General features: G+C 46.4%; 1 protein-coding gene across 1 annotated transcript; it reads right to left on the minus strand.

Annotated features, from left to right (window-relative positions):
- Positions 1-15,591: 15,591 nt before the first annotated feature.
- LOC311231494 (low-density lipoprotein receptor-like) lies at positions 15,592-92,646 on the minus strand. The gene is made up of 15 exons (XM_084318104.1): positions 92,584-92,646; positions 91,809-91,946; positions 85,535-85,651; positions 80,423-80,800; positions 65,177-65,296; positions 60,902-61,021; positions 45,248-45,422; positions 32,594-32,809; positions 30,874-30,992; positions 28,744-28,883; positions 25,059-25,200; positions 22,264-22,389; positions 22,082-22,156; positions 20,542-20,699; positions 15,592-16,807 (listed from the first exon to the last, which is right to left on the minus strand). Exons 1-15 carry the CDS (start codon positions 92,642-92,644, stop codon positions 16,772-16,774), a joined length of 2,121 nt encoding a protein of 706 aa, XP_084174230.1. The 5' UTR covers positions 92,645-92,646; the 3' UTR covers positions 15,592-16,771.
- Positions 92,647-144,179: the final 51,533 nt, after the last annotated feature.

Below are 144,179 nucleotides of genomic sequence, written 5' to 3' on the forward strand. Positions count from 1 at the left end.
TTGACATGTTTCTTAAAGGATAGGTTCGAGTCCAAGATGATGCCGAGGTACTTGAAATGGGAAACTAATTCCAGTTTTTGCAGTTGAGCTACAGGTGTTGTATATTATACAGGCTTTTTGTGCATCTTTATCAAGGGAACCCTTATCCTAATGATTTTTGAAATAATATTATGATGATACGATATGGACCTAGGTCACTCACAGCAACATGGGCTTAGCCAACGCGATGCTGACGAACGTTAGCTAGTTAACTGCATTTGCTACAAAAACAATGCCAATAGCTTATCGCTTATGCTGCACTATTTGACATTGACTGACTGAGAGACCACCAGCAGTAGTCTCACTTTATGATAGCATTATTACGAGTATGTTTAAAAAAAAATATATATATATATCTTTTCCCCCCTCCTTTTTCAGATTTTTCTCCCATCCCGCTGTTAGTCGTTATGCCAATTCCCAACCCCCTTCCTGGTTGTTGCGCACCCCCCCCTACTGTTGGTCCGAGAGGCCGGAGACTGTCACATGTTTTCCTCCGACACATGTGCAGCCAGCCGGCAGCCAGCCTGGCAGCGCAGATTCTCACCGGGAGAGTGTAACGTGTGGAAGGTCACACTACCTCTCTCCAGATCCTACCCTCGCTGTGCAGGCGCCCCGACCGAACTGTAGGGGTCGCTGTCCACAACGCCCAGGACCCACCCACAGCTTCCCTCCCCCTAACTCAGCCAAACGAGTTAGTATAGCGATCAGCCCAAGCCAAGGCAATGCTGACTCTCCGGGAGTCGAGACCGCAGCCTCTTGCATTGGTGACGAGCACAATCTCCGCTACGCCACCTGACCGCTCATTACGAGTATGTTATCATTCATATTATTATCGACATTAATTTAATTAATCATCATCATCATCATGGCATGGCACACACACACTACCTCCTCCTGCTCCCTGTCACATGCTGCTCCTCCGCCTGGCAGCGGGCCACCTGAGGCTGTTGCTGCACTGCTGTGGGTGACGACCTGGAAGCTGCAGCAAACATGTCTGTTATTTTAGTACATTTGGCAGCATAGTGGGGGGGGGGGGCTTAGTAAGAGATGTGATTGGGCCAGCTTAATGGGCCACTGTTCCAGCCTAGTGGGGGGGGGGGGGGCTTAGTAAGGGATGTGATTGGGCCAGCCCAGTGTCAGTCAGTACCAATGGGCCGCTGTCCCAGCCTAGTAGTGGGCCGGTCGTTGGCAAAACTTTAAAAAAAAATTATAAATCAATTATAACGGCACAAAGGCACGTCGGCACACCGTGCAGGCTTTGAACTAGGGCTGTCTTAAATACTTTGAAGCTTCGTTGGATGGGCACGGGATTCGAACGGGAAAATAAATTGAATTATATTGAATAAATATAATTGAATATATAAAAGAAAATCCATTATCCATTTTTCTTTTCATCCCCCCTCCCACCTGCAAAATCTTGCGCAAAATCTTGCAATGCAACGAACGGCATACGCCTCATTAAAGGCCCACTTGCAGGTTAGACCCTACTCTTCAATTATGGGTAGTTTACATCATTGGTATCTAATTTCATTATTTATTTTTTTCCATTTGACGCTGGAAATTCCACTCAGAAAGGGTTAAAAATATCCACGCACGAATAACATGTATGGAGCCAATCAAAAAGCTTATCAGACGCTATCAGTCCTGTGATGTCACTGAAGGTATCTTTCCCCTACTTCTCATCCACTACAATGGAGTTTGACGAGTGCAGAAAGCCATTTCCTTGATCCAAATGGACGCCTTACAAGACGCAAATGGGTTTAATCGTCGGGGGGAGACTTTGATGGACCAGCTACAACTGCATTTTTGGTTGAAACAAGGTAGTTATAAGGGTTTTAATGTCGTAAAAAAAGAACTACATGTACCACTAGGCAGCCTGTTGTTCAGTACAGCAGCGCTATTGGTCTGTTAGGCTGTCGCCTTATGCCTTATCCCCGTCACAGGTCATAGTACCAAGCTGGCTATATGGCTCTGGCTAACGTTAGCATTATGTCGACTGTCGTGAACCATTTTAAATCGGGGCATGTAAAAGGGTTTCGGGAACGAGTAAAATGTGCAGGTCCTCTTCTCAGACCTGTGGGGCAAAGCACTGCACGCATCATGCCGGCTAGCAAGCTACACGTCACGGCATGTTGATACCATAGTAGCCCCTTTCATGACTGATGCACTCGGTCACGAAACGGGCTACCACGATAGCTAACTAACGTTAACGCTACAAGCTCAAACACCTTATAACTACTACTACTACTGTCGTGTCCATAAGTTCCCTGGCAGAATACTTTGTTTGTGAGGACAAAGGTACTGTATACAAAGAGGAGAGAACCATTTTAAATCGGGGCATGTTAGGAGTTTCGAGAATGCTGGCTAGCAAGCTAGCTAACTTAGCTACTAACTAACGTTATATACACAATACGTACAATGACACAATGATTTACATTAGTATATTTACAAATATGGTAACTTGGTTGTGGCTTTTACAAATAGTGGTTAGCTTTAGAGATAAATGGCTATGATCACAGAGCAATAGTGTTAGGTGAAACAGAGACTAGCTCCTCGGCTAGCCTACTAGTAGTAACAAGAAGGCTCTCTGCTTCCTGCCACTACCTGCCTGTGATTCTCAGGCCCCCTGCTGCCCTGTACCTTGTGTGACGTCATCATTAAGATGACACACGCACGTTATGAACCATGGATTAAAATATGCACATGCGTGGTGATTGTGGTTGGGCGGACAAAATGTTTGATAAAAACGCTAAAACTGGGTCAATTTCGATAAATTTTTTCCCCCTCTTCATGAAAGTCACCGTTGGCCTAGTCACATTCCGTAATAAAATAAAAAAACAAGCAATGCCGTTTGTTATTTAAGATGAGGTCGGACTCGGCACTGACAGATTTGTGTTCATTGTGCTGCTTTTATAAAGCCTCAAATGACAGCTTACAATATTTCATAAAAGCAAAGTGTTTTGTTTGTCTAAGATTTAAAAAGGTTTAAACTTTACAGCACTGACAATTCTCTATAGTATTTTTTATAGTGTCCCGACCCATATAAAAACCTGTCTTAACTCATTCAGCGCCAGGGGTCGCTGTCTACCTTCTGGCTAGAACGCCATCGCTGTAGTCAATTTGCGAGTGCTTAAAATATATCTTATATTATAGCTATGGGTCTAATAACACTGTCGATCGTCAGTGAGTTGCTTCTGGTCAACATGCAAAAAACTGATTGTTTTTTTATCTGTACATTTCCGTTATATTTCGTTATAGCTTACGCTTTGCTCTATTGGAACTGTCCCTTTAATCATAACCTAAATGAAAGCTTTCACCTCGTGTACCCGCCCACCTGCCTGACCACTCCCACATCCGCTCCTATAAAGCGGGGTCATGACCATACAACAGCTCCTTCCCTACTTTCACCGCCATGAAGTCCGTGTATAGCACCACTTCAAGTTTAGTACTAAAGTAGTTAGTTTAGTTATAGGAGCTGTGTTGGCTTTTGCTTTTGTTTCTCCCTCTCTCACTAATTTATGGGAGAAAGAAAGGATAATGTCGTCTACAGTGATGGGAATAACGGCACTATAAGTAACTTCGTTACTAACGGCGTTCGTTTTTTCAGTAACGAGTAATCTCTTCCAATCTTAATTACGTCGTTACCGTTACTACAAAAAAATGCGGCGCGTTACTATGAATGAACCCGTTTCTTTCATCAGACATATCTCTGCGCCGAGAGGCAATAATATGTTCTTCCTTGTTTAGTGGACAGTGCGCGAGCCAAGCATACATGCTGATGATTGGCTGAGGTTGAATACAATGTCATGGTAAGCCAATCAGAGGTGGAGGTGGGCGGGTGTCTAAAGCATCCAGAGTCTGACACACAGCGCGACAAGACAAGCGATCACTGATCAGTCAGCATGAGACCGCGGTCCGTGTAGTGTACGTTTTGAGCTCAAAAACGAATCCAACGAACAACACAAGCGACTCAGTCAACATGAGACCGCGGGTCCATGAGCGTTTTGTGTTCACTCTTTGCAGCTCAGGGCACTGAGTGGCTCTACTGCAGTGCTGACAGCCTTATCAACAGTGCTGCACTTCCTGGTTTAATAGCACAGGCTTCAGGTGCTCAGAGATATATATATCTCTGTATGTCATGCATGTCTTAAATGTAATGATTAGATTAGTTTAGATGATTCGATTAGATTCTTATATCTGTATGTTGTGTATGTCATTGATTGATTGATTGAAAAGTTTATTAACAGATTGCAGAATGGGTACAGTACAGTACAGCTCAATACATACAATTGTTAAGGGGATGCAGACCAGAGAAAGACTTTCGTCATAAATGTCTAAATTGAAAATGGGGGACCCTGATGTAAACAAGACGAAACTCTTTCTCTGGTCTGCATCCCCTTAACAATTGCGTGTATTGAGCCGTACTGTATTGTACCCATTCTGAAATCTGTTAATTAAAATGTTCAACCAATCAGTATATATTTGTTATTTATTTTTGGTATAGTGCTTAACAAGCATAATTTAATGTTGCCCAGTTGTGGCCTGTTGAGGGGCAATACATATCAAAAGTTCCAAAACATCTATTCTGTTTGTATTTGTATGATCCACTATATAAACACAGTAATTATAATATCTACATAGCCTACATGGCATTTGATTGGAGGCTAGTCTCACTTTGTCCCACAGCAACATTAAAATAGTTTAGATTTGTGTATGTTGTTTATGTAAAAAAAAATCTTGAAAGTAACGCAATAGTTACTTTCTGAAGTAACTAGTTACTTTTATAATTTGTAACTGAGTAAGTAATTTAGTGACTTTTTGGAAGAAGTAACTAGTAACTGTAACTAGTTACTTTTTTAAAGTAACTTGCCCAACACTGGTCGTCTCTAGAAGATGATGATCATTCTGACATCCACCGGCGCGTCGCATTGGGGCGCGCGTCGCTGAGCAATCCCCGCCGGCATTGTCTCCGGCTCTGCAGCTGGATACTGTGCCTCGAGAGGCGGTCGGCTGTGTGAGAGCTGACGGTCTATCTGGGCGGGTGGTGTTTTGCGACGCGGGCCTCAGGTGTGCAGTTGTGAGGGGGCAACTGCACAGCTTGCGTAAGGTTGGCTCCGGGCTAGAATCCCTTCCTTGCCCCTCCATAGCAGTTCTAGTTTGATGCCCCACGATAAAACAGTGTTGTTTTCCCGGGGCCGTGATTCCGAGTCTGCGGTTCAAGTCCCCGGGTCTCTGAAAACGGATACCCTCTGCGCCGCGCTGGCCCCGCTTTTCAAGACAAAAACACCGGGCACGGAGGATGCAAGCTTGGTGTTTCATTATGAGAATATCTCAGAGCTCAGGACGGCTGCAGCCCGCATACAACGGGGCTTACTGCCGATGCCGCTGTGTCTGGTAAACACCGTTCTGTGAGAGGGGGGGGGGGGCAGCCTTGCAGATGTATCGTTGTAAACGCTCGTCCTGCCGGACTATTTAAACCCTGCCCGCACGGCTCAGATCGGCCCAGAAAAGAAACTACATCGTTTCTAATGGAGTGCAATACCGGCTGGAAGGCATAGGCTGCGGTATTTGCCCTTTGCGAGCTCAGACCCATTCCCAATGATAACATCAGGCTGGATGGATGAAAAATGAATGGATATAGCTAATAAAATAAATAACGATTAAAACCTGACTTTTCTCGTGATTGGCGCTGAACGTTTGGCGAGTTAACCCGACTTTTCTCGTGATTGGCGCATAATGAGTTCATAAAAAATTAAGTCGAATTCTGCCTTTGTCTCTATTAACTACATATAAATATTTATATAATTGTTTGCTTTTTTTATATATCTTTTATTGGTGAAACATAGGTGGTACAGAGAAGCAAAGGTTGATTATCAATATTTAACATATCACCATGATTTTTTTTTAGCTTTTATGAGACATGGTGAGACACGGACAGGACTGAAATTGACCAGGAACGACAAAAAATAACAAAGACAAAAACGAAAACGAAAACAGGCAAAAAAAATGAAATAATAATAATAGTGATAATAATAATAAATAACCAGGAAAAAATATACAGTGGGGCGGAGTTTACAACAGAGTATCTGAGGTCCTAACCCAGTTGTACAGTAAATGACCAAGTATGGCTTTGTCAGTATTCCAATGTACAGTGTACAGTCCCCCCCCCCCCCACCTACCCAACCTCCTCCAATGTACAGTTTCTACGTCAAATGTATATACTGTGGTGACCTATATTAAGAGACATTCACCAAGGTGGGCTTGTGCCTTTAAGCGTGTGGGTTGTACTGTTTAGGGGACAGGTTAAATACCACTTCCGGTTCCGGGTTAACTTTGTTGTTATTGGTAAAATTCTATGTGAGTGAGAAGTAAAGTACCTCAACTCGAACCACGTCTCTGGCTCGCTACTTTCTTATCGCCACATTGGTGACCCTGTGAAGAACATTTGTAACGTTAACAGCATTTAGCGTTATGGAAGACAACGGCGTCGCGCAACCGCAAGCACCTGCACCGAATGCTAACGACGCTAACATGCTACAAGCGAACATTTACGCTGCGACCGTCAAGTTGCCCGACTTTTGGCAGCATAATCCCCGGCCGTGGTTTCAACACGTCGAAGCCCAATTCCAGCTGAGAGGAATAACACAGGATCTAACTAAGTACTTCCATGTTGTGGCGGCGTTGGATGGGCGCCAACCTCCGCCAGCCTTTGTAACCATGTGTAATGGAGAAGCCCACGGGCTGTTCGAGCGGCGCACAATGCCAAGTCGCTCCATGGTGGAAAACTCCCCCCTGGCTTGGCTGAGTCGAGACGCCGCTCCTGGGAGCAGACTTCCTCTGTGCTTTCAGCTTACTGGTAGATGTTAAAAACTGTCGCTTGATCGATGCCCTCTCTTTTTCCTCTTACCCCTGCACACTTGGGGCGGTTGGGGGGGGCGGAGCTCTCTGCCTGTTGAACACACTTGCCACCGGGGACCCGTATGAACGCCTGCTCGCCGGGTTCCCTGACCTCACCACACCCACGTTCTCATCTGCAGTGGCCAAACACGGTGTGGAACACCATATTACCACAGAGGGCCCCCCAGTCTATGCCCGGGCCCGGCGCCTCGACTCAGCCAAGCTGGCAATCGCCAGGGGGGAGTTTTCCACCATGGAGCGACTTGGCATTGTGCGCCGCTCGAACAGCCCGTGGGCTTCTCCATTACACATGGTTACAAAGGCTGGCGGAGGTTGGCGCCCATGCGGCGATTTCCGTCGCCTTAATAACGCCACAACCCCCGACCGGTACCCTGTTCCGCACATACAGGACTTCTCTACCCACCTGGCAGGGGCTGTCATCTTCTCCAAGGTGGACCTGGTGCGCGGTTACCACCAGGTGCCGGTCCATCCACGGGATGTGCCAAAGACAGCTGTCATTACACCCTTTGGGCTTTTCGAATTCCTAAGAATGCCTTTCGGGCTCATGGGGGCGGCGCAGACGTTTCAGCGCCTGATGGACTCTGTGCTCCAGGACATGCCATTTTTGTTTGTGTACTTGGATGACATTCTTGTAGCCAGTACGTCCATAGAGGAGCACATGACACACCTCCAGCAGCTGTTTGAGCGGCTCAGTAAACACGGCCTCATCGTCAACCCGACCAAGTGCCAGTTCGGGCAGTCCTCCATCACTTTCCTCGGACACCATGTCGCTCCACAGGGAGCCACCCCACTCCCCGCCAGGGTGGAGGCCGTGGCCAGTTTTCCTCGTCCCCGCACCATACGGGCTCTACAGGAGTTCCTGGGCATGGTGAACTTTTACAACCGGTTCCTTCCCCATGCTGCCCACCTCATGCGGCCCTTGTAGGAGGCCCTGCGGGGCAAAGTGCCCAAGGACGAGTTAGATTGGTCCTCGGGGATGGGCAGCGCTTTTGGGGCTGCCAAGAACGCGCTGGCCAACGCTGCTCTGCTGGCGCACCCCTCTCCCACTGCCCCGGTCGCCCTCACGACAGACGCCTCTGACTATGCAGTGGGGGCGGTGTGCGAGCAGTGGGTGGGCGGTGCCTGGCAGCCACTGGCCTTTTTTAGCAAACAGCTCCGCGACAACGAGCGTAAGTACAGTACTTTCGACAGGGAACTGCTGGGTCTGTTCCTCGCCACCAGGCACTTTAGATTCCTGTTGGAAGGCCGCCAGTTCACTGCCTTTGTGGACCACAAGCCGCTAACTTTCTCCATGGCCAAGACCTCGGAGCCGTGGTCGGGACGTCAGCAGCGGCAGCTATCGGCGATCTCCGAGTTAACCACGGACATTCAGCACGTGGCGGGCAAGGACAACTTTGTCGCCGACTGCCTCTCTCGGGCGGTCATCGGGTCCGTCCACTTGGGACTCGATTATGCCGCCATGGCGGCAGACCAAGCCACGGACTCGGACATTCAGGCCTATCGGACGGGTCCTACCGCACTGCAGCTGGAGGATGTGGTGTTCGACACAGCTAACGCCACTCTCCTCTGCGACGTCTCCACTGGCCAACCGCGCCCTATGGTGCCTACGGCCTGGCGGCGCCGGGTTTTTAACATGATCCACAGCCTTTCCCACCCAGGTGTGAAGGCCTCGACTAAGCTGGTGGGGGTCACGTTTGTGTGGCCTGGCCTCCGGAAGGATGTTAGGACCTGGGCTAGCTCATGTGTGGCGTGCCAGCGTGCCAAGGTGCACCGCCATACCAAAGCCCCTTTGGCACCGTTTATAGTGCCGGAGAGGCGGTTCGACCATGTGAATGTGGACCTGGTAGGCCCCCTGCCCCCCTCCCATGGATATACTCACCTCCTCACCATGGTGGACAGGACCACCAGGTGGCCGGAGGCTGTTCCACTGTCCTCCACTACGGCAGCGGAGGTGGCCCGGGCGTTCATCGGCTGCTGGGTGGCCCGTTTTGGCACACCGGGGGACATCACAAGCGACAGGGGCCCCCAGTTCACTTCGGAGCTCTGGACTGCAGTTGCGGAGCACCTGGGGGTGAAGATCCACCGCACTACGGCGTACAACCCGCAGGGCAACGGACTTTGCGAGCGGTTCCATAGGGACATGAAGGCCGCTCTTCGGGCTGCCCTTACGGATGGCGCCTGGGTTGACCGCCTCCCGTGGGTCTTGCTTGGTCTTCGTTCTGCCCCCAAGGAGGACCTCCAGGCCTCGTCCGCCGAGCTGGTGTACGGCCAGCCGCTGCGGGTCCCTGGGGAGTTTCTTCCGGGGGCCACAGCGTCCTGGTCCGTCGCCTCCCATCGAGCAGTGTCCCGGGGTGTTGCCGATGCCCTTATTCCCATTCCAACATCCCGCCACTGCCTTCCCCAGTCCTACGTCCCCAGGGACCTGCCATTGGCCAAATATGTTTTCATCCAGCACGACAGCCATCGGACCCCGCTGCAGCCCCCTTATGACGGGCCTTTCCGTGTCTTGGAGGCAGGCACTAAAAACTTTGTTGTGGACATGGGAGGCAGGCCAGAGCGGGTCACTATAGACCGTCTTAAGCCTGCTCACTTGGACAAGGACGAACCAGTTAAGTTGGCCCTACCCCCGCGGCGGGGGCGCCCCCCGGTTTCGGCTCAGACCCCTGCCCTATCCTCTGTTCCGGCCTTGGCCCCTTCCGTGGCCCGGCCGCTGGTTCCACTTATCTCCCTTAGTCCCCCTCTGGTTAAGCACAGTCGGTTCGGCCGCTTGATCCGTCCCCCTCCACGTTGACTATTTCATGCTGTGATCTGTTCACTGATGGACTGTTCACTGGCTATTAATTAGTTGCAGTTTTTGTATTGGTGAATTCTGGGGGGGCCTGTGTGGTGACCTATATTAAGAGACATTCACCAAGGTGGGCTTGTGCCTTTAAGCGTGTGGGTTGTACTGTTTAGGGGACAGGTTAAATACCACTTCCGGTTCCGGGTTAACTTTGTTGTTATTGGTAAATGCTATGTGAGTGAGAAGTAAAGTACCTCAACTCGAACCACGTCTCTGGCTCGCTACTTTCTTATCGCCACAATACACTCTTTTCTGGACACTTTTTGTATCACAAACAGTACTGTATTTGCAAATATGGTATGTCATAAATGTATAGATGTAGCAGTACTGTCTATCTGTATGTCGTGTGTGTCATATATGTTATGATGAATTGAAAATGGGGGACCCTGATGTAAACAAGACGAAAGTCTTTCTCTGGTCTGCATCCCCTTAACAATTGTATGTATTGAGCTGTACTGTACCCATTCTGCAATCTGTTAATAAACTTTTCAATCAATCAATCAATCAATCAGGTGCTCACCTCAGAGAAGGAGTATTTCTTTAGGATCAGTCTATAACCGCAGAGTAGAGCGGGACATCTTTGTATGCGCATTCAGTTTCCTTGAGCACTATGAAGTTAGCAATATTTGCCACCGTAGCCATAACCTCATTAAGAACATTTTACAAACATAAAGCACACACAGCACGGCCCTTCTGACCAACAAACCGTACTCTTCGGTCCACGAGTGCTGGAAGGCCCAAACATCCTTTACTTTAGCTTTCTTAGCTAGCGGGGTTGCCATCATGACATCTACAGAATGTCTGCGTGATTACCATGGGAAATGCGAGCGCGATGCCTTATTAGGCTACCTTCAATACATTTTTTTTTTTTTTTTTTAATTGCCAATAGCTGTTCAAGAGGTGATTTGACATGTCAGGGGTGTCGACTTACAAAAAATAACCTGTGGGAGGCAGGGCTCGAGACTAACACCATCCCCTCGTCCCGGGGACTATCAAATATTTATTTGGGACGAACACAAATCCTCTCCGGGACGCAGTGGGGACGAATAGGATTTATTTGGAAAATGTCAACTGCACCGACTGTCAGTGCGCATATCACTGCACTGGCAAACGGTGCGCGTCTTCTGAGTGCTCGCTTTGTTGACAGTGCCACGAGAGCACTGCACAAGACCCGCGGACATATAGAATGTTTAATAAAAGTCCCACGGTACTAGCCATCAGTCAAGGGAGCACTCGCAAACAGATAACGTTAAACACAGCAGAAGATGGAAAACAGACAGACTGACCAACATGGAACTGCATCCAACCAGTAGTACAACCCTCGAGTCTAAGGTAAGGACACATTTAAATCACAGAGGTGTAATGTTAGTCTATTGGAACTGTATACAGTAGTTAGCTTCTAGTTAGCGTGTTAGCTATATAGCTGCTTGCTAGCTAACGTTAGCCCTGTGTGTGTGTGTGTGCATGTGCGCGTGTGCTCAAAGCAGCCCGCCCCATGTTAGCTAGGTGTATCTGTTATATTGAGGAGGCCTGACAACCAAGGTTCAAAGTTAACTTCACATTTATTGGCTGTTGGTTTACATGTCGCTACGAAATAAAACCACGCAGCTCATAGCTATGCTCTAGCTTACAACTGTGTGTCTTGACTTCCTGCCTGGTGTGACATCACACAAGTACGGAATCCACGAGTCTCAAATGTCTGTTGTAATAACTATGCTGCCACCGAAGATGTTCAGTTTGGAATAAATATGGCTGAATGAACACACTTGTATTCCTTACAGTATCCATGAAATTGGACACTTTGACTCCCTTAGATATGTCAGATGATTTCTGTACTTTTCACTACATGTTTTATTACTTCTTAAACTATCCCATCAGTCCTTAAAATAATAGTTACAAATATCCATAATAATCTACAAGACATCATTAACACTAACAATATATATATATATATACAGTATATTTTTTATCATAATGATTCTTGTGAAATAAGTTGCCTTTTGACTAAATACATTTATTTTCTCTTTCTCTACAGAAACAAAGACTGAGGCAACTGAGACTGAGATTTGATGCTTGCTCTCATTCATCACACTTTCTATCTCTCTCACACACACACACACACACAATTACTGACAATAAAATAAGAAAGGTCTTTCAATATTGTTATTGCTTTGGTTGTTGTTACCTGTTGATATAATGTGCCTATTGTTCAAATAAATAATTATTTCAAATAAAAATAATTATTTATTTCCTAATCATTTGAATGGTGTCTTTATGGCAATAACAACTATAGACAGAAAAACCAAAGAAAAAATACGACATTTAGATTTTTGGGACGGTTTACATTCACTTTTGGACAATAACAATTGTATTTTGGGACGGTGGTGAAAAACGTTAGTCTGGAGCCCTGGTGGGAGGATTTCAACAAGATAAATGCGACAACAGTCATCCGTCATCAGAGTTAGCTGTTCTATTTCACGGTCAGGTTCCAACAAACTGTCTTCTTTAACTCCCAGTACATCCAATAAAGTGCTCAAGTGATCAACATTAGGAGTTTCCTTGTTAATGTCCATCTGATTCAAAACCTGTGTAGTAACACCTCTGATTGCGCCCCGCTTTCGTCTCATTCTTTACATTTCAGTCCGATGTTCGTCTTCAGCCGTTCTAGAGCGATCCAAAACACTCATATCTCCCGGGGTTCGGCACCAAACTACTATTATAATAATGTGAGAGATTTATTTTGCATCAATATCCGTTGGTGCCGCGAGGGGGTGCTGCACCTCTAGGTGGGGGGGCTGCCACTCCCTCAGCACCCCTACTTCCCGCGGCTATGATACCATAAGGCCTGGGCTGCTGGGTGAGTGTCCTGGGTTGTGGACTATCTGACGGGCAGACCACAGTACGTGCGGCTACGGAGCTGTGTGTCAGACAGACTGGTCAGCAACACCGGGGCCCCGCAGGGGACAGTCCTCTCTCCCTTCCTCTTCACTGTCTACACACCAACGACTTCCACTATCGGTCAGAGTGCTGCCACCTTCAGAAGTTTTCTGATGACTCTGCGATAGTGGGATGTATAAAGGACGGTGACGAGAGGGAATAATAAAAACCACCTGCAGCTAAATGTGACGAAGACCAGGGAACTGGTGGTGGAGCTGGGGAGGAGGAGGAGTGCACCTGTGACCCCCGTTTCCATCAGGGGAGTCGATGTGGACATGGTTGAGGTGTACAAATAGCTCGGAGTTCACATCGACAACAAACTGAACGGGTCAAAACACGCAGAGGCACTGTACAAGAAGGGCCAGAGCCGACTCTACATCCTCAGAAGGCTGAGATCCTTCAACGTCTGTACAAGGATGTTGAGGATGTTCTATGAGTCGGTGGTGGCGGGCGCCTTCTTGTACGCTGTGACCTGCTGGAGCAGCGGACTGAGAGCAGGGGACACAAACAGGATGGAAAAGCTGGTCAGAAAGGCCAGTAGCGTGGTTGGGGTGGAGCTGGACTCCCTAGCGAGGGTGGCGGAGAGGAGGAGCCTTGCTAAGCTCCAGGCCATCAGGGAAAATTCCACCCACCCACTATACACAGACTTGGCTGACAGGAGGAGCATGTTCAGTGCTAGGCTCACACTACCTAAATGCAGCACTGAACGGCACAGGAAGTTCTTTATTCCGACAGCCATCAGACTATATAATGCATCAATGTGCCTCACTGCATCACTGAGCACAGAGTGACAGTACTACCTTCCTGGACTTTTACATTTACAAATGTACACTTACATATATAATATATACATGTATATTTCTGTATATTTTTACTGTATATTTTATATTAGAATGTGACATAGGACATGCATTTATTATTGTATTCTTATTCATGACTTAAAGTATTTCTATTCTATTCTATTCTAAGTACAATACATCATACAATACAAAGCACAGTACAATATAACAATAGCTAATTACTTCTTATCAGCATACACACCTCCCCCCTACCCATCTACGTCACCCCAATATCTGTCAACATTACACTCATTGAGGTGCTGCATTTATGTAACGAAACAATGTAAAACTGTATTTGCATCACAACTATGTGTAATCGTGTAAGGTAACAGGACTTTTAACTTGTCTGGAGCCCTGGTGGGAGGCACCCTACAATGTTGAGATGGCACCCTACAAGAAATACAACTTTGGTAAAGAGTTTCACAGTATATTCCTTTATTGTGTTCAATTTCAAGGTCACGTCAACATACAGAGTTTCTAAGAGCGTTCAGGGCTGCAATAACCGCAAGCCTACAAGAAATAAATACAACCCATCTTCAAAAATAAATATTAAAAGTAAATACTCAGCAGTTTCAGCACACATCTATTATTACCTCTATATTAGCTCATACATTTATTTCCAACATAAAAGATGATGTCATATGTGACACGACGACAAACAAAACAGTAAAAGAAAACAAACTGAATTACACAGCAAAGCAAACCATCATTACCAGCCATCAAAAACAAAGGTATAATCTGGCTCGTCGGTGAAAACACATCAACCAGTCCAAGACAGGCAGGCGTGTCACTGCAAATATTAAACATTCAAAACAGGGCTGAACGATCTTGGAAAAAATCTAATTGGGATTCTTTTGCAATTATGATTCACAATATTAGAGGGAATGATATTTTTTGCGTCATTAAAGGCCCCATGAAATCAAAATAGATGTTTGTAATTTCCTGGAAAACTAAAAAAGAAAACGTTGAGTCATCCAGCACATACTATACACATTTTGTGTCCAATGAAATTATTTCTAGAATGACATATACAGCACATTGTAACTGAGCTAGGACTGTAACGGAGCTAGCACTCTGCCTCTTTAGCTAAATTGAAAAAAAGTCCCTCCCTAGCTTCCTGTTTTTACAGGAAACACATAAATGTGTGGAATCAAATCGCATTCTGCCAGCCCTTTCATGGGGACTTTAATACAATCTTCCTTGAAAAACATCAAAATGATCTGTACCAAACAGACGTTTTCTTAATAATAATAATTTTGCCATTAACATGTATTATGCCTCCTGTGATTGGATATTGCACTAGGCCATATTGCGATTAGATTAATTACTCAGCACTAATTCAAAACAATAAATCTCCGCTCCAAAGAGCTGAGGTGAGGCTACTGAAGCCATTTCACAAGAAAGCACTTGTTCCCAGTTTAGTATTGGATGGGCACCAGCACTTAACTCAATCAGCGCCAGACCCGAGGATAGTCTGATTATCTAGCCACCCGTTCAGCGCCAGACCAGAGTATAGTCGGGTTTTCATAATTATTTAATTTATTCTATATTTCTATTCATTACAGGCACACGGACTCGGGGTTAACATGGGGAATCATCCTGAGAATGCCAAAGTGCAATACCGGCCGCATCCTCCCAGGTGGCAGTATCGCTCACCTTATATCTTGGCCTGTGCAACGTTCAAATGTCTCCGGGCACACTTTTCTTTGTCAGGCGAGTCGAGCGGGTATCCCAATCAAAGTGTCAAATGCCCCCGATGCATCTGTTGTGGTGGATTATGTTGGCGACACGATGAACACCAGTACTTGGACTTGCGATCAGACAATTGGAATATTCTTTTTGGGGTACCTCCTAGTGAAGGTAAGGACTAAATGATATCAATCCTGCTTTGATCCAACCATGATTTCACCTCGATCGCAACACGTGTGTGTAACGTTACTCCACAACGTATGCCGTTGGTGACGATCAAAGCATAAAAAAATGAACCCCCCCCCCCCCCCCTTTCATGCATTCATGATGAAACATAATACCTATTATATACATTTCATTTGGAAATAGTAGCGTGTCCAGGCGAGAAACGGCAACGCTTTTAGTGAAATTCACGTTTTGCTGCATATCGTCGTTTTCTGGGATTAGACAGGATCACTTTAAAACTATATTTATATTCACCACGGTATAACACGCGAACGTATTGATGAAAAAATTTATTCTTTTTCACATATTGAACGATAGATAGTTGATGTCAAACGGGACATAGTATTGTATCCATAGCTATAATATAGAATATAGATATATAGCCCTGCAAACACCGCGACTTATTCCTATCTTTTAGAGCGTTGGCGTAGGAACAACAAACGATGCTCAAGTCAGTGGCGTCCAAAGAGTTAACAGTGCATTTAAACGGCCAATCTGGTACCAGTGCACAGGGCCACTCCTCAGAACTACAACACGTCCAAACTTGGGCTCACAACTAGTGATGGTGTGAGACTCTGCTCCAGTGCTGCATGAGACCCTGTGTGTTGATACTTTCTCTTGACCACACGACTTGTGACTCCAGGCGAGACACGTAACAAAGGGCAGCATTACAATACAAGAATCCTCATTTCCTGACAATCTTTTACACCGACAATGAACACTGTGGGATCTTTGGAGAATATGATACATACATATGATAGGAAAGGAATTTTAGTTGCACATTTTCAAAAGGAGAGAGAGGGGGTTGTCTGACCACAGTATTGGGAAATGTAAATACTGATAAGTGGAATTGGCTCAAGCATCATTCGAAGACTTTGTAGAGTAAGTGCAAAAAGAAAGGAACTAAACCAACACAAAAGCAACTAAAGCAACACAATTCCAGCGTGTGCCTTTATAAACAACCACGAACCACGAGTGTAGCCTTGAGCCTCCGGGGCTGAAGGTGTTCCTCCACGTTTGCAGTCGTCCTCATCAGGAAACAAAAAGATCCACTACTCCCGCATCAGGAACTAAAACACGGCCCAAATTCAAGTCATCCTCCTTAACCGCAATTTCCCCTGGACTCCAGGAGGTCAGGGAGTCAGGGCAGATGATGGTGAGTGCTCTGGAGGCCCAGCCAGCCCTACGGCGTCAGTACAGGTCAGTACAGGTGAGACAGGGACAGGCTGTTTATGGAGCTGGCAGGGTGACCTGTCTCGCGGAGGACGAGGTGGACACGCACTCAGGCTTGCTCCAAGTCCATCTTAAGCAGGGTTTCCTGGGGGGAGGGGGGTAGAAAACATGGCTCAGTCAGCACTTAAGCCTGTTAACTGGTGGCATCCAGTCAACACATGGTAATCTGGGCAGAGGCTATTCAAGGCCAACGGGAAGACCGAATTCTAATCCATCCTATTCAAAAGTAACATAAAAGGTCAGGCCAGGTTAAATTGATTCCTGAACAACAGGCCCATCAAAGAAATAATTCCATTTTTCAATTTGTTCAAAATTCCCTCAAGGTGTTACTGAAATATCCTGTTGTTCCTGAGAAGGATGGATGCATGAAAACATAATGCTTCTGGCCACGGCTGCCCAGCCACACACTGCCCAGGCAACGTTCAAGTTCAAGTTCTTTAATAGTTGTCATACAGAAGTACAGAATACTTTCATACAAAATGCTTCTTACTGTTACGCTCCAGAGACTGTGCTAGACAAGATAGTATCAAATAACATAATAACATAATATAGCATGAATTTAGAATAAGAAAATGAGGTCACAGTGTTCGGTATAGACATATGTACAATGTTCTGAGTTACCATATAATATACAATACACAATACTATGCAGTGTACTAATGTACAGTACTATCTAGTGCAAAGCAGAAATGGGATGAGGTACAATTTTAGGTACAATTTACAGTAAGGTGTACGAGTTGTAGTGCAATCCTTCATCCATAAATATAAAGTGTGGGGAGTGGGTGCTACAGTGTGTTTGTTTAAAGTGGGTGTGTGCTATAAGTGTGTGGAGTGGGTGCTACAGTGTGTTTGTTTAAAGTGAGTGTGTGCGTGTGGATGTGTGTGCTATGTGCGTTTGGTGGTTGTTGTTGTGTAGTGTTCATTCATTGTTCGTTTAGCAGCCTGATGGCCTGGGGATAGAAGCTTCTTCTGAGTCTTTCTGTGCTCGCCTTGAGACTCCTGTATCGCTTGCCTGACCGCAGCAGTTCAAAGAGGCAGTTGTTCGGGTGACTGGAGTCTTTAATGATTCTCTTAGCCTTGCCCTTGCAACGCTTGTAGTAAATGTTCTGGAGGGTGGGGAGCCCCCCTCCAATTGTGCGTTCGGTCAATTTGTCACGTCACACAATAAGTATCATGTACACACAACTGTAAACGGTGCACACATGGGATCTAGATTGATGAAAAGTGATGACATAGACATTCAGATATACAGTATGTAGTATCGTACACAGCTGATTAGAAAGGCATGTTTTGGAAGTGTAAATGCACGAGGATGAGAGCTCCTTTCACATGTTCAATGCTCGACAGAAAGCAACTGTGGATGACAATGAAGTAGGGATGTTCGATATTGGCTTTTTTACCGATACCGATATTGTCCAACTCTTAATTTCCGATACCGATATCAACCGATACCGATATATACAAAAACTGAATAATTTCAGGTAATTAACATTACATATCTCTTGTCATGTAATTAACACAACATTATGCATACTTTGACAATAAATAAAATAATAATTTGTTCTTACTTTCTTGCCTGGGTAAATAAAGGTTAAATAAATGTAAAAAAAAAACGATACAGATATTTTCCGATATCACATTTTTATGCCAATATCGGACATCCCTACAAAGCCATCACGAAATGTGTGTGTGTGTCTGTGTGTGGGGGGGGGGGGGTCTGTGTCTGTCTGTCTGTCTGTGTGTGTGTGTCTGTGTGGGGGGGGGGGTCTGTGTGTGTGTGTGTGTCTGTCTGTGTGTGTGTGTCTGTGTGGGGGGGGGGGGGTCTGTGTCTGTCTGTGTGTGTGTGTGTGTGTGTGTGTGTGTGTGTGTGTGTGTGTGTGTCTGTCTGTGTGTGTGTGTCTGTGTGGGGGGGGGGGGGGTCTGTGTGTGTGTGTGTGTCTGTCTGTGTGTGTGGGGGGGGGGGTCTGTGTCTGTCTGTGTGTGTGTGTGTGTGTGTGTGTGTGTGTGTGTGTGTGTGTGTGTGTGTGTGTGTGTGTGTGTGTGTGTGTGTGTGTGTGTGTGTCTGTCTGTGTGTGTCTGTGTGTCTGTGTGTGTGTCTGTCTGTGTGTGGGGGGGGGGTCTGTCTGCAGGGATTAAAGCAAAAAAAAATCTCCTGACTGAAATTTTTTTCAGGCCAAGTCATATTCTTATTTTAACCTCCACTGTATTTCTTTTTAATAGCGTTGGTGTTTTAAGGGAGCCTACTTGTTTCGGTTTCGTCGATAATCCAATGTACAGTTACCCCCCCACCCCGCCTACCCAACCCTTCCCTCCCCAACCACCTCCAATGTACAGTCCCCCCCCCCTCCACCCAACCTCCTCCAATGTACAGTTTCTTCGTCAAATGTATATGCTCTCTTTTTTAGACTCTTATTGTATCACAAACAATACTGTGTAAATCTGGTACGTCATAAATGTATAGATGTAGCAGTATTATCTATCTGTATGTCATATATGTTATGATGAATTGAAAATGGGGGACCCTGATGTAAAGAGGAAAGTCTTTCTCTGGTCTGCATCCCCTTGACAATTGTGTGTATTGAGCTGTACTGTATTGTACCCATTCTGCAATCCGTTATAACAATCAATCAATATTTAACCGATTGCAGAATGGGTACAATACAGTATGGCTCAATACACACAATTGTTAAGGGGATGCAGACCAGAGAAAGACGTTTGTCTTGTTTACATCATCAGGGTCCCCCATTTTCAATTCAGTGACATTTATGACATGCATGACATTGACATGACATTTATGGCATAGGGACATACTACAGGTATATAGTACTGTTACATTTGTGACATATACGATATGCAAATATACAGTAATGTTACCCATAGATCCTGACAGAGAGAATATATACGGTGGGGAGGAGACTGTCTACCGATACACCTGTGTGATGTTGCTACGGAGTTAAGCTAATAAACGTATACTCACAACCACAGCAGGGGACTCGCATATTGTACTGTGAAGTAACACGACAATGACAAACGTGTTGTTTCTGTTTTTCTTTTTGACATCGTTGCGGCACACGGAACAAGTTAACTCACCACTACAGCCCCCAGTAGCGCTGCCTAGCCAGTCTCTTCAAACGTCCTCTCCTCTCAAAACTTTTTGTTAGGTGGTCCCGCTGATCCTTTTCATCTGAGAACCCCGCGGTGGGTTCTCTTTTTAGTGGCCGGCTTACTCCTTCCATTTAACAGACGATATTAAGCTAACGTTAGCTAATCGGTATATAGCAGCGAGTGCAAGCAGCGTGGTGGCTGTGACGTAGGTCAACAAGCAGTTGACGCGTGAGGCTGCAAAAAAGGCGACCCGTCTCTCGAGTCGCTGAGTGATGATGACTGCTTGGCGCGATAGGAAAAAAAAGCCCTTTTCCATATTTGGCGCCTCTGATTGGCTCAATTTTGTTTCAATCTGTATGCATCTACAAATCATGCAAATACTTCCGTCAGACTGCGAATCAAATGGACGGATCTCCCCAATCAAATTGACGGAAATCCGTCTGGAGACGGAATGCTTTAATGCATGTGTCTGTCTGTCTGTGTGTGTGTGTGGTTGTGTGTGTGTGTGTGTGTGTGTGAGTGTGTGTGTGTGTGTGTGTGCGTGCGTGCGTGTGTGCGTCTGTCTGTGTGGGGGGGGGTCTGTCTGTCTGTCTGTCTGTCTGTGTGTGCGTGCGTGTCTGTCTGTGTGGGGGGGGGGGGTCTGTCTGTCTGTGTGGGGGGGGGGGGTCTGTCTGTCTGTCTGTGTGTGTGAGTGTGTGTGTGTACAGCTGGTACCTTGACAGGACAGCTGTGAGGGCCCCTGGCCGGCCCCTGAATGAGTGGGTCCTGTGATTCTTTCAGAGAGAGGTTCTGCAGAACGATGGCCCTGGAGGGACTGAACTCTCCTCTCCACCACCACAGAGCCACGCCCACCAGCAGCACGCTCAGGACCACTGGGGGGCGCTCACACACACACACACACACACACACACACACACACACACACACACACACACACACACACACACACACACACACACACACACACACACACACACACACACACACACACACACACACACACACACACACACACACACACACACACACACACACACACACACACACACACACACACACACACACACACACACACACACACACACACACACACACACACACACACACACACACACAATGTTTAAAGGACACAAATATCATCAGTGCACTTGTACATCGTGGGTTATTCTGATACAGTCGTGCCCAAATTGAAAATGGCAACCAAAGTTACACAAACACACATGGATGATGAACCTGTCAATCTACACACAGCTCATGGGTACAGAGAGCAGCGTCTTCTCCAAATTGCCCGGCTGCCAATAATTGCTGACACTGAGCAATATCTCGCTAATTGTTTGTTTGGCTCTTCTCTTCGGAAGACCGGCCGCGTAAAGCCTTTCTACAACGCATCGGCGTTACGCTGGTACGCCCCCCTCGCTATGAGCGTAGCAGGCGCCCCCTCGCTATGAGCGTAGCAGGCGCCCCCTCGCTATGAGCGTAGCAGGAGCAGGGCGCTCCGTGTTCATAGCCATTCATCTCTAAAGCTAACCACCATTTGTAAAAGTCACAACCACGTTACCATATTTGTAATAATGTAAATCATTGTGTCGTTGTACATATTGTGTATACAACGTGAGTAGCTAACGTAGCTTAGCTTAACGCGATAGCCGCCGTTCTCGAAACCTAACAATGCCCGATCTAAAATGGTTCTCTCCACTTTGTATACCTTTGTCCTCACAAGTATTCTGCCAGGGAACTTATGGACACGACAATAGTAGTAGTTATAAGGTGTTTACGCAGGACGCTGATGTTGATACGATAGCCCCTTTAGCTGCACTAACGCTGTTGTTAGCTTACATGCTAACGGCAATGGGATCGCCCATAGCATTGCGGCTAGCTACCTAGTACCGCTAGTTGAATGGATAAACGTTATTTAACATTGCAGAATGTTATTACTTATTACTATTGTCGTGTCCATAAGTTCCCTGGCAGAATACTTGTGAGGAGAACGGTGGCTATCGCGTTAAGCTGCATTAAGCTAAGCTATGTTAGCTACTCTTTAGGGCCATGCCACCCATCTGGGCACAGTGGGTTCCTTTAGGGCCATGCCACCCATCTGGGCACAGTGGGTTCCTTTAGGGCCATGGAATTACCAAATGTGCCAATCTGCTGCACCTGCGACTCCACTGGCCTCGATGCCGGCATGAAGATAAAGCCCTGTGTGTCCTTCTTTAAAAAGAAAAAACAATAGAGGAGAAAAGGAACACGAACCCACCTATCAGAGAGAGGATTCCAGCAAATGTTGTATCAGCTAGAGCTGGTTCAGGGACTGTATGGGAAATTACTGCATCTAGGAGAAAAATATCAAAGAACAATCAGAGCAAAGTTTGTGAATCAAGATAATGCGGCAGTTGGCGTTCAGCTCGATAGCCATGAAGACGTATTATCATCACCCACCGTCATTGCCGCTCTGGCCTATTCCCGCAGGCCTGCAGATGAAGCGAGGAGCATGGCTTTCTGAGAATAGGTCAGGAATGCAGCGATGCTGGCAAACCGTCCGGGCACTACCACACACGGACTGCCCTGTGGACCAGGAAATGTGTCGTCAATTCAGGAGAGTCATGCTTGTGACGTGGATCAGATGGGAACACGCCAACATTGGAAACGTGCTTCGTCAGACAAGAAGGTAGATACAGTACCAATTTCCTCTCTGCGTGTTCAGTAGGGGTTAGGAATGAGCCCGAATTTGAGAAAGCAGATAATGGACACTGTAGGACTAATTCTAGTTATAGAATATAGAATATGAGGCCTATAAATTACCTTATTATAGCCAACTTGCACACTATGGATTGTGCCAAATCTTATCTTTCAAATGGGCGAGTTCAATTTGGATTTAGTATCACCAGGCGTGCATGAAGAACAGAGAATGTACAGTAGGTTTTTTATTCTTGCAACAGCTCCGCCATTTTGAAACTGATTTCAAATCGGATGGTTGCTAAATGCTCAAAATAGGGGAGACAAACTAACTGCGCTCCAATATATGCCAATAACGTTCAGTTTTGTGGTATATAATCCCGAGTAATAAGAGAATAAAGAAAATTCATGAGCAAGTCATTGGTTTGTTGGGAGCTAGAAGCCTTTGGGAAGTGTAGTTTTGAAAAATTCCAACGCTCATTGAAAGCTCTGGATGTCCTCTTCTCAAAATGACTACAATCAGCAACGGTCGCTTTTTCAAAATGGCGGATTTTCGCGATCACAACACATTTCAAAAACTAAAATCTCACTAATAACACTTTAACCTATTGGTAAACAAACGTATTGCTGAAAATATACAATATGACTGCTGCTGTGACATGGTTATGATGTTTACTCTTGAATATGTTTGAAAAACAATTATAATTATGTCAGACAGTCTGGAGAGCTTGATTTATGACATGATCTGGTTTTGGGACCGGTCCCATCGGGCTTAACACTTTGAGTGGCAACGACGAGATTAGTCGTCTTAACTCGCCATGCGTTGAGTGCCAATGACGAGTTTTCTCGTATTTTTCTCGTTATTTATTTTATTAGCAATATCCATCCAACCTGACATTATCATTGGGAATGGCTCTGAGCTCGAAAAGGGCAAATACCGCCGCCTATCGTCTCCCGGATGGTATTGCACATCATTGGATTGGATTGGCTGAAAAAGTGCATCGAAAAAATAACTCCGGTCCACGTTTTACTTCTGGGGCATGCATCTGGATACTATTGCATTGACTGAGGGGACTGGAAGAAGTGTCGATTATCTGTTTCGGAGTATAACGTTGGATCAATAAACACTATCGATATTTGGAATGGCGATCAGAAATTGGATTAATCTTTTTGCAGAACATCTGATGTGAGGTAAGGACTCTATGTTACCAGTTTTGGGTTAATCAGATGTCTTTTTCACAGCGATCACAACGTGTGTGTGTGTGTGTGCATAAGTACACATATACTATCGATAATCTAGCGTTTATTTGAAATTTTATTTTGTGTATTCCACTAAAGATCTATTATCGCGGAATTTCTCTGGAATTACTAGAACTATACTCGTATTCAAAACGGTATAAAACGGAAATGTACGAATGAAAAAACAATCCGTTTCGTACATGTTGACTGCAAGCAAGTCATTGATAAGCGAGGGGTGTTTTAGACCCATAGCCATAATTTAAGATATAGTTTAAGCGTTCGCAAATATCCCCGACCTCCCATTGACTAAAGAGCTGGCACTCAAGGGGTTATCTGGGCATAGGGGCGTGGCTCTCAATGTGTTAAGAGGTTAAGAATTTTCTAATTTATTTAGAAAGTTCATTTATCTGACTGTTTGTATTAATTGATGAAAAAGTAGCCATGTGCAGTAATATAGATTAGAAGATTGAGGAGGACATATATTATTGAGCTGCATCGTGGCTGAATCGTAATCGAAATGTGAGGCCGGTGAAGATTCACCGCTCTAGCGTTCAGTAGAAAACTATCCGGCTGCAAGCTAGCCTAGCTTAGCACAAATTAATGGAAGCAGATATGGACCAGCTAGCCTCATTTGTGCTAAGCTAGGCTAGCTTGCAGCCAGATATGTTTCTACTGAACATACAGAGAGGAACCTGGTATCTACTGAATCTTCTTGTCTGACTCTGGGAAAGAGTCCCATTTCCCATAATGTCGGCGTGTTATTTTTTATTTTTTTTAATCTTTTCCCCCCTCCTTTTTCCTCCCATCCCAATTTTAGTCGTTATGCCAATTCCCAATCCCCTTCCTGGTCGCTGCGCACTTACCCCCCACAGTCGGTCTGGGAGAGTGGAGGCTACCACATGCTTCCTCCGACACACGTCTAGCCAATCAACCGCTTCTTTTCACCTGGCAGCGCGGACTCTCACTGAGAGGGCGTAGCGTGTGGAAGGATCACACTACCCCCCTTAGATCCTATCCGCGCTTAGCAGGCGCCCCGACCGAACTGTAGGAGTCGCTGTTTACAACGACCCGGACCCACCCCGCCAGCTTCTCCCACCCTCTGATACAGCCAATTGTATTAGTGTGAACGGCCAGCCAAGCTGGTGACAACCCCGGAGCTGTGAGCTGGATTCGAACAGGCGAATCCAGCGTCTCCGGCGTTTGGTGACGAACACAATCTCCGCTACGCCACCCGACCGCCCGTCAGCGTGTTCTTTTAAGTAAACGGCAACTGTTCTTCTGAGCTGCAATCGACGATGATAGCCAGTGCGAGGTGGTACCGTTTGGTTGGAGCACCGGGTGGAGGAGGGCCAGGCCCCCCGGGGAGGCGATGCTGGAGAGCAGCACCCTGAAGAGGCTGCCGTTGTGCTTGTCGGCGCTGCAGACGGAATGGGTTCGCTCCTCGCTCCAGTACACGCGGCCCTGCGGCAGGAGGGAGAGAGTGGGGTCATCGTCCAACAACAGACTACAACTAGAAAGGTGCGCTCAGTAGAGTGTAAGTGTCCACCAGGCGGCAGCCACCCATTTCTTTCCTAGTAGCCCATTAGGTGGGGCTTAAATGTTGAATGGCTGCTTTTTTATATAGCGCTTTTCCAAAGCGCTTTACAATTTGTTCCTCACATTTGACCCATTTATTCACACATGCACAGACCGACGGCGGAGGCGACCATGCAAGGTGCCAACCTGCTCATCGGGAGCAGTTAGGGGGTTAAGTGTCTTGCTCAAGGACACATCGACACGTTGCCCGGGAGGAGCGGGAATCGAACCGGGAACCTCCGGATTGCCAGACGACTGCTCTACCTCCTGAGCCACTGTCACCCCCGCTTAACTCATTCACGGCCGTATGAATAGTATAGAATAGTCGGGTTTTGGTCCTTTTTTCCGATTTTCCTATTCTAAACAGTCACGTGGACATCCGTGATTCATTCTGGGACCTTGAAATTGCAATGCCGATCGAATTCCAATAGGTGGCAGTCTCTCCCTATATTGTATCAAATATGTAACACAGAGAGAGGGAATCTGGTGCTCTTAGCACCTTGGGCAACCTGAATACATCTGGGCTAGGATTGGTCAATTCAAAGGTACACCACTTCGTCCCAGGTACATAAACCATCAAAGAGTGTTGGCCTTGTTGAGTATTGTAGTATTTGTAGTAGTAGTAGTTATTAGTAGTAGTAGTAGTTATTAGTAGTAGTAGTAGTTATTAGTAGTAGTAGTAGTAGTAGTAGTAGTAGTAGTAGTAGTTATTAGTAGTAGTAGTAGTTATTAGTAGTAGTAGTAGTAGTAGTAGTAGTAGTAGTAGTAGTAGTAGTAGTAGTAGTAGTAGTTATCATTAGTTAGTTATTAGTAGTTTGTTTGATTTATCTTCATTTGATCCTGCGATCATGAAGAAGGGTAGCGTAGCGAGGAAGGTGAGGTTTCGCCAGAACACGCTGGAGTCGGCCTTTCTTGGGTCTGGGACTAGGACTCAGACCACCGGGCCAGGCTGAACCAGTCGCAGGGCCTAGTGGCGTCTCTAGCCTGTCTGGGACTAGGACTCCGACCACCGGGCCAGGCTGAACCAGTCGCAGGGCCTAGTGGCGTCTCTAGCCTGTCTGGGACTAGGACTCAGACCACCGGGCCAGGCTGAACCAGTCGCAGGGCCTAGTGGCGTCTCTAGCCTGTCTGGGACTAGGACTCCGACCACCGGGCCAGGCTGAACCAGTCGCAGGGCCTAGTGGCGTCTCTAGCCTGTCTGGTACTAGGACTCCGACCACCGGGCCAGGCTGAACCAGTCGCAGGGCCTAGTGGCGTCTCTAGCCTGTCTGGGACTAGGACTCCGACCACCGGGCCAGGCTGAACCAGTCGCAGGGCCTAGTGGCGTCTCTAGCCCGTCTGGGACTAGGACTCCGACCACCGGGCCGGGCTGAACCAGTCGCAGGGCCTAGTGGCGTCTCTAGCCTGTCTGGGACTAGGACTCCGACCACCGGGCCGGGCCGGGCTGAACCAGTCGCAGGGCCTAGTGGCGTCTCTAGCCTGTCTGGGACTAGGACTCCGACCACCGGGCCGGGCCGGGCTGAACCAGTCGCAGGGCCTAGTGGCGTCTCTAGCCTGTCTGGGACACGTCTATTCGAATCCTAACGCATTTATGCTTCCGCGTTCGCGTTTTGCAAATCTGATTGGCCACTGCCGTTTCTGGTGCGATCTGATTGGCCACTGACGTTTCTGGTCATGTGACATGTGCGCCCAATCGCGTGACGCGCCCATTTCCGCCTCGACCAGCAGCAAACTACCTAACGCCTAGTTTATCACTGGTTAAGCTTAGGCGACTCTGTCGAAGTTGGTTAAGGTTAGAGTTTGGAATCAGGGCTGGCGTTATATCGCCCGGCTCTAAGACAAACTCTAACCGTAACCAACTTCGAAAGAGTGGCTAAGCTTAACCGGCGAAAGAACTTGCCGTCACACAATTGGTGCGACCAGAAACATCAGTGGCCAATCAGAGCGCAAAACGCGAATGCGGAAGCATAAATACGTTAGGATTCGAATAGACGCGTCTGGGACTAGGACTCGGACACGATCACTCCACATCAAACGCTGTTCAGAAGTGGGACGACACCACAGGGACATCCTGCCTTGTATGGGGGGGGGCGGCAGTGGCTCGGGAGGTAGAGCAGTCGTCTGGTAATCCGGTGGTTCCCGGTTAGATTCCCGCTCCTCCCGGGGGCAGCGTGTCGAAGTGTCCTTGAGCAAGACACTTAACCCCTAACTGCTCCCGATGAGAGATTTGGCACCTTGCATGGTCGCCTCCGCCGTCGGTGTGTGAACGTGTGAGTGAACGGGTAAAATGTGAGGAACAAAATTGTAAAGCGCTTTGGATAAAAACTGCTTGTGACGTACATGGGTACGTGGGTTGGTCATTACCATTATTACTGTATTTATGACACCATCTGAACATCAGGTTAGTATATGTAAATATGTTATGTTTTGTATGTGATGTGTGTGTGTGCATGATAGTTAATGCTGTCTCTTTTTCTCTTCCTGTCAGGTGCCGCCCGTCCCTACACTGAAGAGTGCTGATTGCCTAATGAATGACAGCTGATGGCAATCACCTCGAGAGGGACGGGTGGACAAATACCTACGCCTCATTCGGTCAATTGCCAGTGACCAGAGTGGAGTGGGGTTGCCATTGTTTTCCACTGTTGTGTGGGATTATTATTGTGCTTATTTACCATTTTGGGTGGACCAAGTACTGTGTGTATATATATATATATATTGTTGGCCTATGTGCCACTTCTCTACCTGAGTGAGTATCCTCTTGTTGGCCTTTGCGCCTATTTTCCACCGAGTGTGGAGTGATACTTTGCTGCCCTTTTGCTATTGTTCCCTTTAAGTGGAACTGTATATATATATGTATTTGTAAACTGTATGCCATTGCCACTTTGTGTGGACTTGTACCTTTGGTACGTTTTGGCTGGGTGGTTCCCAGTACCAACCTCTGGCTGGTTGGTTAGTGTCGGCGGACGCTAATCTAGTTTGTTTATCTATATCTCACCTTGTGTGTTCTCCCCCTACCTTTTCCCTTTGTGTGTGTTCTGGGTTTAAATCCCCTCTAAAATAAACATCATTTTCCCTTTGGGGAAAAGCAGTGGGTTTCAAGTCCCGCTACAAATATTATTTACCATTTGAAAATGCCTTTGTTTATTACCTACCTGCCCGGGACTGTTTTACAAGCATTTACTGAGAGAGGCTGTTTTTTGTTCATGTGCAGCCGGCTCCAGTTACTTTTTTGTGTGGTCATCAGACCTTTGTACATGACACTGCTGTATAAATGCAATCTACCATTTATAAAGCTAAGATTTAAGAACAGAACAGAACAGAACACCACAACCAGGATGCCTCTTCCAGTTTGTAAAGCAGCGTTGGTGTAGCATCACCATCAGTACCTGGAACACGGCTAGTCTGAAGGGCTTGGTGTCACATCAGTACCTGGAACACGGCTAGTCCGAAGGGCTCGTCCAGGTACCCGTTGGACTCCACCACGGTCTTGCGGTACCGACCCTCCAGACTGACTCTTGAGATGGTCCGCATCGCCCGGTCGGCCCAGTACAGCAGCTGGCGAGGCATGTCTACGGAAATGTATATATATATATAACACTACTCAACCATTCAAACTGTGTATTTTATGTTGTAGAGATCCTTTGTGATATAATGCTATAATAACTTGAAGTAACACAAAATCTTTTAGTACATCTTCACAGGACAAAACACTTGTTACTTTTCAACCACAGGGGTTTTCTCAGTTGGTTGAATAATCATTTCCTGGTAAGGCACAATAAACGTACAGTTAACACTAGAAAAGCCATAGACCTAACGTTACACCACTGGGCACTGGGATCTATAAATTGTACCATATATTTAATGGTCTCTTTTCATTACTTTTCAAAAGTAAGTAGGTTTTAAATGCCAGCAGCTTTAGAGTAAAGCATTTTTATAGGGCTGTCAAAATGCTTTAACTTTGGAGATTAATTTAAATTATTTAAAGGTGACATGCATTATATATGGCTTTTTTCAGTGTCTAGCATTGTATTATAGTAATAGTAGTTAGTATCAATGTGTCTGTGTCTCTAAATACCATATTGGCGGATTGCTCTCATTCATGTCCGACCATTTCCTGCTCGAGTTAATTAGGTCATTCTGATTTGACTCTCATCGTGACGTAACGAGGCGAGGATGGAGCGGATAGTGATCCGATTGGCTCTGTGGTTGTAGTGCACCAAACGGGGTTCGACAGAGAGCGAGCGAGAAACAGATACACCCTCGCGACAGAGCACACATACACACGCGCGCGTAGCGCTCTCTCTCTCTTGATTCGGGAGCATAACTAACGCCCCGTGGCTGTAGCGCACAGTGGAAGACTTCCTCAAACGAGAGAGGGCGAAAGAGAAGGGGACCTGCGTATCTCAAACACATCTCTCTCTCTCTCTCTCTCTCTCTCTCTCTCTATATATCTCTTCAATCTTAGCACTGCGGATATAAGAAAGAGGTCTAGCTGAGTCAATGTTGATGGTTTTGTTGAACATTTGTATTTCACAGGAGAGAAACTGTATTCAAAGAAAGCTATTAAAATAGTCTTTGAATCTAAATATACTTTCTTTGTGTTGATTTTACATTAATGCCATGATTTTACTCAAGTAAATATCTGTTACAAGCTTCGGTAGAAGTAGAAAAATGCTATTTTTAATCTAGATTAATCTAGATTAATTACAGAAAATTGTGAGATTAATTAGTTACTTTTTAAATCTATTGACAGCACTAATTTTTTATAATTTATTTCTTTAAAGTGGGTGTTGGTACCCAGACATGTCATCTCCTGGCTCTCCTCCAGATCTGATTGGCTCTCCTCCAGATCCGATTGGCTCTCCTCCAGATCTGGCCTATCATTATCACACAATGATTGGCACTTTGCGTTCCATTGCACTCAGGTATGTTAGTAACAATAGCGTGATGCAGATGAGGCGTTATGGGAAGATGAGTAGGTGTGTTGAGTGAGAAAGGATATAATTTCCTTCAAAAACAGGGTATTAATAGATTTGGGGCACAGCAGCAATTATGGGTATGGAACGTCGTGGGAACGCAAACGTCGTGGGAACATCGTGGGAACGCGAACATCGTGGGAACGTGAACGTCGTGGGAACGTCATGTAACAGGCTGCTTTTGTATACGAATTGTTCTTAATTGCTTGCCTGGATAAATAAAGGTTAAATAAAATTAAATAAATAATTACACTTTGTAATTACGCGTGACTCCTTTGTGTGCAGCCTGAAGGTAAAGTACTTATCAATACCATACATTATTGTATGTTATGTTATATGTTATGTTATAGCCATAAGTAATATATTACTTATTATACATTATTTTAATATATCGACATATTTACAAAATAATTTACAACATGTATCGTATATACAAATAACTCATATATTATTCAATTTGAGTTCCCCAACTGGGGATGCTGTAGTGTAAAGCACCCTGTGCATTCGTGCTGTGAAGGGTGCTATATAAATAAAGGTCATTCATTCATTCATACATACCTTCCCTATAATCCCTATAACATACCCAGAGTAATAGCCACAGGGTTGCGTATCGAGGACGTAACCAGTGTCATCCTCTCGTGCCCGTCCAAGGCCGCCCTCTGGATCTTTGGTGAGCTGCCACTCTCTGCCCAGAAGAGGAGTCTGAGGAAATCACAGCAGTTTGAATTGGTTCCAAAACGTACCGACTCACACACATTATGACCTCACATTCAAAGACATGGAAATAAATAAATAAATCCAACTTCATCAGCATCTCTTTTGAGATCATTGAGTGTTGAATGGCTCCAGGTATAGAAAAATAAATGAGAAAGATTAAGTATCACATGTGACAAGAAGAAGAAGAAGAAGAAGAAGAAGAAGAAGAAGAAGAAGAAGAAGAAGAAGAAGAAGAAGAAGAAGAAGAAGAAGAAGAAGAAGAAGAAGAAGAAGAAGAAGAAGAAGAAGAAGAAGAAGAAGAAGAAGAAGAAGAAGAAGAAGAAGAAGAAGAAGAAGAAGAAGAAGAAGAAGAAGAAGAAGAAGAAGAAGAAGAAGAAGAAGAAGAAGAAGAAGAAGAAGAAGAAGAAGAAGAAGAAGAAGAAGAAGAAGAAGAAGAAGAAGAAGAAGAAGAAGAAGAAGAAGAGAAGGAGAGGAGGAGAGGGAGAGGAGGAGAGGAGGGAGAGGAGGAGAGGAGGGAGAGGAGGAGGATCTTTTGAGAACAGCACCATATTGAGGCCAATTTACACATAACTTTACAAGCCTCCTTCCTGTCAAAGCAGGCCAAACACATTTAGCAAGTTTGGTCCAAAACTGATCAATGGTCATCAGGAAACTATAAAAGAAGAAAGGGCCATGATGACATCATAAACCCAGCGTTCTAACGCTCTGCTTGGTGCCACACTTTGGTGCCAGTTCTCCTGGAGCCCAGACATGCCTTTACCAAATTAAAGAACACACTCCAGAGAATAATGACGGAATAATGGGAGTTTTACAAATGTGTGCTCGTGTTTTTATGCGTTTATAAGAAAAATAAAAAAGATTCATACACAAGTCATTTGTTTGCAGGAGGCTAGAATTCCCTGGGTACTGTAGTTTTTCTAAATTTCAACTCTCATTGAGAGCTCTAGATGCCCTGTGCTCATATGACTACAAATCATCATCATTCTGCGATTCAAAATGACCGATCTCCGAGAAAATATCACATTTCAAAAACTAAAATCTCACTAATAACACTTTAACCTATTGGTAAACAAACGTATTGCTGAACATATACACTATGACTGCTGTTGTGACATGGTTAGGATGTTTACTCTTGGATACATTTGGGGGAAAAAACGCAACATTATGTCATACAGTCTAGACAGATTGATTTATGACATAATGTCATCGGACCGCACGGGTGGAAGAGGTTAAAAAGAAAGAAAGAAAGAAAGAAAGACTCAAAAGGCTAATATATACTTTGTAGATACTGTGTCATGCACACATGGGAAGTGGCATTAGAAAAGCAGCAGGCAGGCAGTATCCTTGTTGCCTAGCGAGGTGAATTACCTGGAGTGAACGTTCCCTGCAGTAACCAAGGTGCACGTCCGTACTTCAAGCATCTTGGCCTCAAGCAGCCACAAATACCCACAGGAGCTTCCCGTTGTCATCAACAACATTAGCCTATGATCTACCGCTCATTCCGGTTGTATTTGAAAGGATCGTTATTTTTCTCAAAAGTCCAAAAGTAAGAGAGCAGGCCAGTGGAGGCCTTGACGTCCACCTACCCCAGGAGCGGTTCCACAGCCACCCCAGTGGGCTTGTCCAGCCCTCCGATGAGGAGCCGCTGGGCCGAGCCGTCCAGCGGGGCCACGTTCACACTGCCGCTCTCGCCGTTGGTCCAGTAGAGGAGGTGGTGGATCCAGTCGACCGCCAGACCCAACACTGAACCTTGACCTTTCAGCACCAGCACGGGCTCCTGGGGCGTCCCGTCCATGGAGATCCTGGCAGACGTTAGAGGATGAAGAGTCAATTGAGGAACTACCATTTTGATTACAGTTTCCTGATGTACAGATGATGATAGAAAATGGCCGTAGAAAATTTTAAATCTTAGAAGTATCTTGGGCTATGGTTGGATGAAAAGCTATCTTTTAACTCCGAGGTCGCCAAACCCGTAGGCGGGTTTACAATAATAACGACGCAGCGCGGTCTAAACCGCCTCGTCGACAGAGAGGGTTGTTCAGAAATGCAGAAAACGTTGCGCGATTCAGAAATAGGTCAAAAGTGAGATATTCGCAATTTCTAGTGCTTTGAAATGTTATCCGTTTCCTTATTTGCAAAATTGTATACAACTTGTAAATGTGTTAATTATTGTTAACTTGTCTGGCTGTATAATTTCCCTCGCCGTCTAAAGAACTACAGTTGTGTCGTAGGTAGGGGTGTAACTAGGCCTGCCACGATAACACATTTTGCTGGGCGATTAATTGCCCCCAAAAATATCGCGATAAGCGATATTATTGCGACCGGTTAGAGAATTTTTTTTTTTGGAGAAATTTATTTCCCAAAACTTTTATTTTGAAGCCCACCGCTCCGTCTTTTCCGGTGTTTAAGACTTTTATTTTGAAGCCCACCGACCGGACCGGAAGTATTGTTGTACTTTTTGGGTACCAGAAAAGTCACGTGAAACACTGCAGACCACTGAATAGAGACGCGTCTCTAGGATTTCATAATCATTATGTTTGCAGCAGGCACAAGTGCAATAAACAAAGGATACAGTCACTGTGTATTCTGCCTCATTTATTGATTAAACAAAACCGGCATCAACACAATTTGCCACCGAGCGGAGAGTTTAGTCTCGCAAAAAGATCGCTGACTTGTTAAGGCTTGTTGTTAGGTTAGGTGCTAATGTTGTGCTAGCGTTTTAGCATGGCTATCGTACATAGCGTGATCAATATAACTCGCTATTGATTGTTTGTATGAGTAACGTTAATGCTAGTAGAATAGACACAACGTGAGGTAATCACCATCCATTTTAAACCGGTTATTACCTAATGCTAACGTTAGCAAATAGACGCGACTGGTAACGTTACAGCTTGTTAGCCTAATGCTCGTTAACGTTAGCATAGACAGCCTAGCTAACGTTAACGCTTGTAGAATAGACACAATGAGAGGTAACGTTAGCGTTAGCAGAATAGACACAACGAGGGTCTCGTTAATGTTGTTATTGATTGATTGATTGAAAACTGTGTTTACTCTGTTTGTATGAGTAACGTTAATGCTAGTAGAATAGACACAATGAGGGGTAACGTTAGCCCCACGGAGCTCCTGTGCTGTGCTCTGTAGTAAAGCCAGCGGCCCGCCTCCCAACACGGACAGTGACTGACAAGGGGCACTGGGTCCGCCTCATTAAAACAAACGCGCAAATAGCAATTAATCGCGCCCGTCAAAATCATTGCATTCATTTTAATTATCGCGGCAATTAATCGATTTATTGCTTATCGCGGCAGGCCTAGGTGTAACGGTACGTGTATTCGTCCCGCGACTTCACAGTGCGGACGTCACGGTTCCGTACATCCAGCCATACGACGAACACGTCTCATACGACACTATAGGTGAAACTAGGGTTGTGCATTTTACAAATGGATGCTCAATATCTTTGCTTTACTTTACACTGGCTTACTTTGATCGTTAACGTTGAATATCAAGCTTGTATTGCCACATTTAGATGATGAATAAAACGTTGACGCTTGTAAAGGCATGACGACAAGCCGACAGAACAAATTAACAACCGTGCACGTCTAAAACAGGAAAGACATTTATTTTGTAAATTTGTGGCACACACTTATTAACTTGAGACGTTTTAGTTTTTACGGAAAACTTTTTTTAAATGAAAACGAACGAAAAAGATCAAAATCGTTTTAGTCTGGACAAGGCCTTAGAGCCAATGGCTGCTCTCAGACTAGAAGGTGTTAAGTGAAGGGGGGGGGGGGGGGGGGTTACATTGCTTTCTGGGTAAAGTAGTCATTACATACAGTAGCAAGAGGAAAGGCTCCGGTTTCCCAGAGTCTGGGTCACAATCACAAAATAGCGCAGACCTCAGAGGGTTCAAGTGCATATTGGAAACCTCAGAGAGAAACTTAAACTAAAACTAGTTTTTTTTCTTTCGCAACAAACAATGCTCTTCTTTTGAGGCCAGAAAGAAACTTGTTCAAGCTCTTCTCTGTAATTGACTATGGTGACATTATATATATGCATTATGCATGCTGCCTCTTCACTGCTAGAAAAGCTAGATAGTGTGTATCATGCTTCTCTCTCTTCATCACTAGTGCCAAAGGGCTTACTCACCATTGTGTGCTTTATCAAATGGTGGGATGGACCTCTCTGTACGTACGGAGGAAACCACACATGTTTTTATATATAAGGCCGTCCTAGGGAAGCCTCCCCTATATCTTTTTAGTCTCATTTTGCTTTGCCACTAGCAGCTACCGTACCAGGTCCACAAGATGGCTACTTTTAGAAACTCCCAGAATACTCACTGAACTGGGAAGGACAGCTTTTTCTCGCTTCGCACCTTGGGCATGGAATGGGCTACAGGACCTGTGTCTAAACATCACCACATACCCTGTGTCTAAACACCATCACAGACCCTGTGTCTAAACACCATCACAGACCCTGTGTCTAAACACCATCACAGACCCTGTGTCTAAACATCATCACAGACCCTGTGTCTAAACACCATCACAGACCCTGTGTCTAAACACCATCACAGACCCTGTGTCTAAACACCATCACAGACCCTGTGTCTAAACACCATCACAGACCCTGTGTCTAAACACCATCACAGACCCTGTGTCTAAACACCATCACAGACCCTGTGTCTAAACACCATCACAGACCCTGTGTCTAAACACCATCACAGACCCTGTGTCTAAACATCACAGACCCTGTGTCTAAACATCACAGACCCTGTGTCTAAACACCATCACAGACCCTGTGTCTAAACATCACAGACCCTGTGTCTAAACACCATCACAGACCCTGTGTCTAAACATCACAGACCCTGTGTCTAAACACCATCACAGACCCTGTGTCTAAACACCATCACAGACCCTGTGTCTAAACACCATCACAGACCCTGTGTCTAAACACCATCACAGACCCTGTGTCTAAACACCATCACAGACCCTGTGTCTAAACATCATCACAGACCCTGTGTCTAAACACCATCACAGACCCTGTGTCTAAACATCATCACAGACCCTGTGTCTAAACACCATCACAGACCCTGTGTCTAAACATCATCACAGACCCTGTGTCTAAACATCATCACAGACCCTGTGTCTAAACATCACAGACCCTGTGTCTAAACACCATCACAGACCCTGTGTCTAAACATCATCACAGACCCTGTGTCTAAACACCATCACAGACCCTGTGTCTAAACATCATCACAGACCCTGTGTCTAAACATCACAGACCCTGTGTCTAAACATCATCACAGACCCTGTGTCTAAACACCATCACAGACCCTGTGTCTAAACATCATCACAGACCCTGTGTCTAAACATCACAGACCCTGTGTCTAAACACCATCACAGACCCTGTGTCTAAACACCATCACAGACCCTGTGTCTAAACATCATCACAGACCCTGTGTCTAAACACCATCACAGACCCTGTGTCTAAACATCACAGACCCTGTGTCTAAACACCACAGACCCTGTGTCTAAACACCATCACAGACCCTGTGTCTAAACATCACAGACCCTGTGTCTAAACACCACAGACCCTGTGTCTAAACACCATCACTGACCCTGTGTCTAAACACCATCACAGACCCTGTGTCTAAACACCATCACAGACCCTGTGTCTAAACACCATCACAGACCCTGTGTCTAAACATCATCACAGACCCTGTGTCTAAACATCACAGACCCTGTGTCTAAACACCATCACAGACCCTGTGTCTAAACACCATCACAGACCCTGTGTCTAAACATCATCACAGACCCTGTGTCTAAACACCACAGACCCTGTGTCTAAACACCATCACTGACCCTGTGTCTAAACACCATCACAGACCCTGTGTCTAAACACCATCACAGACCCTGTGTCTAAACACCATCACAGACCCTGTGTCTAAACATCATCACAGACCCTGTGTCTAAACACCATCACAGACCCTGTGTCTAAACACCATCACAGACCCTGTGTCTAAACATCATCACAGACCCTGTGTCTAAACATCACAGACCCTGTGTCTAAACATCATCACAGACCCTGTGTCTAAACATCATCACAGACCCCGTGTCTAAACACCATCACAGACCCTGTGTCTAAACATCATCACAGACCCTGTGTCTAAACATCATCACAGACCCTGTGTCTAAACACCATCACAGACCCTGTGTCTAAACACCATCACAGACCCTGTGTCTAAACATCACAGACCCTGTGTCTAAACATCATCACAGACCCTGTGTCTAAACACCATCACTGACCCTGTGTCTAAACACCATCACAGACCCTGTGTCTAAACACCATCACAGACCCTGTGTCTAAACACCATCACAGACCCTGTGTCTAAACATCATCACAGACCCTGTGTCTAAACACCATCACAGACCCTGTGTCTAAACATCATCACAGACCCTGTGTCTAAACATCACAGACCCTGTGTCTAAACATCATCACAGACCCTGTGTCTAAACATCATCACAGACCCTGTGTCTAAACATCATCACAGACCCTGTGTCTAAACACCATCACAGACCCTGTGTCTAAACATCACAGACCCTGTGACTAAACATCATCACAGACCCTGTGTCTAAACATCATCACAGACCCTGTGTCTAAACATCACAGACCCTGTGTCTAAACACCATCACAGACCCTGTGTCTAAACATCACAGACCCTGTGTCTAAACACCATCACAGACCCTGTGTCTAAACACCATCACAGACCCTGTGTCTAAACACCATCACAGACCCTGTGTCTAAACATCATCACAGACCCTGTGTCTAAACACCATCACAGACCCTGTGTCTAAACACCATCACAGACCCTGTGTCTAAACATCATCACAGACCCTGTGTCTAAACACCATCACAGACCCTGTGTCTAAACATCACAGACCCTGTGTCTAAACATCACAGACCCTGTGTCTAAACATCATCACAGACCCTGTGTCTAAACACCATCACAGACCCTGTGTCTAAACACCATCACAGACCCTGTGTCTAAACACCATCACAGACCCTGTGTCTAAACACCATCACAGACCCTGTGTCTAAACACCATCACAGACCCTGTGTCTAAACATCATCACAGACCCTGTGTCTAAACATCATCACAGACCCTGTGTCTAAACATCATCACAGACCCTGTGTCTAAACACCATCACAGACCCTGTGTCTAAACATCATCACAGACCCTGTGTCTAAACACCATCACAGACCCTGTGTCTAAACATCACAGACCCTGTGTCTAAACACCATCACAGACCCTGTGTCTAAACATCATCACAGACCCTGTGTCTAAACACCATCACAGACCCTGTGTCTAAACATCATCACAGACCCTGTGTCTAAACATCACAGACCCTGTGTCTAAACATCATCACAGACCCTGTGTCTAAACACCATCACAGACCCTGTGTCTAAACATCATCACAGACCCTGTGTCTAAACATCACAGACCCTGTGTCTAAACACCATCACAGACCCTGTGTCTAAACACCATCACAGACCCTGTGTCTAAACATCATCACAGACCCTGTGTCTAAACACCACAGACCCTGTGTCTAAACACCATCACAGACCCTGTGTCTAAACATCATCACAGACCCTGTGTCTAAACATCACAGACCCTGTGTCTAAACATCATCACAGACCCTGTGTCTAAACATCATCACAGACCCTGTGTCTAAACACCATCACAGACCCTGTGTCTAAACATCATCACAGACCCTGTGTCTAAACATCATCACAGACCCTGTGTCTAAACACCATCACAGACCCTGTGTCTAAACACCATCACAGACCCTGTGTCTAAACATCACAGACCCTGTGTCTAAACATCATCACAGACCCTGTGTCTAAACATCATCACAGACCCTGTGTCTAAACACCATCACAGACCCTGTGTCTAAACATCATCACAGACCCTGTGTCTAAACACCATCACAGACCCTGTGTCTAAACATCATCACAGACCCTGTGTCTAAACATCACAGACCCTGTGTCTAAACATCATCACAGACCCTGTGTCTAAACATCATCACAGACCCTGTGTCTAAACACCATCACTGACCCTGTGTCTAAACACCATCACAGACCCTGTGTCTAAACACCATCACAGACCCTGTGTCTAAACACCATCACAGACCCTGTGTCTAAACATCATCACAGACCCTGTGTCTAAACACCATCACAGACCCTGTGTCTAAACATCACAGACCCTGTGTCTAAACATCATCACAGACCCTGTGTCTAAACATCACAGACCCTGTGTCTAAACACCATCACAGACCCTGTGTCTAAACACCATCACAGACCCTGTGTCTAAACATCACAGACCCTGTGTCTAAACATCATCACAGACCCTGTGTCTAAACACCATCACAGACCCTGTGTCTAAACACCATCACAGACCCCATGTCTAAACATCACAGACCCTGTGTCTAAACACCATCACAGACCCTGTGTCTAAACACCATCACAGACCCTGTGTCTAAACACCATCACAGACCCTGTGTCTAAACACCATCACAGACCCTGTGTCTAAACACCATCACAGACCCTGTGTCTAAACACCATCACAGACCCTGTGTCTAAACATCATCACAGACCCTGTGTCTAAACACCATCACAGACCCTGTGTCTAAACATCACAGACCCTGTGTCTAAACACCATCACAGACCCTGTGTCTAAACATCACAGACCCTGTGTCTAAACATCATCACAGACCCTGTGTCTAAACATCATCACAGACCCTGTGTCTAAACACCATCACAGACCCTGTGTCTAAACACCATCACAGACCCTGTGTCTAAACACCATCACAGACCCTGTGTCTAAACACCATCACAGACCCTGTGTCTAAACACCATCACAGACCCTGTGTCTAAACATCATCACAGACCCTGTGTCTAAACACCATCACAGACCCTGTGTCTAAACACCATCACAGACCCTGTGTCTAAACATCACAGACCCTGTGTCTAAACACCATCACAGACCCTGTGTCTAAACACCATCACAGACCCTGTGTCTAAACACCATCACAGACCCTGTGTCTAAACACCATCACAGACCCTGTGTCTAAACATCATCACAGACCCTGTGTCTAAACACCATCACAGACCCTGTGTCTAAACACCATCACAGACCCTGTGTCTAAACATCATCACAGACCCTGTGTCTAAACACCATCACAGACCCTGTGTCTAAACATCACAGACCCTGTGTCTAAACATCACAGACCCTGTGTCTAAACATCATCACAGACCCTGTGTCTAAACACCATCACAGACCCTGTGTCTAAACACCATCACAGACCCTGTGTCTAAACACCATCACAGACCCTGTGTCTAAACACCATCACAGACCCTGTGTCTAAACACCATCACAGACCCTGTGTCTAAACATCATCACAGACCCTGTGTCTAAACATCATCACAGACCCTGTGTCTAAACATCATCACAGACCCTGTGTCTAAACACCATCACAGACCCTGTGTCTAAACATCATCACAGACCCTGTGTCTAAACACCATCACAGACCCTGTGTCTAAACATCACAGACCCTGTGTCTAAACACCATCACAGACCCTGTGTCTAAACATCATCACAGACCCTGTGTCTAAACACCATCACAGACCCTGTGTCTAAACATCATCACAGACCCTGTGTCTAAACATCACAGACCCTGTGTCTAAACATCATCACAGACCCTGTGTCTAAACACCATCACAGACCCTGTGTCTAAACATCATCACAGACCCTGTGTCTAAACATCACAGACCCTGTGTCTAAACACCATCACAGACCCTGTGTCTAAACACCATCACAGACCCTGTGTCTAAACATCATCACAGACCCTGTGTCTAAACACCACAGACCCTGTGTCTAAACACCATCACATACCCTGTGTCTAAACACCATCACAGACCCTGTGTCTAAACATCATCACAGACCCTGTGTCTAAACACCATCACAGACCCTGTGTCTAAACACCATCACAGACCCTGTGTCTAAACATCATCACAGACCCTGTGTCTAAACACCATCACAGACCCTGTGTCTAAACATCATCACAGACCCTGTGTCTAAACACCATCACAGACCCTGTGTCTAAACATCACAGACCCTGTGTCTAAACATCACAGACCCTGTGTCTAAACATCACAGACCCTGTGTCTAAACATCACAGACCCTGTGTCTAATAAAAAATAAAATAAAATAAATTCCCTACCTACCCATGGCCTTAACTGACAACCAACAGGAAACAAACTATATTTTCTTTTATGCCTAAACACCACTGACACACCTCCTTGAAATAATCCTAATCCTCATCCAGCCTGGTCTCTCTCTACTTAACCCTTTCACTGCCACACGACTGTGACAATAGAGAAGGTTAGCCCTTTACTATAACACAACCGACAGCGATGCTCCATCATTAGCATCATTAGCGCCGCATCCGCAGAGCATCGCCGTCGGTTGTGTGATAGTAAAGGGTTAACCTTCTGTCGTGTGGCAGTGAAAGGGTTAAATGATTCCGTCTTGATCCATCAAGATTTTCTTAAATATCCCACCCAGATGTATTTTGGGGGACCCTGCTGTTCTCATCATAAATCGATCAATACAGACTGTATTAATTCATGTTGTCTTTCTTTTTCAAATGTAGCCAAGAGTAAAGACCCTAACCCTATCAAAACAGCAGTCAAATTGTATATGTTCAGCACTACGTTTGTTGATGAATCACACAACCGACGGCGATGCTCCATCATTAGCATCATTAGCTCCGCGGCCTTCGCCGTCGGTTGTGTGATAGTAAAGGGCTAACCTTCTGTATTGTCACAGTGAAAGGGTTAACCGGCTGTCGTGTGGCAGTGAAAGGGTTAACGGGTTAAACCCTAAAAATGCTCTCATTTGTCCATCCCCCCCAACATTTATCAATAAACTACTGAAAATGTCTTCGCAGCATCTCTACACCTTTACCCTCGTTGAGATGCAAGGATCTATGAATATCACAGTTGGCTACACGCACCCAAGAATTCCAAGTCTGCAGCTTATTCTTTCAAGACATGTCACCTACTCAGCTTCCTGTGTAGCTGGAGCTACAGGTGTCAAGTTACCACACAGTGGACCATGATAGGTGACATCTATTAGTGACGTCACACATGCACCTCAGACTTCAGGGAGGCACAGAGAGGCTCTCGCTCTCCCTCTACAGGGGGCCGGTGTGAAAAAGGGGCTCTGGTGATGAGATCGGCACAAAATAACAGTCTGTATAGTCAAAGATATGCCTTCGAGGAGGACTAAACCAGGAGGAAATTGAGTGGAGGGGATCTTTAAAGCAAAGCGCCAGTGGCTCAGAAGGTAGAGCCGTCGTCTGGTAATCCGGAGGTTCCCGGTTCGATTCCCGCGTAGTGTAGACTAGAGGGGTACGTTTAATTAATAAAATGTAAGTGTATCGTTTTTCATTCTACCTAAAATAAATCATACACGACGGCATGACATCATGTGGGGTTTCCAAGTAGCAGAGACACACACACACACAAGCACACACACACACACACACACACGCGCAAACACACACCAATATTAACTGACAGCTTAGGGAGAATGTCTTAAGAGCCGGTAACTAAACAGGATGTTCAGAGGAGGACACACTGTTGCAACTACAAGGACATGGACAGTAACTCAAACAGAAGTGACACATTCAATACATCTGTAGAAGAAAAAGATTGTCAGAGGCGTAGCTTCAATGAATAAAATGTGTCAAATAGACTGTGTCAATAAAAAAGAAAAGAAAAACAGCTTCCTGAAACGTGCTCTAAGGTAAGACCAGACTTATAAGTCTAGACTAGGGGATAGCCACAATAATTGTGCGTTTTATGAGAAAAGCATGACATTTCTAACATAGTTAGTGCATAACATAAGGTTCATTTTCAGATGTGGAGGGAAGTCAGATTTTACACTCGAGTGCAGCTCCGACACCCGTCATCCAGTGCACTCGTTCTGGCTCCAGCATCTCTCAGTCCAGCCCCGGTCAGATGGCTCCAGCATCTCTCCGTCCAGCCCCGGTCAGATGGCTCCAGCATCTCTCCGTCCAGCCCCGGTCAGATGGCTACAGCATCTCTCCGTCCAGCCCCGGTCAGATGGCTCCAGCATCTCTCCGTCCAGCCCCGGTCAGATGGCTCCAGCATCTCTCCGTCCAGCCCCGGTCAGATGGCTCCAGCATCTCTCCGTCCAGCCCCGGTCAGATGGCTCCAGCATCTCTCCGTCCAGCCCCGGTCAGATGGCTCCAGCATCTCTCCGTCCAGCCCCGGTCAGATGGCTCCAGCATCTCTCCGTCCAGCCCCGGTCAGATGGCTCCAGCATCTCTCCGTCCAGCCCCGGTCAGATGGCTCCAGCATCTCTCCGTCCAGCCCCGGTCAGATGGCTCCAGCATCTCTCCCTTTCCCCTCCCAAACACTCTTCTCCATACTAAAATGTTCTTGATGTTCCAGGATTGCGCATTTGAACCACATTTGCACCATCGAGAATTTCAGCATCAGCCATAAGATAAGGCACACTATTATTTTCGAGCGGATCCGATTCCAAGCAGCAAAGTAGACCTACTTTAACCCCAATCCGAATGTTGCCTCCAGGTGACAGAATGGGTGGCAGCTGTGGTCTTCATGGGAGAAGACATCGTTGATCTCGTCTTTGACAGGAGATGTACGGCCTGGAGAAAAGACCGGTGGCCTACTGAACAGCGGCGACTCGTTGTTGGAAGTGACAGGTGTTGTACACTGTTCTAGCCGTTCTGGTCTACTGCTCCTCACCATCCATCCTCCTCGGAGTTTCAGCCATTTACATTTAGTCATTTAGCTGAACGCTTTTATCCAAAGCGACTTACAAGTTCTGTACGACAAGTCATCAGGAAGGGCACAACTCTATCAGCTGAGCAACAATGTTCATAAAAGTGTTGAGTGCTACAGTGTAGGTTAGTTTATTAGGACAAGTGCATGACAGTAAGGTTAGTTAGGGTTAGATTATTATAAATTTTTTGGCTGAGGAAATGAGTCTTTAGTCGACGGCGAAAGATTGGAAGGGTTTCGGCTGTCCTAACTGTGGTGGGAAGTTCGTTCCACCATTGTGGGGCAAGGACTGAGAAAAGGCGACTTCTCTTTGATGACCCTCCCGGAGCTCGGATAGGAGTGGGTCTGAGGCGGCCAGAAGATGCAGAGCGTAGGGGTCTTGAGGGTGTGTAGTTAGAGACCATTGACCGGAGGTAGGCGGGAGCGGTTCCCTTTGCCGCACGATATGCCAGGTCGAGGGCCTTGAAGCGGATTCGTGCAGCAATGGGGAGCCAGTGCAGGTCCCTAAGAAGTGGGGTGACATGGGCCGACTTCGGTAGGTTTGAGATCAGGCGGGCCGCTGCGTTCTGAATGAGTTGAAGAGGCTTGGTGGCAGTGGCCGGGAGGCCAGCTAGCAGTGCGTTGCAGTAGTCGAGGCGGGAGATGACTGTTGATTGGACGAGGAGTTGGGTGGCTTCTTGTCAGGAAGGGGCGGATCCTTCTGACGTTGCTCAGGAGGAATCTGCCGGTTCTGGTTGTCGCTGCGATGTGAGCAGAGAAGTTCAACTGGTCGAGGACAGCCACTTTGATGTCCATGATGTCGCTCGAGTCAATGACTAGTAGGTCTTGGCTTGTTCTATAAATGGATTCCCCATCTCTTCCAGTACGGTCCCCAGTGCCTTAACCAGACTTGAATTCATCTGGGCATCTGGGTGTTTTTCATAATACAATTCTCATAAAATGCATGGTTATAATATCTGCTGTGCTATTAGGCTGTCAACAGGCTGTGTATTTTAACTTGCAGAGAGATCAGAGGGTAGAGAGGGTCTTCACCATGCAACCCATCAATGAGTGTCTAATTTGCAGCGTTTGCATTTTTCTTTTTTATTCATGTACATATTGTGTTCTCCATCGTTTTCGGATTAAACCCTTCAATTAGAATGAGCTGGTTTTTTTTCATCGTTGTTCGCTACAGATAAAGGCCGATAGTATCGTCAGTATTGTGGAGGCGCTTCACGGGTGGTTGTTTTTTGGCGAAGTAGACGACAATACAGGTTTTTCATGACCATGTGACCCTGAAACTGACACGCCTCTCTGCAACCAGCAGGTGGAGAAGAAAAAAGATGTCAACTGTCCCAACTCCATGGTTTTACCTGTATATGGAGCCTCTCGAAGGCCCAGCCAGGTACAGCATGCGGTCGACAGCCATGGCAGCCATTGGCCCTGGACCCAGGAGGTGTGAGGCGGCCTCCTGGTGCTCTGCCCCCCCGGCGACACTGAGCCACCCGACACGCTCAGAGCTGCTGAACGCCAGCTGGGCCACGTCACCTGGGAACACAGACACAGACCATAATATCATAGTCATAGTGACACTGTATCATCACAATACTAGATCCAACCAGAGGGAAGATGTAGCAGTAAAGTGCAATATACAATGTACAGGTGGTTAAAACTGGGTACAAAATATACTAATGAGTACTACTGAGTGTAGTGCTAATCAGGTGTAGTGTAATATGTAGTGATACAAGTATACAGATATAGTATCTACAGATATGTAAAATGATTATTGCAGGTAAATCAAGAATCAAGAGAGAACCAAGAGGTTTATTTGTCACATACATACCAGGGCATACAGTGCCCGCATCAATTGTGCAATAATACAATAATAAAATAGACATAAAGAAAATAGGTAAGACATATAAGAGGTGCATGGTAAAAAAACAGACATGCTAAGTTCCTGAGAAACTGGTTCCTACAGTATGTACACTACTATACAATTTACAATTTTAACGACGTCATTTTTATACTTAATGTATCTAAACTATACAATACCTCCTTCCTTTAAAGTGACTTTTCCATTATTTAAAGTGACATTTTGTTTAAAGTGATTGTTTAAAGCGGTTGCAGCGTGCGTGTGTGTGTGTGTGTGTGCGTGCGTGCGTGCGTGCGTGCGTGCGTGCGTGCGTGCGTGTGTGTGTGTGCGTGCGTGTGTGTGCGTGTGTGCGTGTGTGTGTGTGTGCGTGCGTGTGTGTGCGTGTGTGTGCGTGTGTGTGCGTGTGTGCGTGTGTGTGTGTGTGCGTGCGTGCGTGCGTGCGTGTGTGTGTGTGTGTGCGTGTGTGTGCGTGCGCTCATGTGTACTTGTGAGTGGAGAGTTCAGTGTTCAGTGTTCTGATGGCCTGGGGGAAGAAGCTGAGCCTAAGTCTCTCTGTCCTAGTTGCTGGTGTTCGCAGGCGTCTGCCTGACCGCAGCAGCTTGTACAGGCTGTTGTTGGGGTGGTGAGGGTCCTTCATTTTTCTGCAGGCTCTGGATTTGCACCTCCTGTTATATAAGTCCTGCAGGGGTGGTAGTGCAATACCCGTAGTACGCTCTGCTGAGCGCACCACTCTCTGGAGGGCCTTCCTGTCCTGTGCCTTGCTGTTTCCAAACCAGGCAGTGATGTTTCCAGTCAGAATGCTCTCTACAGCCCCGGAATAGAAGGACTGGAGTATCTTCCCAGATACTCTGAGCGTCCTTAACTGTCTCAGGTGATAGAGGCGCTGTTTCGCCTTTTTCACCACAGAATCTATATGTGTTGACCATGTCAGGTCCTCTGTGATGTGGACTCCCAGGTACTTGAAACTGCTCACCGGGATGGGTACCGAATTCTGTACTTTTAAAGGTACTTACCGAAACACGTCGGTACTACCGAGTATCGATTTACGTGAGATACAGAATAAAAAATAAAAAATACATGCCTGTGTTTTTTCTCCTCTTCATACGAGTTTGAGGTTTTCCTTTGTAATAAAAAGGTAAAAACAGCAATAAAATGTACAGGTCCAAGACTAGGGCCTTCTGTGTCACGCGAAGCATGACTAAATAACCACTGAATCAGGACTAATGTGACCCGTGACGACAGCACAATGAGCGTGAGAGCGTTTAAAGAGTCCACATCTCTGTTTACCTCTCGTCCATTCAGAGCTCTCTAGAGAGTAAAGGTCGACTCAAAACAAACACCAGCCGAACACCGACCGAGGTGTTGAATAACAAAGCGTTGGGAAATCCCCCCCTTTGTTTAGCGTTTGGATAAAAAGACATTCATTTGCAGACTTTGAATTTTTTCCCCCACATGCATGACCCCTGACCGACAACAGCATCCACACACACACACGCACACACACACACACACACACACATATATGCCTCTGCCCATAAAACACAAAAAGAAGGGAAAAGGGAGATGAATAAATTAATTACATTTTCCATAGTGGGTTTTTCAAAGAATGTCTAAAAGCACTAGGGGTGGAACGGTTCACAAAATCTACGGTTCGGTTCACATCAAGATTTTGGGGTCACGGTTTTCTATTTGGTTTGATATATGTTGTTTGTTTTTAGTTTTTTTATGTAAACATGCTTCTCATTTATTTGAAAAAAATATATTGTTTACATCGGTTTGCCTTAAATAATGTTTGGCACACAAAGACGAACTGACTGAAAAATATAGGCTACATTTGTCAAAGTATTAACTTAGTGCAAACAAACAAAATAATTAAACCTTTCTATTTTTGTGGCCACATTATAGACAAAGGCCATCAACATAAAGTATGCATATGCTCAACCAGCACTGGATTTTCCTTTCTTTAAAATAAACACAAAAAAACAATGTCAACAATGTTTAAATTCCCTGATTGTCAGTTCTTAACACATCTTGCGCCAAAAACTAGTTATTGCCCGCCAATCGAATAGCGCCAACAATGAGTTAACTCGTTTTTATGATCGTTATTAACTTTATTCGCTATTGGCATTCATAATTCATCCAGGAAGGCTCCGGGAGCCAGCTGGACCCTGTCTGATATTTCAACGCCACAATACCGCCGCCTGGTGGATTTCGGGCGAGTTGCACTCCACTCTAAACCGGATGTGGCGCTCTGTGCATAGGGGAAAAAGCTCCGGCAGAGATATCGTGTAACGTGGATCAAGATACACACTCGAGTGCATGGGATCGCTTTCGAGACGCAAGAATCAATATGCTTTCAGCGTTTATTGCATCATACAAACAGAAAATGGATCTAGCAGATCGACATCAAATAATTGGAATATTTTTCCTCCAGTCTCATCGGCCACAGGTAAGAGGAATCTAATGTTATTTCCAGCTCGATTGTCCATTTATTTCATTGCAATCTATCCGATCAACGTATGGTGTTGTACTAAAGAAAGCCGTTAGTGACAATCAAGGAATCATAAACGACCCCCCCCCCTTTCCTTCACGCATGATGGAGCATAATGTATAGCGATCATATGCATTTGAATTTTTTAATATAGCGTGTATAGGAACGAAACGCCAACCGATTATGTGTAATACGCGTCGGGCCTATAACACGCATTCTAGGAATTACTGCTATACACTCCAAAAACATACTTATATTCACAACGGTACTAACATGACAATGTATGAATGGAAAAATATAACGTTCCCACATCCTGAACGATAGATACCAGATGTTGAATGGGCCATAGTAATGTCGATATAGCTATAATATTTAAAAAGTTATAGCCCTGCAAAGAAGGTGAGCCACTCCATAGGCTTACAGCGCTGGCAGAGAGTGGTATAAGATGGGCATACTGCATGGCGCAGAATGTGTTAATGGAAAGATTAGTTTTCCGCTTGAAATTAAAGTGCAATATTTGAAATACAATGAAAGGAATATGGTTGGATTTCTTATCAAAAGGAAAAGTGTCACTGTTATTTAAAATAAATAAATAAACAAACAAATTAGAAGGCCATCAATATAAAATGCAGCGTAAATCCAACACACTGTACTGTTTCAAAACAACACTGCTCTGTTCATTCTATTTTTAAAATACGTACATTGTCTGTCTACATTTATTTACACTAACATTATTTAAATATTGAGTGCAACACAATAATTGTGAAACTGTGGTGGATTAACGTAATTCGGTGAGTTGGAACTGTCTATGGGTTGGGGGGTCCGCACGGACAATTTAGCGTGTGGTACCACTACCTTCTCGACTATAACGTTACCGGAGTTGAATCGAGTTGATAACCTGCAGTGGAAAAGCGGCAATAGTCCCAGTTGGAGTTAGTAAACACAGTTGTATGTTAGCCTTCTTGGATGTTGAATATCATTGTCTTTCAACACCCCGCCTCTCAGACTCCCATTTTCTCCTCTGCTAGCTAGTAGCTACGATAACATTTCATTGGCTGTATTAGCTGGCGGGCTACCATAGTTAAAACGTGCGTTGTGTTGTACAAACCGTGCTAACGTTATGGTAAGATGTATGTAGGCCTATATAATGTTAATGGCTATGTTTTTAAAGTCGTAATGAAGATTGATTTATATTGCGTTTGCCATTTACACAAACTGACGAGCACCTGCTGCTGCTGCCAGCGCTCACCTCTCCCGGCTCTGTGTCAAATGAAGATTTCTTTTTTTTGCGCATCTCCTGAACCGAACAATAGACACACACCCCGAACCGTGGAGGTGGTGCCGAACGGTGTACGGTTCGAATGCGTACCGTTCCACCCCTAGACGCCACACTTAACAGAATTTGCTCTTAGCTCCACAGGTGGCAAAACAGATTGTATCAAGTTTCATGCGAAACCTCTCAGTTTCACAGATAACTCCCCCAAGTTTACGAACAGCGTTACAAAAACACCTGCATGTGTCCAGACTCCACACAAGACGACCAAGCCAGACTGAAAAGGCTTTCATCGCTGTGCACTGGTCTCTAATGTCTGATCTAATGTCTGATCTAATGTCTGAAGTTTGCGGACGACACAGTGGTGGTGGGTCTGATCTCTGACAACGACAAGAAGGCCTACCGGGAGGAGGTTGATGTCCTGGCAGCTTCATTACTTTAGGCAACCAACTTGCACCTAGCCACGCCCCCGCGGCAGCGGCAGAGCTCTGCCACGGCATTATGCAGCCGTAATCCCCCCTCTTTTAACATCGACGGTTAGCTTAACTCGTTCGCCGCCTTGCTGTGGAGCCTGTGGTGTGTTGGTGACAAGTTCGAATCACTTCAATTTTTAAGTTTAGGCACTCTTTCGGAGTTGGTTAAGGTTAGGGTTAAGTTTAGGCATTCTTTCGGAGTTGGTTAAGGTTAGAGTTTGTCTTGGAGCATGGCAATATTTCTTTCGCCGGTTCAGTTTAGGCATTCTTTCGGAGTTGGTTAAGGTTAGGGTTAAGTTTAGGCATTCTTTCGGAGTTGGTTAAGGTTAGGGTTAAGTTTAGGCATTCTTTCGGAGTTGGTTAAGGTTAGGGTTAAGTTTAGGCATTCTTTCGGAGTTGGTTAAGGTTAGGGTTAAGTTTAGGCATTCTTTCGGAGTTGGTTAAGGTTAGGGTTAAGTTTAGGCATTCTTTCGGAGTTGGTTAAGGTTAGAGTTTGTGGCAGAGCATGGCAATAGAATGCAGCCTATTTCCGCGCTGCCGCGGTCACATGGCCAATCAGAGAAACGCTGAACGCAAGTTGGTTGCCTAAAGTGTTGACACGTCCTGGCACGCTGGTGTCGGGATAACAGCCTACTCCTGAACATTGGTAAGACCAAGGATCCGATCGTGGATTTTAGAAGAATACAGCAGGGGACACACACACCACTGTGGATAAACGGGGCTAACGTGGTGGACAGGGTGAGCAGTTTTAAGTACCTGGGGGTCCACATCACAGAGGACCTGACATGGTCTACACACACAGACACTGTGGTAAAAAAGGCAAAGCAGCGCCTCTATCACCTGAGACAATTAAGGAAGTTCAGAGTATCTGGGAAGATACTCCACTCCTTCTATTCCGGGGCTGTAGAGAGCATTCTGACTGGAAACATCACTGTGTAGTGGGTGCTATGGACATAATTCACCATTAGATTGTTTTGATGTATTGATGGGGCACTGTCACTTTAATGAGGTTGGTTTTGGGGGTTGGGCTTAGAGAAGACGCGCTGGTGGAATGTCATTCATAAAATGTTTTGGTGACGAGGAGCTGTCAGAGTTTAGCACGGCATAGATCTGACAGCTGTCACTTGTGCTAAGAAGATAATAAATGACACACTACTTGGTGTTGTCGCAAGATAGAAATTGTGCGTCTCTCCTTTCCGACGATTTCTACATTGGTGACCCTGTTATACGTTTTGAAGACGCTTCCGCGGCAACATGTCTACGAACGCAGTTTCACTGAAATTACCTGAGTTCTGGGAGTCGTCAGCTTCGGCATGGTTTGCGCAAACGGAGGCACAGTTCGAGCTGCGTGAGATTACCTCGGATACCACAAGATATTATTATGTGGTGTCAGCCCTGGGAAGTTCGACAGCCAGCAGAGTGGTGAGCCTCCTAAAGAACCCTCCGGCTCGAGATAAATATCTCACGATCAAGTCTCATCTGTTAAAGACATTCGAACTTTCCGATACCGAGCGGGCCAGCCGGTTGTTTTCTTTGCAAGGGCTCGGTGATAGCAAGCCATCATCTCATGGATAGGATGCTGGATTTATTGGGAGAGAGCACAAGCCTGATTTCCTTTTCATGCAACTTTTCCTGCGTCAGCTGCCTTCTCCGGTTCGGGCCGCTCTGGCCAACACCACTATAGACGATTGCCGCGCTCTGGCCGAGGAGGCTGATAAGGTTTTTTTGGCTGGTCAACAGCACTGTGCAGCGGCAGTTTTCCCAACCCAAGCCTTTGTTTCACCGCCGGGAGACTGGAACTTCACCGCCGCAGCGACAGCCCCTCGCCAGCAGCGTGACGCGGGGCTGTGTTTTTATCATGCACGGTTTGGACCTAAAGCCAAGCAGTGCCGCCCGCCGTGCAGCTTCAGTGGGCCGGGAAATGCCCGGGCCGGCGCTCGTTAGTGGCCATGAGCGTCGGTCAGGCTGGCAGGCTACCGTTTGTCCAGGACACCATCTCCGGGCGGCGTTTCATGTGCGACACGGGCGCGCAGAGGAGCGTCTTGCCGGCTTCTAGAGTGGACATCCTATCCGGCGGACACGGACCCCCCATGGAGGCCGCCAACGGCACCCCCATCCGCACATACGGCACCAGGTATGTCGAAATGTGTTTTAGTGGCCAACGGTTTGGCTGGGACTTTATCACAGCTAATGTAGCCGTCCCTCTTCTAGGCGCTGATTTTTTGTGTGATTATGGACTGTTAGTGGATGTTAAAAATTGCCGCTTAATTGATGCCATTACGTTCTGCTCTTATGCTGGTGCGCTTGGGGGTGCAGACTCCATCAGACTCTCTAGCATGCTCTCCGCCGCAGATGAGTTTCAACATCTTCTCGCCGAGTTCCCGGGCCTCACGCGGCCCACGTTCTCATCATCTACAGCCAAGCATGGAGTGGAACATCATATCGCCACGACCGGCCCTCCAGTCTATGCCCGGGCTCGGCGCCTCGACCCGGTCAAGCTCAGCATTGCCAAGGCAGAGTTCGAGAACATGGAACGCCTCGGCATTGTCCGTCGCTCCGACAGCCCATGGGCCTCCCCCGTCCACATTGTCCCCAAGCCGGGAGGCGGGTGGCGCCCGTGTGGGGATTACCGCCGGCTCAACGATGCTACGACGCCGGACCGGTACCCAGTCCCGCACATTCAGGACTTTTCTGCCCGCCTTTCAGGGAAATTAATGTTTTCCAAGGTGGACCTTGTGCATGGGTATCATCAGGTGCCCGTCCAACCGCTGGATGTCCCCAAAACAGCAGTCATAACTCCATTTGGACTATTTGAGTTTCTGCGCATGCCATTCGGCCTCAAAAACGCTGCACAGACGTTCCAGCGCCTTATGGACTCTGTGCTACGAGACTTGGATTTTATTTTTGTATACTTGGATGATATCCTCATAGCCAGCGCCTCTAAGGCTGAGCACATTTTCCACCTCAGGATGCTTTTTGAGCGGCTAAATGAGCATGGACTGATAATCAACCCGGCCAAATGCCAGTTTGGGCGGTCGACCATTGACTTCCTGGGGCACAGAGTCACTAAAGAGGGAGCGGTCCCTCTTCCCATGAAGGTGGAAGCGGTGATGAATTTTCCCCGGCCGCCCACGGTTAGGTCACTGCAGGAGTTTCTCGGAATGATCAACTTTTATCACCGCTTTATTCCCCAGGCGGCTCGGATTATGCGGCCGTTGTATGAGGCCCTTAGGGGTAAAGCGCCAAAACATGCGGTCGACTGGTCTGCAGAGAGAGACAAAGCTTTTCTGGATGCCAAGGCTGCCCTAGCCAACGCCACCATGCTGGCACATCCTTCCTTTAAGGCCCCAATCTCCATCACCACCGACGCCTCCGATTTTGCCGTGGGCGCAGTGTTTGAACAGTGGGTAGGCGGGGCTTGCCAGCCGCTCGCTTTTTTCAGCCGCCAGTTAAGCCCCAGCGAGCGGAGGTATAGCACCTTCGATCGGGAGCTCCTCGGCCTCTACCTTGCCATCCGCCATTTTCGTTTCCTGCTGGAGGCCCGCCAGTTCACGGCCTTCGTGGATCACAAGCCGCTGACGTTCGCCATGGCCAAGGTGTCTGAGCCATGGTCCGCCCGTCAACAGCGACAGCTCTCATATGTCTCAGAGTTCACTACTGACATTCAACATGTGGCAGGTAAAGCAAACCTTGTCGCAGACTGCCTCTCCCGGGCTGTAGTGGGCGCCATCCACTTGGGGCTGGATTACACCGGTATGGCGGCGGACCAGGCTACCGACCCTGAAGTGCAAGATTTCAGGTCAGCCACCTCAAGCCTGCGGTTAGAGGATGTGGTTTTTGACAGCGCTGGCACCACACTCCTGTGTGATGTCTCTATGGGACAGGCCCGCCCCATCGTTCCCACAGGATGGAGGCGGCGTGTTTATGACGCTGTTCACGGCCTCTCCCACCCGGGAAAGAAACCTACGCAGAGGCTAGTGTCCGCCAAGTTTGTCTGGCCTGGGCTTAGAAAAGATGTAAGAGACTGGGCTGACTCCTGTTTGGAGTGCCAGCGCGCTAAAGTGTACCGTCACACCAAGGCCCCCCTGCAGCACTTCCCTGTACCTGAAAGGAGGTTCGACCACGTGAACGTTGACCTAGTGGGCCCCCTGCCCCCCTCACACGGCTTCAGTTACCTCTTTACTATGGTAGACAGGACTACCCGTTGGCCAGAGGCAGTTCCACTGTCAGGCACGACGTCCGCCGAGGTGGCCAGAGCCTTTATTGGAACCTGGGTCGCCCGGTTTGGCACTCCAGCCGACCTCTCTTCAGACCGGGGCCCACAGTTCACGTCCGAGCTCTGGAACACGGTCGCCAAGAGCCTGGGCGTGAAGCTACACCGGACTACGTCATACCACCCGCAGGCCAATGGGTTATGCAAGCGCTTTCACCGCTCAATGAAAGCAGCACTTCGGGCCAGCCTTACTGACAGCGGCTGGGTCGACCGGCTCCCGTGGGTCATGCTTGGTCTCAGGACGGCCCCCAAGGAAGACCTTCAGACCTCCTCGGCTGAGCTGGTTTACGGTCAGCCTCTGCGGGTGCCAGGGGATTTCATCCCTAACATTACTGCCCCCTGGTGTGCAGCCCAGCAGCGGACAGCACTTCTGGAGAAGGCTAAGGTATTCACGCCGGTCCCCACCTCACAGCACGGCCTTCCCCGGTCGCACGTCCCTACAAGTCTGCAGTCAGCGGAATATGTTTTCATCCGTCACGATGCCCACCGGGACCCCTTGAAACCTCCATACGACGGTCCGTTCCGTGTCCAGGAGGCTGGAGACAAGTACTTTGTGGTGGACATGGGCGGGAAGCTGGAACACATTTCCATAGACCGCCTTAAACCGGCTCATGTGGACTTGGGCAAACCTGTTGGACTGGCCCAGCCCCCACGGCGGGGACGACCCCCTACCTTGCCCAGTCTTCCGAGTAAGGCCCACGAGACCCCCTCGCCACCTATCCTGTGCCCGAGTGGCCGTAGGGCCCTTAAGGTTTTCCCTACAGCGGCGCTGGCCGCTACAGGGGTCAGGCGGAGCCGTTATGTCAGGGTTCTCCGCCCTCCTGTTCATTGACTTCTTTTGTTATGATGAATTCTGGGGGGACGTATGTAGTGGGTGCTATGGACATAATTCACCATTAGATTGTTTTGATGTATTGATGGGGCACGGTCACTTTAATGAGGTTGGTTTTGGGGGTTGGGCTTAGAGAAGACGCGCTGGTGGAATGTCATTGATAAAATGTTTTGGTGACGAGGAGCTGTCAGAGTTTAGCACGGCATAGATCTGACAGCTGTCACTTGTGCTAAGAAGATAATAAATGACACACTACTTGGTGTTGTCGCAAGATAGAAATTGTGCGTCTCTCCTTTCCGACGATTTCTACAACTGCCTGGTTTGGAAACAGCACTGCACAGGACAGGAAGGCCCTTCAGAGAGTGGTGCGCTCAGCAGAGCGTACTACGGCTATTGCACTACCACCCCTGCAGGACTTATATAACAGGAGGTGCAAATCCAGAGCCTGCAGAATAATGAAAGACCCCCACCACCCCAACAACAGCCTGTTCATGCTGCAGGGCTGTACGCTAAGCTTTTTCACTAGGGGCAAAAAATATTTTTTAGGGGCACATTTTTAAATAACAATTTTACCATTATTTATATCGATTGTTTTTATATAATTTTCTTTTTAATAAAATATATATATTATATAATCATACTTGTAGTTGTATTATCTGCGAGACATCGCCACCACGCAACAAGTCTAAATGCTCGCTATATGCAACCAGCTCCACTGTCTGTGTGTACTGAGTAGCCTCCAGCTACGGCCAGGATTCTCCGGAGCTGCAGCTGGGCCCTATACTGTAGCCTCCAGCTACGGCCAGGATTCTCCGGCGCTGCAGCTGCTCCCTATTGACTATATTCAGCGTGCCCTCAGCTCGAATACGCATCGACTCAGTGTTATAAGACATTGATATCAGGACGGAGCTATCTGAACTATTTAGTTTAAAACCTGTTCCACCCCAGGTGAAATCTGCATAAAATGTATACCTATGGTAAATGGAATATTGCTCCACTTCTACAAGGGCTATTTGCATATTCTTGGTATCTAGGAACATCTATGGACCTCAATGAATGTATTCTCAGTGTCAGAAATATTGTGTCTATTACTAGGCTTGCTTAAATTCTGATGAAACAAAGGAAAATATTAATTATGATTTTTCTTTTCATCTTTGACAGTGAATAAAACCATGATAATAATGACCAAACTTAAAAAACTGCCACTGAGCTAATTCAGTACCCTCTTGAGATCATGTGTACAAAAGATCTAAGGAACTTAATAAAGGGAAGATGATAAAATTGAAGGTTTTGTATATACAGTACTGAATTCTCCCATCCGGACCAATGCAATTTGAAATATTATTATAGAATATAGAATATATGCTTATACATTACCTTATTATAGCTAATTCGCACATTTATATATATATACATATAGTATCTTTCAAATGGCCGAGTTCAATTTGGATATAGTATCACCAGGCATGTATAATAACTAGGGCTGTCAGTTTATCGCGTTAATTAGATTAATTAATTACACAGCAAATGATCGCGTTATGAAAATTAACCCAAAATTAATTACAATTTTTTTTTTTTTTTTTTAATAATTTTTTTTTTATCTCATTCATTCCATAAGAACGTAGAATACACATTACAGACTTTTTTTATATGGTCCATTTGCATGTTCTTGGTATCTGATTCTAGGGACATCTATGGATCTCAGGGAATGTATTCCCAGTGTCAGAAATACTGTCTGTTACTAGGCTTGAGTAAATTGTAATGAACCAAATGAGTAACACTATGCTCAAATTGACCAGACCTGAAAAATCTAAGCAAATTAATAGATGGAAGATGATTAAACAGAAGGTTTTGTAGATACAGTACTGAATTCTGCCATCCGGACACATGCAATTTGAAATATGATTATAGAATATAGAATATCAGGCATAAAATGGTTATGCGATTAAAATGTGATTAATTAGATTAATTAATTACAAATCCTGTAATTAATTAGATTAATTTTTTTAATCGCCTGACAGCACTAATAATAACATATACAGATATTTAATGTAATCGACTGTACTTTTTTATTTCTCCCACAGTGTAATCATTTTGTAACTAATTTCAGATCTAATTATTCCTACATGATTACAATAGTGTGGAGAAACTGACTGCGTTTCAATATTTGTCAAAAACGTTACCTTTTGTAGCTTATTATCGCGAATCATAACAATTATTGATATGATTCATTCAGAATGCCTAACTTTGAACGACCATAGCGGACCATGGGAAGTGTAGTTTTGAGAAATTCCGACGCTGGCAGATAGCTGGCGATGCGCTCTTCAAAATGGCCGCAAAAAAACTACAATTCCCATGGTTCAACATTTCCATTTACGCTTCAGCGTCAAAAACGCGAGTGAAAAATAAAAACTTAAAATGATATAAACTCACTTTTAACCTATTGCTAAACTATTGCCAACCTAACGTTTTACATTCTACATGTATTTGTGACATAGTAGTGATAATAATACTTGAAAACGTTTGATTTTAAAAACGTTAAATTATTGCAGCACTCATAAAAATACTAATATATGATAATAATGTCAAAAAGGGGTCGGTACCGTGGCCGTGGGGTGGAACAGGTTAATGGGACGTTTCGTTTTGAACAGTAAGCTAACGCAAGCTATCATGCACTACTAGACTTACTGGAGCATTTGTTGATAGCTATCAGTAGCTAGCCGGCTGGCAGGCTCACCGAGGTCCCAGTGTTTACAACAGCCACGGGTGCGAGAGGGCTGGAGGAGAAGCAGATGCCACATCTCTCTCCGTGTGTCTGAGTTCAGTTCAGTTCGGCTCACTATAGGAGGTCGAACAACGCGTCGAAAATATGAAGCAATACTAACTTTACTTTTCTTCATAGCTAAATCAGACAGTCAGCCAGTCTATCAGAGTGAGTGCTCAGTCGATTGTTCCCGCTGATCATACCTGCTGAGTGCTCACTGCTCCGCTCGCGTGAGTGACGTCATCGCGTCATCACACGCCTTGGATAATTTAGGAGTGAAATGCGAATCCAAGGCTTGAAAGCACTACTCGCAAGCCCGCCCCCAGATAATATTTACCAATCGCAACGGCCAATTAAAGGGGCAATTCGCGACGATATCATCGCAGCGTACAGCCCTGTGCTGCTGTGGTCAGGCAAGCGCCTCTGCATACACGCAACAAGAACAGAGAGACTCAGGCTCAGCTTCTTCCCCCAGGCCATCAGAACACTGATCTCTCCACACACAATCTCACACACACACACATATATAATTTGAAGCATAGACGGTAACGGTATATATCGCGGTATATTAATTTCTCTTAAAATGGCTAACGTTTGCCCGTTGCTGCGCTAAAGCAAGTCTCCTCTCAGCCTCCTTAGCCAAATTGAAATGCCCAAACTATATGACAAGGTCCGTGAGCAAGTGGAGAAAAACTCAGTACAATTAAACACTATGCAACGACCGCTGCAAACGTTGAGTGAATCGTCAAGTAACGTTAACGTCATTGCTACTGCTGTGACTAGCTGCTCTAGTCTACCGGTCACAAGGTATAATCAAAATCCATACCGTAGCGCAAATTCATACCGCTTATACCGTTTATACCGTCCACCCCTAACACACACACACACAAACACACTACAGGTCACTTTAAACACAAAAGAAAAGGCCACTTTAACACTTTGAGTGCCACTCACGAGATTTCTCTGGTTTTTTTTATAGGTGGTTGCTAGCCACTCACGAGATTTCTCTGAATTTTTTTTTTTTTTTTTTTTTAGCGATCTGAAAAATTATTGCATCACCCGAGCCTACCCGAGTATAGCCGAGCGGCGCCGGCGATCACTGTGGAAAAAAGCGCCCCCTGTCGTCTCCCAGATGACATAAGTGATTTTGGAATGGACTCAATGAAAATGAATGGGGAAAAAAATCCGGTACTCCACATTTTCCAGTTCACTGATCCAGCCGGGGTTACCACAGTTCATTCTGGAACCTCAGATCCCCGCTGATCATGGAGATCTACAGTACAGTAGATCTACAGTTGGATCCATACACGTATCGATTTTTTCGAATGGTGATCAGGAATTGGAATATACCAGTTGGATACCATCTGATGTCAGGTAAGGACTCTATGTTATCAGTGTTAGGATAATCAGAGTAAGTTTGATGAAGTTATAAGCCGTGAAATGTCTTCTTTCGGTTTCACTGTAAAACTCTGTGAGGAAATCAACGGAGCGATTATCCGTGCGCTGCCGTAATGTGCTTGCATGCACGTATAATATTGATCATCTAGCGTTTATTTGAAAATGATTCATAAAAAGGCAGACGAATATCAACGTTGTGGAATATTCCACTAAAAGACGATTTTCATAGAATGCTCCAGAATGAGCTGTTTTTTATATCAAAACAGGGGCTTTTCTAACTGCTCTGAAACGGAAACGACGCGATAAAAAAACAATCTGCCTTGACAGCACTGACTGGAAAATAGTCTTTGATAATGTGATGGGCAGATTAGACACATAGCCATAATTTAAAACATAGATTAGGCGATATTAACGTTAACATTGGCGCAGATGGTGGCATTCAGCCGGTAAAACGGAAAACCAGGCGTGGCGCTCAAAGTGTTAAAGAAGAAAAAAACATAACTATGTTTTTGTATAGTATAGTTAGTATAGTTATATATAGTATAACTGTATATTGTATAGTATATTGGTATATAGTATATAGTATATAGGACTAATTACCTTTTAACTTAGCTTAGCATTGTATTGTATCTTAGAATAGATAATAAAATAGACATGATAAAAAGTACTATTTTATTCTATTACTTGTATTTTTTGCACAATCAAGGCGGGCATGGCCACCTTCATTTCACTATATGTCTCGTGTATGTACAGGTATGTGACGAATAAATCTCTTGATCTAATATCTGATCTAATGACTGATCTAATGACTGATCTAATGTCTGATCTAATGTCTGATCTAATGTCTGATCTAATGTCTGATCTAATGTCTGATCTAATATCTGATCTAATATCTGATCTAATGTCTGATCTAATATCTGATCTAATGTCTGATCTAATGTCTGATCTAATGTCTGATCTAATGTCTGATCTAATGTCTGATCTAATGTCTGATCTAATGTCTGATCTAATATCTGATCTAATGTCTGATCTAATGTCTGATCTAATATCTGATCTAATGTCTGATCTAATGTCTGATCTAATATCTGATCTAATATCTGATCTAATGTCTGATCTAATGTCTGATCTAATATCTGATCTAATGTCTGATCTAATGTCTGATCTAATGTCTGATCTAATGTCTGATCTAATGTCTGATCTAATGTCTGATCTAATATCTGATCTAATGTCTGATCTAATGTCTGATCTAATGTCTGATCTAATGTCTGATCTAATGTCTGATCTAATATCTGATCTAATATCTGATCTAATGTCTGATCTAATATCTGATCTAATATCTGATCTAATGTCTGATCTAATGTCTGATCTAATGTCTGATCTAATGTCTGATCTAATGTCTGATCTAATGTCTGATCTAATGTCTGATCTAATGTCTGATCTAATGTCTGATCTAATGTCTGATCTAATATCTGATCTAATGTCTGATCTAATGTCTGATCTAATATCTGATCTAATATCTGATCTAATGTCTGATCTAATGTCTGATCTAATGTCTGATCTAATATCTGATCTAATGTCTGATCTAATGTGTATCTAATGTCTATCAAGGTATGTACCATCAATAGCATCGATGTGTTACTGGTTCCTCACCTTGGGCCTTGCACTCTCCAGTCTCTGGGCTCAGCTGGTAGCCGGCCCGGCAGTCACAGGAGAGGCTGCCGTTGACACACAGCTGATCGCACAGGTCACTCTCCAGGCACGCGTCAACTTCTGGATGAGAGAACGGGGAAATGCTAAATGGACTGCATTTATATAGCAGCTTTTATTTTCTATTATTATGAATTGAAAATGGGGGACCCTGATGTAAACAAGACGAAAGTCTCTCTCTGGTCTGCATCCCCTTAACTCTTTGACGACCACATGCTTTCCCCATCTGCACTGACTAGCGCCAGCTTTTCTTGACCATTTTCACGATATTTCACGATCTTTGCGGAGCTATTGTATATTCTATATTATAGCTATGGAGACAATAGTATGGCTCATTTGACAGACACTATTTCCGCATTTGCGGAGCTAATGATGCTAATGATGGAGCATCGCCGTCGGTTGTGTCATAGTAAAGGGCTAACCTTCTGTCGTGTGGCAGTGAAAGGGTTAAAGGCGTAGAAATTGACCATAACAATAACATTTGTTTATTGCTCATTTGTTTATTGTCATTTATGAACAGGGCGACAGTGGCTCAGGAGGCAGAGTGGTCGTCGTGGTGATCGGATGGTTCCCAGTGCGATTCTCAGACAGCGAGTCGATGTGTCCTTGAGCAAGGCACTTAACCCCTAACTGCTCCTGATGAGCAGGTCGACTGTATGGGTGAATGTGAGGCCAGCGCGCTTTGGATTGATTGATTGATTGATTGATTGATTGAAAATGTTATTAACAGATTGCAGAATTGGTACAATACAGTACGGCTCAATACACACAATTGTTAACTCATTGGTGGCCAATAACGAGTAAACTCGCTTTTAGATCCTTTGATATTTTTCCTTTGATCACCGTTCTAAGCGGTCATCCGGATAACTCTCGGTGTCCCTGGCTCATTTGCCTACGTTGGAATTGCAATGCCGATCGAATCTCACCAGGTGGCAGTATCGCCTACCTTTTGAACTCTTGATAGAAAGGGATCAGTAGAGACAATGTCTGAACTGGACTGTCAAGACTCAAGGATCATTGGTATTATTATTTTTGGAGTCCCTACTGGCTAAGGTAAGGTATATTCTATGTCTATTTTACCGAACTTGAAACATGTTTCTGTAACAATCACAGTGTCTTATATTAGCGGACCTAAACCAAGCTTTTTCTAACGATCGCATTTTAGGGGTAAGACTACTAAATGAAATAATTTAGGAGCACACAAAGAAATTTAGGAGCGCAGTGAAAAAATGTCAAGTAACACAGTTTATTAACAAACTATTTATTACATACATATTATAGTGTGCGTTGTGCACAGGGGTGTAAAGTACTTGAGTAATTGTACTTCATTACAATACTTAAGTACTGTTTTGGGGGATTTGTACTTTACTTGAGTATTATTAGGTTTGTATACTTTGTACTTTTACTTTGTACTCCATTACATTTCAGAGAAAAAAAACATACTTTTTACTCCTTACATTTAAAATGCAGACCTACAAAGTACAAAGTACAAATCTCACAGGTCCAACCATTTTAATTAGTATATTTGAATTGTTTATCTGGCCGAACTAACGTTAGCGTTATTAATCCTGCGACCGCAGGTAAACAGCCAATCAAATCCCCATCAATGGAAAATGAACCCGCCCATACCCATGCTGATTGGTCCTTGTGCAACACTAGAAAGCAGGGATCTTTGATTAAACACCTGCTATCAGAAGAATAGACAGTCAGATCTGCATTATGCTGTGGTTAATATTGTGATATTATTCAGGGTACTCCAGTATTCTGTGGTTAATATTGTGATATTATTCAGCATACTCCAGTATTCTGTCTTTAATATTGTGATATTATTCAGGGTACTCCAGTATTCTGTCTTTAATATTGTGATATTATTCAGAGTACTCCAGTATTCTACCTTTAATATTGTGATATTATTCAGGATAATCCAGTATGCTGTGGTTAATATTGTGATATTATTCAGGATACACCATTCTGTTTTTAATATTGTGATATTATTCATGCTGTGAATGCCGTCCATGTTAGTTTACCTTCAATGGAGAAGTGCATTAAATAATTTTAATGCAAAAAAGTGTCCTCTGTTCTTTCATTTCAGCATGTTCTATCGCAGAACACATTCCATTGTGGGCAGAATGTCTGCTTGGTTTCATTCCAGCCTTGCCTAAACACCAGCTGATGATTTCACTAATTGGCTCACCTCTTCAACTAACTCACCTGGTGCAATGTATAGTTAAAATGAAAACTTGGCCCACAATGGAATGAGTTTGAGACCCCTGGTCTATCCCTTTAAAAAAATTTACTTTTACTTTTGAGTACTTAAGTACATTTAAAAGTAGGACTTTTTTACTTTTACTCAAGTGTGTTTTTAGCCAGATACTTTGACTTTAACTTGAGTCAGATTTTGAGACAGTACCCATACTTTCACTTAAGTATAATTTCTGGGTACTTTTTACACCCCTGGTTGTGCATAAGGGACAAACATCTGTGCAATAGCACATATCACCAAAATCACACATTGGTCCATGCGTACTAGACAAAGGATATAGGTTGTATGTTGTAGTGTTGTCACGATACCAACATTTTGACTTCGATACAGATAGGAAAGGTAATGGAATATATTATTAGATGACAGACATGGAAAGTTCTTTATACAATTCTTTAATTCATTATAATTTAAATGAATATTTTGACACTGTTGAAACGTAAATAATCAAATGATTCTGTTACAGCTGCTGAGCTATATACTATAGCTAATGTCCATCAATATCTTCCTTTTGAATGAAATAGGATCAGGAATCAGGAGAGGGGATGCAAAGAGAGAGAGAGAGAGAGAGAGAGAGAGAGAGAGAGAGAGAGAGAGAGAGAGAGAGAGAGAGAGAGACAGAGAGACAGAGAGAGAGAGAGAGACAGAGACAGAGAGAGACAGAGACAGACAGAGACAGAGACAGAGACAGAGACAGAGACAGAGACAGAGACAGAGAGACAGAGACAGAGACAGAGAGACAGAGAGAGAGAGAGAGAGAGAGAGAGAGAGAGAGTTTTACCGCGACGAGGTGCGTTTAGACCATTGCTCGCAGAGAGGACAGGTCACAGGTTAGGGTCAGGACAGGTCACAGGTCACAGGTTAGGGTCAGGACAGGTCACAGGTCACAGGTTAGGGTCAGGACGGGTCACAGGTTAGGGTCAGGACAGGTCACAGGTCACAGGTTAGGGTCAGGGTCAGGACAGGTCACATGTTAGGGTCAGGACAGGTCACAGGTCACAGGTTAGGGTCAGGACAGGTCACAGGTCACAGGTTAGGGTCAGGGTCAGGACCGGTCACAGGTTAGGGTCAGGGTCAGGACAGGTCACAGGTTAGGGTCAGGACAGGTCACAGGTTAGGGTCAGGGTCAGGACAGGTCACAGGTTAGGGTCAGGACAGGTCACAGGTCACAGGTTAGGGTCAGGGTCAGGACAGGTCACAGGTTAGGGTCAGGACAGGTCACAGGTCACAGGTTAGGGTCAGGGTCAGGACCAGTCACAGGTTAGGGTCAGGACAGGTCACAGGTTAGGGTCAGGACAGGTCACAGGTCACAGGTTAGGGTCAGGGTCAGGACAGGTCACAGGTCAGGGTCAGGACCGGTCACAGGTTAGGGTCAGGACAGGTCACAGGTCACAGGTTAGGGTTAGGGTCAGGACCGGTCACAGGTTAGGGTCAGGACAGGTCACAGGTCACAGGTTAGGGTCAGGGTCAGGACAGGTCACAGGACAGGTCACAGGTCACAGGTTAGGGTCAGGACAGGTCACAGGTCACAGGTTAGGGTCAGGGTCAGGACAGGTCACAGGTCACAGGTTAGGGTCAGGGTCAGGACAGGTCACAGGTCAGGGTCAGGACAGGTCACAGGTTAGGGTTAGGGTCAGGACAGGTCACAGGTCACAGGTTAGGGTCAGGGTTAGGACCGGTCACAGGTCACAGGTTAGGGTCAGGGTCAGGACCGGTCACAGGTTAGGGTCAGGGTCAGGACCGGTCACAGGTTAGGGTCAGGGTCAGGACAGGTCACAGGTCACAGGTTAGGGTCAGGGTCAGGACAGGTCACAGGTCACAGGTTAGGGTCAGGACCGGTCACAGGTTAGGGTCAGGACAGGTCACAGGTCACAGGTTAGGGTCAGGGTCAGGACCGGTCACAGGTTAGGGTCAGGGTCAGGACAGGTCACAGGTCAGGGTCAGGACAGGTCACTCACCCTCACACTGGTTGTCACTGACCAGCCTCATGCCGGAGGGGCAGCTGCACACGAAGCCCATGGCCTGGTCCACGCAGAGGTGAGAGCAGCCGCCGTTGTTCACCAGACACTCGTTCTGATCTGCAGAAGGGATGATTATACTGTTACTTTTCTCTTTGTTGTTTTTATTTTGTTTATAAATAGGAAAATATTAGGGCTGTCCCCGACTAAGGATTTGGATAGTCGACTATGATTGGCCGAAATGAGCCGATTGTTGACTATTAGTAGACTATGAAAAAAAAGATTTGGAAAAAAAAAAGTATAATTTTCTTTTTTTTTTTTTTTTTTTGTATCATTCCATTTGGGCTGTGGGGGGTGCTTAATGTCTGACGGAAGGCTTCTTGTCCTCTGCAAAAGCATGCAATTGGTCCACTGATGGATACATCTCGATATTTGTCTAGTCTAGTGTAAGTAAGTAAGTAAGTTAACTTTATTTGTATACTAGCACCTTTCTCAGATAAAATCACAAAGTGCTTCACAGAAGTAAAACATAGCATAGGCATAACATAAGAAAATTAAATAACTAAATGAGTGCAACATAAATGTCAGTCCTAAAAACAAAACAACAATTATAAATAAATAAACAAAGTATACAACCAGGAATTAATTAAAAGCCTGTCTGAATAAAAACGTTTTCAACTGTTCCTTAATAGTGGATAGGGAGTCAAGTGAACGCATAGAAAGGGGAGGGTGTTCCAAAGGGTAGGGGCCATAAATTGGAAGGACCGGTCACCTTTTGTTATTAACGGGGTCCGTGGGACGACCAGGAGATTTTAGTGGGAGGACCCGAGTGCACGACTGGGGGAGTGGGGGCGCAGTAAATAAAACATGTACACAGGGGATCTACCTTGGAGGGCTGTAAAAGTTAAAACAAGAATTTTAAAATGGACACGATAATGAATGGGGAGCCAATGTAGAGTGGATAAAATGGGGGTGATGTGGGCACGCCTACTTGTCCCAGTTAAAAGCCTTGCCGCTGCATTTTGAATGATTTGCAAGCGGTTTAGCACAGATTTATCCAGACAGGTAAAAATGTAATTGCAATAGTCCAGGCGTGATGAAATAAAAGCATGGATGATCATTTCCATTTCAGCTCTAGAAACAACAAATCTTAATTTGGCAATGTTTCTGAGCTGATAAAAACATGACCGTGTGAGCTGGTTGACATGGCTGTTAAAAGACAGAGAGTCATCAAAAATAAAAGTTCCTCACATGAGGTTTGACACACTGACCTAAGGGTCCAATAGAATTTTTTATAATGGGGATGATGTGGTCGGGAGCAATAATGAGGGCTTCTGTCTTACTTGCATTAAACTGAAGGAAATTATCAGCCACCCAGCTCTTGATGGCATCGATGCATTCATTAATAATGCAAAAACTATTACACTCACTGGGTTTAAAAGAACAATACAATTGGATGTCATCCGCATAAAATTGATAAAATATTCCATTAAAACGTTTAATAATCTGGCTTGGGGGAAACATATATGGGGAGAACAGCATTGGCCCTAGCACAGAACCCTGCGGAACCCCACAGGACAGTGGGGTAGAGTCCGACATGAACTGACCCACTGCCACAGAAAAGCTTCCATCAACCGATACCGATATATGCAGGGTTTCCCCGTCCAAAAAACTGAATAATTTCAGGTAACTAATAATTTCACTGGATATATATATAACAAATATTGTTATTGTTTTTTTTTGTTTTTAAACCGATACCGATATTTTCCGATATCACATTTTACTGCCGATATCGGCCGATAATATCGGTCGGCCGATAATATCGGACATCCCTACCCTAAATGCATTATATTGATGATCAAATACAGTTTGATAGCGATCGGCGCCAGATAAAAAATGTCAAATGTACGTGCTTCTAGAAGTTACTACTGATCATCTGATGTTGACCGGATGAGGGGGGGGGGGGGTCGTTTATAATTCCGTGGCCAACGTTAGCTGATTCATGTAGTGTGGGTGATATGATCATCAGATCAGTTTGTATTGAACACGGTAATAATAAACGCTGAAACTTACCCCAGGTCTCCGCGGGCCGTTGGGCGATGAGCGTGGAGCAAAAAGATTGCTATTATGGGATGTTGAAATATGCGATCCATCTCCAGGTTGTATAATAGTATATACGTCCAAATCATGTTGTTTATCGAGTTATTGGTAACGGATCGATATCCATTGTGTCGAGCTCGAGTCCCGGGAGCTATAGCGAGTGGTCGGACCGAATTTGGATGAGCACCAGTTTCCGTTTCCGGTTTGCTGTTTGGGCGATCCGCCGATCGGCCACCAGATGGCGCTCTTGAACCGTTGGAGAGTTGAGAGGGGATCAACAGTAGATCTCAAGTCTCCGCGGGAGAAATATGATTGCCATCACAGATTTTTGAAATATTGATCTCAATGACGTGTTACGGCGTCATTGGCAGATTAAGCATGGCGAGCAATGACGTGTTACGGCATCCTTGGCGATTAAAGGGTTAAACTGGATCAAAAGCTCTTTGAGATGTAACCTGTGGACTTCAAGCTTGGAGGCTTTCCATAAACGCTCTGTCTTTCTACACCGACGTCTAAAACTGCGGATAGACTCATTGAACCAGGGAGTAGAATTGGTAAGGGAGGCAGGTCTGGATTTAAAAGGAGCAACTATGTCCAAAATAGTGGAACATTAGTCATGAAAAGACTGCACAAGGGACTCTAACTCATTGCAATTGGACAGAACATCAGAGTCAAATAATGTTGAAAATGTATCTGCAGAGTGTATACGTCTGTGCGTCATCTGGTTATGAGGGAGTAGGGCTGGGCGATATAACAATAACGATAAATATCGCGATATATTTTAATAATCGATATCGAATATCGAAATAAAAAAAATCGAAAAATCGTTTTTTTTTTTTTTTTACATGCAACAGGGCAGTTTTAAAACCAGAGAGTGGACAGACTTGTCTTTCTTGCCTGCAACTTAAAGTAATGGCTTTGCTTGTCCAAATGACAATACTGACCAAATTGAGATTTATTTTTCTCTTGTCCATTTATTTTGTTTGCTTTCTAATTTAAAATACAGTTTGAAACCGTCTGTACACAGTAGGCTATGTGTGCTAGCAGAACTAGACTCCAGTCACGAGTCACGGTGCACATGTGCGGTGGTTTGTCCACTAAAAAAGCGCCAAAAGATCGAAAATAAACTAGCAGAGCCAGAACTGTTCAACTCCCCTGGAGCCACAGCCAGCAGAGAAGCGTGTGAGGGGCTGTAACACTAAAGATGGCGGCAACGACAAAGAATTGCTGCAAAATAAACATACATCTGTTGTTAAAAAAAAAAAAATAATAATAATACTTATAACAATTCGATAATTATCGATATCGAGAAATATGATAACATTATCATATCGTTATCGCGATATGATTTTTTTCCATATCGCCCAGCCCTATGAGGGAGCACATCAGAGTTAAAACAAACATCAAAAAGTATACACTTATGGTCACTCAGATGGAAATCCTGGAGGTTGACATTCTTAATGTTTAACCCGTGTGAGAAAACTAAATCTAAAGTATGCCCGGCTACATGAGTAGGACCCGAAATATGCCTGACAAAATTAAAAGAGTCAGTAATCGCGAGAAAATCTGATGCGGCCTTTGATGCGACATCATCAACATGAAAATTTTAATCACCGGTGACCAGCACGTTGTCCAGCTTAATCACTGATGTGAGTAAGTCAGTAAACTTGTTTAAAAAAAGACTAGTGGAGCCAGGAGGGCGATAAATTAAAATACAATTAAATGGATGCGCTCTGCCAACTATGGTGATTTGTAGTTCAAAGGATTGAAAGGACTCAGAGTTCACTGTCCGACATGCAACACAAGTTTTATGGACCAACGCAAGGCCACCTCCACGACCAGATAGCCGTGGAGTGTTAATGGAGCTACAGTTCGGCGGACAGAGTTCATTGAGATGGGTCTGTTCCAGATCTCTTTGCCAAGTCTCTACAAGAAATAGACAGCTTAACTCTTCCCGGACAAAAAGGTAATTTATAATAAAAGACTTGTTGGTTATGGATCAATGATTGAGGAGGGCCATTTTAATAGTGGAGCTATTCCCTGGGTTAGCTGGAGTACCTATGGATAGTGCGTGCAGGTGACCCCCTCTACATCGCCTGCCCACCGGCAGTTTACTTGGCCTGTAGCCCACAATTGTTGGAATGGGAGCGGGAGGGCGGGGAGGAGAGGGCACAATGATAATTAATGTACATCAAATTGTCTCTTTGAAATGTATGTAGGCCTACAGGTAGCCGCGTGATAGGCTCTTCGTAAGTTACAGCTTGGACATGTCATGGTGGAGGGAGGGGTGCTGGGAGGACCTATAGTCCTGACATCACTTTGAGGCAGACCTGACATAGCAGTGGATATTGCTACAGTAGCTAGGACCTTTCTTCCCTTGGTGTTGGGATGTAATCTGTGACGGTACAGGCTAGGTTTTTTCCAAAATGCATCAAAGTTGCTGACGTAACCAAAACCACGAGCATCGCAAATGCCAGATAACCATCTATCAGCACTGTATGTCCGGCAAACATTTTCTGAGCCTCGGTCAAGAGTGGGGAGTAAACCAGAGAATATACAGTTTTTTCCCAGGCATTCTATAATCATTCCCAGTGCCTTGTGTAATCATTGCCTAGCTTGATTGACCCCCCCTTACCGCGGATGTCATTTGTGCCAACAACATGGACAATCACTGTGTGTGCTGACTTGTTGCGTTCAACAATACCTGGGAGGAATTGAATTAAATCCAGAATTTTTGCCCCGGAGTACGAGTATGAGATGGCATTTGGGATGTTAACATATCTGACAATAGAGTCACCCAGGACGATATACTCTGGAGGGGGGATGTGAAAGCTAGTGGGCTTGGGGCCAGCTGTGCTAGCCTTAGCTAAGTTGCTAGCAGCAGGGGAAACACTAGCTATGGTAGCAGCATTAACCACGGAGGGGGTAGGGATAGCTAAGCTTGTAGCATCAGCACCAGAGAGGAGGGAAAGACTAACGTTGGCTATGCTATCCAACGCTAGCAGTCCTGTGCTAGCAGGTGTGTCCATAGACTCTGCATCCGATCCATTCAGAGGAGGAGACTCCGGCACAGGATCCTGCAGGCGCTGACCACGCTTGGCCACCGGAGAGCAAGAGGCCGGAGGATGCTGTAGCGAGTGGGGCGAGAGAGCAGGACTCTGGGAGGGAGCCCGCTTGCTGCTGCGGGGCACCTGGCAGCCGTGCCCATCAGGCTGCCACGAGGCAGAGCAGGCACCGTCGATGGATGAATGTAGTCCTGGGAAATCACCCAGTGGAGCAACATAGCCAGCCTGGCGAGGTCTCCCAGGCACTGCCACGGCCCGGGGGAACACAGGCAGAGAGGATCAGGGCGAAGCAGTCCCACCAGAACGTGTGTTCATTAGATGGGTGAAATCCTCTTTCAGTGCCTCTGTGCCTGTTTTCGTAGGCAGTTAGCCTCTGGTATGTGTGCCATTAGTGTTAGCCACGCTTCTAGGCCTCTTTTCTTTTGGAAAGAATGATACAAAAAATATTAAAAAAAAAAAAAAAAAATACTAAGAGGTTGGCAGTCGACTACGGCTCCTTTCGATCGATTGGTCGACTATTCGACTAATAGGGGTCAGCCCTAGAAAATATACAATCAACATGCTAGATGTGATGATACATGGATATGGTCATGTAAGCAGTTGAGCTTTACTGTAGCTTCACCGAGTAAACTTTACTGTACGGAGAAGTCATTAGTACTAAACTACGGGACAAAAACGCAAAGCCATTTCAATTCACGCTTAACACATCTTGCGCCAAAAACGAGTTTACTCGTTATTGCCCGCCAATCGAATAGCGCCAACAACGAGTAAACTCGTTTTTATGATCGTTATTTCCTTTATTCGCTATTGGCATTCATAATTCATCCAGGAAGGCTCCGGGAGCCAGCTGGACCCTGTCTGATATTTCAACGCCTCAATACCGCCGCCTGGTGGATTTCGGACGAGTTGCACTCCACTCTAAACCGGAAGTGGCTCTCTGTGCATCGGGGAAAAAGCTCCGGCAGAGATATCTTGTAACGTGGATCAAGATACACACTCGAGTGCATGGGATCACTTTCGGGACGCAAGAATCAATATGCTTTTGCCGTTTATTGCATCATACAAACGGAAAATGGATCTAGCAGATCGACATCAAATAATTGGAATTTTTTTCACCAGATGCATCGGCCACAGGTAAGAGGAATCCAACGTTATTTCCAGCTCGATTGTCCATTTATTTCATTGCAATCTATCCGATCGACGTATGGTGTCGTACTAAAGAAAGCCGTTAGTGACAATCAAGGAATCATAAACGACCCCCCCCCCTTTCCTTCACGCATGATTGAGCATAATGTATAGCGATCATATGCATTTGAATTTTTTAATATAGCGTGTATAGGAACGAAACGCCAATCGATTATGTGTAATACGTAGGCCTGCCGCGATAAGCAATAAATCGATTAATTGCCGCGATAATTAAAATTAATGCAATGATTTTGACGGGCGCGATTAATTGCTATTTGCGCGTTTGTTTTAATGAGGCGGAACCAGTGCCCATTGTCAGTCACTGTCCGTGTTGGGAGGCGGGCCGCTGGCTTTACTACAGAGCAGAGAGCACAGCACAGGAGCTCCGTGGGGCAACACCACATAGCTTAACTACATTTCTCAATAGTGTTGCTCCTTTTAACCAAGTAGCGTTATTTGTAGTGTAACGTTAGCGTTTTAACGTTAGTAGCTAACGTTAAAACTAACTTAAAGTTAGTTGTTCACCAACAATCTCAACATTTGTTTTATCATTAGCTCATGTCGATCTACTAGTAGCATCAGCAAGCTAACGTTAGCTGGCCCCAGTCCACTAGCAGCATGTCGATCTACCAGCAGCATCAGCAAGCTAACGTTAGCTGGCCCCAGTCCACTAGCAGCATGTCGATCTACCAGCAGCATCAGCAAGCTAACGTTAGCTGGCCCCAGCCCATTAGCAGCATGTCGAAGTAGTAGTAGCATCAGCAAGCTAACGTTAGCTGGCCCCAGTCCACCAGCAGCATCAGCAAGCTAGGATAATAACAACAATACTTCCGGTCCGGTCGGTGGGCTTCAAAATAAAAGTCTAAAACACCGGAAAAGACGGAGCGGTGGGCTTCAAAATAAAAGTTTTGGGAAATAAATTTCTCAAAAAAAAATTCTCTAACCGGTCGCAATAATATCGCTTATCGCGATATTTTCGGGGGCAATTAATCGCCCAGCAAAATTTGTTATCGTGGCAGGCCTAGTAATACGCGTCGGGCCTATTACGCGCATTCTAGGAATTACTGCTATACAGTCTAAAAACATACTTATATTCACAACGGTACTAACATGACAATGTATGAATGGAAAAATATAACGTTCCCACATCCTGAACGATAGATACCCGATGTTGAATGGGCCATAGTAATGTCGATATAGCTATAATATTTAAAAAGTTATAGCCCTGCAAAGAAGGTGAGCCACTCCATAGGGTTACAGCACTGGCAGAGAGTGGTATAAGATGGGCATACTGCATGGCGCAGAATGTGTTAAGTAACTAATAAAGCAACCGGAATTCTTAAGCCCTGCCTGTTTGACCTGTATCTCTGCTCAGACACATTGGAAACGTTTGTTACACGACACCAAACCTCCCGTTTGCTCACATCGTTATTGATGCTATTCATCGAAGAAAAAGGGAAATAGCAACTTCCTTGCATTAGAGCTAATAATAGTTTAGGGAACCATGTCACAAAAGATCCATAAAAGGTAAGGTTAGCACATCCTAAAAAGTAGGAAATCGAGTAGAATAATTTATCTATGAAATATTTATAAAAAAAACTTGTATTGTATAGTTTGTATAGATAGACATTGTGCATTGTTTAGTTTAATGTTTAGTTTATAGTTTAGTTTAAAGTTATAGCTTGAACAGATACATAGATACTACAGAGAGTGGCCCGTTCAGCCGAACGCACAATTGGAGGTGGACTTCCCACTCTCCAAGACATTTACACCAAGGGTTGCAAAAGGAAGGCTAAGATAGGGCTGGGCGATATAACGATAACGATAATTATCGCGATATATTTTAATAATCAATATCGGAAAAAATGTATATAAATTTTTTTTTAATATATTTTTCTGTGACCTGCAACAGGGCAGTTTTAAAACCAGAGACAGTGGACAGACTTGTCTTTCTTGCCTGCAACTTAAAGTAATGGCTTTGCTTGTCCAAATGACAATACTGACCAAATTGAGATTTATTTTTCTCTTGTCCATTTATTTTGTTTGCTTTCTAATTTAAAATACAGTTTGAAACCGGGCGGCTGAGTGGCGCAGTGGGCAAGGTGCTCGCCACTAACGCAGGAGATGCTGGTATCGAGCCCAGCTCTCGGCGTTGCTACCGACTTGGCCATCCGTCGTACCAACACATTTGGGCAGTGTTAGAGGGTGGGAACGTCGGTGGGTCGGGATTGGATGTTGTGGACAGCGACTCCTACAGGTCAGTTGGGGGACGCCTGTACAGCAGAAACAGGAAGTATCAGGGGGCAGCGTGAGCCTCCCACGGGTTACTCCTCGCCACTGAGAGATTGCGCTGTGCAGGTGAAAAGATGCGACAGCTGCCTCCTCATGTACCGGAGGGGACACGTGATGCAAGGCTTGGTCCTCACTGCAGCCGACCAGTGGGAGGCATGGCCTAACAACGTTCGAGACAGGGGAGGGGAGAATTGGAAATACGGAATTGGGATGGGAGAAAAATAGAAAATGGGAGAAAAAGTGGATAACAAAAAATAATAAATACAGTTTGAAACCGTGTGTACATAGTAGGCTATGTGTGCTAGCAGAGCTAGTCTCCAGTCGCGAGTCACGGTGCACATGTGCGGTGGTTTGTCCACCAAAAAAGCGCCAAAAGATAGAAAAGAAACTAGCAGAGCCAGAACTGTTCAACTCCCCTGGAGCCACAGCCAGCAGAGAAGCTTGTTTACTTTCGCTTTCAAACCAGCTGCAGCCTGAGAACTGGAGTGTGAGGGGCTGTAACACTAAAGATGACAACGACAAAGAATTGCTGCAAAATAAACATACATCTGTTGTTTAAAAAAAAATATATAAAAAATACTTATAACAATATCGATAATATCGAATATCGAGTGATATGATATTGTTATCGATATCGTTATTGCGATATCAGTTTTGGCCATATCGCCTAGCCCTAGGCTAAGAGAATAATAAAAGACTCCAGCCACCCAAACAACTGCCTCTTTGAACTGCTGCGGTCAGGCAAGAGATACCGGAGTCTCATGGCCAGTACAGAGAGACTCAGAAGAAGCTTCTATCCCCAGGCCATCAGGATGCTCAATGAACAATAACACTATGTAACAAACCATCAAATACACTCACAGCACACACATCCACACGTACACACTCACTTTAATAAATAACTCACTGTAGCACCCACTTTACCCAATTTAGACACTTTAACACATTTTATATTTATTAGTATATTGTATATTTTTTAGTTGAGATTTGCACAACTCAACTCACACCTCATTGCACCTCACCACCACAAGGTGGCACCACAAGCTAAGTTGTACCTCATCACATTCCTGCATTGTACTGTATATGGGAACTCAGTTACCTTTCTCTACTCTGCACTGTATATTGTATATTGTATATATGTACATTGAAAATGTTTGTTTTGTTTACACTTGTTTACGTACTTGACTTTCTATTCTATACTTATATTATACTTTTTATACTTATCCTTTTATATAGCACACTCTCAGGAGCAAAACGGAAAGAAGCATTTCATATAAAAGTATTCTGTATTTCTATATGACAACTAATAAAGAAACTTGAACTTGAAACTAGAATATACGTTGTGTATTATGTTAGGTTTATAGTTTAGTTTATAATTATAGTTTATAGTTATAGTTTGAATAGATCGAATATACGTTGTGTATTATGTTAGGTTTATAGTTTAGTTTATAGTTATAGTTTATAGTTATAGCTTGAATAGATAGAATATACGTTGTGTATTATGTTAGGTTTATAGTTTAGTTTATAGTTTTTTTTTTTTATCCACTTTTTCTCCCATTTTCTATATTTTCTCCCATCCCAATTTCGTATCATCCAATTCAACCCTCCCCTGTCACGAACGCTGTTTCTTGCCTCCCACAAGCCGGCTGCAATGTGGACTAAGTCATACATAGCACAAGTCCCCTCCGGTACTTGAGGTAACAGCAGTCGCATCTTTTCACCTGCGCAGCTCGATCTCTCAGTGGCGAGGAGTAACGCGTGGGAGGCTCACGCTGCCCCCGACACTTCCTGATTCTACTGTGCAGGCGCACCAACCGACCTGTAGGAGTCGCTGTCCACAATGCCCGATCCCCACCCATCAGTTTCCCACCCCCTAATATGGCCAATGTGTATTAGTACGGACGACCAGCTAAACTGAAAGCAAATGTGGAGTGCTGGGCTCGAACTGACGAGCCCAGCGTCTCCAGCATTTCGTGGCGAGCGCCTTGCCCACTACGCCACGTAGCCGCCCTATAGTTTAGTTTATAGTTATAGCTTGAATAGATAGAATATACGTTGTGTATGTTTGGTTTAGGGCTGTCCCCGACTAAGGATTTGGATGGTCGACTATGATTGGCCAAAATTTGCTGTTAGTAAAAAATAAAAGTATACAGTAATATTTTTTAATTTTTATTTATTTTTTTATCATTCCATTTGGGCTGTGGGGGGTGCTTAATGTCTGAAGGAGTCGACTGAAGGCTTCTTGTCTTCTGCAAAAGCATGCAATTGGTCCACTGACGGATACATCTTGATATTTGAGCCTGCTTGCTTGCCGTCAAAAAATGGATGTCGCAAAATTTTCTACTCCTTAATGCAGATAAAACTGAGATGTTAATTGTTGGCCCCCCAAACCACAGAGGCCTGTTCCAGGACATCTCCCTCAACTTTGATACCTGTCATGTATCCCAGAGCTCCACCATAAAAAACCTCGGAGTCATTTTTGATTCCTCCCTCTCATTTAATGCACATATAAAAAATGTCACCAAAATTGCATTCTTCCATCTTCGTAATATCGCAAAAATACGCCCCATTTTAACTCTGGCTGATGCTGAAACCCTGATTCATGCTTTTGTCTCATCACGTCTGGACTACTGTAATGCACTTTTTTCAGGCTTACCTAATTCAAGCATCAAAAATCTTCAACTCGTGCAAAATGCGGCTGCACGGATACTAACTAGAACTAGAAAATTTGATCACATCACACCAGTTTTGTCCGCCCTACATTGGCTTCCTATCCAAGCCCGCTCTGACTTTAAAGTGCTACTCCTCACCTACAAAATTTTAAATGGGCTTGCACCGCTCTATCTATCTGATCTCATCTCCCGATACTCGCCCGCTCGTGCTCTGCGCTCACAAAATGCGGGGCTTCTATCGACCCCTAGGGTTAAAAAGAAATCCGCCGGCCACAGAGCCTTTGTCTACCGCGCTCCCTACCTGTGGAACAAATTACCTGCCGTCATCAGGGGCGCCTGCTCTGTCGAAGCTTTTAAATCCCTGCTTAAGACTCATCTTTTCTCTCTCTCCTTCAACCTACCTTGATCTCACCTGGTCGGGGACTGACCTTTAGATTAATCTGTGTAGTTTAGTTATGGTACAGGGTACTACATGGTACCACTGGGTAGTTTACTATAGGGTAGTTTAGTTAGGGTACAGGGTACTACATGGTACCACAGAGTACTACTTGGTACTGCATGGCATTACAGGGTACTACATGGCTTACATAGCTCTACATGGCACCACAGGGTACTACATGGCACTACAGGGTACTACAGGATACTACGGGGTACTACATGGCACTATGGGGTACTATAGGGTACTACATGGCACTACGGGGTACTACATGGCACTACAGGGTACTACATGTCTGCTCCTTTGCAGCACCACAAACATGGGAACTCTCTAACTCTTCCCCCCCCCCCCCTCTCCCCCCCCCCCCCCCCCCCCTCCCCCTTCTCTCTGAGTACCCGTCTCCTGGCGCTGACCAAGGTGATGGATGCCTCGGGGTCTTGGCCAAGCTTGTAGTGACTGCTCTACATGCACCTCCGAGGCTTTGGATCAGTTATTCACCGCCGTCTGTCCGTGGTCCTGTCAACTGATTAACAGACTGTTAACAGATTAACAGTCAACGCGGTTTCATTGCTGGGTTAAGTACTTCTATTCTATTCACATAATACGCTTACTTCATATATCTACTCCATTCACATATATGCCTACCACTTGTATCTATTGCTATGTCCGCCTACTACAATCTCATGAGCTGTCTAACGCCTGTCCCGTCTCCCTGTCTTCCTATGACTTGCTGTCCTGGAGTGTTGACCGGAGTGTTGGACGTCCCGTGACGAAGGCCGGGAGATTGCGACCCCCTCTGCGTGCCCCCCTGTCTTCGGAGGTCTCGTAGTGGTGACCGGAGTGCCGGATGTCCCGCGATGATGTCGGGGAGTTCGCGACCCTCTCTGCGCCACCCCCCTTCCCCCTGTCTCCGGCTGTCCCTGAGCAACGACCGGAGTGTTGAATGTCCCGTGACTAAGACGGGGAGGACGTGACCCTCTTGCGCCGCCCCTGTGCCTCAAATAGATCCGCTATCAACTCTATCTTTAATCTTTCAAAATGTTCAGTTGCTATCGCTATTAGCTCTATCTTTAATTTTTCAAAATGTACAGTTGCTATTGCATGCACTCATCTGTGTTTCACCACACACATGAGTGCATGCTTACCAACTGTCCGTCTGCAACACTACTATCACCGACATCTAAGAAGGGAGATCCCCCCTTGAACGGCCCTTCTAAGGTTTCTCTCCTCCTCATTGCCTGTGGAGCTTTTTTTCCCTATTGTTAGGTTTTAGTGAGTTTTTCCTTACCTTCGCGTGGGGTATGTCTGGGAGTGCTTGCATTCTTTCATTTATTTGCATTCATCTAAAAAATGTTTGGACCCTATGGTGTTCTTGTTCTGTTCTTGACTTATTGTTATGTTGTCTTCTTGACTTGTTTAAAGAAGACCTGTACGGCCCATGGGGACATTAACGTGTGTTGTCGGGCCCTATAAATAAATTTGATTTGATTTGATTTGATTATTTGTCTAGTCTAGTGTGTTCATTAGATGGTGAAATCCTTTTTCAGTGCCTCTGTGCCTGTTCTCTTAGGCAGTTAGCCTCTGGTATGCGCACCATTAGCGTTAGCCACGCTTCTAGGCCTCTTTTCTTTTGGAAAGAATGATAAAAAATGTAATTAAATTAAATTAATAAAATTGTTTTACTATTCGACACTAAGAGGTTGGTTAGTCGACTACGGCTCCTTTCGACCGATTAGTCGACTAATAGCCCTAGTTTGGTTTATAGTTTAGTTTATAGTTATAGCTTGAATAGATAGAATATACGTTGTGTATTATGTTTGGTTTATAGTTTAGTTTATAGTTATAGTTATAGCTTGAATAGATAGAATATACGTTGTGTATTATGTTTGGTTTATAGTTTAGTGCCGATATTCAGTATAACAGCACTGGGACTTTTAACTATATGTATCACTCCGCCGCACATGTGTGATCGCTCATCGGAATCACACATGATGCCACCCAAGAGACTATCAACAGACTCTTATTTCACTGGCTGCACAATGAATAGAAATGTCCAGATTAATCTACATGATACAAAGTGGCTAGTCAGTAGTCAGGTTCCCTGGCAACGGTCCAAAGTCAAGACCGCAGTTGTGGAACTATTTGTTGGCGGATATAAATAAAATGTTAAATAAACAAACTAATCTGTTGTCAAATCTAATCTAATCTAATTCCTTGTACATTCTGTAAATGGATCGTCCATGTGGTATTTTAGGGTACGAATGCATAATCTAGTAGGTGGTTCTGTAGGCTATAAAAAGGGATCAGAAATCGCAACAGATATCTTCGTGGGACATGCGTGTCCAAAGGGCAGAGGCAAAGCCGCTCTGTGAGGCTCCTTTCTACTCTGTAATACTGCTCTATCGCCCTCTGCTGGCCAAGAGGCCAAACGGCAGCAGAGACCATTCATAAAGTGAGATGATTCAACTGCCCAATGTGAGATGTTTAGGCTTTCTGCCCCATATGTACTGTATACTAAACCTACTGTATATTAAACCTGCTATATGTACTGTATACTAAACCTACTGTATATTAAACCTGCTATATACTAAACCTGCTGCATGTACTGTATACTAAACCTACTGTATATTAAACCTACTGTATATTAAACCTGCTGTATGTACTGTATATTAAACCTACTGTATATTAAACCTGCTATATGTACTGTATATTAAACCTACTGTATATTAAACCTGCTATATGTACTGTATATTAAACCTACTGTATATTAAACCTGCTATATACTAAACCTGCTGTATATTAAACCGGCTATATACTAAACCTGCTTTATGTACTGTATATTAAACATACTGTATATTAAACCTGCTATATACTAAACATGCTTTATGTACTGTATATTAAACATACTGTATATTAAACCTGCTATATACTAAACATGCTTTATGTACTGTATATTAAACCTGCTGTATGTACTGTACACTAAACCTGATCTATGGACACTGAGCTATATGTACGTACTGTACACTAAACCTGATCTATGGACACTGAGCTATATGTACGTACTGTACACTAAACCTGATCTATGGACACTGAGCTATATGTACGTACTGTACACTAAACCTGATCTATGGACACTGAGCTATATGTACGTACTGTACACTAAACCTGATCTATGGACACTGAGCTATATGTACGTACTGTACACTAAACCTGATCTATGGACACTGAGCTATATGTACGTACTGTACACTAAACCTGATCTATGGACACTGAGCTATATGTACGTACTGTACACTAAACCTGATCTATGGACACTGAGCTATATGTACGTACTGTACACTAAACCTGATCTATGGACACTGAGCTATATGTACGTACTGTACACTAAACCTGATCTATGGACACTGAGCTATATGTACGTACTGTACACTAAACCGCAGCTCGACACGACCAAGACCATAAAAGTACAAACAGGAAGTGAATCACAGGAACTCACCGCAGTCGTCTTCATCGCCGGCGTCGGAGCAGTCGGGCGAGTTGTCGCACCTCCAGGAGTGCGGGAGGCAGACGCCGTCAGCGCAGCGGAACTGGGAGGATGAGCAGGCGGGAGGGGGGCGTGGCCCGGGAGGGGGGCGTGACCCGCAGCCCGCCTCGTCCCTCCCGTCGGGGCAGTCGGAGCGCCCGTCGCACCGCTGGGCTCGGGGCAGGCAGCCGGCGGCCGGGCCGCAGGGGAAGGAGTCCGCGCCGCAGCTCTGACAGGAGGCCTCGTCGCTGCCGTCGCCGCAGTCGTCTGCTCCGTCGCAGCGCAGGCGGAGGGATACGCAGCGAGCGAGGCGGCAGGCGAACTCCCCCTTCTTGCATCGCAGCGGAGGACCTGAGGAGAGATACAGGTCAAATACTAGATCCACTAGACCTGAGATACAGGTCAAATACTAGATCCACTAGACCTGAGATACAGGTCAAATACTAGATCCACTAGACCTGAGATACAGGTCAAATACTAGATCCACTAGACCTGAGATACAGGTCAAATACTAGATCCACTAGACCTGAGATACAGGTCAAATACTAGATCCACTAGACCTGAGATACAGGTCAAATACTAGATCCACTAGGAGAGATACAGGTCAAATACTAGATCCACTAGGAGAGATACAGGTCAAATACTAGATCCACTAGGAGAGATACAGGTCAAATACTAGATCCACTAGGAGAGATACAGGTCAAATACTAGATCCACTAGGAGAGATACAGGTCAAATACTAGATCCACTAGGAGAGATACAGGTCAAATACTAGATCCACTAGGAGAGATACAGGTCAAATACTAGATCCACTAGACCTGAGATACAGGTCAAATACTAGATCCACTAGGAGAGATACAGGTCAAATACTAGATCCACTAGGAGAGATACAGGTCAAATACTAGATCCGCTAGACCTGAGATACAGGTCAAATACTAGATCCACTAGACCTGAGATGCAGGTCAAATACTAGATCCACTAGGAGAGATACAGGTCAAATACTAGATCCACTAGGAGAGATACAGGTCAAATACTAGATCCACTAGGAGAGATACAGGTCAAATACTAGATCCACTAGGAGAGATACAGGTCAAATACTAGATCCACTAGGAGAGATACAGGTCAAATACTAGATCCACTAGGAGAGATACAGGTCAAATACTAGATCCACTAGACCTGAGATACAGGTCAAATACTAGATCCACTAGGAGAGATACAGGTCAAATACTAGATCCACTAGGAGAGATACAGGTCAAATACTAGATCCGCTAGACCTGAGATACAGGTCAAATACTAGATCCACTAGACCTGAGATACAGGTAAAATACTAGATCCACTAGGAGAGATACAGGTCAAATACTAGATCCACTAGGAGAGATACAGGTCAAATACTAGATCCACTAGGAGAGATACAGGTCAAATACTAGATCCACTAGGAGAGATACAGGTCAAATACTAGATCCACTAGGAGAGATACAGGTCAAATACTAGATCCACTAGGAGAGATACAGGTCAAATACTAGATCCACTAGGAGATATACAGGTCAAATACTAGATCCACTAGGAGAGATACAGGTCAAATACTAGATCCACTAGACCTGAGATACAGGTCAAATACTAGATCCACTAGGAGAGATACAGGTCAAATACTAGATCCACTAGGAGAGATACAGGTCAAATACTAGATCCACTAGGAGATATACAGGTCAAATACTAGATCCACTAGGAGAGATACAGGTCAAATACTAGATCCACTAGACCTGAGATACAGGTCAAATACTAGATCCACTAGGAGAGATACAGGTCAAATACTAGATCCACTAGACCTGAGATACAGGTCAAATACTAGATCCACTAGGAGAGATACAGGTCAAATACTAGATCCACTAGGAGAGATACAGGTCAAATACTAGATCCACTAGGAGAGATACAGGTCAAATACTAGATCCACTAGGAGAGATACAGGTCAAATACTAGATCCACTAGGAGAGATACAGGTCAAATACTAGATCCACTAGACCTGAGATACAGGTCAAATACTAGATCCACTAGGAGATACAGGTAAAACACTAGAAGTGCGATAAGATAATGTCTAAAAATGTATCTTGGACAGTTATCTCCCCACCTACAGTATAAATAGACAGTTTCTGTACCAGTTCATATCCAACAACAAAGATCTTCTCTGTTCAGCAGCAGCACCGTGTGGAGCTCTTATCTCTGTTCAGCAGCAGCACCGTGTGGAGCTCTTATCTCTGTTCAGCAGCAGCACCGTGTGGAGCTCTTATCTCTGTTCAGCAGCAGCACCGTGTGGAGCTCTTATCTCTGTTCAGCAGCAGCACCGTGTGGAGCTCTTATCTCTGTTCAGCAGCAGCACCGTGTGGAGCTCTTATCTCTGTTCAGCAGCAGCACCGTGTGGAGCTCTTATCTCTGTTCAGCAGCAGCACCGTGTGGAGCTCTTATCTCTGTTCAGCAGCAGCACCGTGTGGAGCTCTTATCTCTGTTCAGCAGCAGCACCGTGTGGAGCTCTTATCTCTGTTCAGCAGCAGCACCGTGTGGAGCTCTTATCTCTGTTCAGCAGCAGCACCGTGTGGAGCTCTTATCTCTGTTCAGCAGCAGCACCGTGTGGAGCTCTTATCTCTGTTCAGCAGCAGCACCGTGTGGAGCTCTTATCTCTGTTCAGCAGCAGCACCGTGTGGAGCTCTTATCTCTGTTCAGCAGCAGCACCGTGTGGAGCTCTTATCTCTGTTCAGCAGCAGCACCGTGTGGAGCTCTGATCAAATGAGGGTCTCTGGCCTGAAGCAGGTTATTAGGAGCTCCTTTATTCGTCACATATAAGGTACATGTGCATCATAGTGAAACGCTTGGCTCTGTATGACCCTCCCGAGATTGTGCTAATAAACAAGTTTAATAATAAAGACCAAACACTATACAAAATATACAATATACAAAACAAAGATATGGTGTAAAGTGAATGTTTAAAGTGAGTGTGTGCATGTTGTGTGCAATGGGTTAATGTTACAGTGAGTCCACATTGAGCATCCTGGTGGCCTGGGGATAGAAGCTCCTTCTGAGTCTCTCTGTGCCGGCCATGAGACTCCGGTAGCGCTTGCCTGACCGCAGCAGTTCAAAGAGGCAGTTGTCTGGGTGGCTGGAGTAATTTAGCATGATTTTAAAGATCCCCCCCACTAGTTAAACATGTTATTTATGGTTAACTCCTCTTGGAGGAATGACTGACTCTACAGATTGTCATTCGAATGGAACTTTGTCACCACGGCTCGTTCTTACGCTGGAGAGGGAGAGACGTTTGACACGTGTGTGACGTCAAACACCGTAGATTGAACCTCTCATGCGTGACAACCTGAAAACGTTACCTTCAGCTACACAGAAAGCCAAGAAGGTAATCGATGTGTCTTGAAAGAATATAAGCGGCTGACTTGGAATTCCTGGTAAATGCTAATGGTTCATTTGCATATTAATAGCAATTAGCATTTTCAGTGAGGGTAAATATGCTGCTATACTATTTTCAGTAGTTTATTGAACAATTTGGAGAATTATACTTATACAAATTTGTATTCAATTCAGGGTAAAATACTTCTGGGGGGGGGGGGGGGATCTCTAAGTAGTGGAAAGATTGCAGCCACATCCAATCACATCACATTATCTGTAGGCATTTTCCGCTGTGAACTTTCATGCAGCTTAAGTACAGTAACAGCCAAATCCCCCTGGACCTTAACACTGTAATCTTTAGTGACCTACATACAATTAACAGCAGGAATCTGGAATCTGGGCCAAGAAAATAATCTTTGAACGAATAAAGAAATGAAAGAATCAACACTACACACGCCGCAATAATGTTTAAAGAAAACCAAGAAAATACATAACATATCGTTTGAATTCTGTAAAATAATGCTATTCTGAGAATTAGGCTATGGGTGAGCTTGCAGTACAAGATTTCCTTTAAGTAAACACATTTTCTTTATCAGCATGCTCCGAGCAAGCTTCTGGGAAAAAACTGTGAGTTGGGATGTGAACCTGAATCTTGTGAATCAGTGCGAGACTGCCACATGGTGTGCACCAGGCCTCGCAGGTTCTTAATAACCACATGGTAAAGATGGACTGCCACATGGGTTGGCTAGTGTTAAATCTAGCAATTTAAGACCGAAATTGGAGCATGGAACAAAATGCACATGCCATCCCCATGCACATTCAAGTCAGTCTCCACCCTCGGGTCTTTGGCCACCGGCACGGTCCATCGTGATATTGGAGATGGATCGAGCAATAGACTGTTACTGTACCACCCATGTAGCTGTCAAAGCTCCATCACAAATGCAGTTATGTGAATAGAAAGGTTCTTGTATATGCTCTCGTATTATTGTTTATATAGGCTACCTAATACCGACATCAAAATAGATTGTATGCCTCTACAAATCATATGCAGGTAGAAAATGTACGGAAAATCCGTCGCGATTTGGAATGAAATTGACGGAGAACTTTAATCCCTGGGTATTAATCGAACGAAACGAAGAAAAAGCAGCCATATTCCAGCACGGTTATTAATGACACCAATGGCAAACAGTGGTTAATGGTCTTTATTAGTGTTTGCGCTGCCCAGGCAGCAATGGTCTTTAGGAAGTTAATAGATATCATATCCGACATCACCGTGTACACGTCTGTCAGCCTGTCGCGTATTCCTCCCAGGCGTTCGCTCGGGCTTAATCCACTTTTCCACATTTCATGGGGGTGTTTCATGACCATATATGGTTAATTACGGGCGGTTCTATATGCAAATACGTAAAACCGTGCACGAACGTGGAGCGTAGATCAAGTGGCATTTATCAACACAGAGTACTTGCCGCCGCCGGTGTGCGTGGGACACGTCTACGCACACGTGTGATAAATCCCGACTTTTCTGTACGTACACACATTCTAAATTCTGTGCTTAAGAACGAAAATAGAACACTTTCTAAGAATTGTTGATAAATGGGGGCCCTGGCTCTTACCACAGGTGTCATCTTACCACAGGTGTCATCTTACCACAGGTGTCATCTTACCACAGGTGTCATCTTACCACAGGTGTCATCTTACCACAGGTGTGCTGCAGCTCGTCGGAGCCGTCCCTACAGTCCAGAGTGCCGTCACAGAGGGCGTTCTTGGCCACGCAGCCGCCGTCTCGACACGTGAACCCCCGGCACGCCCTCTCCGCTGAAACACACACACATAAACACACCTTCAAAAAAACAACTTCAATAACAATAAACAATTATCGATGAGTGTATTTTGTTGGATCATCATCAACGGCGCGTGTGGCTTTTTAACCCTTTCACTGCCACACGACAGAAGGTTAGCCCTTTACTATCACACAACCGACGGCGATGCTCCATCATTAGCATCATTAGCTCCGCATTTGCCACCCTGGTGCTACTGGAGCGCCCCAATAGGACAGATTTCTAACATTAACTCATTCTGTGCCCTACCCGAGTATACTCTGGTTTTGATCCTTTGATATTTTTCCTTTGATCCCCGTTCTATACACTCGGCCGGAGCTCCCTGGGCCTCCCCGGCTCATCTGCCTACGTTACAATTGCAATGACGATCGAATCCTGCCAGGTGGCAGTATCGCCTACCTTTTGAACTGGAATAGTTTGGTGTGGAGACACTTTTTCTTTTCTGCAAGGACTCCTCCCCCTTAGGGGACAGAGCGACAGAGTGATCGCTCTGAGATTTTATTGCCTGAAACCTATTTCCCGTATACACGAGTATAGATATATACACGAGTAATCGCGATGGGATCACTGGGGATTATTCTTTTTGGAGTACCTTCTGGCTATTTTACCGAACCTGAAACATGTTTTTGTAACGATCACAGTGTCGTATTTTACCGGACCTGAAACTTGCTTTTGGTAACGATCACAGTTTTGAGTTAAAACGACCCCCCCCCCCCTCCTTGATGATTTTGTGAAGACACATATGTACATGGTGTATATACCTTTGATTTGGAAGCATTTGGGGTTTCAGGCGAGCAACCAGAACGATTTGGGCATATTGCATATAACGCACCATATCTCGCAATCTATGAAAAAAGACTGGACTCTTTTGGAGAGGGGCGATGTTTAGCGTGTAATAGTGCACAAACTACAGTATGTTAGTCAGTGATGGACTATGAACAATGCCTGTCAAATGAGCCATACTATCGTCTCCATAGCTATAATACAGAACACACGATAAAATGGTCAATAACGCTGCCTGGCGCCATGGAGTAAAGATGGGAACGGGCCGTGGCGCTCTATGAGTTAAGGGGGGCCGTCCTCGACCAAGGACATTTCTATTGGTCAACTAATAGTCCTACGATTTTATTTGTGAATCAAATGGTTGATTTAATAAAGAAATGTACAAAATAATGTAGACCACATGTACAGTGTCTTGGCGTGTCTCGTCCCAACGCTGGTCAATAAGGACCAATTAGTTAAGATAAGATGTTTCTTTATTAATCCACTTGGGGACATTCAGGGGTCATAGCAGCACAGGGGGGGTACAGGTAGGGTCAGGGGTCATAGCAGCACAGGGGGGGTACAGGTAGGGTCAGGGGTCGTAGCAGCACAGGGGGGGGTACAGGCAGGGTCAGGGGTCATAGCAGCACAGGGGGGGTACAGGTAGGGTCAGGGGTCGTAGCAGCACAGGGGGGGTACAGGCAGGGTCAGGGGTCATAGCAGCACAGGGGGGGGTACAGGCAGGGTCAGGGGTCATAGCAGCACAGGGGGGGGTACAGGCAGGGTCAGGGGTCGTAGCAGCACAGGGGGGGGGGTACAGGCGGGGTCAGGGGTCGTAGCAGCACAGGGGGGGTACAGGCAGGGTCAGGGGTCATAGCAGCACAGGGGGGGGGGTACAGGCAGGGTCAGGGGTCATAGCAGCACAGGGGGGGGGGTACAGGCAGGGTCAGGGGTCATAGCAGCACAGGGGGGGGTACAGGCAGGGTCAGGGGTCATAGCAGCACAGGGGGGGGTACAGGCAGGGTCAGGGGTCATAGCAGCACAGGGGGGGGTACAGGCAGGGTCAGGGGTCATAGCAGCACAGGGGGGGGTACAGGCAGGGTCAGGGGTCATAGCAGCACAGGGGGGGGTACAGGCAGGGTCAGGGGTCATAGCAGCACAGGGGGGGGGTACAGGCAGGGTCAGGGGTCATAGCAGCACAGGGGGGGGTACAGGCAGGGTCAGGGGTCATAGCAGCACAGGGGGGGGGGTACAGGCAGGGTCAGGGGTCATAGCAGCACAGGGGGGGGTACAGGCAGGGTCAGGGGTCATAGCAGCACAGGGGGGGGGGGTACAGGCAGGGTCAGGGGTCATAGCAGCACAGGGGGGGGGGTACAGGCAGGGTCAGGGGTCATAGCAGCACAGGGGGGGGGTACAGGCAGGGTCAGGGGTCATAGCAGCACAGGGGGGTACAGGCAGGGTCAGGGGTCATAGCAGCACAGGGGGGGGGTACAGGCAGGGTCAGGGGTCATAGCAGCACAGGGGGGTACAGGCAGGGTCAGGGGTCATAGCAGCACAGGGGGGGGTACAGGCGGGGTCAGGGGTCATAGCAGCACAGGGGGGTACAGGCAGGGTCAGGGGTCATAGCAGCACAGGGGGGGGTACAGGCGGGGTCAGGGGTCATAGCAGCACAGGGGGGGGGGTACAGGCAGGGTCAGGGGTCATAGCAGCACAGGGGGGGGGTACAGGCAGGGTCAGGGGTCATAGCAGCACAGGGGGGGGGGGGTACAGGCAGGGTCAGGGGTCATAGCAGCACAGGGGGGGGTACAGGCAGGGTCAGGGGTCATAGCAGCACAGGGGGGGGGTACAGGCAGGGTCAGGGGTCATAGCAGCACAGGGGGGGGGTACAGGCAGGGTCAGGGGTCATAGCAGCACAGGGGGGGGGGTACAGGCAGGGTCAGGGGTCATAGCAGCACAGGGGGGGGGTACAGGCAGGGTCAGGGGTCATAGCAGCACAGGGGGGGGTACAGGCAGGGTCAGGGGTCATAGCAGCACAGGGGGGGGGTACAGGCAGGGTCAGGGGTCATAGCAGCACAGGGGGGGGGTACAGGCAGGGTCAGGGGTCATAGCAGCACAGGGGGGGGTACAGGCAGGGTCAGGGGTCATAGCAGCACAGGGGGGGGGTACAGGCAGGGTCAGGGGTCATAGCAGCACAGGGGGGGTACAGGCAGGGTCAGGGGTCATAGCAGCACAGGGGGGGGGTACAGGCAGGGTCAGGGGTCATAGCAGCACAGGGGGGGTACAGGCAGGGTCAGGGGTCATAGCAGCACAGGGGGGGGGTACAGGCAGGGTCAGGGGTCATAGCAGCACAGGGGGGTACAGGCAGGGTCAGGGGTCATAGCAGCACAGGGGGGGGTACAGGCAGGGTCAGGGGTCATAGCAGCACAGGGGGGTACAGGCAGGGTCAGGGGTCATAGCAGCACAGGGGGGGTACAGGCGGGGTCAGGGGTCATAGCAGCACAGGGGGGGGTACAGGCAGGGTCAGGGGTCATAGCAGCACAGGGGGGTACAGGCAGGGTCAGGGGTCATAGCAGCACAGGGGGGGGGGGGTACAGGCAGGGTCAGGGGTCATAGCAGCACAGGGGGGGGTACAGGCAGGGTCAGGGGTCATAGCAGCACAGGGGGGGTACAGGCAGGGTCAGGGGTCATAGCAGCACAGGGGGGGGGTACAGGCGGGGTCAGGGGTCATAGCAGCACAGGGGGGTACAGGCAATAATAGAAATGACAATAAATAAAATATCAGAATAGAAGGTAAAGAACAAGATAAAATATTAATAAATATAAATAAAGGTGAGGGTCTAGTCAGCCAGACAGATGTAATAATAATAATAATAATAATAATAATAATAATAATAATAATAATAATAATAATAATAATAATAATAATGATGGATAACGGACTCTAAATCAATGGACTAATGTCATGTAATGTGACTCTGTCCTGAATGTGAAGCAGACGACATATTAGGGAAACTCCAGTCAGTAGGACCCTGTGACCTCTGACCTCTGACCCACTCCATCCTGACCTGCAGCACCAGTCAGTAGGACCCTGTGACCTCTGACCCACTCCATCCTGACCTGCAGCACCAGTCAGTAGGACCCTCTGACCCTCTGACCCACTCCGTCCTGACCTGCAGCACCAGTCAGTAGGACCCTCTGACCCTCTGACCCACTCCATCCTGACCTGCAGCACCAGTCAGTAGGACCCTCTGACCCTCTGACCCACTCCATCCTGACCTGCAGCACCAGTCAGTAGGACCCTCTGACCCTCTGACCCACTCCATCCTGACCTGCAGCACCAGTCAGTAGGACCCTCTGACCCTCTGACCCACTCCATCCTGACCTGCAGCACCAGTCAGTAGGACCCTGTGACCCTCTGACCCACTCCATCCTGACCTGCAGCACCAGTCAGTAGGACCCTCTGACCCACTCCATCCTGACCTGCAGCACCAGTCAGTAGGACCCTCTGACCCACTGACCCACTCCGTCCAGCACCAAGCGAGCTCTACACTATGTTGTTGTACGAGTCCAAATTCTATAATACTATTCACTGAATCAAAGATAAAAAATGTACATCTTTTTATGTATTTATCTATTTACATCCAGGCTGTTGGACCAAGTTGCTCAGATCTTTGCTTCGTTCCCTGCAGCTGCAACAGAGCCGCGTTCACTCTGGGTTTTACACGTTACTGCTTTGGGCAAGAGCTTCATACAAGTTCTTTTTTTTTTTTTTCACTTTTTCTCCTTATTTTCTATTTTTCTCCCATCCCAATTTCATAGTACTGCCAATTCTCCCCTCCCCTGTCTTGAACGTTGCTAGACTATGCCCCCCACTGGTCGGCTGTAGTGAGGATAGAAGCCTTGCATCACGTGTCCCCTCCGGTACACGAGGAGGCAGCCTGTCGCATCTTTTCACCAGACAGCGCGGACTCTCATTGGCAAGGAGTAACGCGTGGGAGGCTCCCGCTGCCCCCGATACTTCCTGTCTCTGCTGTGCAGGCGCACCAACCGACCTGTAGGAGTCGCTGACCACAACGTCCAGATTACCACCCATCGACTTCCCACCCGCTGACTCTGCCAAATGAGCCAGTCCGACGGCCGGCCCAAGTCGAAGGCAACGCTGAGACTGGGATTCGATACCGGAGTCTCTTGCATTGGTGACGAGCGCAATCTCCGCTACGCCACCCAGCCGCGCCAGCTTCATACGAGTTTGAAGGTCTCTGCTGACTTGGGCTGCCTGGCACAGTGAGTCAGAGAGGGTGTTATGGGCTGCCTGGCACAGTGAGTCAGAGAGGATGTTATGGGCTGCCTGGCACAGTGAGTCAGAGAGGATGTTATGGGCTGCCTGGCACAGTGAGTCAGAGAGGATGTTATGGGCTGCCTGGCACAGTGGGTCAGAGAGGATGTTATGGGCTGTCTGGCACAGTGAGTCAGAGAGGATGTTATGGGCTGCCTGGCACAGTGAGTCAGAGAGGATGTTATGGGCTGCCTGGCACGGTGAGTCAGAGAGGATGTTATGGGCTGCCTGGCACAGTGAGTCAGAGAGGATGTTATGGGCTGTCTGGCACAGTGAGTCAGAGAGGATGTTATGGGCTGCCTGGCACAGTGAGTCAGAGAGGATGTTATGGGCTGCCTGGCACAGTGAGTCAGAGAGGATGTTATGGGCTGCCTGGCACAGTGAGTCAGAGAGGATGTTATGGGCTGCCTGGCACAGTGAGTCAGAGAGGATGTTATGGGCTGCCTGGCACAGTGAGTCAGAGAGGATGTTATGGGCTGCCTGGCACGGTGAGTCAGAGAGGATGTTATGGGCTGCCTGGCACAGTGAGTCAGAGAGGATGTTATGGGCTGCCTGGCACAGTGGGTCAGAGAGGATGTTATGGGCTGTCTGGCACAGTGAGTCAGAGAGGATGTTATGGGCTGCCTGGCACAGTGAGTCAGAGAGGATGTTATGGGCTGCCTGGCACAGTGAGTCAGAGAGGATGTTATGGGCTGCCTGGCACAGTGGGTCAGAGAGGATGTTATGGGCTGCCTGGCACAGTGAGTCAGAGAGGATGTTATGGGCTGCCTGGCACAGTGAGTCAGAGAGGATGTTATGGGCTGCCTGGCACAGTGGGTCAGAGAGGATGTTATGGGCTGCCTGGCACAGTGAGTCAGAGAGGATGTTATGGGCTGCCTGGCACAGTGAGTCAGAGAGGATGTTATGGGCTGCCTGGCACAGTGAGTCAGAGAGGATGTTATGGGCTGCCTGGCACAGTGAGTCAGAGAGGATGTTATCTGGTAGAAGAGAAGGATTTCTGTTGAGACCAACAGTGACAGCAGTGTCTACTACTCACAACAGTGGAGCTCATCGGAGCCATCGTCACAGTCCTGGTCCCCGTCGCACACCCAGAGCCCGGGCACACAGCGGCCGCTGCTGCTGCAGCTGAACTGAGCCGGGTCCTGGCAGGCGGGCAGAGAGTGGCCTGAAGTGCCTGGTGGTCAACAGAACACATCATCATTTCATTTAGAACCTTTGTTTAAACCTCGAAAGGCAACGGAGGCTTCCCTCATGTACAGTCACGTACATACATAAATAAGCCAAACATTTAATAAAAAGGCATATAAAATCACACAGCATGTAAAAATCACACAGCATATAAAATCATAACAATAAGACAACAACAAGGTGTGACAAAAGTAAGGATAACAAATCAATTAAAACACGTACAACTTGATTGACAAAGGTTGGAGATCAAGGTTTTAAATTCTGCAACAGAGGGGAGAACATTAATTTCTATAAGAACTTAGGTGTAAATAATGCAACCCGCACACGAAATCATTCATTTGAAATCAGGACATTAAATAAGCAATACTTATAAAAGTGAGGTGCATGTCAATATTTTAAGTAGTCGTCATGACAGAGGCCATTCATAACAGTCTCAGACATTCCCATGCCAATGAACATGTGGAAACTACCTGCCTGCAGCAACCTGAACCCGGTGTGAGTTATTATTCATGAGGAAAGACCTTATTCATCTGTCGCGTTACGAGTCGTGCACTTAAAGAAACAATGCACACGCGCAAATACCAAGACAACGCATCTATGTAGAAATGTAGCGCATGTCTTACCAACAATATTGAGATATGTTATCAGATGAATGAGAAGGAATCTGCCACCAAGGTGTCCCATGATGCTGCACGTCCGCGACACACGCAGCGTTCTGCGGCGCATAATTTATGACACAAGCATGTCGCCTCCGCGTGATTTTTTTCCGTAGCCTATGTTTGCGGAGACGCTCTCGGATTGGTTTAGCGCCGAAGGAACAGCGAAGGAGTGCGCCGAATGCTTCAGCGTTTTCCCTGATTGGCGGAAGCGTTCGGCGCACTCCTTCGCTGTTAATAAGCAATAGGCAAATGGCGTACCCTGATGTAAACAAGACGAAAGTACTTCTCTGGTCTGCATCCCCCCAACAATTGTGTGTATTGAGCCGCACTGCACTGGTATCGGAACAACTCTAATTTGAATGCAACCTTTCCTCAAAATTCAGTGCTAAGAACCACAAAAATAAATGGAATGAAATCATCATATCAAGCTGCAAGCAGAATTATTGTTAAATCTATGTCACAATGAGAAAAAGCAACCAAGTCCTCACTCAGTGGCAAGAAGCCATTCTCTCTCTCTGATGCATACATAATAAAATAATGTATGGCTGAAGTGATGGAGACCATGTTTGAAGGCAAACAAAAGCAAATCCCCCTCAGATCGCACAGCAACCAGAATAACTGAAATACTGGCTGGTGATTTGATTAAACAGCTTTTTTATAGAATAAATGTCATTGCTAAAGATTGAGAAGATTGGATCAGTTGTACTTTTTTTTTGAATACTTTAAACCCTTTTTTTGTGGAATATCTGATGCGGCCCAGCCTCACCCAGACTCTACCTCCAGCGGCCCCCAGGTAAATTGAGTTTGAGACCCCTGGTGTACATAATACCAAAACTCTTTACATACATCTCATAAGCACTACACTCAGTCCAGTTTAATCACCTGTACATTGTATATTACTATTACACTTTACTGTTACATTTGCACTCTGGTTGGATGCCACACTTCTTTTCGTTGTACTGTACTTGTGCTGCATGATGACAATCCATTTGATTCTAATCTAAAATGTTGGCCAACAGCTCAATAAACCAACTGTGTCCATCTTCAAAATCCTCAACACCTCCTATTTTTACATGCACCACTGTTGCCATCTGCTGGTGAGACCGAGTTAAGACAGGGACACGGCAAGTTCATCGTCATCATTTTATTCAAATGTTTTTACGGCCAAAAATAACTTCCATGTTGTCCAAGATGGGAATATAAAAATAACTTCCATGTTATCAAAGATGGGAATATAAAAATAACTTCCACGTTGTCCAAGATGGTAATATAAATATAACTTCCATGTTATCCAAGATGGGAATATAAATATAACTTCCACGTTGTCCAAGATGGGAATATAAAAATAACATTCTTTGACATCTTTTTAAAAATAACTCATGTACCAAAAGCAAGCTCCGCCCCTTCGACACACATTGATATGACCGCCATACTATGTTCACGCGGTAAAAGTAGAAAGTAAAATTATGTCCGACCCTATCAACCAGGATACCCCGACCACAGAGGCCCTAGTGGGTTCTAATGTAACTGACCAAGCTCACGGTGGGGACCAGGAGGGAACTGACACGACTTTACCCCCCGCCAAGACCGAAGAAGTAGTCCCCCAAGAGCTCCGGGAGGAAGACAACCCTCCAGAGATGGAACTCTGCACGGAACAAGAGGAGGAGAGCGCCGAGGAGATAGAGCTCCAGGACTCCCCGCAGGGGAACGCATCCCCAACGGGTACTGCCAGGAGCGGCTCACCTCAACCAGCGTCTTCCCCCAGCGAGGCGGAGAGGATGCTGTCACAGGCGTTCCTCGCCAGCCTGACAGCCTCTACGGAGCGTGATCGACTCCAAGCAGAGCGCGATCGACTCCAAGCACAGACGCTTAGCGAGCGCGAACATTCTACCATTGAAAGAGAACGCCTCCAAGCGCAGCAACGGAGCGAAGAAGAGCGCATACGTCTGGAGATGAGACGCCTTCAGACGGAAGAGAATATGGCAAGAGACCGGGCCGACACCCAGCGTGCCGCTGCCGGTGCCCAAAGAGAAGCAGATCTCACCAAGCGCGAAGCCGAGCGCGACAGACTACAAGCCGAGCGCGACAGACTACAAGCGCAGCTAATGGAGCAGCTGATCACCAGGGCAACACCCCCTCCCTCCACAAGGGGTTCCAGGGCCTCGTCAAGACACGGGTCAAGGGCACCCTCCCCTAACCGATTAAGCGACCCTGAGCCCGACCACCAGAGAGAGCCTACACCCCCCTCCGAACTCCTTCCCCGACCGGTCCAAGTGAGACCCAGCTACAAGGAAGGAACGGCGGACACCGCGGAGAGGCTAAATAGACGACTACAGGATCTAGAAGACCTGGCAGAGGAAGAAGAGGGAGAAGAGGAGAGTCAAGCCCGACAGCAGCACATTACTCCACAGGACCAGGAGGTCCAGTACAGCCCAGGCTATACCCCCGCGGCTCTGCGCTACAGACCCCCGACTCGATTCACGGGTGAGCATGACGCACGACCAGTCCCGAGGAATAGCACCTGGACCAGCGGGCCATGGTACCCTGCCGGTACCAGCCCACCGAGAGGCGTAAGAGGAGACTCGCCCAGGAGGCCTCTCTTCCAACGCTCACCGATGTGCCAGCCATCCACGGCGTCATACATTGGCACACCGACGTTTCCAGACTTCACCCATGAGAACCGAGCACAGTACACGGAGCTACGGATGTGCTTAGAGACAATGATGGTGGATGTAGCTGATGAACGCCACAAGTACGCTATCCTATTGAAGCACCTGAAAGTGCCCAGAGCGCACAACATAGCGCTGGCCTATGCCACCTCTACTACCCCATACACAGCGGCTCTAGCAGCACTAGACCAAAGATATGGACGTATATGGGATTACGTAATACAAGAGATAAGGCATATTGACCGCCTACCCCCAGCAACAGACAATCGCTCACTAGACGACCTGTCTATCAAAGTACAATCCCTGGTAGGGATGCTGGGGGCGCAACGAGAAAAGGGTATGCACGAACTATACGCAAACTCGAACGTCGAGAGGATTTTAGAGAAGCTGCCGCCCGCCCGACAGGAGCGCTTCAGGCGGCAAAGAGACCACCGTGATCCTAACGGTCCCGAGCCATCCCTCCTAGACCTAGCCGACTTCCTGGCGAGAGAAGTCAGCAGCCTACGGCTGGATACGTTCGTGCGGAGCACACCAAGCTCCAGAGAGGGACCTAGGAGAGCAAACGATGGCCGAAGATCGGTGACTGTCATGCACCAATCAGAATCAGTACCGAGCAGCAAGAACCACAGTACCCCCTCGATGAAAGAGAAGTGGAAGATGGTGTGCCCGTACTGCGAGAAGGAACACTGGTTGTCACAATGTGACCTGTTCAAGAAGATGACCGCTGAAGAAGTGAGTCACTGGATAAAGTCCAACAGGCGCTGTTACCGATGTGCGCGCAGTCACATGGCAGCCGAGTGCCGCCTCAAGAAGAGGTGTAGTCGGTGTGACGGAACCCACCTAGATGTCCTACACGACAGTAACAGAAGAAAGCCTGCACCATCCAGCAGCACAAAGGCAAGTGTTATGTACATTGACCCCGCTAGCAGCAGCGGCGCCCAGGTGCTCTTAAAGGTGGTCCGCGTAACACTGAGTTACCAAGATAAGGTCATGGACACTTACGCCGTCCTTGATGACGGGTCAGAGAAGACCCTTCTCCTCGCGTCCGCTGCGGCCCAGCTGGGGCTGCGGGGGAGCGAGAACCAGATGACGATTCGGACAATAAGAAGAGATCTAAAGACGATAAAGGGCGAGAATGTCTCCTTCACTATCGCAGCAAGCGGGCAGCCCGAGAGACGGTATAGGATTACTAATGCTTTCACCAGCCAAGAAATAGGACTATCGCAGTACACCTACCCCATCGCCAAGCTGATGGATAAATATGTGCACCTGCGTCAACTCCCTATCCCGCTCATAGACGGTGCCACCCCGACCCTGCTGATAGGCTCCGACCATGCAGACCTCATAGTCCCGATAGACCGGGTCCATACAGGACCCAGAGGTTGTCCTGCAGCAGTCGAGACCCGCCTAGGATGGACATTACAAGGCCCCCTCGCCAAGTCTCTTAACCGAACAGCAGCCACTAGCTGCCTCCACTCCGGAGCGACAGAAGAAGACACCACACTCCTGCAGCATGTCGAGAGGCTATGGACACTAGAGACAATGCCCTTTAAGAACGAAAAGAAAGACATTCGTTCTAAGGAAGATATTTACGCTATAGCCCTCCTCGAGCACGAGACAAAGAGAGTCACAGTCAACGGAGTGATGAGATACGCAACTCCACTCCTGAGGCGAGAGGGAATGCCCACCTTTCACGCCACAAAAGAGGCGACGGAGCGGTATCTATTGAACACAGAGCGGCGCCTAGCCAAAGACCCCGCTCAAGAGGCTGTGTACCGCGCTGAGATTAACAAGCTAATCACAGCGGGACACATAAAGAAAATTGACATTAAAGAGGCTGATCAGACGACCGAATCATGGTACGTGCCGCACCACAAGGTCCACCACAACGGCAAGGATCGTATTGTGTTTAACTGCAGCTACCAGATCGGATCACAAAATCCGAATAAAGAACTCTTGGCCGGCCCAACACTCGGCCCCTCCCTACTAGGCGTGCTACTACGCTTCCGCCAGGACAAGGTGGCTATCAGCGGCGACATCAAAGGGATGTTCCTGCAGGTGAGACTAGTGGAGGAGGACAAGCCCCTGCTGCGGTTCCTATGGAGAGAGAGGATCGGAGATGAGCACCCAGCCATCTATCAATGGGAAGTCCTCCCTTTCGGAACCACATGCAGCCCATGCTGTGCTACGTTTGCACTACAAAAACACGTCGCAGAGGACCCAGCAGCAGATGAAGAGGTCCGACAAAGTGTGACAAATAGTTTCTACGTGGACAACTGTTTACAAAGCATCTCGACGCCAGAAGAAGCCGAGGCTCTCCTACTCAAGCTCCGCGCCTCCCTGATCAAAGGCGGCTTTGATCTCAGGCAGTGGGCCAGCAGCGACCCGCAAGTACTGCGCAGCCTCTCCCCCGAGGACAAGGCAGCGAGCAGCGACACCTGGATGGCGACCATCCCAGGAGAAGCCCAAGAAATGACACTAGGACTAGTCTGGCGCTTCAAAACAGACTCGCTCCATTATAGACACAAACCCCTGACCAAGGAGCAGGGAAGGTCGACGGCAATACCGACCACCAGACGGAGTGTATACAGAACACTCGCCAGACAATATGACCCGTTGGGATGTATTCTACCTTACACCACCAGGGCAAAGATGATTGTAAGAGCGCTATGGGACAAGGACCAGGGCTGGGACGATCCCATACCCGAACACCTTGCATCCACATGGAGAGAGTGGGAGACGGAACTCCGCTCACTCCCAGGTGTTAATATACGCTGCAGCTACTTCCCACCCACAGTGAGGCCAGAGACATGCAAGATCGACCTGCACGTATTCAGCGACGCCTCCGAAGTAGCCTACGGTTCGGTGGCCTACTTGCGTGCCCGAGAGGAGGGAGGAGAAATACATACTGCTTTCATCCTGGCTCGCTCAAGAATAGCCCCACGAAAGCAACAATCTATCCCGCGTCTAGAGCTCTGCGCAGCCCTAGCAGGAGCGCAGCTCGCCACGTTAATCCAACGTGAACTCACCATCCCGGTGCAAAGAACAATCTTGTGGTCAGACTCCACGACAGTACTCACATGGATCCGGTCTGATTCGTGCAGATACAAGGTCTTCGTGGGAGTCAGAGTCACCGAGATTCAAGAGTTAACAGAAGTAGCGAGCTGGAGGTATGTGGACACCAAACACAACCCAGCTGACGTCATCACCTGGGGAATGTCCCTGGATGACCTCACCCGTCACAACCTCTACAGTGACGGACCAGAGTTTCTCAAGCTCCCCGAAGAAGAGTGGCCTACACCCACCCCACGGGAGGCGAGTAAAGAGGAGGCAGAGAACAAGAAATCTATGTTCTGTGGGTTGACACACACACTCGTCCCCACAGACCCCGATCTAGACGATTGCCTCACCCTACAGAGTGCGCAGTTAAAGACATTTCTGTGGCACCACCCAGAGGTTCAGCCCACGACTGACATTTCAGCCGCTGACTACGAAGAAGCAGAACTTCTTCTACTACAACGAGCCCAGAGAGACTCGTTCCCCGATGAGCTAGCCTGTCTACAGGGAGCAAAGCCCGTCCCATCAGACAGCAGACTGCTCCACCTAGCCCCCGAGAGCGACGCCCATAATCTCATCAGAGTGGGTGGTCGTCTGCGGAGAGCCCCAGACTTACCGGATGACGTCAAGTACCCGATAGTCTTGAACAGCCGACACAAGGTCACAGAGCTGATCATAAAGAAATACGACGAGGATGTGCACCACGCAGGGGCAGAGAGAGTCTTCGCGGAGATCAGACGTCGTTATTGGATACTGCAAGGGAGAGAAGCAGTGCGGCGCTTCCAGCGAACCTGTCTAGACTATCGTAAGTGGCGAGCCCAGCCCAGTATACCCCGGATGGCTGACCTACCTCCCTGTCGCCTCCGACTCGGCGACAAGCCTTTTCACTCCACCGGTATGGACTGTTTCGGCCCGCTGTATATAAAGAGAGGAAGAGGAACCGAGAAGCGGTGGGGTATTGTATTCAAATGCATGACCACCAGAGCGATACATATCGAACTCCTCCCAACCATGAGCACAGACTCATTCCTTATGGCCTTCCGAAGATTCACATCACGGAAAGGAAAACCGTCTACATTATTGTCTGATCACGGGACAAACTTCAAAGGCGGAGAAAGAGAGCTGAGAGAGAGCTTCCAAGCTATGGGCCCAGAACTTAAGACCCACCTCGCTCCATCCCAGATTGACTTCCAGTTTAATCCCCCGAACGCACCTCACTTCGGTGGAACTTGGGAACGAGAAGTACGTTCTATAAAGACAGCCCTGTACGCCGTGCTTGGGGCCCAGACCGTGGCGGAAGAAGTCTTGATGACAGTCCTCACGGAGATCGAGGGAGTATTGAACTCAAAGCCCCTCGGTTACGTCTCAAGTGATGTAGCAGATGTCGACCCAGTCACCCCCAACACACTCTTGATGGGGCGGCTGGACCCCACGCTACCACAGACAATGTACAGGCCTGAAGAAGCGAACGGCCGAAGAATGTGGAGGTACAGTCAAGTACTGGCTGACAAGTTTTGGAACAGCTTCCTACTCCACTACCTACCGTCTCTACAGACCCGCCAGAAGTGGGTGAAAGAGAGAGACAATTTGACAGAAGGAACAGTCGTCATGATTATCGACCAGTCACTACCCCGAGCTATGTGGCCGGCTGGCCGCGTAAGCAAAGTGATCACCGGTGCCGATGGAAAGGTCCGAGCAGCTGAAGTGCTCGTCCAAGGGCGGACCTACACCCGACCCGTGGCGAGGCTAATAGAACTGCAGAGGCTCCCCGATACTATCGATGACGACCATGACCCCATGACTTTGTGAACTGACTGACCCTCACAGCGGACATTGAGTAGTGGACAGTGCGGTTAATCTGTCTCTGCTTAGCTAATTAGGTGGGACTAATTAGGGGGCGGCTGTTACGAAGGATCAGATTAAACCGAATATATATATTTATTTATTGATATATATTGAATAGTATTTGTATATCGTTTGATATCCCTTGTATATTCCTTGTACATATACACGGAATATCCCTTTAGCCTACTATAGCCCATAATAGTTCATTCTCTTATTGGACAAGGACCTGGCGCCAGGGGACAAGCCCCTTGGAGCCAAGTTCAAAGGTACAGACGAGACATGTCCTTACTAGCCCCGGCTCTGCGCAGGAATACGGCTACCGAAAGGAGAGTGGCACTATTTGTTCACCGTGCATATAAATATGGCGCAAGTAAATGTAGAAGTCCTCTTATCCCCTTAGTCCTTTACCCTTCTACCCAACTAAGTAACAGAACGTGAAGCCTCACCCACGATACCGCGTGCGGTGTAGTATGGCCTGTTTGGCCTTAGAATAGCATTGATACCTCGTGCGAATTAATAGCTGAATTGTCAGAGTTTGGCACTGTACCGTCGAGTGCGACGTATTTCTATTAGGTTAATAATAGTCTATTATGTATGGTGCATCGTGCGGTTAGAGTTCTAAAGTGAGCAGCATCCCCATCGCTTCCTCGTGTTATCTAGAGTCTTAACCAGGTTGGGCAGACCACACGTGGTGCTTTCATCCGAGGAGTTCTAGGCGAGGACCGAGTGGACCTGTACATTGGATTACCTACCCGACGACTGCTGAGCCCTATGCGGCATGGAATATATATTTGCTTTGGTACTTTGATTTGTGGAGCGGATAATCGCCAACACCGGTGAGTGTTGGATTTACCCCGAGAGGAGTCAAGGTGAGACGGCGCTCAGACCAGACTGAGGTCGCCTCGCTTCTTCTTCATTGTGGACCTACAGCTACAGCTACAGCCTACAAGAGAGCCAAGGTGTATTCATCTGTGGATCAAGATTCTACTGCACTGTCTTCTGTACCTGAAGTCTCCCTAGAAATCGTTGACCAGACGGGCTACTGCCGACGGCTCTCCTACCCCCCCTACCGGCCTACAACCGGGAGGACCCTTTCCAGAATATCCGGCTATATCATTAAGAGTACCATAGATCTAATTCCCTAAGAGCCAGGTTGTATACTTGCTTCCTGCGTAACCAGAGATTGGACATTCAGTGTTGATTTGCCTACGAGTACTCATTTGCCTTACAAGTGCATTCAAATCATAAATGTAATAGTAACTATTATATGTACCTTTTGCTATATATTAAATATTTGATTATTACCTTTGTGTGGACCCGATTTCATTGTGGGAAAGTGTTCATCATATTTAGATATCGTGTACTGTATGGCCAGTAGTTAAAGTACATAAAGCGGTAGTGGTTTAATGATACCATACTTATCAATACAGTCAGGGAATTGTACCCCTCAGTTACACGCGTGTTGCTTTTTAACAGCGGAGGAGTGCAAGAATGTGACAATGTGACCATGTGACCGCGGCAGCGCGAGAGAGCGGCAGTGCGGAAATAGGCTGTCTATTGCCATTCTCTAAGACAAACGCTAACCTTAACCAGCTCCTTAACAGCGCCTAAACTTAACCTTTCTAACCATAACCAACTCCGAAACAATGCCTAACCTTAACCTTAACCATGCCTAACCTTAACCTTAACCATAGAAAGAATATTGCCATTCTCTAAGACAAAGTCTAACCTTAACCAGCTCCTTAACAGCGCCTAAACTTAACCTTTCTAACCTTAACCAACTCCGAAACAATGCCTAACCTTAACCTTAACCTGCGAAAGAATACACGTTAAAAAAAAAAAAAAATGGATGGGATTCAAACTTGAAACCAACGGACCGCAGGACCGCCGCGCTGCCAGGTGAGCTAAGCTTCGAATGAGAATCATGGCGGTTTACGGCTAAATAATGCCGCAAGCCGTTCGTGTGAAGCTAGCGGGGAAGCGTGTTGCTGGGCGAGGTATTAACCTCTAAAGACCCTTATTTCAGCTGAAATAAAGCACCCTTCACCAATGGCAACTCTCCTCAGTATTCCCTGTATTCCTGCATGACGGAACACTACAATATGTAGCCTACACTCCTCTTAAAAATGTCAAATCTTGCAAACGTTGAAAAATGTTGTAGCAGTAGCACAGAGCTGTACACTGGGCAACGCTGCCCTCTCGTGGCGATACCGCGGCACTGCACAGCAATTTATCTGGCACTGGTTCTCACTGTAGCAGCAACACAGGTCCAATTAAATAATGGTCACGCAGCATACGGATGTCATTTGAGGATTTATTTTATTTATTTCTCATTTAAATCAGCAGACACCGTGAGAACTATAGTGATGAAACTCAAATTGAATTGCTCACACAAAGTGCCACATTGTCCGACTCCATATGAATGCACAATAAAATAAAAAAACAATAACTCTGATTCACAATACAACTGAAAAAGGGCAAAAAAATATCCACTGAAATATTTCACTTTGGTGTATTTTAGATAAATCTTTACCCTTTAACCCCATATTTATATGATATTGTAATCGTGTTCAAGGGTACTACGACTATGCTTGCACCTCATGGCACCAAAACACCTCAAAGGCACGAAAAACTAAATTACAAACATCACAAAACAAACTGGTCAGACTACTGCTTGACCTTACTCCTAGAGCCCACCTCACCCCTGCCCACTTTGACAACCTAGGATGGCTTAGAGTAGACGACAGAGTACAGCAACTTGCAATGGGCCTGGTCTACAAGATACACTACACCACTAAGGTTTCTTTTATGATCTGTCTCTTAAACAGTACTGTATATTTGTATATCTTGTGTATGTCATAAATGTCTGGATGTAACAGTACTGTATATCTGTATGTCGTCATAAATGTCATTATGAATTGAAAATGGGGGACCCTGATGTAAACAAGACGAAAGTACATGTAAATTGAGTTATGTTTTGCTTTTGTTTAGTTATTATTTAGTTTGAGTTATGTTTTGATTTTGTTTAGTTATTTATTTTGTTTGTATTCATTTACATGTTTGAAATAAAGATTTCAAAATGTCAAAGTCTTTCTCTGGTCTGCATCCCCTTATTAACAATTGTGTGTATTGAGCTATACTGTATTGTACCCATTCTACAATCTGTTAATAAAGTTTTCAATCAATCAATCCTCTTAGCAGTTGTTAGTATTGAGCTATTGTATTGATTCATTGATTGATTGAGAACTTTATTAACAGATTGTAGAATGGGTAGAATACAGTACGGCTCAATACACACAATTGTTAAGGGGATACAGACCAGAGAAATACTTTCGTCTTGTTTACTGTACATCAGGGTCCCCCCTTTTCAATTCATAATGACATTAATGACATATGCAACATACCGATATATATCTTGACATTTCTGACATACAGGTATACAGTACTGTTACATTTGTGACATACAAGATATGTAAATATACAGTACTGTTATCCTAACATAAAATCCTAACAGAAAATATATACATACGAGGGGGAGGAAACTGTACATTGTACTCATTCTGCAATCTGTTAATAAAGTGTTCAATCAATCAATAAGAGTGTAACACCAGTAAAATAATAGCAAATGGGTTACAATGTTAACATTGTAATGTTCTGGGGTTTTGTGTATAGCTGGGGTGCTGTTTCCCCCGGGAGATATAAGAGTGACGGACCGGATGTTGACGTTCGTGTGAAGCTAGCGGGGAAGCGTGTAGCTGGGCGAGGTATTAACCTGTAAAGACCCTTATTTCAGCTGAAATAAAGCACCCTTCACCAATGGCAACTCTCCTCAGTATTTCCTGCATGACGGAACACTACAATATGTAGCCTACACTCCTCTTAAAAATGTCAAATCTTGCAAACGTTGAAAAATGTTATAGCAGTAGCACAGAGCTGTACACTGGGCAACGCTGCCCTCTCGTGGCGATACCGCGGCACTGCACAGCAATTTAACTGCCACTGGTTCTCACTGTAGCAGCAACACAGGTCCAATTAAATAATGGTCACGCAGCATACGGATGTCATTTGAGGATTTATTTTATTTATTTCTCATTTAAATCAGCAGACACCTGAGAACTATAGTGATGAAACTCAAATTGAATTGCTCGCACAAAGTGCCACATTGTCCGACTCCATATGAATGCACAATAAAATAAAAAACAATAACTCTGATTCACAATACAACTGAAAAAGGGCAAAAAAATATCCACTGAAATATTTCACTTTGGTGTATTTTAGATAAATCTTTACCCTTTAACCCCATATTTATATGATATTGTAATCGTGTTCAAGGGTACTACGACTATGCTTGCACCTCATGGCACCAAAACACCTCAAAGGCATGAAAAACTAAATTACAAACATCACAAAACAAACTGGTCAGACTACTGCTTGACCTTACTCCTAGAGCCCACCTCACCCCTGCCCACTTTGACAACCTATAGGATGGCTTAGAGTAGACGACAGAGTACAGCAACTTGCAATGGGCCTGGTCTACAAGATACACTACACCACTAAGGTACCCATGTACATGTCAAAATATTCCCAAAGGTCAGAGAATACCACAACCACAACACCAGAGGGAGTTCCACAAATCATGTCCAACCCAGATTCGGCTCAAACAAGGGACTAAACAAATTTTCGAAATTATGCCACAACAATGTGGAACGCCCTACCCACAGCCGTCAAATAATGTGAATCCCTACCCTCCTTCAAAACCGCACCTACGGGAGGCTGCAATTAGAAACTGACCCGGTAAATGTCCACCCCCCCACCCAACCCCCTCCAATGTACAGTTTCGTCCTCCTCTAATGTATATATTTTCTTTTATGATCTGTCTCTTAAACAGTATTGTATATTTGTATATCTTGTGTATGTCATAAATGTCTGGATGTAACAGTACTGTATATCTGTATGTCGTCATAAATGTCATTATGATTTGAAAATGGGGGACCCTGATGTAAACAAGACGAAAGTACATGTAAATTGAGTTTTGTTTTGCTTTTGTTTAGTTATTATTTAGTTTGAGTTATGTTTTGATTTTGTTTAGTTATTTATTTTGTTTGTATTCATTTACATGTTTGAAATAAAGATTTCAAAATGTCAAAGTCTTTCTCTGGTCTGCATCCCCTTATTAACAATTGTGTGTATTGAGCTATACTGTATTGTACCCATTCTACAATCTGTTAATAAAGTTTTCAATCAATCAATCCTCTTAGCAGTTGTTAGTATTGAGCTATTGTATTGATTCATTGATTGATTGAGAACTTTATTAACAGATTGTAGAATGGGTACAATACAGTACGGCTCAATACACACAATTGTTAAGGGGATGCAGACCAGAGAAAGACTTTCGTCTTGTTTCCACCAGGGTCCCCCATTTTCAATTCATAATGACATTAATGACATATGCAACATACAGATATATATCTTGACATTTCTGACATACAGGTATACAGTACTGTTACATTTGTGACATACAAGATATGTAAATATACAGTACTGTTATCCTAACATAAAATCCTAACAGAAAATATATACATACGAGGGGGAGGAAACTGTACATTGTACTCATTCTGCAATCTGTTAATAAAGTGTTCAATCAATCAATAAGAGTGTAACACCAGTAAAATAATAGCAAATGGGTTACAATGTTAACATTGTAATGTTCTGGGGTTTTGTGTATAGCTGGGGTGCTGTTTCCCCCGGGAGATATAAGAGTGACGGACCGGATGTTGACGTTCGTGTGAAGCTAGCGGGGAAGCGTGTAGCTGGGCGAGGTATTAACCTGTAAAGACCCTTATTTCAGCTGAAATAAAGCACCCTTCACCAATGGAAACTCTCCTCAGTATTCCCTGTATTCCTGCATGACTGAACACTACAATATGTAGCCTACACTCCTCTTAAAAATGTCAAATCTTGCAAACGTTGAAAAATGTTATAGCAGTAGCACAGAGCTGTACACTGGGCAACGCTGCCCTCTCGTGGCGATACCGCGGCACTGCACAGCAATTTAACTGCCACTGGTTCTCACTGTAGCAGCAACACAGGTCCAATTAAATAATGGTCACGCAGCATACGGATGTCATTTGAGGATTTATTTTATTTATTTCTCATTTAAATCAGCAGACACCGTGAGAACTATAGTGATGAAACTCAAATTGAATTGCTCACACAAAGTGCCACATTGTCCGACTCCATATGAATGCACAATAAAATAAAAAACAATAACTCTGATTCACAATACAACTGAAAAAGGGCAAAAAAATATCCACTGAAATATTTCACTTTGGTGTATTTTAGATAAATCTTTACCCTTTAACCCCATATTTATATGATATTGTAATCGTGTTCAAGGGTACTACGACTATGCTTGCACCTCATGGCACCAAAACACCTCAAAGGCATGAAAAACTAAATTACAAACATCACAAAACAAACTGGTCAGACTACTGCTTGACCTTACTCCTAGAGCCCACCTCACCCCTGCCCACTTTGACAACCTATAGGATGGCTTAGAGTAGACGACAGAGTACAGCAACTTGCAATGGGCCTGGTCTACAAGATACACTACACCACTAAGGTACCCATGTACATGTCAAAATATTCCCAAAGGTCAGAGAATACCACAACCACAACACCAGAGGGAGTTCCACAAATCATGTCCAACCCAGATTCGGCTCAAACAAGGGACTAAACAAATTTTCGAAATTATGCCACAACAATGTGGAACGCCCTACCCACAGCCGTCAAATAATGTGAATCCCTACCCTCCTTCAAAACCGCACCTACGGGAGGCTGCAATTAGAAACTGACCCGGTAAATGTCCACCCCCCCACCCAACCCCCTCCAATGTACAGTTTCGTCCCCCTCTAATGTATATATTTTCTTTTATGATCTGTCTCTTAAACAGTACTGTATATTTGTATATCTTGTGTATGTCATAAATGTCTGGATGTAACAGTACTGTATATCTGTATGTCGTCATAAATGTCATTATGAATTGAAAATGGGGGACCCTGATGTAAACAAGACGAAAGTACATGTAAATTGAGTTTTGTTTTGCTTTTGTTTAGTTATTATTTAGTTTGAGTTATGTTTTGATTTTGTTTAGTTATTTATTTTGTTTGTATTCATTTACATGTTTGAAATAAAGATTTCAAAATGTCAAAGTCTTTCTCTGGTCTGCATCCCCTTATTAACAATTGTGTGTATTGAGCTATACTGTATTGTACCCATTCTACAATCTGTTAATAAAGTTTTCAATCAATCAATCCTCTTAGCAGTTGTTAGTATTGAGCTATTGTATTGATTCATTGATTGATTGAGAACTTTATTAACAGATTGTAGAATGGGTACAATACAGTACGGCTCAATACACACAATTGTTAAGGGGATACAGACCAGAGAAATACTTTCGTCTTGTTTACATCAGGGTCCCCCCTTTTCAATTCATAATGACATTAATGACATATGCAACATACAGATATATATCTTGACATTTCTGACATACAGGTATACAGTACTGTTACATTTGTGACATACAAGATATGTAAATATACAGTACTGTTATCCTAACATAAAATCCTAACAGAAAATATATACATACGAGGGGGAGGAAACTGTACATTGTACTCATTCTGCAATCTGTTAATAAAGTGTTCAATCAATCAATAAGAGTGTAACACCAGTAAAATAATAGCAAATGGGTTACAATGTTAACATTGTAATTGTAACTGAGGGGTACAATTCCCTGACTGTATTGATAAGTATGGTATCATTAAACCACTACCGCTTTATGTACTTTAATTACTGGCCATACAGTACATGATATATAAATATGATGAACACTTCCCACATTGAATCGGTTCCACACAAAGGTATAATCAAGTATTTATTGCAGCAAAAGGTACATAATACTTCTCTATTATACTTTGAATGCACTTGTAAGGCAAAGGAATATGCGTAGGCAAATCAATAATGAATGTCCATTCTCTGGTTACGCAGGAGGTAATTATACAACCTGAATCTTAGGGAATTATATCTATGGTACACTAGTAATATATAGCGGGAGATACTGGAAGGGTCCCCCCGGTTGTACGCCAGCAGGGGTAGAGGATCTGTCGGTAGTAGAGAGTCTGGTCAACGATGACTAAGAAGACTCCAAGTACAGGAGACGGTGCAATAGTCTCTTGATCCACAGACTAATACAGCTGTTCTCCGTAGACTGTAGCTCCACAGTGAAGAAAGCTAGCCGGCCTCAGGCTCTCTGAGGCGCCGACTCGACCTGGCTCCTCACAGGGTAAATCCCACACGTGTAGGCGTCGGCGATTCTCCGCTCCATAAATCACAGGACCAAAGCAAATATAATCCAGCCGCAAAGGGCTATGTAGTCGTCGGGTAGATTAATCCAGTGTACATGTCCACACGGTTCTCGTCTAGGTCTCCTCGGGTGAAAGCGCCATGAAAGCAGCCCAGCCTGGATAAGCACTCTAGCTGGTACGAGGAAGCGTTGGTGATGCTGGTCACTGCAGAACTTTAGCCGCACGATACACTATACACAAATAGACTATTACTGACTTAATAGAAATATGTCGCACTCGACGGTATAGCGCCAAACTCTGACAATTCAGTTATTAATTCGCACGCGGGCTCAATGCTCTATTCTGGGGCCAAACAGGCCATACTTCACCGCACGGAGTATCGTGGGTGAGGCTTCAACTTATTGGGTAACTCTGACTTCTGACTAAGTAAGACTAAGTGCTTCTGTATTCACCTGCGCCATATTTATATGCACGGCGAACAAACTAGTGCCAACCTCATTTCTGTCTCGTAGCCCTGGGCAAGGCCGGGCATGCACAGACATGTCTTGACGGTGACTTTGAACCTGACTCCGGAGGCATGGCTCTGGCGCCTGTGGACCGCTGTCCAATAGGAGAATGAAATATTATGGTCTGGGCTAAAGGGATATTCCGTGTATATGTACAAGGAATATACAAGGGATATCAAACGATATACAAATACTATGCAATATATATCAATCAATAAATACATACATTCGGCTTAATCTGATCCTTTGTAACAGTAATGTTCTGGGGTTTTGTGTATAGCTGGGGTGCTGTTTTCCCCGGGAGATATAAGAGTGACGGACCGGAAGTTGACGTTCGTGTGAAGCTAGCGGGGAAGTGATAGGAATCCCCTCATAGTTCTTTTATTGAATGTCGGCGAGGCGAACAGAGAGACGAGACAGAGTCAGATGGCATTCTGCAGAGTTTTACTGAACCGTCACAGCACAAGTAGACCACAATCCGGACCACGCACCTCCGCACACCGAGCGAGCCAGTGCCAAGTGGTGGTTTCGTCAATACATCGTCACATCATTTATACATTTCTCGTCAGAATGGTGTGTGTATCCCTCTCTGTGTGTATCCATGAATGTCTGTGTGGTGTGTCCGTGTGTGTGTGTGTGTGTGCTGGTGTTTGCTTAGATGGGGAAGAGGAGGGGCTGTATTCCTTCGCTCTCCTTATCAGATGGTGTGTGTATTTCTCTCGGTGTGTATGCATTGATGTCTGTGTGGTGTGTGTGTGTGTGTGTGTGTGTGCTGGTGTTTGTTTAGATGGGGGAAAGGAGGGGCTGATTCCTCCGCTCTCCTTATCAGATGCTTTTCTGTGTGTTCATGTGTGTTAGTGTGCTAGAGTGTGTGTGTGTGTGTGTGTTAGAGTGTGTGTGTGTCGGTGTGTGTGTGTGCTAAAGTGAGACACTCTCGAGGGGTGTGTATGTCTCTCTATGTGTGTGCATTGATGTCTGAGATGACGGCATATAATTTGTGTGTGTACATGTGTGTTGGTGTGTGTGTGGGTGAGTGTGTGTGTGTCGGTGTGTGTGTGTGCTAAAGTGAGAGACATGAGTTTGCATGTCTAGGTGAACAAAAAAGGGGGGGGGTGTGTATCTCTCTCTATGTGTGTGCATTAGTGTCTGCGTGATGTGTCCGCAGAGTGTGTTAAAGTGTGTGTGCCGGTGTGTGTGTAGGCTTGTGCATGCTCCTGATATCATCATGCACCTGTGTCTAGACTGTTTCAAAGGGGGCCCATCTGTTTACACAGAGACCGTTTCTTGGGGCGGCCTGTGTCTACACAGAGACATCTGACGTCAGTGTACAGATATTGACAACAGATCAATGAATTAAAACTATCAATCCCCCTTTTGACATATAAATCCATATGTCAACACAACAATTCATTGTGCACCCAACAATATGACACAACCATCACTCATCAAGACATACACTAAGCATGGACCTGTTAAAAGGCCAAGGTCAGGAACAAATAGAGTACATCGCTTTGACATATACCTACATATCGGATGACCACCAACACTGTCATCAATACACCAGACCTGCACTTAATCCAAGGCAGGCCATAGATCAACCCGTGAAATACTAATTACAATCACACAATATAAATTCATAGAGGAATGAAAACACAAAAAAAATAACAATAAACTGACGTTGATTTAACCTTAACCAGGACCTGTAAAATATGGAAATTATGCTTGACCGCTTTCGCATGATGTACATGCCTGAAATACTATGTAAGACAGTTCAGCCAGGTCAGTTTTCTTTTGCACAATATCACTCATATTTCAAGACAGTTCAGTTTTAGTTCAGTCACATTTTGCATAATTTCAATCATATTTTAAGACAGTCCAGTTTTAGTTCAGTCACATTTTGCATAATTTCAATCAATTTACAGTTTCTCATCTATTATTCTAATATTCTTATTTCAATTAATTATTTAAATTCAGTCATTTATTCAGTTGTTGAGTCCACCATTCAGTTGTTGTGTGGAGTCCACACAGTCCACACAATCCCCCTTTGAGACTGTGAATCTCACAGTCTCAACACCAATCCCCCGCAGGCCATCAGGCAGAGAGCGCTCCTCGTCAGTCAGCCATCACCTCCCCCAGAGGACACTGCATCATACTGAATTCAGGCCGAAGTCCTGTTGCCGGCCCCTCCCCCTCAATCCGGCACCAGCCCCACATTTTCAGGCGAGCAGCGAGCGACAGCTCGTGACATCGTCGGGGTTGTATTTCCACCCCACCACCGGCGGAGAAGGGCCTCGGTACGGTTCTCAGCATGACCACAGCGTCCCCAAGGAAGTGGATGACAGCTGACCGTTCCCCATCGCGTCCATGGTCGCTCAGCCTCTCCCCAACCCGACAGCCTTTCAGATTCACAGAACACAGAACACCACATAGCTTACTCAACAACCAGTACAATGCATCCAGACTTATTTATGAGAAAACCCATTGATTGAAATACATAAAAAATGCGTAAAGAACCACTCAACTTTTCAGATTCCAAGTTACGGCACATCTGCGTCATACTCCGTCACCATCACCCAAACTCACAAATGAAAAAGAAGAAAAAATAATGCAATGATTTTCAATGGTTGCAATCTCTATGCCGAAGGATCATTAGAAAATCAGACTAAAATTCACATAAAACAAATCAAAACAAAACACACATTGTCCCACATAAGAGTATACAATATCCCATGAGTAGACAATATTCTAATGAGTATATTATAAAAAGGAAATAAAAAACAAAACACGCAACAATATCTTGTCCCCATTCTCACAACCCTACCACGACCTCATAGAAACTTGCAGTTGGTTCCCCCACATCCTCATCCCCGGATGCCATCACGTCAGCAGAGTCCGGTGGCTCAGACACGGGGGACCCCAGCTGGACAGGAAAGAGACGGGGAGGAGAGCCGGCCGGTGCATCCTCCAAGGGCTCCTCATAGGCCGGTGCCTTGAGCACGGATCCTGCAGTCGCCTCGTGGGCATCCTCTCCATCCCCCAACAGGGCCCTCAACTCGCCCATACACAGGGCCTCCAACGTGCCCATACCATGCATCCCCCCTCTCCATCACCTACACACCCAGCATCCCCTCCATTCACCATCATCTGGTACCCAGCATCCCCTCCATTTCTGTATTTACAGTGTAACTAGACAATAATATGCGAACAACTTGAAACACACTTGGATTCCATTCATACTAGTCTGCTCACTGGACACCGTGACAGTATTATTATTTATATAATTGTATTATATTTCCTGGTCAGAGTTGTTATTAGTTACACCATGAGAACGTTGAGGATTCTCTTCCCCTTGCAGTGTATGTAGTCTCTGTAACAAAACAACTTTGTTATGTATTTTGGTATCGTCTAATTACATCATGATTAAAGTGATGATGGAGATTATGATTTTTTAGAGTCGTGACCGACCAGACGGTCCACGTGGGGAACACTTGAAGAGTTGAGGATCGACTGGCTCTTCAGTCTGGATCGGTACGTAGAATGATAGCTTGTCAAGCCATAGAAACAACGAATTGAGAGGAAATAAAATTAGAAATCTTTAGAAATAAAACTCCCCCTGCGGGTATTTTAAATACAATAAAAAGCATAAAACAAGAAGAGCGGAAGTTTGAATACAATCAGTCTGATTAAACCAGAGAGAGAAAAACAAACATATATATTTAACCAGTCTTCCCTGATCTAGGAGTTAAACCCAGACTTTTTCTAAGATTGATCAAATTGGTCTGCTTTCAAAGCGTGTGGTTGATTGACTGTGTTTGTATGTATATGTATGTATGTGTGTTTTATGTATATGTGCGTGGTTATGTGTGTGTATGTGCATGTATATATGTGTGTGTGTGTGTGTGTGTGTGTGTGTGTGTGTGTGTGTGTGTGTGTGTGTGTGTGTGTGTGTGTGTGTGTGTGTGTGTGTGTGTGTACGGGGGCCTTGTTACTACCTGGTACAACCCAATATTCTTTAAAAAAAATGCTACGTCACGGATTGACATCGACACAAATCTCCCTGCGCCCATTGATTGTAGCTGAGCTATAATGCCTGACCTAGACGTAAGGCCCATAGCCCCCAGTGGTACGCGTCGATTAGTCCCTTCGGCACTGCTATTCTCCATAGCCACTTTTACCTTGAAAGAGAGAGAGAGAGAGAGAGAGAGAAAAAAAAAAAAAAAACGACCAGTAGACAAAAGAGAGCAGGCGACAAAAAAGAACAGAATGTCCATATTACATGTCACCTTATACACTCTTAGAAAGGGGAGGGGTGTGTGTGTGTGTGTGTGTGTGTGTGTGTGTGTGTGTGTGTGTGTGTGTGTGTGTGTGTGTGTGTGTGTGTGTGTGTGCGTGTGTGTGTGTGTGTGCGTGTGTGCTGAAAGGAAGGATTTTGCATGTATAACTGCCAGAGAGAGAGAGTGAACTAGGATTTTGCATGTTCTGCTACATGATGTAGGGGGAGGAGAGACAGACTTCTAGGCATATTCTTCATTAAGGCCTTTAGATATATAGAGGATATTCGTCATCAATGAACTGAAAAACCTATCAGAGAGAGAGAGGGGGAACGCGAAAGAGAGAGAGAGAGAAAGAGAGAGAGAAGGAACGAGAGAGAGGGTGAGAAAGAGAAGGAGAGAGAGAGAGAGAACGAGAGAGAGAGAGAGAAAGTGTTCAGCCGTGTTGTTGTAGCCAGAGAGAGAGCGCGTGAGGAAAAGTGCCAGTCCGGGGCGCGCGAGCGAAAGAGAGAGAGAGAGCGGGGAGAGAGAGAAGGAACGAGAGAGAGAGTGAGAAAGAGAAGGAGAGAGAGAGAGAGAGAACGAGAGAGAGAGAGAGAGAAAGTTCTCGAGGAGGGAGTAGAATTCGGCCGAGCGCGCGTCGCTCCAATAAAACATCCCCTTAACAGCACTATACCGTATTTCTGTGAACATGCACGCCTCTGAATCCAACCATGCGACCACACAACCGCTTCCACCCCTCAAGCCGCGCGCCCGTGGGGGGAGCGACGGCGGTGTTTCAGAGCGGTTGATGCAAATAAACTAACCCCCACCTATATTTAATCAACTAGGTTGTCAATGCATAGTCTGAAACTGCAATGTGGAGAGAGACCTGTTCCCTCGCACCGCGGCCGCATCCCTCTACCACAGAGCAGCACACTAATGCAATATGGACGATATTTATTCTAATAATAATAGGTTATTTATTCTAATAATAATAGGTTGGCCTCCCTACCACTATTCATTATAATATAATGATAATGGCCTCCTTATCAACAACATAACGCACTGGTTTTGTATCCCGTGATGAATATTCATATATCCACTTGACTCGACTGGAGACATGGCTTCACTCATCATATGGAACTTTTTCGCACCACTTTCCTTCTAACTAATAGTGACCGTGACGACGGGGGCCACGTTGGAAAGGTGCTAACCCCTAACCAGGGACTTTAACCCGGGGACTCTAACCCCCCTAACCAGGGAACTTTAACCCGGGGACTCTAACCCCTAACCAGGGAACTTTAACCCGGGGACTCTAACCCCTCTTTCAGGACTCCAACCTCTCAGGACTAGACTCGATAAAATAAATAAAATAAAATAAAAATAAAAACTGCATGAAGCCCTATGTACAGTGTGTGGCCACAGATCTCGCAGACGCAGGCATATTTCATTCAAATGACAAACCGATTCTAAATTTGGAATTTCCAATTGCAGAAACTTGGTATTCTGCTCACCTTTCGTCATTGAAGAAACAGCCCCGGGGTCCGTCATCCGATCTGCCGCACACAGCCATTCAACTCGTCCCAGGAGAAATGCACGAAACGGACAAGAAGACAAACAACAACAAAAAAAAAAAAAAATACAGATTATGATCTACTCATCCTGTGCCAACTCTGCAGATAATCTACTCGGTCTCTGCTCACCTCTTTCCGATCACCAATCCCGGACGAGCCCCCATTTGATAGGAATCCCCTCATAGTTCTTTTATTGAATGTCGGCGAGGCGAACAGAGAGACGAGACAGAGTCAGATGGCATTCTGCAGAGTTTTACTGAACCGTCACAGCACAAGTAGACCACAATCCGGACCACGCACCTCCGCACACCGAGCGAGCCAGTGCCAAGTGGTGGTTTCGTCAATACATCGTCACATCATTTATACATTTCTCGTCAGAATGGTGTGTGTATCCCTCTCTGTGTGTATCCATGAATGTCTGTGTGGTGTGTCCGTGTGTGTGTGTGTGTGTGCTGGTGTTTGCTTAGATGGGGAAGAGGAGGGGCTGTATTCCTTCGCTCTCCTTATCAGATGGTGTGTGTATTTCTCTCGGTGTGTATGCATTGATGTCTGTGTGGTGTGTGTGTGTGTGTGTGTGTGTGCTGGTGTTTGTTTAGATGGGGGAAAGGAGGGGCTGATTCCTCCGCTCTCCTTATCAGATGCTTTTCTGTGTGTTCATGTGTGTTAGTGTGCTAGAGTGTGTGTGTGTGTGTGTGTTAGAGTGTGTGTGTGTCGGTGTGTGTGTGTGCTAAAGTGAGACACTCTCGAGGGGTGTGTATGTCTCTCTATGTGTGTGCATTGATGTCTGAGATGACGGCATATAATTTGTGTGTGTACATGTGTGTTGGTGTGTGTGTGGGTGAGTGTGTGTGTGTCGGTGTGTGTGTGTGCTAAAGTGAGAGACATGAGTTTGCATGTCTAGGTGAACAAAAAAGGGGGGGGGTGTGTATCTCTCTCTATGTGTGTGCATTAGTGTCTGCGTGATGTGTCCGCAGAGTGTGTTAAAGTGTGTGTGCCGGTGTGTGTGTAGGCTTGTGCATGCTCCTGATATCATCATGCACCTGTGTCTAGACTGTTTCAAAGGGGGCCCATCTGTTTACACAGAGACCGTTTCTTGGGGCGGCCTGTGTCTACACAGAGACATCTGACGTCAGTGTACAGATATTGACAACAGATCAATGAATTAAAACTATCAGAAGCGTGTTGCTGGGCGAGGTATTAACCTGTAAAGACCCTTATTTCAGCTGAAATAAAGCACCCTTCACCAATGGCAACTCTCCTCAGTATTTCCTGCATGACAGAACACTACAATATGTAGCCTACACTCCTCTTAAAAATGTCAAATCTTGCAAACGTTGAAAAATGTTGTAGCAGTAGCACAGAGCTGTACACTGGGCAACGCTGCCCTCTTGTGGCGATACCGCGGCACTGCACAGCAATTTAACTGCCACTGGTTCTCACTGTAGCAGCAACACAGGTCCAATTAAATAATGGTCACGCAGCATACGGATGTCATTTGAGGATTTATTTTATTTATTTCTCATTTAAATCAGCAGACACCGTGAGAACTATAGTGATGAAACTCAAATTGAATTGCTCACACAAAGTGCCACATTGTCCGACTCCATATGAATGCACAATAAAATAAAAAACAATAACTCTGATTCACAATACAACTGAAAAAGGGCAAAAAAATATCCACTGAAATATTTCACTTTGGTGTATTTTAGATAAATCTTTACCCTTTAACCCCATATTTATATGATATTGTAATCGTGTTCAAGGGTACTACGACTATGCTTGCACCTCATGGCACCAAAACACCTCAAAGGCATGAAAAACTAAATTACAAACATCACAAAACAAACTGGTCAGACTACTGCTTGACCTTACTCCTAGAGCCCACCTCACCCTGCCCACTTTGACAACCTAGGATGGCTTAGAGTAGACGACAGAGTACAGCAACTTGCAATGGGCCTGGTCTACAAGATACACTACACCACTAAGGTACCCATGTACATGTCAAAATATTCCCAAAGGTCAGAGAATACCACGACCACAACACCAGAGGGAGTTCCACAAATCATGTCCAACCCAGATTCGGCTCAAACAAGGGACTAAACAAATTTTCGAAATGATGCCACAACAATGTGGAACGCCCTACCCACAGCCGTCAAATAATGTGAATCCCTACCCTCCTTCAAAACCGCACCTACGGGAGGCTGCAATTAGAAACTGACCCGGTAAATGTCCACCCCCCCACCCAACCCCCTCCAATGTACAGTTTCGTCCCCCTCTAATGTATATATTTATATTTTCTTTTATGATCCGTCTCTTAAACAGTACTGTATATTTGTATATCTTGTGTATGTCATAAATGTCTGGATGTAACAGTACTGTATATCTGTATGTCGTCATAAATGTCATTATGAATTGAAAATGGGGGACCCTGATGTAAATAAGACGAAAGTACATGTAAATTGAGTTATGTTTTGCTTTTGTTTAGTTATTATTTAGTTTGAGTTATGTTTTGATTTTGTTTAGTTATTTATTTTGTTTGTATTCATTTACATGTTTGAAATAAAGATTTCAAAATGTCAAAGTCTTACTCTGGTCTGCATCCCCTTATTAACAAGTGTGTGTATTGAGCTATACTGTATTGTACCCATTCTACAATCTGTTAATAAAGTTTTCAATCAATCAATCCTCTTAGCAGTTGTTAGTATTGAGCTATTGTATTGATTCATTGATTGATTGAGAACTTTATTAACAGATTGTAGAATGGGTACAATACAGTACGGCTCAATACACACAATTGTTAAGGGGATACAGACCAGAGAAATACTTTCGTCTTGTTTACATCAGGGTCCCCCCTTTTCAATTCATAATGACATTAATGACATATGCAACATACAGATATATATCTTGACATTTCTGACATACAGGTATACAGTACTGTTACATTTGTGACATACAAGATATGTAAATATACAGTACTGTTATCCTAACATAAAATCCTAACAGAAAATATTTACATATGAGGGGGAGGAAACTGTACATTGTACTCATTCTGCAATCTGTTAATAAAGTGTTCAATCAATCAAGAGTGTAACACCAGTAAAATAATAGCAAATGGGTTACAATGTTAACATTGTAATGTTCTGGGGTTTTGTGTATAGCTGGGGTGCTGTTTTCCCCGGGAGATATAAGAGTGACGGACCGGATGTTGACGTTCGTGTGAAGCTAGCGGGGAAGTGTGTTGCTGGGCGAGGTATTAACCTCTAAAGACCCTTATTTCAGCTGAAATAAAGCACCCTTCACCAATGGCAACTCTCCTCAGTATTCCCTGTATTCCTGCATGACGGAACACTACAATATGTAGCCTACACTCCTCTTAAAAATGTCAAATCTTGCAAACGTTGAAAAATGTTGTAGCAGTAGCACAGAGCTGTACACTGGGCAACGCTGCCCTCTCGTGGCGATACCGCGGCACTGCACAGCAATTTAACTGGCACTGGTTCTCACTGTAGCAGCAACACAGGTCCAATTAAATAATGGTCACGCAGCATACGGATGTCATTTGAGGATTTATTTTATTTATTTCTCATATAAATCAGCAGACACCGTGAGAACTATAGTGATGAAACTCAAATTGAATTGCTCACACAAAGTGCCACATTGTCCGACTCCATATGAATGCACAATAAAATAAAAAACAATAACTCTGATTCACAATACAACTGAAAAAGGGCAAAAAAATATCCACTGAAATATTTCACTTTGGTGTATTTTAGATAAATCTTTACCCTTTAACCCCATATTTATATGATATTGTAATCGTGTTCAAGGGTACTACGACTATGCTTGCACCTCATGGCACCAAAACACCTCAAAGGCATGAAAAACTAAATTACAAACATCACAAAACAAACTCAAGTTTCAAGTTTCAAGTTTCTTTAATAGTTGTCATACAGAAGTACAGAATACCTTTGTACAAAATGCTTCTTACTGTTGCGCTCCAGAGACTGTGCAAGACAAGATAAGTATGAAATAAAAACATAGTAAAATTAGAAGTAAAAAAAAGAGGTCACAGTGTTCAGTTTAGACATATGTACAATGTTCGATGCAGAATAGACGTAGTTACCATACAATATACAATACTGTGCAGTGTACTAATATACAATACTATATAGTGCAAGGCAGAAATGGAGAAATGGGACGAGGTGCAATTTAGGTACAATTCACAGTAGGTGTACGAGTTGTAGTGCAAATCCTTTATCAATAAATATAAAGTGTAAGTGTGTTTGTGTGATCTAAAGTGTGGAGAGTGGGTGCTGCAGTGTGTTGTTTGTTTGAGTGAGTGTGTGCGTGTGGGTGTGTGTGCTGTGTGCATTTGATGGTTGTTGCATAGTGATTATTGTTCGTTTAGCGATTATTGTTCGTTTAGCAGCCTGATGGCCTGGGGATAGAAGCTTCTTCTGAGTCTTTCTGTGCTCGCCTTAAGACTCCGGTATCGCTTGCCTGACCGCAGCAGTTCAAAGAGGCAGTTGTTCGGGTGGCTCGAGTCCTTAATAATTCTCTTAGCCTTCCCCTTGCACCGCTTGTTGTAAATGTTCTGGAGGGTGGGAAGCCCCCCTCCAATTGTGCGTTCGGCTGAACGTGTCACTCTTTGTAGTCTGCTACGGTCTTGTGCAGTGCTATTCCCAAACCAGGAGGTGATGTTGCCGGTCAGGATGCTCTCTATTGTACATGAGTAGAAGTTCCTAAGGATCTTCTGACTGACTTGGAACTTCCTTAGGCGCCTGAGGAAGTAGAGGCGTTGTCGTGCCTTCTTCACAACACTGTCAATGTGTGTGGTCCATGTCAAGTCCTCGGATATGTGGGCTCCGAGGTACTTGAAACTGGTCAGACTACTGCTTGACCTTACTCCTAGAACCCACCTCACCCTGCCCACTTTGACAACCTAGGATGGCTTAGAGTAGACGACAGAGTACAGCAACTTGCAATGGGCCTGGTCTACAAGATACACTACACCACTAAGGTACCCATGTACATATCAAAATACTTCCCAAAGGTCAGAGAATACCACGACCACAACACCAGAGGGAGTTCCACAAATCATGTCCAACCCAGATTCGGCTCAAACAAGGGACTAAACACATTTTCGAAATTATGCCACAACAATGTGGAATGCCCTACCCACAGCCGTCAAATAATGTGAATCCCTACCCTCCTTCAAAACAGCACCTACGGGAGGCTGCAATTAGAAACTGACCCGGTAAATGTCCACCCCCTCACCCAACCCCCTCCAATGTACAGTTTCGTCCCCCTCTAATGTATATATTTATATTTTCTTTTGTGATCTGTCTCTTAAACAGTACTGTATATTTGTATATCTTGTTTATGTCATAAATGTCTGGATGTAACAGTACTGTATATCTGTATGTCGTCATAAATGTCATTATGAATTGAAAATGGGGGACCCTGATGTAAACAAGACGAAAGTACATGTAAATTGAGTTATGTTTTGCTTTTGTTTAGTTATTATTTAGTTTGAGTTATGTTTTGATTTTGTTTAGTTATTTATTTTGTTTGTATTCATTTACATGTTTGAAATAAAGATTTGAAAATGTCAAAGTCTTTCTCTGGTCTGCATCCCCTTATTAACAATTGTGTGTATTGAGCTATACTGTATTGTACCCATTCTACAATCTGTTAATAAAGTTTTCAATCAATCAATCCTCTTAGCAGTTGTTAGTATTGAGCTGTACTGTATTGTATTGATTGATTGATTGATTGAGAACTTTATTAACAGATTGTAGAATGGGTACAATACAGTACGGCTCAATACACACAATTGTTAAGGGGATGCAGACCAGAGAAATACTTTCGTCTTGTTTACATCAGGGTCCCCCATTTTCAATTCATAATGACATTAATGACATATGCAACATACAGATATATATCTTGACATTTCTGACATACAGGTATACAGTACTGTTACATTTGTGACATACAAGATATGTAAATATACAGTACTGTTATCCTAACATAAAATCCTAACATAAAATATATACATACGAGGGGGAGGAAACTGTACATTGTACTCATTCTGCAATCTGTTAATAAAGTGTTCAATCAATCAATAAGAGTGTAACACCAGTAAAATAATAGCAAATGGGTTACAATGTTAACATTGTAATATTCTGGGGTTTTATGTATAGCTGGGGTGCTGTTTTCCCCGGGAGATATAAGAGTGACGGACCGGATGTTGACGTTCGTGTGAAGCTAGCGGGGAAGCGTGTTGCTGGGCGAGGTATTAACCTCTAAAGACCCTTATTTCAGCTGAAATAAAGCACCCTTCACCAATGGCAACTCTCCTCAGTATTCCCTGTATTCCTGCATGACGGAACACTACAACATGTAGCCTACACTCCTCTTAAAAATGTCAAATCTTGCAAACGTTGAAAAATGTTGAGCTGTACACTGGGCAACGCTGCCCTCTCGTGGCGATACCGCGGCACTGCACAGCAATTTAACTGGCACTGGTTCTCACTGTAGCAGCAACACAGGTCCAATTAAATAATGGTCACGCAGCATACATGTTATGGTTTGACACCGACCCCAAACGCAACGACACAAGAGAGTAGGATTCAGAGTTGCCAAAAACAAGGGCTTGTTTATTTACACTAAATAAACAGCATAGACTTGGTAGAGTTCAAACAAAGACTGGAATACAAGCAAGGATGAATGTTGCTGCTCTGCAGCTTCTCCCGGGATGGTAGTCTGGGGAAGCAGACGATGACGTCAGAGCCGCTCTGCAGACTTCTCTCGGCAGAATCTCCGAGGTGGTTGCGGGACCGAGAGGGAGAGAGGGAGCGAGTTAGCTCAGAGTGCAGTTGGAACAGAGCAGGTGACAGGAGAGGTGACTTGTACCCAAAAACAGAGTTATCCAAGTGACTGAATCTTCGGTGTATATACACACTGTGAGTAACGTTCCAAACACAATCCCACGTGATAGAAATCTTCGGTGCAAAATAAACACTGTGAGCGAAGTCCCAAAATACAAATCCAAGTGATAATATCTTCGGTGTGTAAACACACAGTGGGCGATGTTAGGCCAAAATATTATCCCAATGAAACAATCCAAAAAAGGGCTAAACGCTGGGTGAGTGACTGTCTGATAAAAAGCAGGAAATCTTCAGTGTTATATAAACACACGAAAAACGGAATAGGATCAAAGACAGTCATAAAAACTCACCCAGGCGCTGTGCGTAAAGAGCGTTGGAAGAGAACGGAGCGAGCGCGTCGCCACGGGAAAAGGGTGTCCAAGAGGAATGCTTCTTGAATATCCTGGAGGCAAAGCACAGGGAAAAAACAGCAGGCAAGGCAGGAACGGCGAATGCAACTGAAATATCAAAACGATCCAACAAAACTTGAATGGGGAAACGGGGTATAAATAATCAGGGAATGCTTAATTGACAAGCAGTGACAGCTGAGGGATGTGATTGACAAGCGTGTGGTTGGGGGAGAACCAATCAACGACGTCTATGGGAAGAAGCGTGTGAATAGGGGAATGCAATGATTAACAGAAAACTAAAGGAACCAGAGCGAGTAGGCTTAGAGGAACAGAGCGAGTAAGTGAGCAATGGACAAAAACCTCACAGTACCCCCCCCTCCACGGGAGCCACCCGGCGACCAGGCCGACCCGGCTCGCCAGGATGGGCACGATGGAAGTCAGTGATCAAGCCGGGATCCACGATGAGCTGCCGGGAGACCCAGCTACGCTCCTCAGGGCCGTAACCCTCCCAGTCCACCAGGTATTGGAACCCCCGGCCCCGCCGACGAACGCCCATCAACCGGCGGACCTGCCACTGGGGGTGACCATCCACCAACACGGGAGGCGGAGGATCAGGAGCTGGAGGCATCAGGGGACTGAGGGAGACGGGCTTAACCCGGGAGACATGGAACACGGGGTGAATGTGCATGGACGCAGGAAGTTTCAGGCGTAGGGCCGCCGGACTGAGTACCTTCAGGACCTCGAAAGGTCCGACGAAACGGGGGTTGAGCTTCTTGGCAGAGGACCGAAGCGGGAGGTCCTTTGCGGAGAGCCACACCCTCTGCCCAGGGCGGTAAGTCGGCGCAGGAACCCGGCGCCGGTCGGCCCCACGACAGGCGCGCTCAGATGTCCGGAGCAGCGCGGTCCTGGTGATCTCCCAAACTCGTCGGCAGCGGTCGAGGTGGTCCTGCACGGAGGGAACTGCCACTTCCGCCTCCTGTGCGGGGAAAAGAGGGGGCTGGTAGCCCAGGGAAACCTCAAATGGTGAGAGGCCGGTGGCGGAACTGACCATTGAATTGATGGAGTACTCAACCCAGGGAAGGAAACGGCTCCAGGATGCCGGTCTCTCGGCTGCCACACACCGAAGAGCAGACTCCACGCTCTGGTTCATCCTCTCCGTCTGTCCGTTAGTCTGGGGATGATAACCAGAGGAAAGACTGACCGTCGCCCCCAATCCCTTGCAAAAGGCCCGCCATACCTGGGAGGTGAACTGGGGCCCCCGGTCAGAGACGATGTCCTGGGGAAACCCATGAAGGCGGAACACGTGGTGAGTCAGGAGGTCCGCCGTCTCGGCCGCCGAGGGAAGCTTGGAAAGGGCCACGAGGTGAACCCCCTTGCTGAATCGATCCACCACGGTCAGAAGGCAAGTGTTCCCCTGGGAGGAGGGAAGACCGGTGACGAAGTCTAGCGCCACATGTGACCAAGGACGGCTTGGAACGGGAAGTGGCTGTAAGAGCCCGGAGGGTGCCTGGTGCGAGGCCTTGCTGCGGGCACAGACCGCGCAGGCCAATACGAACTCCTTGACGTCGTTCCGCATGGTGGGCCACCAGAAACGACGAGCCAGGAAGGAGAACGTGCGATGGACGCCCGGGTGGCAGGCGAACCGGCTGGTATGGCCCCAAAGCAGCACCCGGGACCGGACAGAGTCGGGGACGAAGAGACGATGAATCGGAACGTTGCTTGGAGCACGCTGGAAGCGTAGGGCACGTCTAACCACACCCTCGATGCCCAAGGTGATGGCTCCAACCACTCGGGCCTCCGGGAGGATGGGAGTCGGGTCCTCAGAGGGTGGAGCCCCCTTGGAGTGTAACCGGGACAGGGAGTCGGCCTTCGTGTTGCGGGAACCGGGGCGGAAGGTCAGCGAGAAGTCGAACCGACTGAGGAAGCTGGCCCATCTCGCCTGCCGACCGTTGAGGCGCCTGGAAGCGCGGATGAACGTCAGGTTCTTGTGGTCCGTCCAGATGGTAAAAGGCTCCTCGGCCCCCTCTAGCCAATGACGCCACTCCTCCAACGCAGCCACGACCGCCAGCAGCTCCCGATTGCCGGTGTCGTAGTTCCTCTCGGCAGGGAGGAACCGACGCGAGTAGAAGGCGCAAGGGTGTACCTTCTGGTCCGAAAGCGAACGTTGGGATAAGACAGCGCCCAGTCCAGTATCCGAGGCGTCCACCTCTACAATGAACTGTCTCTTGGGGTCAGGGTGGAGCAGGATAGGGGCGGAAGTGAACCTCTTCTTGAGGGAGCGGAACGCAGCACATGCCGCTGGGGACCAGTCGAACGGCAGAGCGGGAGAGGTCAGTCTGGTAAGTGGCTCCGCCACTTGACTGTAGTTCCGGATGAACCTTCGGTAGAAGTTGGCGAACCCGAGGAAACTCTGTAACTCCTTCCGAGTGGTGGGTTCAGGCCAATCCTCCACAGCTTGGATCTTGCGAGGATCCGCTCGGGTCAAGCCCTTCTCAACGATGAAGCCCAGGTAGTCGACGGAGTCGGAGTGGAAACGGCACTTCTCCGCCTTGACGAAGAGCCGATTGTGGAGGAGGCGCTCCAGCACACGGCGGACATGCTGGATGTGTTCCTCGAGGGTCCTGGAGAAGATGAGGATGTCGTCCAGGTACACCACCACGAACACCTCCAGCATGTCACGAAGGACTTCGTTCATGAGTGCCTGGAATACCGCCGGGGCGTTGGTGAGGCCGAACGGCATCACTAGGTACTCGTAGTGGCCCCTGGGGGTCTTGAAGGCGGTCTTCCATTCATCGCCCTCACGGATACGGACAAGATGGTAGGCACTCCGGAGGTCCAGCTTGGTGAAGACGGTAGCCTGGGTCAGTGGCTCGAAGGTGGAGTTCATGAGAGGTAGAGGGTACTTGTTCTTGATGGTGATCTCGTTGAGCTGGCGATAGTCGATGCAGGGTCGCAGGTCCCCATCCTTCTTCCCAACAAAGAAGAAACCGGCCGCCACCGGGGAGGAGGAAGGCCGAATGAGTCCTGCTTCCAATGACTCAGAGATGTACAGATCCATCGCCTTCTTCTCCGGAACGGTCAGACTGTAAAGGCGGCTGCCGGGAAGAGGAGCCCCTTGGCGGAGGTCGATGGCGCAGTCGTAGGGGCGGTGAGGTGGAAGGGCCTGAGCCCTGGATTTACTAAAAACCTCCAAGAGGTCGTGGTACTCGGGAGGTATGGAAGAGAGGTCCGGAGGCGACTCACCAGCGGACCTCCGGGGCGGGGGACAGGACGCCGCCTGCAGACACAGGGCGTGACAGGAGGAGCTCCAGCCCTTGATGGTACCGGAGGACCAGGCGATGTGGGGCTCGTGCAGCGCGAGCCAGGGCCTACCCAGGACCACCGGGACAAGGGGGGATCGGGTGATGAGGAACTGGATTCTCTCGACGTGGTTCCCAGCGATGGTCAGCACGACTGGGCCGGTGCGTTGAGAGATGTCGGCCAGGCGGTGTTGGTCCAACGCAAAGATCTCCAAGGGCCTCACAAGGTCCTCAAGTGGAATGTTGGCTCGGGTAGCAAACTCGAAGTCGAGGAAATTCTCGTCTGCCCCAGAGTCGATGAGGGCCTCCACCGTGGCTCGTTGGTCCCCCCAGGCCAGGGTGACGCTCATCAGATGGCCAGGTGGTGCGCGGCTCTGGGAATGGGAAAAACGGCTCACCAGGATTTCCCGGGGTCTCGGCGAGCCTGATCTTTTGGCCGGGTGGGGCAGTTGGCGATTCGGTGTCCCTCCCTTCCGCAGTAGAGGCAGCGACCGGACCTGAGCCTTGCCTCACGTTCAGCCTGGCTCAGATGAGAGCGTCCCAGCTGCATGGGTTCCTCCTCGCGAACCGAACGGGAGGATCCGCTACCACCAGTCGTGTTGAGGGCAGGGCGTCCAGGAGTGACGTCATGCGTCCGGGGAATCCGGGGTACCTCAGGAGGTAACAGTCGGGTCCTCTCGCGCCTTCTCTCCTGGAGGCGTCCGTCGATGCGGATGGCTAAACAGGTCCTCGAGGGAGTCGGGCACCTCCCGGGTAGCGAGCTGGTCCCTGACCGCGTCACTGAGCCCCCTCAGGAAGGTTAGGCGAAGTGCAGGGTCGTTCCATCCACTCTCCACCGCCGCCAGTCGAAACTCCAGGACGTAGTCAGTCACCCCGCCGCTCCCCTGTCGGAAGGTCCCCAACCGGGCTCCAGGGTCCAGACCACGGGCTGGATGGTGGAACACTCTGCGGAGCTCCGCCACGAAGTCTGGATAGGAGAAAACAAAATCTGCATCCATTGCCCAGGAGGAAGTGACCCACTGGGCAGCCCGGCCTGAAAGCAAGTTTGTCATATAGGCCACTTGGGACCCTCTAGAAGTAAATCGGCTTGGTTGATGACGGAAAACCAACTCACATTGCATGATGAATGTGGCACACTCCTCGGGATTGCCGTCGAACAGCCGTGGGAATGCTCCTGAAGGAAGTGAGGGGAGTAAAGCGTTAACGGTGTCGCTCAGCGAGTGAAGCTGAACGAGAATACCAGATTGTTGTCCTGCCAGAGCGGCCAGTGACCCTTGAATAGGCTGGACTTGTTCCCTGAGATCCTGCACCGCAGCCGCAGCCCTCTCTAGTTGGTGACTGTGATCCTTGGTCAACTCGATCTGATTAGCTAGTGCGGTTCTGACCCTCTCTGTGTCGGCTGGGGTCGTCATTTTGGTTGGATCGTAATGTTATGGTTTGACACCGACCCCAAACGCAACGACACAAGAGAGTAGGATTCAGAGTTGCCAAAAACAAGGGCTTGTTTATTTACACTAAATAAACAGCATAGACTTGGTAGAGTTCAAACAAAGACTGGAATACAAGCAAGGATGAATGTTGCTGCTCTGCAGCTTCTCCCGGGATGGTAGTCTGGGGAAGCAGACGATGACGTCAGAGCCGCTCTGCAGACTTCTCTCGGCAGAATCTCCGAGGTGGTTGCGGGACCGAGAGGGAGAGAGGGAGCGAGTTAGCTCAGAGTGCAGTTGGAACAGAGCAGGTGACAGGAGAGGTGACTTGTACCCAAAAACAGAGTTATCCAAGTGACTGAATCTTCGGTGTATATACACACTGTGAGTAACGTACCAAACACAATCCCACGTGATAGAAATCTTCGGTGCAAAATAAACACTGTGAGCGAAGTCCTAAAATACAAATCCAAGTGATAATATCTTCGGTGTGTAAACACACAGTGGGCGATGTTAGGCCAAAATATTATCCCAATGAAACAATCCAAAAAAGGGCTAAACGCTGGGTGAGTGACTGTCTGATAAAAAGCAGGAAATCTTCAGTGTTATATAAACACACGAAAAACGGAATAGGATCAAAGACAGTCATAAAAACTCACCCAGGCGCTGTGCGTAAAGAGCGTTGGAAGAGAACGGAGCGAGCGCGTCGCCACGGGAAAAGGGTGTCCAAGAGGAATGCTTCTTGAATATCCTGGAGGCAAAGCACAGGGAAAAAACAGCAGGCAAGGCAGGAACGGCGAATGCAACTGAAATATCAAAACGATCCAACAAAACTTGAATGGGGAAACGGGGTATAAATAATCAGGGAATGCTTAATTGACAAGCAGTGACAGCTGAGGGATGTGATTGACAAGCGTGTGGTTGGGGGAGAACCAATCAACGACGTCTATGGGAAGAAGCGTGTGAATAGGGGAATGCAATGATTAACAGAAAACTAAAGGAACCAGAGCGAGTAGGCTTAAAGGAACAGAGCGAGTAAGTGAGCAATGGACAAAAACCTCACAATACGGATGTCATTTGAGGATTTATTTTATTTATTTCTCATTTAAATCAGCAGACACCGTGAGAACTATAGTGATGAAACTCAAATTTAATTGCTCACACAAAGTGCCACATTGTCCGACTCCATATGAATGCACAATAAAATAAAAAACAATAACTCTGATTCACAATACAACTGAAAAAGGGCAAAAAAATATCCACTGAAATATTTCACTTTGGTGTATTTTAGATAAATCTTTACCCTTTAACCCCATATTTATATGATATTGTAATCGTGTTCAAGGGTACTACGACTATGCTTGCACCTCATGGCACCAAAACACCTCAAAGGCATGAAAAACTAAATTACAAACATCACAAAACAAACTGGTCAGACTACTGCTTGACCTTACTCCTAGAGCCCACCTCACCCCTGCCCACTTTGACAACCTAGGATGGCTTAGAGTAGACGACAGAGTACAGCAACTTGCAATGGGCCTGGTCTACAAGATACACTACACCACTAAGGTACCCATGTACATGTCAAAATATTCCCAAAGGTCAGAGAATACCACGACCACAACACCAGAGGGAGTTCCACAAATCATGTCCAAACCAGATTCGGCTCAAACAAGGGACTAAACAAATTTTCGAAATTATGCCACAACAATGTGGAACGCCTTACCTACAGCCGTCAAATAATGTGAATCCCTACCCTCCTTCAAAACCGCACCTACGGGAGGCTGCAATTAGAAACTGACCCGGTAAATGTCCACCCCCCCCACCCAACCCCCTCCAATGTACAGTTTCGTCCCCCTCTAATGTATATATTTTCTTTTATGATCTGTCTCTTAAACAGTACTTGTTACAAAGGATCAGATTAAACCGAATATATATATTTATTTATTGATATATATTGCATAGTATTTGTATATCGTTTGATATCCCTTGTATATTCCTTGTACATATACACGGAATATCCCTTTAGTCTAGCCCATAATAGTTCATTCTCCTATTGGACAGCGGTCCACCGGCGCCAGGGACCGGCCCCCGGAGCCAAGTTCAAAGTCACCGACACGACATGTCTGTACTTGCCCCGGCCCTGCCCAGGGATACGGCGACAGAAATGAGAGTGGCACTATTTGTGCACCGTGCGTATAAATACGGCGCAGGTGAATGTAGAAGACCTTTTCTTCTTAGCCCCTTACCTCCGTACCCTTCGTGCACTTAGCATGTTACCGATAAGTTGAAGCCTCACCCACGATACAACGTGCGGTGAAGTATGGCCTGTTTGGCCTCAGAATAGAGTATCGAGACCGCGTGCGAATTAATAACTGAATTGTCAGAGTTTGGCGCTATACCGTCGAGTGCGACATATTTCTATTGAGTCTTTAATAGTCTATTTGTGTATAGTGTATCGTGCGGTTAGAATTCTATAGTGACCAGCATCACCAACGCTTTCTCGTATTAGCTAGAGTTCTTATCCAGGCTGGGCCGACCGCATGGCGCCTTCACCCGAGGAGACCTACGCGAGAACCGTATGGACATGTACACTGGATTAATCTACCCGACGACTACATAGCCTTTGCGGCTGGAATATATTTGCTTTGGTCCTATGATTTATGGAGCGGATAATCGCCGACGCCTGCACGTGTTGGATTTACCCCGAGAGGAGTCAAGTCGAGTCGGCGCTCAGAGAGCCTGAGGCCGCCTAGCTTTCTTCACTGTAGAGCTACAGTCTACAAGAGAACCAAGCTGTATTCGTCTGTGGATCAAGAGACTACTGCACCGGCTTCTGTACCTGAAGTCTCCCTAGTCATCGTTGACCAGACGTCCTACTACCGACAGATCTTCTACCCCCCTGCTGGCTTACAACCAGTGGGAACCCTTTCCAGTATCTCCCGCTATTACTAGTGTACCATAGATATAATTCCCTAAGATTCAGGTTGTATAATTACCTCCTGCGTAACCAGAGAATGGACATTCGTTATTGATTTGCCTACGCATACTCCTTTGCCTTACAAGTGCATTCAAAGAATAATGTAAATTATCCTATGTACCTTTTGCTCCATTAAATACTTGATTAATACCTTTGACTGGAACCGATTTCATTGTGGGAAGTGTTCATCATATTCATATATCGTGTACTGTATGGCCAGTAATTAAAGTACATAAAGCGGTAGTGGTTTAATGATACCATACTTATCAATACAGTCAGGGAATTGTACCCCTCAGTTACAATTGGTCCTTCGAGCCGGATAATAACTAGTGTAATATTAATATAGTGGTATTAATATTGAAATGGCCTATGATGAACACTCCACAAAACGGTTCTCCTAAAGTAGATCGCCCGCAGCGTAGACGGCAGCCACCTCAGTACTTAGAGGATTACATTGCCAGTATACTACCTAGCCTTCTACAGACGGTAAACGCGGAAAAAGTAGAAAGTAAAATTATGTCCGACCCTATCAACCAGGCTACCCCGCCAACAGAGGCCCTAGTGGGTTCTAATGTAACTGACCAAGCTCACGGTAGGGACCAGGAGGGAACTGACACGACTTTACCCCCCGCCAAGACCGAAGAAGTAGTCCCCGGAGAGCCCCAGGAGAAAGACAACCCTCCAGAGATGGAACTCTGCCCGGTACAAGAAGAGGAGAGCGCCCAGGAGATAGAGCTCCAGGACTCCCCGCAGGAGAACGCATCTTCAACGAGTACTGCCAGGAGCGGATCACCTCAACCAGCGTCTTCCCCCAGCGAGGCGGACAAGATGCTGGCACAGGCATTCCTCGCCAGCCTAGCAGCCTCAACAGAGCGCGATCGACTCCAAGCACTGGCGCTTAGTGAGCGCGAACATTCTTCCATGGAAAGAGAACGCCTTCAAGCGCAGCAACGGAGCGACGAAGATCGTATACGTCTAGAGATTAGACGCCTTCAGACGGAAGAGAATATGACCAGGGACTGGGCCGACGCCCAGCGCGCCGCTGCCGGTGCCCAAAGAGAAGCAGAGCGCGACATCGCTCTCACCAAGCGCGAAGCCGAGCGCGACCGATTACAAGCGCAGCTAATGGAGCAGCTGATCGCCAGGGCAACACCCCCTCCCTCCACACGGGGTTCCAGGGCCTCGTCAAGACACGGGTCAAGGGCACCCTCCCCTAACCGATTAAGCGACCCTGAGCCCGACCACCAGAGAGAGCCTATACCCCCCTCCGAACTCCTTCCCCGACCGGTCCCAGTGAGACCCAGCTACAAGGAAGGAACGGTATACACCGCGGAGAGGCTAAATAGACGACTACAGGATCTAGAGGACCTGACAGAGGAAGAAGAAGAGGGAGAGGAGGAGAGTCAAGCCCGACAGCAGCACAGTACTCCACAGGACCAGGAGGTCCAGTACAGCCCAGGCTCTACCCCCGCGGCTCTGCGCTACAGACCCCCGACTCAATTCACGGGTGAGATTGACGCACGACCAGTCCCGAGGAATAGCACCTGGATACGCGGGCCATGGTACCCTGCCGGTACCAGCCCACCGAGAGGCGTAAGAGGAGACTCGCCTAGGAGGCCTCTCTTCCAACGCTCACCGATGTGCCAGCCATCTACGGCATCATACATTGGCACACCGACGTTTCCAGACTTCACCCATGAGAACAGAGCACAGTACACGGAGCTACGGATGTGCTTAGAGACAATGATGGCTGATGTAGCTGATGAACGCCACAAGTATGCTATCCTATTGAAGCACCTCAAGGTGCCCCGAACGCACAATATAGCGCTGGCCTATGCCACCTCTACTACCCCATACACAGCGGCTCTAGCAGCACTCGACCAAAGATATGGATGCATATGGGACTACGTGATACAAGAGATAAGGCATATTGACCGCCTACCCCCAGCAACAGACAATCGCTCACTGGATGACCTGTCTATCAAGGTACAATCCCTGGTAGGGATGCTGGGGGCGCAACGAGAAAAGGGTATGCACGAACTATACGCAAACTCTAATGTCGAGAGGATTTTAGAGAAGCTTCCGCCCGCCCGACAAGAGCGCTTCAGGCGGCAAAGAGACCACCGTGATCCTAACGGTCCCGAGCCATCCCTCCTAGACCTAGCCGACTTCCTGGCGAGAGAAGTCAGCAGCCTGCGATTGGATACATTCGTGCGGAGCACACCAAGCTCCAGAGAGGGACCTAGGAGAGCAAACGATGGCCGAAGATTGGTGACTGTCATGCACCAATCAGAACCAGTACCGAGCAGCAAGAACCACAGTACCCCCTCGATGAAAGAGAAGTGGAAGATGGTGTGCCCGTACTGCGAGAAAGAACACTGGTTGTCACAATGTGACACATTCAAGAAGATGACCGCCGACGAAGTGGGTCAATGGATAAAGTCCAACCGACGCTGTTACCGATGTGCGCGCAGTCACATGGCAGCCGAGTGCCGCTTAAAGAAGAGGTGTAGTCGGTGTGACGGAGCCCACCTAGATGTCCTACACGACAGTAACAGAAGAAAGCCTGCACCCTCAAGCAGCACAAAGGCAAGTGTTATGTACATTGACCCCGCCAGCAGCGGGGGCGCCCGAGTGCTCTTAATGGTGGTCCGCGTAACACTGAGTTACCAAGACAAGGTCATGGACACTTACGCCGTCCTTGACGACGGGTCAGAGAAGACCCTTCTCCTCGCATCCGCTGCGGCCCAGCTGGGGCTGCGGGGGAGCGAAAACCAGATGACGATTCGGACAATAAGAAGAGATCTAAAGACGATAAAGGGCGAGAATGTCTCCTTCACTATCGCAGCAAGCGGGCAGCCAGAGAGACGGTATAGGATTACTAATGCTTTCACCAGCCAAGAAATAGGCCTGTCGCAGTACACCTACCCCATCGCCAAGCTGATGGATAAATATGTGCACCTGCGTCAACTACCTATCCCGCTCATAGACGGTGCCACCCCGACCCTGCTGATAGGCTCCGACCATGCAGACCTCATAGTCCCGATAGACCGGGTCCACACAGGGCCCAGAGGCTGTCCTGCAGCAGTCGAGACCCGCCTAGGATGGACATTACAAGGCCCCCTCGCTAAGTCTCTTAACCGAACAGCAGCCACTAGCTGCCTCCACTCCAGAGTGACAGAAGAAGACACCACCCTCCTACAGCATGTCGAGAGGCTATGGACACTAGAGACAATGCCCTTTAAGAACGAAAAGAAAGACATTCGTTCCAAGGAAGACATTTACGCCATAGCACTCCTCGAGCAAGGGACAAATAGAGTCAAAGTCAACGGAGTGATGAGATACGCAACTCCACTCCTGAGGCGAGAGGGTATGCCCACCTTCCACGCCCCAAAAGAAGCGACGGAGCGGTATCTATTGAACACAGAGCGGCGCCTAGCCAGAGACCCCGCTCAAGAGACTGTGTACCGCGCTGAGATTAACAAGCTAATCACAGCGGGACACATAAAGAAAATTGACATTAAAGAGGCCGATCAGACGACCGAATCATGGTACGTGCCGCACCACAAAGTCCACCACAACGGCAAGGATCGTATTGTGTTCAACTGCAGCTACCAGATCGGATCACAAAATCTGAATAAAGAGCTCTTGCCCGGCCCAACACTCGGCCCCTCCCTACTAGGCGTGTTACTACGTTTCCGCCAGGACAAGGTGGCCATCAGCGGCGACATCAAAGGGATGTTCCTGCAGGTGAGACTAGTGGAGGAGGACAAGCCCCTGCTGCGGTTCCTATGGAGAGAGAGGATCGGGGATGAGCAACCAGCCATCTATCAATGGGAAGTCCTCCCTTTCGGAACCACATGCAGCCCATGCTGTGCTACGTTTGCACTGCAAAAACACGTCGCAGAGGACCCAGCAGCTGATGAAGAGGTCCGAAAAAGTGTAGAAAATAGTTTCTACGTGGACAACTGTCTGCAAAGCGTCTCGACGCCAGAAGAAGCCGAGGCCCTTCTACTCAAGCTCCGCGCCTCCCTGATCAAAGGCGGCTTTGATCTCAGGCAGTGGGCCAGCAGCGACCCGCAAGTATTGCGCAGCCTCTCCCCCGAGGACAAGGCAGCAAGCAGCGAGACCTGGATGGCGACCATCCCAGGAGAAGCCCAAGAAATGACATTAGGACTAGTCTGGCGCTTCAAAACAGACTCGCTCCATTATAAACACACACCCCTGACCAAGGAGCAGGGAAGGTCGACTGCACTACCGACCACCAGACGGAGTGTATACGGAACACTCGCCAGACAATATGACCCGTTGGGATGTATTCTACCTTACACCACCAGGGCAAAGATGATTGTAAGAGCGTTATGGGACAAGGACCAGGGCTGGGACGACCCCATACCCGAACACCTTGCATCCACATGGAGAGAGTGGGAGACGGAACTCAGCTCACTCCCAGGTGTTAACATACACCGCAGCTACTTCCCACCCACAGTGAGGCCGGAGACGTGCCAGATGGACCTGCACGTCTTCAGCGACGCCTCCGAAGTAGCCTACGGCTCGGTGGCCTACTTGCGTGCCCGAGAGGAGGGAGGAGAAATACACACTGCTTTCATCCTGGCTCGCTCAAGAATAGCCCCACGAAAGCAACAATCTATCCCGCGTCTAGAGCTCTGCGCAGCCCTAGCAGGAGCGCACCTCGCCACGTTAATCCAACGTGAACTCACCATTCCGGTGCAAAGAACAATCTTGTGGTCAGACTCCACGACAGTACTCACATGGATCCGGTCTGATTCGTGCAGATACAAGGTCTTCGTGGGGGTCAGAGTCACAGAGATTCAAGAGCTAACAGAAGTAGCAAGCTGGAGGTATGTGGACACAAAACACAACCCAGCTGACGTCATCACCCGGGGAATGTCCCTGGATGACCTCACCCGTCGCAACCCATACAGTGACGGACCAGAGTTTCTCAAGCTCCCGGAAGAAGAGTGGCCTACACCCACCCCACGGGAGGCGAGTAAAGAGGAGGCCGAAAACAAGAAATCTGTGTTCTGTGGATTGAACACACTCGTCTCCACAGACCCCGACATAGACGATTGCCTCACCCTAGAGAGTGCGCAGCTAAAGACATTTCTGTGGCACCACCCAGAGGTTCAGCCCACTACTGACATTTCAGCAGCTGACTACGAAGAAGCAGAACTTCTTCTACTACAACGAGCCCAGAGAGACTCGTTCCCCGATGAGCTAGACTGTCTACAGGGAGCAAAGCCCGTCCCATCAGACAGCAGACTGCTCCACCTAGCACCCGAGAGCGACGCCCATAGTCTCATCAGAGTGGGTGGTCGTCTGCGGAGAGCCCCAGACTTACCGGATGACGTCAAGTACCCGATAGTCTTGAACAGCCGACACAAGGTCACAGAGCTGATCATAAAGAAATACGACGAGGATGTGCACCACGCAGGGGCAGAGAGAGTCTTCGCGGAGATCAGACGTCGTTATTGGATACTGCAAGGGAGAGAAGCAGTGCGGCGCTTCCAGCGAACCTGTCTAGACTGTCGTAAGTGGCGAGCGCAGCCCAGTATACCCCGGATGGCTGACCTACCTCCCTGTCGCCTCCGACTCGGCGACAAGCCCTTTCACTCCACCGGTATGGACTGTTTCGGCCCGCTGTATATAAAGAAAGGAAGAGGAACCGAGAAGCGGTGGGGTATTGTATTCAAATGCATGACCACCCGAGCGATACATATAGAACTCCTTCCAACCATGAGCACAGACTCATTCCTTATGGCCTTCCGAAGATTCACATCGCGGAAAGGCAAACCGTCTATATTGTTGTCTGATCACGGGACAAACTTCAAAGGCGGAGAAAGAGAGCTGAGAGAGAGCTTCCAAGCTATGGGCCCAGAACTTAAGACCCACCTCGCTCCATCCCAGATTGACTTCCAGTTTAATCCCCCGAACGCACCTCACTTCGGTGGAACTTGGGAACGAGAAGTACGTTCAATAAAGACAGCCCTGTACGCAGTGCTTGGGGCCCAGACCGTGGCGGAAGAAGTCCTAATGACAGTCCTCACGGAGATCGAGGGAGTATTGAACTCAAAGCCCCTCGGTTACGTCTCAAGTGATGTAGCAGATGTCGACCCAGTCACCCCCAACACACTCTTGATGGGGCGGCTGGACCCCGCGCTACCCCAGACAATGTACAGGCCTGAAGAAGCGAACGGCCGAAGAATGTGGAGGTACAGTCAAGTATTGGCTGACAAGTTTTGGAACAGCTTCCTACTCCACTACCTACCGTCTCTACAGACCCGCCAGAAATGGGTAAAAGAGAGAGACAATTTGACAGAAGGAACAGTCGTCATGATTATCGACCAGTCACTACCCCGAGCTATGTGGCCGGCTGGCCGCGTAAGCAAAGTGATCACCGGTGCCGACGGAAAGGTCAGAGCAGCTGAAGTGCTTGTCCAAGGGCGGACCTACACCCGACCCGTGGCGAGGCTAATAGAACTGCCAAGGCTCCCCGATACTATCGATGACGACCATGACCCCATGACTTTGTGAACTGACTGACCCTCACAGCAGACATTGAGTAGTGGACAGTGCGGTTAATCTGTTTCTGCTTAGCTAATTAGGTGGGACTAATTAGGGGGCGGCTGTTACAAAGGATCAGATTAAACCGAATATATATATTTATTTATTGATATATATTGCATAGTATTTGTATATCGTTTGATATCCCTTGTATATTCCTTGTACATATACACGGAATATCCCTTTAGTCTAGCCTATAATAGTTCATTCTCCTATTGGACAGCGGTCCACCGGCGCCAGGGACCGGCCCCCGGAGCCAAGTTCAAAGTCACCGACACGACATGTCTGTACTTGCCCCGGCCCTGCCCAGGGATACGGCGACAGAAATGAGAGTGGCACTATTTGTGCACCGTGCGTATAAATACGGCGCAGGTGAATGTAGAAGACCTTTTCTTCTTAGCCCCTTACCTCCGTACCCTTCGTGCACTTAGCATGTTACCGATAAGTTGAAGCCTCACCCACGATACAACGTGCGGTGAAGTATGGCCTGTTTGGCCTCAGAATAGAGTATCGAGACCGCGTGCGAATTAATAACTGAATTGTCAGAGTTTGGCGCTATACCGTCGAGTGCGACATATTTCTATTGAGTCTTTAATAGTCTATTTGTGTATAGTGTATCGTGCGGTTAGAATTCTATAGTGACCAGCATCACCAACGCTTTCTCGTATTAGCTAGAGTTCTTATCCAGGCTGGGCCGACCGCATGGCGCCTTCACCCGAGGAGACCTACGCGAGAACCGTATGGACATGTACACTGGATTAATCTACCCGACGACTACATAGCCTTTGCGGCTGGAATATATTTGCTTTGGTCCTATGATTTATGGAGCGGATAATCGCCGACGCCTGCACGTGTTGGATTTACCCCGAGAGGAGTCAAGTCGAGTCGGCGCTCAGAGAGCCTGAGGCCGCCTAGCTTTCTTCACTGTAGAGCTACAGTCTACAAGAGAACCAAGCTGTATTCGTCTGTGGATCAAGAGACTACTGCACCGGCTTCTGTACCTGAAGTCTCCCTAGTCATCGTTGACCAGACGTCCTACTACCGACAGATCTTCTACCCCCCTGCTGGCTTACAACCAGTGGGAACCCTTTCCAGTATCTCCCGCTATTACTAGTGTACCATAGATATAATTCCCTAAGATTCAGGTTGTATAATTACCTCCTGCGTAACCAGAGAATGGACATTCGTTATTGATTTGCCTACGCATACTCCTTTGCCTTACAAGTGCATTCAAAGAATAATGTAAAGTATCCTATGTACCTTTTGCTCCATTAAATACTTGATTAATACCTTTGACTGGAACCGATTTCATTGTGGGAAGTGTTCATCATATTCATATATCGTGTACTGTATGGCCAGTAATTAAAGTACATAAAGCGGTAGTGGTTTAATGATACCATACTTATCAATACAGTCAGGGAATTGTACCCCTCAGTTACAGTACTGTATATTTGTATATCTTGTGTATGTCATAAATGTCTGGATGTAACAGTACTGTATATCTGTATGTCGTCATAAATGTCATTATGAATTGAAAATGGGGGACCCTGATGTAAACAAGACGAAAGTACATGTAAATTGAGTTTTGTTTTGCTTTTGTTTAGTTATTATTTAGTTTGAGTTATGTTTTGATTTTGTTTAGTTATTTATTTTGTTTGTATTCATTTACATGTTTGAAATAAAGATTTCAAAATGTCAAAGTCTTTCTCTGGTCTGCATCCCCTTATTAACAATTGTGTGTATTGAGCTATACTGTATTGTACCCATTCTACAATCTGTTAATAAAGTTTTCAATCAATCAATCCTCTTAGCAGTTGTTAGTATTGAGCTATTGTATTGATTCATTGATTGATTGAGAACTTTATTAACAGATTGTAGAATGGGTACAATACAGTACGGCTCAATACACACAATTGTTAAGGGGATACAGACCAGAGAAATACTTTCGTCTTGTTTACATCAGGGTCCCCCATTTTCAATTCATAATGACATTAATGACATATGCAACATACAGATATATATCTTGACATTTCTGACATACAGGTATACAGTACTGTTACATTTGTGACATACAAGATATGTAAATATACAGTACTGTTATCCTAACATAAAATCCTAACAGAAAATATATACATACGAGGGGGAGGAAACTGTACATTGTACTCATTCTGCAATCTGTTAATAAAGTGTTCAATCAATCAATAAGAGTGTAACTGTTATGGTTTGTAACCAACCCCAATCGCACAACACAAGACAGGTATGATGGTTTGCCAAGATACAGATATTTATTGAGAACAGGGAAAAAGGGCACTGTCCCTTTAAGGGAGAAAACACAAAACACTGGAATAACACAAGAGGGGAAGGTAAAGTGCCTTTAAGAGGCGGGCAGGAAAAGGGAACACTAAGGGAAGGTATAAGGGAACGCCTAGGGACAGAGGAACTAGGGACAGAGGACTAGGGACAAAGGACTAGGGGGACAGAGGGGACAGAGGCCCGCGGAGGCGGGCTGGGGACAGGGAGGAACTGGGGACAGAGGCCCGCGGAGGCGGGCTGGGGACAGGGAGGACTGGGAGGACTGGGAGGACTGGTGGGAAAACATCTGGGCCGCTCTGCAGAACAGAGGAGAGGGTTAATATTCAAAGGGGAAAAAACAGAGCAGATGCAGAACAGTCCAAATAAACAAAGTAACAAAGTAATAATATCTTCGTGTGACAAACACACAGGGGGAGATGTAAAGTCCAAAAATACTATCTAAGTGAGAAACAAAAACAGAGGCATTACGCTGGGTGAGTGACTTAACAATCAAAACTCACCCAAGCGTATGCGTAATGGTACAGGAACAGCAGCGGGGCGAGGGCAAGAGGCATTACGCTGGGTGAGTGACTTAACAATCTAAACTCACCCAGGCGTATGCGTAATGGTACAGGAACAGCAGCGGGGCGAGGGCAAGAGGCATTACGCTGGGTGAGTGACTTAACAATCTAAACTCACCCAGGCGTATGCGTAATGGTACAGGAAACAGCAGCGGGGCGGCACAAAGAGCAAAGTACCAAAACAAATACAAAGAGAATACTATCTTTGGTGTGAACACACACAGTGGGAGATGTAACGTCCAAAATAATATCCAAGTGAAACAAACAGAGGCACAACGCTGGGTGAGTGACTGTCAGATTAAAAAGGTGGTAATTCTTCAGTGTTAGAAACACACGAAAACGGAGATGATCTAGACAGTCAAAACTCACCCAGACGTATGCGTAATGGTGCAGGAACAGCAGCGGCGGCGAGGGTGTCGCCACCGGGTAGCTGGCTGTCCGAGCCGAGAACAGAGTGGTGCTGGAACAGGCGGCGGTGGCGAGGGTGTCGCCACCGGGTAGCCGGCTGTCCGAGCCGAGGACAGAGTGGTGCTGGAACAGGCGGCGGTGGCGAGGGTGTCGCCACCGGGAAGCCGGCTGTCCGAGCCGAGGACAGAGTGGTGCTGGAACAGGCGGCGGTGGCGAGGGTGTCGCCACCGGGAAGCCGGCTGTCCGAGCCGAGGACAGAGTGGTGCTGGAACAGGCGGCGGTGGCGAGGGTGTCGCCACCGGGAAGCCGGCTGTCCGAGCCGAGGACAGAGTGGTGCGCCACAACTTGGAGTGCGCACCGGAACCGAGAGACGCATCGGGGTGCGTCTACGTGGAGGAGTGTGCCAAGCACGAAGGTCTGGAAGATGCGCTCCTGCGCGCTGGTCTGGAGAGCGTGCCAAGCTTGAAGGTCTAGGAGATGCGCGTCTGCGCGCTGGTCGGGAGAGCGTGCCAAGCTCGAAGGTCTAGGAGATACGCGTCTGCGCGCTGGTCGGGAGAGCGTGCCAAGCTCGAAGGTCTAGGAGATGCGCGTCTGCGCGCTGGTCGGGAGAGCGTGCCAAGCTCGAAGGTCTAGGAGATGCGCGTCTGCACGCTGGTCGGGAGAGCGTGCCAAGCTCGAAGGTCTAGGAGATGCGCGCCTGCGCGCTGGTCGGGAGAGCGTGCCAAGCTCGAGGGTCTGGAAGATGCGCGTCTGCGCTGGTCTGGAGAGCGTGCCAAGCTCGAAGGTCTGGTAGATGCGCGTCTGCGCGCTGAGGTCTGGAGAGCGGGCCAAGCTCGAGGGTCTGGAAGATGCGCGTTGCGCGCTGGTCTGGAGAGCGTGCCAAGCTCGAGCGTCCTTGGAAGATGCGCGTTGCGCGCTGAGGACTGGAGAGCGTCTGCGCTGGTCTGGATGTGCGTCAGGACGAACAGCTGCGCGGGGTTCTGCAGTGGAACGCTGGGGTGCCTCCCGTGGAAGTACAGGGAGCGCAGACCAGTCTCCCCCACAGGCAACGGCGACAGCTGGCGAAGGCTGGAGCAAACATCTCGACGCCGGAGAATGGAACAGCATAGGCAGACAGAGGATCTCCCGAAAGAGTCTAGATGTTTAGAGAATATGACTCGGCAAGTATACAACACGACCCCACGCCGAAACGAGGGGAAGTGCCCTGGTATTTAAAGCCCACAGGGGAACTAATTAGCCTGCCACCACAGGTGCGAGAGGTAATTGATAATCGAACAGGTGTGGCCACTGAGGGTAAAGAACGAGAGGGTGGGGGCTAGAGAGAGTGAGTGAGAAGGGAAAAATAAACAGTATAGGCTTAAAGAAACAGAGAAAAGGTGGTGAGCAGCGGGCAAAACCTCACAGTAACACCAGTAAAATAATAGCAAATGGGTTACAATGTTAACATTGTAATGTTCTGGGGCGGCTAGGTGGTGTAGTGGACAAGGCACTCGCCACCAGTGTGGAGACGCTAGGATTCGCGTGTTCGAATCCAGCTCTCCACATTGTTTTTCAGTTTGGCTGGTCGTCCGCAGTAATACACATTGGCCGTATTACGGGGAGGGAAAACTGAAGGGTGGGGATCGAACGTTGTGAACAAGCGACTCCTACAAGTCGGTTGGTGCGCCTGCGCAGTAGAATCAGGAAGTGTCGGGGGCAGCGTGAGCCTCCCACGCGTTACTCCTCGACACTGAGAGATCGAGCTGCGCAGGTGAAAAGATGCGACTGCTGTTACCTCAAGTACCGGAGGGGACTTGTGCTATGTATGACTTAGTCCACATTGCAGCCGGCTTGTGGGAGGCAAGAAACAGCGTTCGTGACAGGGGAGGGTTGAATTGGATGATACGAAATTGGGATGGGAGAAAATATGGAAAATGGGAGAAAAAGTGGATCAAAAAAAAAAACATTGTAATGTTCTGGGGTTTTGTGTATAGCTGGGGTGCTGTTTTCCCCGGGAGATATAAGAGTGACGGACCGGAAGTTGACGTTTGTGTGAAGCTAGCGGGGAAGCGTGTTGCTGGGCGAGGTATTAACCTCTAATGACCCTTATTTCAGCTGAAATAAAGCACCCTTCACCAATGGCAACTCTCCTCAGTATTTCCTGCATGACAGAACACTACAATATGTAGCCTACACTCCTCTTAAAAATGTAAAATCTTGCAAACGTTGAAAAATGTTGTAGCAGTAGCACAGAGCTGTACACTGGGCAACGCTGCCCTCTCGTGGCGATACCGCGGCACTGCACAGCAATTTAACTGGCACTGGTTCTCACTGTAGCAGCAACACAGGTCCAATTAAATAATGGTCACGCAGCATACGGATGTCATTTGAGGATTTATTTTATTTATTTCTCATTTAAATCAGCAGACACTGTGAGAACTATAGTGATGAAACTCAAATTTAATTGCTCACACACAGTGCCACATTGTCCGACTCCATAATGCACAATAAAATAAAAAAACAATAACTCTGATTCACAATACAACTGAAAAAGGGCAAAAGAATATCCACTGAAATATTTCACTTTGGTGTATTTTAGATAAATCTTTACCCTTTAACCCCATATTTATATGATATTGTAATCGTGTTCAAGGGTACTACAACTATGCTTGCACCTCATGGCACCAAAACACCTCAAAGGCATGAAAAACTAAATTACAAACATCACAAAACAAACTGGTCAGACTACTGCTTGACCTTACTCCTAGAGCCCACCTCACCCCTGCCCACTTTGACAACCTAGGATGGCTTAGAGTAGACGACAGAGTACAGCAACTTGCAATGGGCCTGGTCTACAAGATACACTACACCACTAAGGTACCCATGTACATGTCAAAATATTCCCAAAGGTCAGAGAATACCACGACCACAACACCGGAGGGAGTTCCACAAATCATGTCCAACCCAGATTCGGCTCAAACAAGGGACTAAACAAATTTTCGAAATTATGCCACAACAATGTGGAACGCCCTACCTACAGCCGTCAAATAATGTGAATCCCTACCCTCCTTCAAAACCGCACCTACGGGAGGCTGCAATTAGAAACTGACCCGGTAAATGTCCACCCCCCCACCCAACCCCCTCCAATGTACAGTTTCGTCCCCCTCTAATGTATATATTTTCTTTTATGATCTGTCTCTTAAACAGTACTGTATATTTGTATATCTTGTGTATGTCATAAATGTCTGGATGTAACAGTACTGTATATCTGTATGTCGTCATAAATGTCATTATGAATTGAAAATGGGGGACCCTGATGTAAACAAGACGAAAGTACATGTAAATTGAGTTTTGTTTTGCTTTTGTTTAGTTATTATTTAGTTTGAGTTATGTTTTGATTTTGTTTAGTTATTTATTTTGTTTGTATTCATTTACATGTTTGAAATAAAGATTTCAAAATGTCAAAGTCTTTCTCTGGTCTGCATCCCCTTATTAACAATTGTGTGTATTGAGCTATACTGTATTGTACCCATTCTACAATCTGTTAATAAAGTTTTCAATCAATCAATCCTCTTAGCAGTTGTTAGTATTGAGCTGTACTGTATTGTATTGATTGATTGATTGATTGATTGAGAACTTTATTAACAGATTGTAGAATGGGTACAATACAGTACGGCTCAATACACACAATTGTTAAGGGGATACAGACCAGAGAAATACTTTCGTCTTGTTTACTGTACATCAGGGTCCCCCCTTTTCAATTCATAATGACATTAATGACATATGCAACATACCGATATATATCTTGACATTTCTGACATACAGGTATACAGTACTGTTACATTTGTGACATACAAGATATGTAAATATACAGTACTGTTATCCTAACATAAAATCCTAACAGAAAATATATACATACAAGGGGGAGGAAACTGTACATTGTACTCATTCTGCAATCTGTTAATAAAGTGTTCAATCAATCAATAAGAGTGTAACACCAGTAAAATAATAGCAAATGGGTTACAATGTTAACATTGTAATGTTCTGGGGTTTTGTGTATAGCTGGGGTGCTGTTTTCCCCGGGAGATATAAGAGTGACGGACCGGATGTTGACGTTCGTGTGAAGCTAGCGGGGAAGCGTGTTGCTGGGCGAGGTATTAACCTCTAAATACCCTTATTTCAGCTGAAATAAAGCACCCTTCACCAATGGCAACTCTCCTCAGTATTCCCTGCATTCCTGCATGACGGAACACTACAATATGTAGCCTACACTCCTCTTAAAAATGTCAAATCTTGCAAACGTTGAAAAATGTTGTAGCAGTAGCACAGAGCTGTACACTGGGCAACGCTGCCCTCTCGTGGCGATACCGCGGCACTGCACAGCAATTTAACTGGCACTGGTTCTCACTGTAGCAGCAACACAGGTCCAATTAAATAATGGTCACGCAGCATACGGATGTCAT

The sequence above is a fragment of the Notolepis coatsorum genome (genome assembly GCF_963971535.1).
Source record: "Notolepis coatsorum genome assembly, chromosome: 7".
NCBI classification, from domain to species: Eukaryota; Metazoa; Chordata; class Actinopteri; order Aulopiformes; family Paralepididae; genus Notolepis; species Notolepis coatsorum.

Coding starts and splice junctions, on each gene's coding strand:
- LOC311231494 (XM_084318104.1), bottom strand. CDS start 92,644: ATGGGACACCTTGGTGGCAGATTCCTTCTCATTCATCTGATAACATAT. Junction 45,423..60,901: donor TGGAGAGTGCAAGGCCCAAG/GTGAGGAACCAG, acceptor CTGTGTTCCCAG/GTGACGTGGCCCAGCTGGCG. Junction 22,157..22,263: donor AGGCCAGAGCGGCAATGACG/GTGGGTGATGAT, acceptor TTTTTCTCCTAG/ATGCAGTAATTTCCCATACA.